The 121,896-nt window shown below is 52.3% G+C and overlaps 2 protein-coding genes and 1 non-coding gene across 4 annotated transcripts; 1 reads left to right on the top strand and 2 right to left on the bottom strand.

Moving 5' to 3' along the window:
* Positions 1 to 230: 230 nt before the first annotated feature.
* Positions 231 to 30,420, bottom strand: GALC (galactosylceramidase). 2 transcript variants are annotated; one of them, XM_078861331.1, is made up of 17 exons: positions 30,019 to 30,420; positions 22,253 to 22,321; positions 21,409 to 21,472; positions 21,108 to 21,221; positions 20,549 to 20,688; positions 18,884 to 18,922; positions 18,134 to 18,261; positions 17,363 to 17,518; positions 16,809 to 16,933; positions 15,577 to 15,704; positions 14,373 to 14,462; positions 13,616 to 13,705; positions 12,948 to 13,092; positions 11,154 to 11,334; positions 10,826 to 10,989; positions 1,751 to 1,827; positions 231 to 1,215 (listed from the first exon to the last, which is right to left on the bottom strand). In XM_078861331.1, the coding sequence occupies exons 1-17, from the start codon at positions 30,172 to 30,174 to the stop codon at positions 1,072 to 1,074; spliced, it is 2,010 nt and encodes a 669-aa protein (XP_078717457.1). In that variant the 5' UTR covers positions 30,175 to 30,420; the 3' UTR covers positions 231 to 1,071. The 2 variants fall into 2 exon arrangements, with proteins under 2 accessions (XP_078717457.1, XP_078717458.1); XM_078861332.1 differs by lacking the exon at positions 18,884 to 18,922.
* Positions 30,421 to 30,915: 495 nt separating this feature from the next.
* Positions 30,916 to 30,988, top strand: TRNAV-UAC (transfer RNA valine (anticodon UAC)). Its single transcript has one exon. It is a non-coding gene; the product is annotated as a tRNA-Val (tRNA).
* Positions 30,989 to 32,018: 1,030 nt separating this feature from the next.
* Positions 32,019 to 75,949, bottom strand: SFI1 (SFI1 centrin binding protein). The gene is made up of 32 exons (XM_078861324.1): positions 75,515 to 75,949; positions 73,279 to 73,350; positions 73,063 to 73,173; positions 71,385 to 71,479; positions 70,229 to 70,346; positions 69,489 to 69,591; positions 66,866 to 67,022; positions 66,249 to 66,410; positions 65,254 to 65,324; positions 63,784 to 63,876; positions 62,406 to 62,503; positions 61,816 to 61,882; positions 59,950 to 60,080; positions 56,742 to 56,823; positions 55,514 to 55,692; positions 54,428 to 54,503; positions 54,141 to 54,236; positions 51,612 to 51,688; positions 49,334 to 49,436; positions 47,443 to 47,539; positions 45,290 to 45,450; positions 44,606 to 44,680; positions 44,364 to 44,438; positions 43,341 to 43,517; positions 39,220 to 39,491; positions 36,994 to 37,191; positions 35,687 to 36,032; positions 34,984 to 35,139; positions 34,366 to 34,483; positions 33,922 to 34,051; positions 32,985 to 33,156; positions 32,019 to 32,769 (listed from the first exon to the last, which is right to left on the bottom strand). Exons 1-32 carry the CDS (start codon positions 75,754 to 75,756, stop codon positions 32,662 to 32,664), a joined length of 4,218 nt encoding a protein of 1,405 aa, XP_078717450.1. The 5' UTR covers positions 75,757 to 75,949; the 3' UTR covers positions 32,019 to 32,661.
* Positions 75,950 to 121,896: the final 45,947 nt, after the last annotated feature.

Here is a 121,896-nt window from a genome sequence, read left to right as displayed (position 1 = left end):
AATGCTTAATTTCTAAAATATGTTTTATTGACTGGTACAGGTTGCAGTTTTCTTTGATTTATAATCAGCTTCTAGTTTTAGACGTTTGCTTTATGAACCTTTACATTATGCGTATTTGTAATTTGACATTTGTTTGGGATTAAAAAAATTGAGTACAGAGCCAAAAAATGTAAAATGTACACTGGCTGGGCTTAATGGTACAGGAAAGTAACAATGACAGAATGTGATAATTCATTTTACAATTTTATTCATATTGGCAAGGCAGGCAAAATAATTAAACCTCAAAAACAATCTCACAACCTTACAAAATTTCCTTTAATAATTTGTGCAACTTAAACGCAAAATTCACCATCCCTGAATCCACGGCCATACCTTAAGACAGAATGGTTCGACATTCATGAAAGATAATTCACCTGTGAAATATGTGTTGTACATAAAACTCACAAATATATATTAATCAACATCACCATTTATATAAAAAAAACCACCAAAGTCAGGTGAATTTGTAAAAAAACACGCCACTGAAAACAATAAAATCATTTACAGTTTTTAATTGAAGTAAAATGTTACTTTGTAATATAACCGATTGGCCAGGTAAGCGTTAGTGCTACCTTAGCTTGCTTATTATGCAGCCCAAGTACAATTTGGATGAAATGCCAGTTTGATGAAGTAGAGGAGGCATAATGCAATTGATTTGTCCTTAAGCCTCGCAAGTCTTCCATAATCTGCATGTGTTGGTCGGTCTATCTCTGCCAGTGGCTTGAAAGCCATACATGCTGTTGTCCATTTGCGCTGCGAACCCTATTTTACGTAGAACATGGTACGACACAAATTCCATGCATCAATACAATGCATGTACACATCCGCTTCATGAGAGGAAATGTAGCATAACATTTAATTCCTGTCGATCGCCCGTATCCTGAGCAATTTACAAAAATTTGGTTATTTGCGAGTTACTTAAAAATTATCCCCCATGTCATACTTGTCAACATAACAGGATTCTCTGGTTAGACAACCATTTTATGATCTAAGACCAGCCCAGCATCACTTCCGCCCTGGGAAAACGCCGTTTCAGTTGCCCTGCACATAAAAGTTGTCAAACTGTGCATTCTGGAATGTGTGCGTTCCAATTGCAACCCAGCCTCTTGTTGGCATAATAATCTTCTCCTGTGTCATCACCAGCTGATTTTCAACCACGGCCACCACGCTGTCACCCTGGCAAAAAACATTATCACCATCATCATCATCGAATCATTTTACCACGCTTCACATGCCGTTACATCTTGGAGCGCATGCAAAACGGTGTTAACGTGTGAAACTAATTACTATCGATCTACAAATACTACATAAAAAGAACCTACAAATACAATAACACAAAATAAACTATGGTTATCTCTCCATATCATCGAAACATTTGTCATTGTTCATAGTTAATCTCAGAAAAGTCTCAACTCATCAATGAAGTGATACAGTGATGTGCACACACCACTCCTGACTGAAACCTAACATCGAAGAAAGAATGTCAAAGAGAGAGGAAAAGGGGAAGTCCGCTGTACAGTTGTGAGAAATGCTTAAACCCGATTTCAAAATAACACATGGGAAACACATTGCATCCCCACTCCTAGTCGTACACAATACCTCTGTTTTAAAAACACCACACGCAACCACTTTAGGGTCAGTGCATACATCCCCGGAGGCGCGTACACTTTTTGGACATGTCCCCAGCGACGGACTCGCCTCCAGGCCTCACCTGCAGTGAGAGGGTCATCGTGTACCACGTCCAGGGCTTGGTCGGGGCAGTCCCTGACATCAACACGAACCTCCCAGCTGTGGGCAGGGAGAACATGAGGCAGTCGCAAACACAATTAGAGGCATCGGTGACACCACGGACCATGCACGAGTATCCCAGTGTATTCCGGTCATAATTAGAATCTTTAATTATCCGATAAGCTATGAATCTCTTTTTCACAGATGTCCAATAAGGGCGGGTCAGCGAGTTACATCAATAATGCAAAAAAAACCGATATAAAAGCAAGATAGAGAAACAAGAAGCAAGTCGCTAAAAATAAACATAAATTAAGTATACAAGTATAGTGCCATCGCGGGATGTCACTGTCCAGTGCCGGCTCTAGAGAGGCACGGCGTGCGGTGTAATGACATCGCGGACACCACAAGGGTGTGGGTGTAGTACCGGCCCTAGAGGGGCCCGGTGAGCGCTGATTGATAGCGTTGGATGACACCACGCTTGGCGTGCAAGTGCCAACCCTACAGGACAGGGTGTGGGAGTGCCGGCCGTAGGAATGAGGTTACTAAAGGCCGTGGCACTCTGGTTGACCCGGGAGGACACGTGACCAGTTAAGTCTACAAAGGGGCCCCAAGTGGCGACTAGGGGTGGTCATGTGGTTGGCATCCAGATCCTTCCCGAAGATTCTGGAAGGTGGTCGTGGCCAAGGGCGGAGCCAGCCACGCCGCAGAGAATATAAGCCGGGTCCCGAGAGGAACCAGGGTTGTTGTTCACCCTGGAAGAAACCTTCGTCTACGTTCTACCGAGTCTCCAACACGTGGACCTGGACCCGAGCTGTTGGTCCCGGTCCGTAGCAGCTAGTCACGTTGTAATTAGTGTAATTAGCCTGGTGGTCACCACCACAGGTTGTTATTCTGTTAAGGGAGCAGTTACCCCGTGTGTTGGAGTTAAATAAATATGTTGCCTCCAAGTCGACGTCTGCGACTCAGTTGAACTCACTACACAAGTACAAATTGCACAAGTACAGTCACCATCGGCCATGATACATTCACCATGGGATAAAGGCACAAGCTGTCGCCCGCCTCTGCTATTCAGTGGCCTGAAATCAAATGTATCGCTCCAGATGACCGCTGCAAAGTATGATCTTGAGTTTTGATTATAGTGTGCTGATCTGTAAAGGTGCATTGAAAAATGTTGATACTCTTACTGATACTCCTGCTGTTATAGAGTGACTCATGCTGCCAGCTATGGCTGCAAAGTTTGGTCGTACATGTTATGTATATCGTTTATTGTTAAATTTGAATCACAGTTCCTATGATCACTGTTACATTGTTTTCATAGCTTTATTTTGGTGATTTCGAAAAGTTTTGGTTTAGCTATGTTTGTTGTAGTACAGAGTTAGATTGATAACTTTAATCTAAATTGTCTTATGGTTGTTATTGTTTGACTTGCACCCCACTGGGATTTTTGCACACAGCATTGATATACGGTGCTTTTTCTGGAAGACTTTGCTGTTTTTTCCTGGATTTTTCTGTTGCGTGTGTAATAAACGACTGGACCACGATGTCTGGCTCAGTGTCCTTTATTCGGTTCGTGCTGTACACCCACACGGCTGTCTCTCTACTCTGTAGCTTCTCCACGGTGCTGACTCCAATGTCGGCCCGATCCACAACAGCAGCCCCGCTGCTGTTTCTCTCACACAGCCCCCCTTGGCTGTACTCGCTGCAACTCCTCTCTCTCCACAGCTCTGACAGCCTCGTGCTGTCTCTCTCTCTCTCCGCAGCTCCTCCTGGCAGCCACACCGCTGCCTCTAACACGCAGCCCTTCTGGCTGTCTCCTCTGCAGCTGCACACCACTCCGCAGCTTCCTCTTGTCTTCGGGGTTGGCTCCCGATGGCCGTCGGTGCCCCCCCTCTTCTCACCCGCCCGCGTGGCCTCACTCTTTTCCGCTCACACCCCGACTGACTTCCCCTTCCGGTTTACCCGCTTAAGGACCCGAACCTTCCACCCACGTCACATGACTCCACCCCCCCGTGACGTCACATCCGGAAGGTCGCTTACGCCCGCATTACACCACCCTCCCCCGTAGAAAAATCCCAGCCGACCTCGGCTGACCAATAGCAAATCGTAATGCGGCGAACCGAGCTTCCCCCCCTAAAGGACACTAAGCATACAATGTAACAGCAAGAACAACAACAACAACGCAATTAACATCAACGAACGTACAAAAAGCATGCAATAAATACAACTGTAAGAAAAAAAATAACAAGACAGCAACAATCAACGAAACGTAAGCGATTTGGAACGTGTGCGGGTCGCCGGCCCGTCCCGGACGGTCGGCGGCCCACTCGCAGAACGGGAACGCGATGAAAGTCGAGGAATGACAGGGGGTAATCCCCCTGTCGCAGCTGGAAGTCCACCGACGTCCCGTGTCCCTAAAGAGTTAGTCTTGGGCCTGTCCTGTGACCGTGCCCGCAGCTGGGTCGGAAGGGCTGCAGGGCTCGAAGGTCCCGCAGACCTGGCAGGCGTCCTCCGAGCAGGGCCCCTCGTCCCCCGCAATGTCACGGCCGGCCTGTCTGGAACAGGTACGACAGGCGCTCTAGCAAGATCAATGGACGCAGGCAGGGGAGAGTCAGCAGCAACAGACCCCGGCAAGGCAACATTGGGGGATGACGCATCATGTAAGGGAGCAACATATGGTTTCAAGCGCGACGTATGCACAACCCAGCGACGAGACCCAATCTGGACGCGTGCTGACTGTGGGTTGGGAACCGCAATGAGGCGTACGGGACCATGCCAGGGTTTGTGCAATTTCGGCGAGGTCCCCGGACGTACCTGTGGACAATGAAGCCAGGCTAGGTCCCCAACCTTCCAAGGGCACTCCCCCTCAGACCGTCGCGCATATCGCTCGTTCCGGGCCTGGGCTTTGGCCGTAGCCACGCGGGCATTCTCCCGCGCCTCCGTGACTCGGCGAACCGTGTCCTGAATGTATTCAGGAAGTGGTTTACGAGGTCCCTTCACCCCAGTTCCCAATTGCACATCCACCGGCGGCACGTTTTCCCGACCATACATAAGGTAAAACGGCGAATATCCTGTAGCCGCATGAGGCGTCATCCTGTACGCCGAAAGCACCCCGGGGATGTGCAGATCCCAATCTGATTGTTGTTCACTCACGGTATGGCAAAGCATGGCAGACAATGTCCTGTTCAGCCGTTCAACCATACCATCCGTCTGCGGATGGTATGGGGATGTCCGTACTTTCTTAGTCCCAAGGCCCGCGCACACTTCCGCCAATAATTTAGAAGAGAAATTCCTGCCCTGGTCCGTGAGGAGTCTCTCAGGCGCCCCCTTATCCATAATATACCCAAACAAAAAGGCGTCGGTAATGGCTGCGGCCGACTGATCGGGCAACGGCCAGGCCATCGGCCAACGGGAGAGGTACTCAACCCCTACCAGCAAATATTTATTACCCCTCGCCGATGGTGGAAAAGGTCCCAATATGTCCAGTGCCACCAATTCATTGACTCGAGACACCTGAATCGACTGGAGAGGCGGCACGTAAGGATGTTTCGGCGGCTTACGTCGTGCACACGCAGGGCACGCGCGCACGTGCCCTACGACATCTGTCGCCATGCCGTGCCAAAAATAATGACGTTGCAACGTCAACAAGGTCTTCTGCACCCCTAAATGTAAGAGAGTGTCACAATGGAGGGTTCTAATCAACTCGAATCGCAAGGACGTTGGTACCACCAGGCGCCAACGTTCCTGGAACCCCTCCCGCCACATAAGCAGACCATCTCGGAGAGCGGTTTGCGGCCCCATAGCCGTACTCGGACTCCCATTGTCCCTAGCAGACCGCTTCCGCAAGGACACCAATGACTCATCCATCATCTGTTCCCGGATCCAGACAGACCGCGGCAGATTCAAAACCCCGTCAGCCGGTCCCGGTTCCATCGGAGTGTCCGACTTCTCGACGGCCAACGTAAGCGGCTGAGGGGGGTTTGGAATCGGCGAACACCTATGCGTCCCCGACTCACATTTACAAGGGGCGCGCCGCGGTAATCTGGAAAGTGCGTCAGCGTTCGCATGGCGCACTCCCTTCCGATGTTGAATTTGGAAGGAAAATTCCTGTAGCGTGTCCAACCAACGTGCCAACTGTCCGGATGGCTGGTCAATTTTAAGGGCATATTGCAAGGCCGCATGATCCGTACGCACAATAAAAGAACGACCGTAGAGGTATGGTCGAAATTGCCGTAGGAAAAAAACAACCGCCAATAGTTCTCTGCGAGTGACACAGTAGCGGGTTTCCGCAGGAGACAAGACTCGGCTACCATACGCCACGACACGCTCTACACCCCCTTTAGACTGTGATAACACCGCCCCAATACCTGTGTCACTCGCGTCCGTATCAAGAATGAATGGGTGATCGAAATCGGGATAATCCAATGTTGGGGCCGTGGCCAATAGATCACGCAGACTCCGAAAGGCCGCCTCCTCCGGCTGTCCCCAAACAAACTTCCGTCCTTTACCCGTAAGGAGATGCAAGGGCCTCGCAATCGTCGCAAAACCCGGCACAAATCTTCGGTAATACGAGGCAAATCCCAAAAACCGCCGAACATCCCCCACGGTGGCCGGAGTCGGCCAATCCCGGACGCACGCCGTCTTTTCCGGATCCGTGGACACTCCCTCAGCACTCACAATGTGCCCCAAATAGCGGACGGACCGTTGCAGTAGGTGACATTTCTTTGGTTTGAATTTCAATTTGGCAGAACGCATCCTCGTGAACACTGTCTCCAGCCGCGTCAAATGTTCATCAAATGTGCGGCTGAAGACAATAATATCGTCCAAATATATAAGACACGTCTCCCACTGCAACCCCGTCAAAACGAGCTCCATCAATCTTTGAAATGTAGCAGGGGCCGCATTCAATCCCATCGGGAGACAGTTGAATTGAAATAACCCCTGCGGCGTACGGAATGCGGTTTTCTCCCGTGAGGACTCGTCAAGGGGAAGCTGCCAAAATCCCGAAGAGAGGTCCAGTGTGGAAAAGAACTTAGCCCCCGACAATGCGTCGAGGGAGTCATCCATACGCGGCAGGGGGTACGCATCTGCCACCGATATCTTATTCAATTTGCGGAAATCAACACAAAATCGCAATTTGCCATCCTTCTTCTTAACCAAGACGACTGGAGCGCCCCATGGGCTGTTAGATGGCGATATAATGTCCGCAGCCAACATGTCTTCCACTGCCCCCCGTACGTGTTCTCGCTCCGCAGGACTCATCCGATGCGAATTTAATCGAATAGGGGCAGCATCGCCCGTCTCAATGTGATGGTAAAGCAACGAAGTGCGGCCCAAATCCAAATCATCGGAGCTGAACACATCGGAATATGTCAACAACAATTTACGCAGCGCACCACGTTGCTCCATGGACAGGGAAGAATTTTCGTCACATAAATGAGCAACCCAACGATCATCCGAACTCCTTGGCTCGGAAACCCCAGCAACAACTCCCCGGCTATGTGGACAATCATGGGTCGCAAATGCCGTAGTGGCATGTGCCACAACCGTACCGGCCGGGACACGGACGTTTTCTCCCCCCGCATTAAGCACCTGTAAAAACGGTAATTGATCCGGCCGGACGATGGTCTGTGCCCCCACTAACGCCAACCCGGTTGTTATCGTGGCGGACGGCGACAACAAGACCCCTACTGCTCGTAGCCGATCAGGCAGGGGCTTCCGATACCGCAAGGGTATAAGCATCTGTGTACCAGGTGGGATGTCCACAGATGCGACGGACAGCGCCTGCACTTGTACGGCCGAAGCAGGTCGCCCCCAGGGCGACGGCAGAAACGAGATTTGACGGCCCCCCGGCAGTTCAATACAATTCTCATTGATTTTGATCAAAATGGGCATCTTAGCCAAAAAATCGGTGCCTAACAAACAAGGAACCGCCAAAGATCTCGATATCAACACAACACCCGAGGCCGACACATCCCCAATAGATATCTTAGCATCCACCTGACCCACGATACCCATGCTACCCCCGTTCGCAGCGACGCACGACCCATAAACCGGACGCACAGCCCCCGGCGGGATGCCCAACAGATGGAAAATGACATCCGAAATAATAGTCGCAGACGCGCCGGAGTCGACCAAAATGCGTACGTCCACCCCTTGTATAGACCCCGGTACAGTGGACGAGCCCGTAGCGGCCGCGACGACTCTCCGTGCCAACTTGCGCCACTGCGTGACCGAGCGACAAGGCCCCGTCGAAGGGCGTGCTTTAACCACAACGTTAGGATGGCGCAACGACGGTGATGGGTGAGGTGTAAAGCCTTGCCGAGTGTCTGGTGCGTGCCGACATGCCTGTTTCGGAGGATCTTTAGCCGACTTGACCGGTGCCGAGGCCTCCTGCTGCGGCGGAGCCGGGAAGCGGGCCCAGCAGTCTCTGGCGTAGTGGCCCCTACGCCCGCAGCGGAAACATTCGGCCTCGTTGCGCCGAAGCGCAGGCCTCGCCTCCTGACGGCCCCGTTCTGGTAGCGCCGCGCGCGGTCTCGGCCCGCCGCGTCCCGTCCATGGAGCGGAGGCGGCCGTCAGTTGTTGAGGGCCCCGGTCATCCGGAACATAGACAGCCTGCGCAGGGTTCCACCCCAGCGCATCCCCTTCTTTGACGGGCCCCCCCGTCCACGCCGTCACTTGTTTCCAGCGACGGAGGTTGAATTGCGCATCGAGACACTTAGCAGCCGTCCGGGAAGTTAGCTTCTCATGCCCACACACAGGCATGGGGATCCCTAGATCCCGAGACAGCTCCAACATTTTCCCTAATATGAGAGGCTCGAGCAGGTCCTGTGGCATCTCAGGATAAGCTGCCATGGCCAGCTCCAGCACCGCACCCCTGAACGCCACGGGCGACTCCTCTGGTGCTCGTTGTCGTTGAGCGAATCGCCGATGCGCATCATCTGGTGGCTCATAAGCATCGGCCATTTCTTGAAAAACACCACGTAAAGTTGCCTTCTTATCGGTCGTTATGGAACGGAAGAATCGGACAGATTCGTCGTCCAGGAGAGTCGGCAACACCTCCAAAGCCTCCGCATCGGTCCATCTTGCTGTGCGTACCGCCGCCAAGAAGCGGCAGGCGAACGCGCTCCAGTCCCCACCGACGGAAAATTCTTTAACCGTTGTAAGGTGGCGACTCCGACTCCTCTTCCCTCCGTCTTCCAATGGTGGTGGTTGTGATGGCAAATTCAAAATGGCGTCGGCCCGCGGCGTGGCCAAGATGGCGGTTTGGCGCCACGGAGCGCGCAAAATGGCGGCCTCTTGCCGCGTGGGCAATGGCGGCGGCAGGACAGGCAACGTGGCGGCCCGCGGAGCACCAATTGCATCATCCATCGTCCCTGGCACGACGAGATGGCATAGATGCGCCAGGACGTCCTTAAGTGCCTCCAGTTGTACCGCCATCGCTTGCCATCGTTGATCCGCGTCTGATGATGTCGACGGACCCGCCACCGCGCCAACATCCTCCACTCCCGTTCCCGTGGTCGCCTCAGCCGGGCTCTCCTCCACCACCCCAACAGGATCCGTGGTTGGAGGGAGTTCGTCGTCGTCGGACGAAGAAGCCGATGCAGGCGCCGGAGTAACTTTCTTCCTCACTTGTTTCGACATGCCGTTGCACTTCCGACACCAGTGTAATAAACGACTGGACCACGATGTCTGGCTCAGTGTCCTTTATTCGGTTCGTGCTGTACACCCACACGGCTGTCTCTCTACTCTGTAGCTTCTCCACGGTGCTGACTCCAATGTCGGCCCGATCCACAACAGCAGCCCCGCTGCTGTTTCTCTCACACAGCCCCCCTTGGCTGTACTCGCTGCAACTCCTCTCTCTCCACAGCTCTGACAGCCTCGTGCTGTCTCCCTCTCTCCCTCCGCAGCTCTGACAGCCTCGTGCTGTCTCTCTCTCTCTCCGCAGCTCCTCCTGGCAGCCACACCGCTGCCTCTAACACGCAGCCCTTCTGGCTGTCTCCTCTGCAGCTGCACACCACTCCGCAGCTTCCTCTTGTCTTCGGGGTTGGCTCCCGATGGCCGTCGGTGCCCCCCCTCTTCTCACCCGCCCGCGTGGCCTCACTCTTTTCCGCTCACACCCCGACTGACTTCCCCTTCCGGTTTACCCGCTTAAGGACCCGAACCTTCCACCCACGTCACATGACTCCACCCCCCCGTGACGTCACATCCGGAAGGTCGCTTACGCCCGCATTACACGTGTAGTCACTTTAAGATGTTCCTTGTTCATGTTTTGTTAGTTGCGGTTGCACCCAATTCAAGAGCCGCATGGCTCACAGGGCTATACCAACTAAATTAACTGAACTTTCGCCGTCCTACGATGCAACATTCTACCTAGCATTGGCAACACAGGCGGATTTTAATCGTTTCATCTCCACGGCTAATATCCTTTAGAGCGCATTACTCTCCGTCATTAGTCTCAACCATTTACCATCAACTGAAAGATGTTCCAGTGTCAGAACCCAAATCTGAATATTCACAACTACCAATACTACGTAGAAAGGTAACAATCTCTAACCCAGGTTTTGCACGTAGAATTAGTTATGTACAGAAATTACGTTTTTGTTGTTGTTGTTGTTGCCCGCAAGCATTGTGTGGGCTGTTATCCTGTTCCTTCCCATTGCCGTTGGATCAGTGCACTCACCATTACGGTGTAAATCTTCACATTGAGCGTGACCTTGCTTCTTCGAAAATGATTGGAAAAGACCATTACAAAGTATCCACTAAAAAGAAAATTGGCGCCATATCCACTTTGACCTGCGACCTTGACAGCCTCACCATTTGCTACAGATCAATGTGCACACTAGATTACAAGTAAATCTAACCCTAACGGTCTTTTTTTCCCCTCACAAATATATCTCGCGGGCAAAATAACACACAACTGTGGAGGGGGTGGGGGTGTTTATATGGTAGATTTTGCCCGTGCTCTAGGTAATGAAAGCCAACTCATTTGGAGATACAAAACAAAAGAAAAACTGAAAGCTTTGCTCCAAAAAACCCAGCACTGGGCTTGACGTGTCACCTAGGTCATTGGTGAGGGCGAATGTTCCATTTTCGAAAATCCAGAAGAAGACCCCCCGGGCGAATGAGATATCATTGCCGGCCTTGTTCACCCGCCCGGCGATAAAAACTCCTCCCTGCTCGGCATCCTCCATAAACACGTCACATGACACCAGCACATCGCTCCTGCACACAGTCACACGCAGCGGCAACGTACACGATTAACGGCCGTCCATCCAAAGTGCAAGCGGAAATAGTTTTTGTCGAAACGCCGTTCCAAACTGAACATGGACAAACGAATAAATGAATAACCGTGGCGATCGGCGGCGGGTGGGTTCTCACGCTCATACCAGTTGTGATTTCCGATGACCGTGATTGGCTGTTTGGCATCCTCGGCCCAGGTGATTGGTCGGGTGGTGATCACCTGACGCATCGTGAACACGTGCGGCCCCGGATCGGACAAGTTCCGGAACAGTTCAAAGACGCCCGTCTGGTCGGCGAAATTTGGTGCCTCGCTGAACGGAGGAGTAGCTTGTAGGGTGGGGATTGTGGGAAAGCAGTAAAAATTAGGGGAAAAAAAACATTTTTTTTGCATTATGTATTCTTTATTTCCCAAAGAAGCTCCCAGAACAAAGAGTGAAATGTCAGGCATCGTGCCGAACAGCATGCAGTGGCAAAACCGTAAAACATCGGAGAGCCGTGAAAACCTCTGCAGGAGCGTCTTGCTTTTTTAGTATTTGTGCAAAAAGACTTAAGTCAATGCAATCTTCGAAAAATATATTTTAAAAATTGAGTTGGCAGAGTAATCCAATGAAACACTGCAGTTTGTGAAGTAACACTGTGTTCCACAATGTTTGCTGTGAATCTAATTCCGCAGGAAAACTGGATTCCCCATACAACCCTCAAGTACTTTCCGATGCAGGGGGTTGTTTTAAAAAAAGATATACGTATTTTTTACCTCACCCGCTTAAATGAAATCGTGCTTGGGCTCACGCTTGATAAACGGTAAAGATGCTTCCCTGCCTTGCTCCACTGGAGGAAAATCTCTAGAGGAAGTCGAGTGAATGAAGGTGAAGATGCAGCCCTGTTCCATCACTGCTGGCGGAAGGGCCTCCACGAGTAGCAATGACACGAACTCTCTCCTGGCGCTCTCTCGCCGTGGCCAGCGGACCTCGACGTAGGCCTTCAAGCTGCTGAACGTGTCGCCATACGCGAGAGGGTAGAATAGTTCTAGAGAGCCTCTCCTCTGCAGGGTATTCTGCCCTACTCTTTCACACCAGCCGGACAACTTGCAAGAGGGGCAAGTACCCACACTTTACCCCTCCACATGCGACTTGTCGATCGACTAACACTTGTTCACAAACATTTATTTTTAACCATAAGAATTTTTTTTTGGGTTAGATCATGTAAATATAATTACGTCGTTAAACCAGCCACCACCTGACACAGACAATTAGTAATGTTTGTCACGTAAACAAAACTTGCCAACTCATTACTAGACAACAGCCATATCAGACATGATTACAATCTAATCGGCATAATAATTGATTAACTGCAGCTCAAAGACTCACTCCTACAATGCGTGTGGTGAAGTTAGGAGAAGTCCATGTGCTTGGCATTTGAAGACCAGAATTGGTGATCTTGCCAACAATGTGTTCAGGGAGGCAGCTCCATATCCGAGCAGCAAAGTGTAGGGAAGCTTATACACAGGGAGCAATGTTCTGGCAACTGGGGGGGCAAGGGCGTGGTTTGGCAGAGTTGTGCAGAATCGGGCGGCACGGCGTCTCTCATATGGAGGTGGGAGCATGGCCTGAAGGTCTGTGCTGCAGTGGCTGGTGTGCATTTGGTACAGGACTGTGACAGCAGTCCCGTACACAACATTTACATTTCGAGTACGACGTTTCGTCCTTTATATTTCGACATATTTATATTTATGCAATCTAACCCAAAAAAAACCTCTATTATGGGTAATATTGGTCGCGAAAGCCTACGGTGTTAAATGAGTGTTTTACTCTGCATTGGCAGCGGTGCACGTGATAAAGGGCCATTGCCCTAAACGATGCCGAATACACGTCTCGTCCTTTTCTGGGCAGCGTTTCAGCCGGAATGTGTCGAGGTTTTTGCCATTTCGTTTGTGAACTCACCGACGTCAAAGGAGTCGTTGTAGATAGACGGGAACGGCTGGGAGGCCGGGGGCCTGGGGTAGGAGCCGCGGTTGCCGGTGAGGAGCGTAGTGAACGTGTACACCTCGTCCACGTCCAGGCTCAGGGTGAAGCTGCCCTTGTCCACCTTGCGTCGCACGGGGGACGACACCAGAAAAAGTGCGGCTCTCGCTTCGGTCGAGCTTCTCTATGGTAGCGGCGCAGGGGGGCCACTCCGCCATCACGACAACTCGGTTCCCAAAGCGGGATCGACCACAGGGCTCTCGCCTGATGGGGCCAGGACGACGGGCGGTTCGGCAATGGAATATTGAATCCATGTGTGGAGCTTAGATTGTGTTACCGCCTCCTCGTATGCCTGAGTTTTCACCGAGTAGGATACGGTTTCCTCCCAGATGCCACACTCTCAATAACGGGATTGGCCAAACATCTCAACATAGCAAGACCTCTCCTGAATGAGTCTTGAGTGAGGATAACTTGGATAAATGAATGGCATGACTGCCATGTTACTACTCAACACCGCACAGACATGGCAGAATGTGTGCTCGAGGATGGAGGCTCGTGAATGAAACGCGTCCTGGCCTGGGACAGTCAACTTTCTTGGGTCGATAATTGCAACAACTCCCCAATCTAGGCACGCGTGGGCGAGTTACCTTGATGGGCGGGAGGGGCTGGAAGAGCACGCTGGGCATCCCCGTGAAGTCGAGGCGCGAGTGCCACACCTGCAGGCTCGCCACGTGGGCCTGCAAGAACCAGGTAAAGGCATCCACATCGAACAACGTGAATTGGAATCCACGCACGGTGGTGTGGGGTTAGGGTGCGCACTGCATGCGTTTGATTTTCTCTGCACCGCTTGTGCAATGGCCAGCCACCCAGGCAAATGAAACAGAAGTCGGTGCTTGTCAGGGCGGACGTCTGGACTCAGTGGAACGTAAACAAAGGTCTCTGCTGCTGTCCTGCTCTCGAAATCGAGACCCATTGTAGTCAAATAAATACGCATAAAATACGCTTCCTTCCCATATTTGTCCCTTCACGTAAACAATTTAAAGAATATTTTACGCAGCTTACAGACGAGGCACACTGCTGAGTCAGGCACGGGGGCGCACACCCGTGACCCAGCACTCCGGAATGCGGCAAGGGTTGGTGGATCGCCAATATATTTGTTAAACTCCCACTGTGCCGTGAGGTGGTGGCCAGAAGATGGTTGTACGGCAAGGAGGTTTGTGAACCCCCACTTGTGCCGACTTCTTCAAGCGCCATCTCCTTGTGCGAGTGGTGAGTTTCCTCCCGCACACGAAACGCTCCTCTGAATATAAAACAGGCCAAACAAACGCGAGACCCCCTTGACAAAAGACTACTGAGGCCGGGCGGTCCTTTAGCTGATAAGACGACGGATGTGCAGCGACTCACGAAGGAGCCGGTGAGCCTGAAGGTGACGTTCTGCGGCGAGACGGTGAAGGGCGGCAGCGGCGGGCGGATGCACACCGAGTGGTTGTGTGTCTGTGAAGACAAAGCGGCATTGACGCTCGCGCGAGCTCAAGCCGCAGTACCGCAGATCCGACGCAGCAATGATCTGGCTTCTCGTGATCTCGGAGACACTGGACCTGGCGACCTAACCGCGCGAGAGCTACACAAGGCAGGTGCGGTTACCCCCTCCACACCTGGGGAATTATGCAGCCTAATTGCGACTGCGGTGAGAAGTGCAATGCATCACTCGCATTGTATCGCATGGTATGTGTCTCTACACGAGTCTAGAGGTCTCTATGCGAGTCTATGGGTCTCTATGTGACAATAGTTCTATAGGAGTCTATGCACCTCTGAGTTTATGGGTCTCTGCATGAATCTATGTCTCTCTATGCGACTCTCATCCATAAGTGGACCAGTAAGGAGATTATGCAATCCCCATCACTCACATCGCCCATCAATGCCAATCACACACAATTTTGCAAGAAAGAGATACAGACTCGCATCTGGCAGTCGCAGATGCGATCTAATTACTCCTCCAAATTCATCATGCAGTTATAGACTCATTCACGGCCTTTTGATTGCCATATTAAAGTATAGGACAGTTCTGTATCAGTAAATTCGACTGGGCTGCGAGACGTGGCTGCATGGCTCAGGCAGCTAATGCCCTGTCAAACCACTGAGCTGGCATTGATGAAATCCTGGGCTGGAATCCAAGCAACCACCAGTGATTAAACCGGGTGATCCTATCAACTGCCGCTCAGCATAGGGGCTCATCCAACCGATGGCAGGAAGCTTGGGACTCAGATAAGACTGCATCACACCTTCACTACCCATCAGTCGCACGCGACAATTGCTTTTTAAAACCGGCAGACATTAACATTTTGGTTGCTTAAAATGAAATATAAAAAAACAACGCCTACAGATGTATGTTGAACTTCTTTCACATCGTACGTGGCCATCCATGATAATCGGAGGTGCAGAGGAAGGACAACAAACTAATCACAAAGCAGTTCTAAAGAAATTCGTTTTCAACTAGATGATTTAAAAGTGCACAGCTCCAGTGGATTCCTAATATTGGAAGAGCGTTCCAGATAGCCGCAGAAGCGTATCTGAACTTGTAAATAAGGGTCAGCAGGAACAGGAATACCATGGTTTCTATGACGATGGTGAGGTTCCCGTTGCCGTCGGTGAGGGCCACGTAGGAGCCACCCGCCTTGAGGTGTCCATCCGCTTGGAGGTAGTGCCAGCCTGGCCTCGTGAACTGGGTCGTGTGCGCTGGCACGGAGACACAGAGACGAGAGTCAGGCTCAGACTGTAGTGCAGCTTGATAGGGCCCACCGAGCTAAGCAGCTCTTTTACGAGGACGACCACAGCCCAAGTTCGCCGGCAGTAGCGGCAGTTACAGGACATTGCACGCAGGGAATGTGCACACAACAGCAAAAAACCCAATGATTTACACGAAATAGTCGCCCTATATCTGTTGTATGTTTCGTAACTGAATTGTAATTTTTCTATGATCAATCTAAACATAATCAGCCCGAGCCGGGTTAGCTATAGGGGACTTTATTATCTTAACAGCGATATATGTTTGTGTAACATTTTCAATTTACCATGTGCCACAATTGTTTTAGTTCTGATTTCCATTCTCTTCATTGCTGTACTTTATTGAATCTCTTTAGATTTTTGAAATTTTGGTGACCCAGGTCACGCTTGAAAATGAGGCTCCTCTATCATGGTGGTGTCTTGAGTTCTCATCGCTTGGTTCAACAGAATCGACTTGGACAGGGAGACGGGACGGCTCACAAAATGAGAACATCACCACTCAGCAGGCAACGATTTGACTGTCCCGACACCAGCGATTTGATGAACTCGCGTGATTCAGGATCATGATTCGGGTAAACTATTTATATTGTCTTATTTTACCATATAATTGTATCATTTCTTGTTTTTTGTGCCTCGTGTGTACAGTATTTGTTCACTCCATATATTATTCATAAATACAATCCACTGCTGGAACAGGGTCTCAACCCACGTCATTTGGGTCATTTGACCGTATTACACCACACTGGTCAGTATGGGGTTGGTGACGTCAGGGGGCACAATAATTACATTGTTGCACCTCCCTCTGTTGCCCGGAGTCCGTACATAGTTCATGTAAATAATGGACCCTCAACACGCGCGTGATTCGATGCACGTATCGCAGAATCCATCGTTGCGTGCACGCTTACAGCGCCGCTCCACCTTTGTTGCTGCTGCGCCACCATTGCCGGAGGGAACGATGCACGCGTTTTGTGCCCGAGTGGCTGATGTCTTGTGTTTGAGTTGAACGTGGAAATGTTTGCCCTCCCTCCCCGTGCCCCTCTCACACGCTCCAGTTACCCGAGATCCATATGGGGCCATCGACGCTGTAGAAGCCACTCCAGGGCTCCTCGGCCGTCATGAGTCCGTCCCTCCCGAACGGAAGCGACCCGTAGTAACTCGCTACCAGGTTCCACGAGATGGTGCTGCATGCGTTCACAAAGACAAAAATGCCCCCGCGTAGCCTTTAACAGACTGCTGGAGCAAGTGCTATTAACGAGCACCTATTGAGGTCAGCACAGCATACGATGGGGTGGGCGGCCTTTACCATGCCTGGCCACCTTTGTCTCCCCAGTGCTGATATTTATACACCACCGCACCAGGTACAATTGGGATGCCCAGAACCGGTTGAGATATTCGTCACCGATGTTGTACCACGAGTGGGAACCGACCTCAGGTCCGCCGGGTTCCAGCAGTGCATTTACCGCTGTGCCACTGCTCATACCTCAGCAAAGCCCAAGATGAGAGTCACGGGCAAGCGCTTGCTGGCGTCACACAACATCGTACTTTTTTGTTTAAATTGTACCGCCCACCCCCCCCAATGATGCCCACGCCCCCTTCCCCCGTGCCCTCACGAGGTCATGTTGCCATTGACGTAGTTCTGGTTGAGGATGCGAGCCCAGCAGCCGGCGCCCGTCTCGTCGTTGAACGTGCTGAAGTCCTCCGAGGACCAGAGCACCTTGCCCGTGCGCACCGCATCCACCGTGCTGTTGGTGCCGGGGTAGTGGGCGCTGTGCGATGGGAGAGGTGAGGGGTGAGGGGCAGGGGCGAGGGACACCACACCGGGAATGTGATCAGCCGCATGTGCGTGTCATCGCCATCATTGTCGTCATCATCATCGTCGTCATCATCACGCCTAGTGTGGCTGTATAGGCTAACCGGAGGGACTTTACGAGTACTTCAATGAGTAGTAGTAGTCTACCTGGCACCTGTGCATGGGCTGATCTAATCGCTCCATCTCCTCAGTGGATTCTATCCCTCAGCTGCCACTTCGTCATTACTACTGACCACGGGTAATCATCCCCGATAACCGATCATTAATAATAACGAAGTAATTGGAAGTTCCCAAACCCACTTTCTTTTGTTACCAGTTACAACGATTTCATTAACGTTCGTGTATTCTTTAACCCATGTGCTCCTCTTTCTGTTTTTCAATGTAATTCCAAGTCTCTCTCGATGCGTCTTTGCGCCGCCCATCAGTTTTTGTTTAATTTTCTCCGTCACTGCCTAGCGTTCCCGATGCACGAGAGGCACGCCTGCCAGCGCTCCGGATGGAACGAATCGTCGTGAAGACCAGCAGCTGCCACCGCTGCCACCGCTGCCATGGCACGTGGATGATGATTTACCCGATGACGCTGATGGCATCTGCCAGCTCCGAGTCATGCAGGATGTCACTCGCGATTTCCCATTTGTTGTCGGCTGCGATGATCTTGATCCAGCCCAGGCCGACCTTGTCCAGGGTCTGCCTCAGCACCTGGCCATGCAAGCACGCACGCACACACGCACAACAAAGATCCCTGTGCAACCTCTACAAATCTTTGGGGAATGTGCTGTTAGCAAGCACCTACTAAGGCCGGCACGGCGCACGTACGAGGTGGTTGTGTGGCCAACACTGCACCCAGCTGCCTCTGTCTCCAAAGTGCTGATGTCTACACACTGCACCAGGCGCCCATTTAAGGCAAATGAAGGAGACCCAGAGGAGGCCAAATGAATGGGACAGATAATCTCCACCGATGCTAGCTGTGAGCGGGAATTGAACTCAGGTCACCAGGATGGACTTTCCACAGCTAGGGATATCATATAAATAATAGCTATAAACTTTGAATTTTACCAGGCAAGACCCACCGAGCTATATAGGTCTGTTACAGAAGTGACCTTGTACCCAACGTGACAGCCACTCATTTTACTAAAAATATTTTTGGTAAATCTGGTGGAAGCATCTCCATGAGTGGCAACTGGTGGCAATGGATATTTTTATTATCATCATCATCATCATCACTATCATTGCTATCGTCTTCATTGTTACAGTTTTCATTTGATTTTTTAAATCTCTGGCGTTAAACACACATTAAAGTACATTTTAAACAAATGCATACCTTTATGTAATTGATGTCGTATTTCCTCTCATTCCAGATCTGTAAAACATGGCAGCAGTCACGGCACGATTCACCAACTCGTAGACCAAAATCGGTCCCAATCTTCTTGGCACGTGAACGGGAACATGCGTGTATCATTATAGTTCTTCCCGTATACGCTAATTATACAAACATAAAATGCTACCTGGAAGAGCCTCCCCCAGCCGTCAGTGCTGTCAACTCCCTGCCACTGTTCAAAATGAAGCTCCAGAACCTTCTCTCCTGTCTAGAACGGTTTATTTTAGTCACACAAATATACATACAGTAAAACCTTGGATTGCGAGTAACTTGGTCTGCAAGTGTCTTGCAAGACGAGCAAATTTTTTTAAATAAATATTAATTTGATAAACGAGCGAGGTCTTGCAATACGAGTACTGTAGTACGTACAGTATACGCTTTGTCTGCCGAGCGTCACGTGATCACAACTGAGCCTATGGTTCTCTCTCGCTGCGGGATTGTGGGTAATCGTCTCCCATGCTCGGTCTCAGTCGGCGTGCCTCACTCGTATAGTCAACATTCGTGCGAGCGTAGACTGTTTACTATAGTGTTGTGACCACGTGTGTGTGCGAAAGCATTTTTTTATTTTGTGTCCAAGTGTAGCGATTGTTCTTTAGTAACTGTCCTGCAAGTGAAAGTCGTCCTACACAATAACCCTCCTCTCCTCTCTCTCGTCTCCCTCACACCAGCCATTATTAAATTAAATAATAAAAATATAAAAAGATATTTTCTATTAATCATTTTTATATGAATACAGTATTTTTGGGTTGTGAAACGAATCATCTGAGTTTCAATGATTTCTTATGGGGAAATTCGCTTTGATATACGAGTGCTTTGGATTACGAACCCGTTTCCGCAACGAATTATGCTCGCAAACCAAGGTTTTACTGTATGTAATATATATATACATAAACCCTCGCTATGCGCGAGTTTTGAATTTGCGAGTTTTACATTTACGCGAATAACCGAGTGTATACCAATTCGCTATTTGTGATCTGCTGGACTCCAGTATTCGCGAGTGTGCGTAGCGCCAGACCACCGACACCAGGGAGGTGCACGCAGAATGCTCTAACATGCGAAGCTGTCTGCGAAGATTTGACATGACCCCACGGCTGCCCGCTTAGGACTCAAGTCTCGCAGCAATCCCGCTCCCAAAACGTCTAGCAGGCAGCATCAATCAGCACTTTCTAAGTTATAAATCGTATGTGTAATATACATGCAAGCTTCATTCTTCTGCGATGCACATATCCCACTTCATCAGTACGACATATTCATGCTCTACAAATGCAAATAGTTTTGAATGCTAAGCTAATGAAACAAGCACATCCCTTTTGTCAATCCACTGCTGGATGAAGGCCTCCCCACGGTTGTGAGGATCATTTGACCGTACTTCACCACAATGGCCAGTGCAGGCCGGTAAAACCGGGGCCCCATAGATGAGGAGGCATATGAGTACAGTACAACGAGCTTTTTGCCGCATTGCCCTGCATTGTGAATGGTGGTCGCACATCGAAGCGCTATCCAGGTTTCATCCTGCTTAGACGTGACAGCACAGAAGTACATGACAACCAAACAAATGGATTTCGTGGCACCACTGCCCTCTGCTGCCCGTGCTGCCGCAGTACTCACCCCGACGTAATCGATGTCCAGGCCATGGTACTGCTTGGCACCCAGCACCCAGGAAACCACGTACCCAGCCGTCACCTCCGGGTATTTGTACGGGAATTTGAAGCCGCCGCCGACCCACGCCGGAAATGCCCATGGCAAGCCTGTGACACACCGCGGGAATCTAACTCAGGTCGGCAAGTTCGTAGCGCCAACAGCTCAACCTTAAATTTAAGTCAAACCGATTTCCGATGCAAATGAGCATCGAGGTGTCACTCATCTCTTCATTACAGCCCAGAGTCAGTGGCGGTGATTCGGTGCCACGGACAACCACGGTTAACTTCTCCACGAAGTGGTTCCCATTTTATCAACTCCGGAGAGATGATAGGCTGGGGTCAACCACCAGCCAGGATTTGACCTCGCAAGCTTTCCGATGGCGAGCCGCTCACTCTAGTGCTGAGCCACAGTGACCGCCTTGAACGACGAGGGTTTAAATGCGGGTGTTATCGGCGGGGCAATCTCCCCAGGGTCCAACACAATCGGGGTTTGTTTTTCTTGTTTTATATTATTGACAGTGCCTCACCCACGAGCGTGATGTTGGGGTTGCGCTTCTTGGCCTCCTTCATGAGCCACCACTCATAGCCGCGGAAGTAGTTCTCGTCTCCCGGGTCCCGCATGTGTGACGGCTCCGTGCCATCTGGAGCATGAAAGGAGCACAGCACAGGACGTCGCACGGGATGCGCCGTGCGAGCCACCAGCGCCGGGCAGCACGAGCGTCGCGTGGCGCTCGCGAGTTACAGGTGGCGGGAGAATCTGAACCTCGGCTATATTGATAAAAGTGATGATGGTGATGATGATGGTGCGTTATGAATGCACAGTCATACCTGTGGTCTGTGCGTCGCCTCCAATTTCAACTTTTAGGATGTGTAGAGAGGCGCCAAAGTTAGGCTTTGGGGAAAAAAAGGAGTTGAGCCATGGTTATAAAACAATCAAATACGTGAGCTGGTGTCACGAACACCAGCGTACTGCACGTTGGCATGTCCCCCCCAAGGGTGGAATAGGCACGTGTTTGGCAGAATTCTAAGCAGATATGCCACTGATTAACATAAAATCTGTCAAACATCGATTTTTTTACGATTTTTATTTTACCAGGTAAGGCCCTATGAGCTATATAGCATTTTTTCCTGAAGCGACCTGGCCACAAATGATAGCTCAACGAAGTGGATAATCACGTGGACATTTATAGCAGCAAAATACTCTTAAACACACATTTCTAAATGTGGTGGGAAAAACCGGTGGATCCGGAGAAAAATCGATGCGACCACTGAGAGAGACACGCAAACTCAAAATATAGAGGGATCAGGGGGTCGGCATCGAACCCACGACTTCCTGTATACCAGGCGAGGGAGTTAACGTCTCACCACCGTAGAACACGATCGAAATAGAGTTGACGTCGCCCAAAAACCATCCCGTATTCCTGACATTCGAGCATTCGCAGATTCCCAGTGTCACTGTGGTCTGCTTGGTTTATTTTCGTCATAGTCTAGGCGATGAAAACATGTGCAGTGTTACTCGAATCTGCGGAGTAATTATTTAAGTCTAGTCGACTAAAGCAGTCAGACATTTGATCCACGGCGCTCCAGTCTCAACGTAGGATCCTCCTGAACAAAAGGTCTTGAGACTCGACGAGGCTTTCCTGGATAAATGAAGGGCATGATGTGCAGCTACCTTGAAGAGGTAGTCCAGAATGGCACTGCGATGTGGCTCGGGGTAGTTCACGAGAAGCCGGGACGTAGCCTACGCAAGCACACGTCACACACACGCGAGCACACGTTACACACACGAGCACACGTCACAGGCACACGTCAAATACATACACACAAGCACACGTCACACACACGAGCACACGTCACAGGCACACGTCAAATACATACACACAAGCACACGTTACACACACGAGCACACGTCACAGGCACACGTCAAATACATACACACAAGCACACGTCACACACACAACTGTTTGTAGTCATGCAGATCGGGGGTGGCCAAACCGTGGCCGACTCTGCTGAGTGTCAAAACCGGGCCAGGGTTTGCTTGTATGGGATGTAGAAAAAAAACAAAAACATTTATAGGTATTTTATTTAGAGACAGATACGGGAAGTATGCGTATTGTCTTTATTATGTATTGTTTATATAAAATAATCAGTTTCACTGTAGGTGCAACTAAAACTAACGTTGGTTAACGAGACCTCCAACATTATACAACCTGAACTTGGGTTGGTGTTAAATAAATGTGTTGCCTCCAAGAGTACGTCTGCGACTCAGTTGAACTCGCTACACTTACATTCATAATTGACCTAGATCTGAAATGTTCCGCACAGAGCAGAATAAGAACTGCAACTAATCCATTGCTGTGGAACTAAAGGAACACTGCTCGAATGTTCCTCCAAACTGCCAAAGAGGCCCGAGTTCGTATATGATCGGACGAAACAGGAGTATGAACTTTTAGAATCTTTCATCTTGCATCCCATGCAATGCTCTACACGTACGGCCCTTTTATCATTCGACTGCTGGATGATGGCCTCCCCAATCCACGTGGGACGGAGGGGTTATTTTGACCATACTTCATCAAGCTGGTCAGTGTGGGTTGGCGAAGGTGGGGAACAGACACAGAAGCACAGAAGTACAGCACGACAATGGTTTTGATGCTGCGCCACCCTTGGCTGCCCATACACCGCAACCCTGCAGCAGCCTAGAGCGCCTGTGCTATGCGGAGAGGTCACACATTCACACACTATGCAGGCTGAAAACATGCTTAGCTTGCGAGATCTAACAAATTTAGTTAAGCAATCTGGACAATCTGGTCAGGATGCTACCTACATTCACATTTCCATACTCGGCCACGGGACACAAACCATTCCGAAATCCCTCACATTATTCCCTTTTGGGTTTACGACTGAGAATTCACAGTTACGTAACCGAGAAAAACGCCAGGGCTTCATTTCATTCGGGTCGGAAAATTGTTCTGCGCCAGGCACACCACATCCTGGATATCTCTCGCTACGGCTGTGGCTCTTGGTCACAGCAACACCAAGACAGCAACACGAAGCTCGTGCTGAATGTCCTAAAGCGGCCGGTGTCCACTTGACCTACACTGCGTGATGATTACTGAGAGTCGGCGCATTTTTTTTACTTTCGAATTTCGGGGGTGGTGCCGCCGTGGGTGTAATAATGGTTAGCACACTTGACTTGCAATCCAGAGGATGCCAGTTCGACTACATCTCCTTGGTCCGGTTATTGAAGCGATGGTGCAAGTTTCCTGGGTCACCACGGTGGCGAGATGTTAACTACCTCGCTTGGTATACAGGAGGTTGTGGGTTCGATCCCCACCCTGATGCCTGTATATTTGGAGTTTGCATGCCTCTCCCCGTGGTCGTGTGGATTTTTCTCCGGGTTCCGCGGCTTTTCCCTCCACATTCAGAAACACGCGTTTTCAGTATTTGACTACCACATGAGAATCACTTCGTTGAGCTATCAGTATTGGCCAGGTTGCTTTTGAAAAAGAGATGTATAGCTTAGTGGGCCTTATCTGGTAACATTAAACGTAGTTTAGTTTATAGTTTAGTTTATTAAATCCACCCACCCTGCCTCTGTCCAGTATGAAAGGATACTGCACAGTTCGGTAATCAGCCCGTCGTGTGTGGTGGTGGTGGGGCTAAACTGTGGGTACTGTGGCGAGTGTGGAAGAGTAGGCCAAATTACCCTCTGGAGGAGAGGCTCTCGAGAACTAATTCTAGCGGAGGCCCTTCCGCCAGACCAGTGGCGAAATGAATTTCAGTGCTGTACCTTTACCTTTACACCCCTCTGCGGACCTGCCTCTTGGCCTACTCCAGTCTACCGGAGACCCGGAACATGCCGAGTGAGAAATGAATCCCCGAGCAGCACGCTGCGTCTTATTGAGCTGCGGTGTTATGAATCCGCATCAATCATGGGGAGCAGTTCCTTCACAATCGATGCTAGAAATGCAGTAAGCTGTAAACATCGCTGTTGGCCCATGATTACTTTAATTTGACAGGGGGTCCACTAATCCAAGCAGCACGTCCACAGGTACATTTATCACTTTCTGGACAAGGCAAAGGTACTGCCCTGCAACTGCGCATTCATGCAACTGCTGGCAGAAGGGGCTGCACTTTAGGGAACGCCATGGAGCCCATCCAGAGGGTATTTGGCCTACACTTCCACACTGGGAGCATCCGCACTTTACCCCACCGAATGTAATCTGCCGATCGACTGTGGTGTACCCATTTATGCTGCTGGGTGGACAGAGGTGGGGTGGGATGTAAGAAAGTCACTCCGCTGTTTCAACCGCCGCGCCGGGAGATCGATCGGGCGGCAATCCCAGTGTGCCGACGGTCATCCGGATCCCTCACCGTGAACAAAGCTGCGTCTTAAAACAACCTCTTAAAAAAACAAATCGGCTCTTCAACTTGGAGCTAGCTACACACACCTAGGCTGTGTGTGTGGTTGCATAAGAGTTACTTTTTGGTTCTTTCGGTAAAGTCACGTAGAAAGAAAAATAAATGTAATTTGACTTTACCGAAACAACCAAAAAGTAATACCTGCAGCCACGAAAGCTCCAAATCAAGTTTGCATAAGAGTTACCGCGCACTCGTGACATCAACTCTGTGTGCCAGCATTGTCAAGATGTCACCGTGGCCAAAGCCTTTGATTGCTACCCAACGCCGTCTACCCGATGCCAGATCTCGCAGCTGCAGCGAAAGTGGTGCATGACCACGAGCAAGGCTTGTCCTGCCGCCACAGAGAGCCCGAGGACTTGGGCAAGAAAACGTGTTTAGTACAGACGGCGTGTTTGAGCCAAGCACGGAAAACCCGACTGTCATTTCTATGGTGCAGTGGTTGGTGGCCGGAGTGAGAGACAGGGCTGTGGCCATTCCTTTCCCAGAGATTAAATTGGTTTATTCTTGGCACTCGCGATCACGGTAATTTTTCCAATTCATCAAATTAAATTTGCTTTCCTGCTCAAATGAGCATAGAGGTGGTATGCATCTCCCGTTTACAGCTCCGAGCGAGTGGTGGAGATTCCTAATTCCTATGGCGGGGGCGAGTCTATCCAAACGACAACCACTGTGACTTGCCTATTAAGTGGTGTTCGATGTATCGACCCCAGAGGAATTATCAGCTAAGTCAACCCAGAAAGAGCATTCAAACTTGCAACCTTCTGCTCTAGATTTGAAGCTTTCGTGACTGCAATGATTCATACTCTTTGGTTTTTTCGGTAAAGTCACGTAGGTAAAACAATCAATAAAATAAAATGAATGAAAACTAAATTAAATCACGACGTTTCGGAGGCAACACAAGCTTCCTTCCAGCTACAGTTATTTTGCTGTGCCTTTTTAAACCTTCCGCTCACAAGTAGCCCGCTCCACCACCGAGCCACCTCAACATCGAATTTTAAGAGTTGTGTTGGGAAACGTGGAACAGCTTTGGTAGTAAGGTCATATCTGCAAGAGCAGTTTTTTTAAAGGTTTGGTTCACAATTATTTATTTGACAAGGGAAGACCCATTGAGCGATGTAGCTCTTTTTCAGAAGCAACCTGGCCACAAAAACTATCTCAACGAAGTGGCGATCACGTGGGAATTTATCACAGCCAAATACTCGAAAAGCATGTTTCTAAATGTGGAGGGAAAAACCGGAGGACCTGGAGAAAAATTCACGTGACCACGGGGAGAACATGCAAACTAAATATACAGCTGTCAAGAGTCGAGATTGAACCCATGACCTCCTGCATACCAGGCAAGGTAGTTAAAAGACACGGAGTACGCCAGATTGAACTCAAGACATACCGATGCACGACATTCAAATTTTATGTGTAGCAATACGCATGGCAATTTTACTGCACAGCTTGAGTTCGCGTGATGGAATAAACTGCTGCTGTCGTCATGTGCTCCTTGGGGTCTGTGAGGTGGCATTCGGTAAAGTGTAGCCGGGTATCATCATTTTGGAATAAGTCGTTTCATAAACACTCAATCGCAAACTTTCTTGTTTTGAAAATTCCATAGTTTTAGCTGTTGTGTTTTTTTTACTGTGAGATTGGAGGCATTATTTACTTACAAATGTTTAAAGTCACATGGCAGTCCATGTACACTTCGTTGAGCTATCATTTGTGGCCAGGCCGCTTCTGAAACAGAGCTATATAGCTCAGTGGACCTTACCTGGTAAAATAAAAATTGTTTATAGTTTGTGTACCCCAAAAGTTATCATTATAAAAGACTGCAGTGTTTACCTGCATTTTCGTTACATCAATGTAATCAGACCGCAAAGCATTTTAACCCAAAGAAAATATATTTCACTTACCAAGTCACAACTGGATAGTAAATCAGTCAATAACCCATCAATACATTTTCTGGAGCACATCTTCTATCGTATGGCTTATGTACAACATTTATTAGATTTGCTTGTAAGTGATTTAGCCATTCAATTTCCTTGTATTAGAGTTCAACTGCAGATGCACCCATCCACCCAACCATCCACCCACTCACCAACCCACCCACCCACTCACGAACACATCCACCTACTCACTCACCAACCCATCCACCCACCCACCCACTCACCAACCCACCCACTCACCAACCCACCCACCCACCCACTCACCAACCCACCCACCCACTCACCAACCCACCCACCCACTCACCAACCCACCCACCCACTCACCAACCCACCCACCCACTCACCAACCCACCCACCCACTCACCAACCCACCCACCCACTCACCAACCCACCCACCCACACACCAACCCACCCACCCACTCACCAACCCACCCACCCACTCACCAACCCACCCACTCACCAACCCACCCACCCACTCACCAACCCACCCACCCACCCACTCACCAACCCACCCACCCACTCACCAACCCACCCACCCACCCACTCACCAACCCACTCACCAACCCACCCACCCACCCACTCACCAACCCACCCACTCACCAACCCACCCACCCACCCACTCACCAACCCACCCACTCACTAACCCACCCACCGCCTTCACATGTCCTGTATATTTGGGGCATTGGCACATTGTGCTCCATATTTTGGAGTTTGTATGCACAGTCACACAGGAAAACACCGTTTGGTATCTGCAGCACTGGTACAACAGGTGATGTAATTCCAGCGTGACTTTGGTAAAACTATTTTCAACGACTATACAACGAAACAAAAAAAGACGAATACAACAGCAGGGCTGGCAAGTTCCGTTTTTGGCGAGTCCAGCTTTGCCAGCAAAGGTGCGATGGCCTACATTCAGACCTGCACACGCACGCACACAACGGGTCTGATCCCTGTGCATTCGTCTGGCTAAATAAGCATTCAGTTGTAACTGCCATATACTGGCTAACCCCTCAGGTCACACTGAAGAAACATATTGGTCACTTTGCTGATGAGACCCAGAAGGTCGAATCTGGTCCAGGGATTGCTTGCTGAAACAAACGCTGCGATGTAATATTGGTCTGAAAAGCCAATTAGCTTCACGAATTAACATGGTTTTATTGTATTCATTTGTGTGTGGAGACAGAACGGAGTTTTGCCTATATATGATTACCTATAATATCCCACAGCAACACGTAACGAGTTTCTAGTATTCATAGGTCACAATCCCCAAGTCCAACACTGCGAGGAGAGGCTTTTGGATGGCATGTCTTAATGGAAATTTAACTCACTAAAGAACAAAGCACTGAATCGAACACTTGTAGTCAGATAACGGGGAAACTTGAACACCGACAAGAACAGACTCGGCTAATCACAGGTAAGGTGTGTAAACAGCTGAGGTGTGTAAACACATATGAGTGAGGCTATGCCCAGGTGAGGTGTGTGAACACTGTTAAGGCTAAGCCCAGGTGAGGTGAGTGTGCAAACACAGGCGAGGTGTGTCCCTCCCAATATATTGCTATAAAATAATTGCAATGCTATGTAATGAAAACAATTTGCTAAACCTTGGCCACAATATCTGGACTTCTCTTCATATAACAACGCATAGATTTCTATTTATAAGATTGTGGTTATGTATTCTTGGTTATTTCGATAAAGTCACGTAGAAGGGAAATAATAAAAGAATAACAAGTTTGTTTTATTTTTATTATTTCCCTTCTACGTGACTTTACTGAAAGAACCAGGAATATTAATCCCTGCAGTCACGAAAGCTTTAAATCGAAATTGTGCTTATGGTTGTACTTTATGCATCCCTAATCTCTGCCATGACATACAATGAAACAAGAAAAGTAAAAAAAAATTAACCCGTAAAAAAAAGTTTTTCACTATAAATCCTTTATATGCGTGGCATTGGTTTTATTTTATTATTCATTTCTTTTTTTCTTGAGTAAGAGTTTCATTTTTATCACATTGGTATTTTAAATTAAATATGAAAAAAAAATTCCCTAAAAAGTGGAAAATTTTGGAATTTTTTTTTTCTTCACGAAAATAAATTGTCACGCACAACGAGTCTGTGTGCAAAATATTAGCTCGATTGGATCACGGGAAGTGGGTTAAAAAACTACCGAAAGATTTGCACGGCCGTAAGCGCGCAAGCAAGCAAGTGAACTTAATATAAAGGATTTAAAAAGTAAAAACAGCGCAATGTAATACAATACACTATTAGACATTATTGCAAAAAATAAAATAAAAAGTCCATCCCATGTGATGGTGAATTGTTTTCATATTTTAGGCAGAAAATTAGTTTTCAAATTTAGATTTTCGCGGGGGGACCCCCAGACCCCCTGGAAGATTTGCACCCCCCCCCCCCCAAATGTAGACTCCATGGCTACGGCCTTGGTGCACGCGGGCTGAGGCGTGTGCACACACGGGCTAAGCCCAGGTGAGGCGTGTGCACACACGGGCTAAGCCCAGGTGAGGCGTGTGCACACACGGGCTAAGCCCAGGTGAGGCGTGTGCACACAGCGGTGGGAGCCAAGCCACGTGAGAGCGAGGCAGCTGACTTGGCCAGCCCACGCGCAGCACGTGACGTCCACGCGCGCCACGTGACGCGCTCACCTGACCGGGTGTGAGCGATACAAACAACAACCACCACCACAATTTTGACTTAAAAATTTCGTGACTGCAGACATTCATATTCTTGTTTTTTTCGGTAAAGTCACGTAGATAGAAAAAAATAAATACAATAAAAAATAAACTACATTTTAAAATAAAACCACGACGTTTCGATCGCAACACAATCGGTCTTCATCCGGAAGAGCACTTTGCCGGAAGAACCAATAATAAAAACAACCCCCTTCCCGGATTCTCAAACACCATCATCCCCAACTTCATCCCCTCGCCAACAGAAACCCTCGCCACTACCGCCGAAGTGCTGCTCCCCTCCCCCACCCACGAGGAGGAGGAGGGGATCTGTGTGAACTCCACAGGTAAAACAGGTGGGGGAGAGAGGGGCCAAGGAGACCCCTCTCACACACAAAGGTCTCACCCCGCCGCCACTCAGACCTCCGATGCCGTCGAATCGGCGGCCGAGTCCCTCGGAGTCCCCGAGCCTCACGGAGCCGCCGCGGCACGGGCCCGGCTCCAACAACAACAGCAGCAGCAGCGCAGGCACGCAAGCCGCCGCAGTAGTCGAGCCCGCCATGCCCACCACACTTGCCCGGCTTGCCCCTCGTGCCACTGCCTGGGAGGAGTTCCGAGTGGCGGTGGGCGGGCAGCGCTTTGGGGAGGTCGAGATCTGTTATCCTTTACGTGCAGCGGTGCGATTGCATGTCTTTGCCACGAAGGAGGGCCACCGTCTGAAACGTCGCCTGTTTATGTTTCCCTTGCGAGGCCACAACACGCACGGACAAACACCCAGCGAGTGCTCTTTGAGTTTCCTGATGATGCTCATTGATGGCGAACGAGGCAAGCATGGGGGGGGAACAAAGTTGGCTGAAGCCACGCCCCTTCACTGCTCAGGCTCCGCCCACTGGGCACGAGGCTCCGCCCACTGGTTCTCATCAAAGGAAAAGTCTCATGAGGAGTGGGCGGAGTCTATATGTGAGAGGGCGGGGTTATGCAGGAGGAGGCGGAGTCTATATAAGGGGGCGGAGTCTCCACTGTGGAGGGGAAGGCGGAGCCTCGGGAGCCGGGGGGGGTTCCCCTTGCCTCGTCGCAGATCCAATCAAATGGCCTCAACCCAGAAGCAGCGGGGGTGGGAGCAACGCTGCATTATTAAAACTGCTGGCGAATGGAACGAATGTGAACACGTCACCACGCGTTGTTTCTGAATTAACAATTTCCTCAGAGTAATAATTTATGAAATAAATATTTGCCAAACACAATGCTCACAATTCTACAACGTCTACTACATAAGACACGTTGGCGAATGCAGGCATCAGCTGGTTCCATAGTGTAGTGGTTATCACGTCTGCTTTACACGCAGAAGGTCCTGGGTTCGAGCCCCAGTGGAACCAACCGTTTTTTTTTATTCCACTTGCCTTGATTATTAGTGACAATTTTTCCTAAGTGAGGCACGAGGAATGTCAAAACAAAAGTAAATTTCAGGCGTATTTACTTCCCAAGAATCAGACACCGAATGTCAACTTCTCCGATGCATGGCATTCCTTTGAAATGAACGCATCTTACGCCCCCTGCACGAGTAAACTTGTATTACATCTCGTCACCCATTATTACCCCTTCATGGGGGTCTTGTGGGCTCCTTGCATCTCGCTCTTTGGCCATGTGCTATGAAGGTGGCGAGATGTTAACTCCCTCGCCTGGTATACAGAAGGTCGTGGGGTTTGATCCCGACCCTGACGCCTCGATATTTGGAGTTTGCGTGTCTCTCTTTGGTTGCGTGGGTTTTTTCTTCAAAGTCCTCCGGTTTTTCCCCTCCATATTTCGAATCAACACGCGTTCAGAGTATTTAGCTAATGCAATACATTTCCACGCAATCCACTTCGCTGAACTGTCATTTATGGGCAGATCGCTTCTGAAAAGCTACACAGCACAGGACCGTTGGCTGAAAGAGTTGCCTGTTAATTTGTCCCTTTAAGGCCATCGTGTTTTTGACGAATGTTGAGTTTGTGTTGTGGTTGTGCACCACTGCCAACATAGCAGCAGCACCATCATCACCAAATAATTTGTTTAATTGGGCAGACAAAATGAGGTGGGTTCATGAAACGTGGGCTTTTACCAAAGCCAAATTATAAGGAATTAACCAGGCTGATGAGATCAGGTCCGTATGCAGGAGGATGGGAGATTATAGCACACAGCAGGGCTGTGAAGGAACGGTGGTTGCTGTAGGCCCACTCAGAGGCCTTCAACAAGCAGAAGATAGACCATGCCAGACGATAACAAGAACGAGTTGAGCTCGCTCCAACAAACACACCTCTGTTGTTACGAAGTGCAGTAAGATTTGGGCTGTGAATTGTGCATCATACCCATAATAATCTTGTTAAGAGGAAAGGCTTTCACAGAAACGTTTGTGTTTCAAGTCAATTTTATTAGCAACGAGAAAACGTACACAGGCACTAATTTGTTGCAAAATATGAAAGTGGGTTGATTTACAAAAAATACAAAAACGTGTTTGCGCAACAGTATCGAACACACTGCGAGGATTAAACATATATACAGACACTTGAGGGCACAACGATGAACCAACTTAATCAAAAGCAGTCCCATTCGTTAAGAAAACTGATAAGTCAACACTTATGGCAACGTAGGAGGGCATCGCCAACAATTAACACACGTAAGTGTGCGTTCATGCATTTCAAATATTCCGCACTCTTTAACTTAAAAAAGGCACCTCAAATACCACAAATCCAATTAAGGCACGACGCTCCCATATGTGCCACAACCGTCGTACCGCGCATCCTCTGGACACCGTCGCATTTTGCGCGATGAAAGCACAAAGCCGCTTCATTATAAACAGCCCGGGGGCCTTGGGCAACCACGCACACGCGATGCTCGTGTAAGATTTGCACTTCTTCTGCGACCGCAGACTTTTTCTCTCGCGGCCGTTACATTTGATTTCTTATTCCTCTTCCTCCACCTCTCCGTCTCCACGGACGACACACGCCGAGCTGCCGCGCGGTCACGGAACGAGGCGGCGAGGGGGGCGGGCGTGAAAATGCCGCTCCGTGCGTCAGACGCCCAGCGGCGCGCTCAGCTGACGCACGCGCGCGACGAGGTGCTCGACGCGCGCGCGGTTCCTCTCCACGAGCGCCGTCTGCCTCTCCACCTCGTGGGTCACCTGCAACCGCCGCCCGCAAGACGCGGCGTGGGGCAAAACATGCAAATTATCCACGAGAAGGTGGGGGTGGTGGAGGGTTTGGTGGGAAGGGGGGGCCGAAGACCGCTCGGCAAAAAATGTTCCGCATGACTCGCGCCCGTGGTAATGAATACGGCTTTTATAAGAGAGAAAATGTGCAGACGGTGAGGTTTCCCCCCCCCCCCCCGATTGCGCACCTCCGCGAGCTCCTGCTGAATTTGATGAGAACTCCCAACAGACTCCTCCTCGCCTGCCGCTGACGCGGCCACCTCCACCTCCTCCTCTCTCCTCCCCCCGCCTCGCTCCCTCTCGACAGCCTCCACGGAACTCAGCCAGCCTCTCAGCACCGTCGCCTGCCGTTGCAGGGAGCTGGAGGCAAGCGCGCAGAGTGAAAGATGCCGCGCGGTTTACATCAGGCTGCAAAATGAACGCAAATGATATCCGATTTTCTAATATGCATGAGATGTGTGCATGAAAAAGTCGAATCCATTTCGTGCTTAAATAAACATTGAGGCGGAACTCATCTCCTGTTTACAGTCATGAGCCAGTGGTGGAAATTCCACATTCCCCTGGCGGGGTCGAGTCCCTGAATAGGACAACCACATCCCCAGAATGCGGTACTCATTTAATGGAAATGAGCACAAGGGGGGGTGGGGGGGATGGTGATGATGGGCTGAGTAACCCCCCCAACCAGCAGGATATGAACTCCTAACCTTCCGATCACTTTACCACGGAGTGCAATGGCCGGTGCAAGACTGAGGGCTGTGGACTGAGCATGTGTGAGAGCCGTGGACTGAGCGTGTGTGAGAGCACGTGTCCCAATGAGGGCTGTGGACTGAGCGTGTGTGAGAGCCGTGGACTGAGTGTGTGTGAGAGCACGTGTCCCAATGAGGGCTGTGGACTGAGCGTGTGTGAGAGCCGTGGACTGGGCGTGTGTGAGAGCCGTGGACTGAGCGTGTGTGAGAGCATGTATCCCAATGAGGGCTGTGGACTGAGCGTGTGTGAGAGCACGCGTCCCAATGAGGGCTGTGGACTGAGCGTGTGTGAGAGCCGTGGACTGAGCGTGTGTGAGAGCACGCGTCCCAATGAGGGCTGTGGACTGATCGTTGTGTGAGCACGAGGTAGCGGACGGACCGCAGTCGCGTCCGGTCTTCGTTGTACTCTTCGAGCTCGTTGTGGATTCTCAGCAGCTCGGCCATGTCTAAACTCGTATCCGCAGATCCGGCTCCCACCTCATCGTCCTCCCCACATGAGGCCACCCCAGCTGAGCGTGGAGCATGCGACGAGAACACAGACACAACGAGGCAAGAAGTGTTGAATGCAGCCTGGTGGGCAACCGTGGCAAGATAAACGTGAACGTTTCGTTCAGTAAGTTCGTCTTTTACGCGTAACAGATTGGTATGCATATTTTTTGTGGCAGTTCAATACGCGCACCGGAATGTCTCACCGCGTAATACAATTCAAAACGTGGCATTTACATACGATTTGCCCCAATTGGTTTTATACTTTGCCCCGATCGGTTTAAATTTATACCAAAACGAGTTTGCGTGGGTCTACGTGTGTGTTTTTGTTGTTTACGTTTATGAGCCCCAATCGTGAGATGTTCATCTCCATCATCGTCGTCGTCGTCCGTCATCTCACTGGCCTTCTCCGTCACGTGACAATACTTTCCACGACGGTCGCTTTTCGGTACAAACTGCAAACAAAAGAACAAAGGCGCAGTCCAAATCAAGCGCATCGCTCGCGCCACTCCCGGAGAAAACGTAATTAGAGGCGCAACGGTGGCGAGATGTTAACTACCTCGCCTGGTATAGAGAAGTTGGTGGGTTCCATCCCGACCCTGACGCCTGCTGTATATTTGGAGTTTGCATGTTCTCCCCGTGGTCGCGTGGATTTTTCTCCGGGTCCTCTGGTTTTTTACCTCCACATTTCGAACCAACGTGCGTTTAGAGTATTTGGCTACGATACATTTCCACGTGATAAGCCACTTCGTTGGGATGTCATTTGTGGCAAGGTTGCTTCACAAAAAAGAGCTCCACAGCTCAGTGGGCTTTACCTGGTAAATAAAAATAGTAAATATTTGACCGATTTTATGTTAATCAGTGGCATAGCTGTCTGAAATTTTGTTAAATTTTAGTAATTAATACGAGCAGGCGGCAGGGGGGGGGTTCTCATCCGAGCTCCGTGATGTCAGACCTTCGTTGCTGCCGGTAACGTGAAGGAGGACGGTGGGAGGAGCGGCTCTTTCCAATTTGCCGGAGCTGCGAGAGGGCAGCCGTCCCCAGAGGCGCCCCGGGCTCCCTCCTCCTCCCCTCCTGCTGCATCGGCAATAACCGGCGCCGCTCCCCACGGCTGCGTGCGACAGAAACGCACGCTCACAAATACGCTCTCCAAGTGAGAGCACCTCCAGCTCATTTACATTATATAATTGTTGACAATTTAAATGCTTTTATATGAAAATAACATTTCATATATATACATGTTCTTTTTGTTTTTGCAATGATTTACTTTGGTTTAAATATAGCAGTTTTGTTGGCAGGTGGCATGTGGTTGCTTAATATAAGTACACATACTCTACTTATTAATCGTGCGTCACGTTGTTTAACGACACGCGTTTGCTTGGTGTGTTTACTGGATCAATGACTCCTTTGAAAAGAGATCTCTGGTCTCAATTGACTCTCATAATCAGCCATGGTCGATCCACTGCTGGATGAACGCCTCCCAGTGCCATTGCCAATCGTTCACAGTCTCACGATGCAACTATCTACACAGCGCCTATTTCCTTGCTCCATCTCCGCTGCGGCCGTAAATGGGCTCTCGAACCGCTTTCTAAATCAAGCTCTCAATCCGTCTGCATCTTGAATGTTACAACGGATCCTTCACGCGCGCGACGGCATACCCACGACCGCAGCGGCCCCGAGCCGGCCGGGCCGAAGCCGCTCAGCGCGTGCTGCGAAGAGAGGAGCGACGGAGGCCGAGCGCCGAGGTCCTGCGCCAAACCGGGCCGGCCCAGAGATGCGTCTCCCCGACGAACGGCCGGCAACGAGCCCCAGTCGACCGGAGTCTTCTCTCCTGGTCCTGCGAACGTGGCCACGGGGACGTGACCGGTGCCGTGACTGGTGCCAGAAGAACCCGCACCGGGAGCCGAGCTGGAATCCGCACCAGCGGGGGCCTGCGCCAGGGGCCCGGATCGCTCGCCGCACGACACGAGCTGCCCCGCGGGAAGGTGCCGGTCGATGGCCTCGCTGCGGCGACGGCAAGAAACCGCCGTGTTAAGACGGATTCATGGAAACGCAGCCGTAAAAGTCACGATCCATAATACGTCAGCTTCACAATTTTCTCCTTATTCTTTACATTAGCAGCTGTTAAGAGCGAACATTAAAATTAAGCAGCCCTAAGTGGTCCGAGTTAGGGACAGCCAGACGCTGGGGTGGGAGCGTAGCCAATCCCATCATCATTGATAAAATGTCACTCCTTTTCATAAAAGCTTAAACAAGCCATTACTTGGCAAGTTTCAAGTCGGGCGAACGGGGAACTGGAAGGCGCTCGAAATGTCAAAGCGGTGAAGCCGATCCCCCCACGCGTGAAGTCCGTCCCGTTGGCAATGGAAACTAATTTGCTTCGTCAAAATGTTTTTCAGCAGCAGCAGCAAGGTGGGCGAGCGGCGCAGGGGTCTAAACACTTTTTTACCGAGCGCCGAGGCAGCAACGCGAGGATCCTGCGTTCAGGCCACCCGCAATTAAACTGGGTGCTCAAGTGTAGCGAGCCGATGGCCTCAGCCCGGTCACCAATGAGCGCATCGTAAAAGCTACACGCATTATTAACGCTGGCTTTTAACTTAATTCATCACATTCCTGCTGAAGGTACTAAACGCAAATCCGTTCGATTGACAAAGCAAGCAAGCACACTCTGCATGGTTCGTAAACAGTGCACCGCCCCCCCACCCCCTCCGTGTAGCTAAAGAAGCCGAACAAAAGGACACAAGGTGACGCACCGCTTGCTGCAGATTGAAAAGGGGCAATGCTTTCACGTCATGACGACTGAAGTAATATAGTCGGTCGAAATACGAGGACAAAAGTATAACGCAGTGATAACAACAATAGCGGCGGCAGCGGCACAAATGCAACAAAGTGAATTTGGCGGCCCCAAGCCAGCGCGGTGGCCTCTGGGCGAGGTGGCATGCGGGGCCGGGGCCGGGTGCGGTACCTGCGCAGGCGGCCCACAAGTCCGTCTCTCTGCAGGGACTCGAGCAGGAAGCTGGGCCGCCGGGGCTGCGTGCGGCCACGTAGCCACGGCGGCGGCGACCCGGTGCGGTGGGGCGGCGGCGGCGCTCCCTCGCCGTAACGAGTCTCGCTGCGCGCAATTACGCCGCCCTTCTGTAGCTCGAGAGCCGGGCCGCCACCTCTGACACAGGAATTACGCCGCGGCGCAACGCGATGTTTAATATTTATACAATTATAATCTCATTTGAATTGCCCTATTAATGTTTAATGCGCTCATTTCGTATTCCTTTGCCGGACACCACCGCGGAGAGGTTTTTAAGAGGCTTGTGTGTGTGCGCACGCACGTGTGTTCTTGTGTGTGTGTGTGTACGTGTGTGTATGTACTGAAGGCGATCCAGAGCCTGACACCAGGAAAGACACCAGGCAGAGATGATCTCCCAAGTGAAATGCTGAGGGTGGCGTTTGTGCACAGACTGCCCTACATGGCATCATAACAACAGTCTGGACCACTGGACGGGTTCTACAGGATTGAAAGGATGCCCTGGTGGTCCCCCTCTTTAAGAAGGACCGCACAGACAGTAACAACTACAGGGGAATCTCACTCCTCAGTGTGCCGGGAATGGTCCTGACAAGGATTATTCAACATCGCCTTGCTAGGCATGCTGAGTAGAGGCTTGCGGAGCCACGGTTTCAGGAAAGGACAGTCCAGCACAGATGCCATATTTTCTGTCCGTCTGCTACAGCAGAGGTGTAGGGAATTCCAACAAGACCTACATCTCTGCTTTATTTACCTGGTCAAGGCCTATGATCATTAAGGATCTTCATGATGGTGAGTGGGCCCAGGTAAAACTACGTGGCCGGGAGTCGGAGCCATTCCCTGTACACCTTGGGGTGCGACAGGGATGTCCTCTGGCTCCCGCATTATTTAACATCTATTTCGACCAAGTAGTTCGTGAAGCCTTCAATAGCTGTACCGGAGGAATTTCCATCTGGTACAGATACAATGGGAGGCTGATCGATGCCCGGGTGCGGTCAAGGGATGGCTCCCTATTGCTCAATCATGTTATGTATGTTGATGACCTGGTAATTGCTGCTCACTCAGAGGAGTTGGAGGCGCTACTGCTGAACCTGGAGCTTGCCACGAAGAGGTGGGGACTTACCATCAGCCCCACAAAAACTAAACACCTGCCTGGGTATTTTGTACCATCGGACACTCCACCCCCACAAATCCCAATTGGTGATAGGGCAGTTGTGGAGAGAGTGGAGAGTTTCCCATACCTGGGCAGTGTGCTCATGACTGGCTCCGGTTTAACAGCAAAGGTCTCCTTCCGAATCAGTCGAACGGCATTATATTTTCATCAGTTGCGTAACGCTGTGTGGAAGCTACCTGGTCTGTCGCTCCGCACGAAGCTTCAGGTCTTCTCCGCCACAGTCATTCCTTCCCTTCTCTACGCTTGTGAAACGTGGACCCCCCTAATGGCATATCGTCGCCGGTTATAAACATTTAGGCTGGCCTGCCTACGATCCATCTTGGGTTTAACCAGGCTGGAATGTGTGTGGAGTTCTCAAATCCTTGAAAGATTTGGACAAAGTCCCATCGGTGAGCTCCTCCGGCGGGCAAGGCTGCGTTGGCTGGGTCATGTAGCCCACATGCCCCGCCACCGCATGCCTAAACAGCTTTTGTTCGGCCGGATCGAGAGGGCTAAACGGGCGCGACACGGGCTAGAGAAGAGATGGAGTGATGTGGCACAGGAGGATGTGGAGCTGAGTGGACTTGCCGATGACTGGTACCAGTGGTGTCAAGATCGGCCTCTGTGGAGGAGGCTCGTGAAGGACAATACTGGGCAGTTGGAGGCAGTCGCCCTCTAACAACAACGGAAGGTGGAGGAGCGACGCTCACAACAACGAGCGGATCGCCGGGTAGCTAAAGCACAGCAAGTTGGTATAGTAGGGGGCACAGGTGGTGCATCAGCCAGTCGTCTCAGTCTGCCCCGTGACCTCCTGCCAGCGGGCGTTGGACACTTCACGTGGCCTCAAGGTGCACATAGCCTGGCACAAGCGTCGTGGTGACGTCACCGCCACTTAGTGGCGAATGGCAGTTTTTGTTGTGCATGTGTGTACGTGTATGTATAAACGTATGTGTGTATGTTTGGCAATGGGTGCGTATGTGCGTTTGTGTATATGTATGTGCGCGTGCATCTCTTCTCACAGAGCCTCGACGCTAAAGTGGACCGACGAAGACGCCAGGGGACGACAGTTGCTCCTCACAGGGCCCTGTCTCCTCGTGCCGCCACCCATCGCTCCGGCCAGCTGCTCGGCTGGACTCATCAGGTCAAAGGTGACGGTCTTCTTCTTCTTTGTCGTGGTCGCGGCAACGGATGGGTCCTCCGCTAGGCGGGCACGGAGCTCCCTGTGCTCCAAAGTCTTCCTTCTCCAGCGCAGCGCACAGCGGTGTATGAGCTGGTGCACGCTGTACACGCTCTGACACACGTGGGCGAGACGGCGGGCGGGTGGCTACGACAATGGCCAGATAACTGAGCCAGCACCGCTGACATCCTGGGTTCACAATTTACTATCACTCTGCTTGTTTGCCAAGGAAAGTGTCACCGAGTCTCAACTCTTTTCCAGGAGGGTCCTGGCAAGTTGCTCTGTGTAATGCCAAAGTAATTTGCAGGTAATATTTCAGCATTGGGATGTTTTGGCAAATACCAGTTACATTTCTTGTTTTTATAACAAAAAATTGGCTTTGGGAGGAAACCAGAAAACCCAGAGAAATCCCATGCAGAAATGAGCGCGAGTTGGGAATCGAACCCAGACGCTTATTGCTGTGAGGCACAACCTTGGTTTACCACTGCACCACCCTGGCGTCTACATGGGTATGAACTGCGATTAAAGAGGATTCTCAAGTCTCTCTCTATCTTTTTCTTAGGGCATCCGAAGAGCAACCGATATAATATTACGACTGAAACATAATTACTTGCTTCGTTGTGGATAAAATAACAAAATAAATAAGCAGGCAAAACGCCCCCTTTCGCTGAATGCCGAATCCGGTCCAGCTTTTGCTCGTGCTAAATCAAGGCTGCTGAAATTGCGCACCCCCAGGAGGCTATGGGGGAGGGGGGGAGGGGGGAAGGGGGGGATGAGAAAATAGTCTGGCGATTTATTTTGTTAAACATTGTAACGGTGTGCCGAGTCTGATATAATCCACCCGATGCCATCAGGCGTTACTCACGCGGAGTGTCCGTGCGTCCTGTGTAAGCGGTTAATGGGGCAGTGGTCGGTCATGTGATGATATGATCGCACTTCAACACATTCACAACAAGGCGACTATGTTCTTAAGTGTCGCGAGTCATGGTCGCAGGCCTGGTCACCAATGACCACACAAATTAATAAAATATATAAATAATCGCAATGAGGTTTTTCACTCATCTGAGAATTAAAAATATTGGTTCGAATGCCACGTGTCAAACATCTGAAGCATGGCAATCGAACCACACATGTATACAAAGACAAAGATCCCCCGTATAGCCTTAACAGACTGTTGGAGAAAGTGCTGTTAGCGAGCACCTATGAAGGCCGGGATGGTACACTAGGGGGTGGGTGGCCAACACCACATCAGGCCGCCTTTGTCTCCCTTGTAGTAATGTTTTTACGCATTGCACTAGGTACTCATTTGAGGCTGAGCCGACCTAGGGGATGCCCAGAACCGGTTCAAATAATCGTCATTGGTGTTAGCTGTGAGCGGAAATCTAAATCGGGTCGTCGGGTTCATAGCGCGGCGCGCCAACCGCTACACGACCACTCCCCACGTCTCAAACATTTGACACATGGCAGTTGAACAATGCATGCACACACAAACATACACACACACGTGTGTGGGAAAGCACATCCTGAAGCACGTGGAAAACAAAGATCACTCTCAGCAGTGGCTCCATGGAGCCTGCTTCCGTGGGCCATTCTCTCCGACAGAAATCCGAACAGACCCTCGGTCACACGACGACGACAGCTGACAGCACAAATGAAATAAAAACCGAAATATAAATAAGCAGACAAACAGTGGATAGAGTTACACACAAGCCACCAGGGCAGCAATCGGAGACTGAGTGCTCGTATTTACACACCGAACGGCATCTAGCATCCAGCTTGCGCTGTGTACATAATCACATGTATATATAACTGCGCAAATAAAGCTTTTACGCTACAGCTTTACACACACACAGACACCGGGTAACAGAGACACCCGCTGCCAAATCACGGTACGGCCGAACATCCTGCGCGCTACACCGTATCCACGCATCCCCCAGCACTCGCTTCCCTTTGATTTAGCGCTGCACTGAAACGGCACAAAATAATTGATCAATTCTTTATTTCAACATTGATTTTCATATCAAGCACAATAAAAGTGGCGCTAAATTGTATGAATGGCTTATTACGGCGCTCGCTGGGGCAGTATAAATAGACACGGGGCTAAATACGCAGACGGGAACCCAATCGCTCCCGCGATCTTCGCATCCCTGGCAACGGGAGGAGGAGGAGGAGGAAATCACACGCAACGTGGCCTAACAGATGCGCCGGCGGCGTCTTCACCGTAAATATACACCAGGGATGAGTCTCGGATTAAATAATTTCGGATTTCGGATTTTTATTGACAATTTTATACCCTTACCAAAAAACGTTGAACTTTTCGGATGATGTCCCTTTGTGTGCCAATTGTGAAAGGTGATCGAATTGACGACAGTCACGTCACCCAATGACACCTGACACCAGGCTCAGGTGGGAGAAGCACGGACGTCATTGATTGGTGTCACGTCACGTCTGCGCCGTTCCCACTTCCGGCCGTCGGATCACTCCGAAACACAGAAATAACAACATTCGGATCGTCCCAAATATTCTTATCGAGGCCCGATTTTGCAATTCTTTAGATTAATTTGAAAATTGCGAGCACTTCCTTAACATACGCTAAATTCAGGGTGATGGCTTTTAGTTTTCTCAACAGCTGATTGGATTTTAAATTTCGATTTAAAGCTTTCGTAACTGCAGGGATTCATATTCTTGGTTCTTTCGGTAAAGTCACGTAAAAGGGAAATAATAAAATAATAAAACAATACAATTCTCACGACGTTTCGATTGCAACACAAGCAATCATCATCAGGTGTGAAAAACACAACAAGAACATTTTAGAAAAAACCGCCACTTTTTTCAAAACATTTCTTGCTGTGGTTTTCACACCTGATGATAATTGCTTGTGTTGCAATCGAAACGTCGTGAGAATTTAATTGGTTATTTGTATTATTTTATTATTTCCCTTCTACGTGACTTTACCGAAAGAACCAAGAATATAAGCTGATTGGATGTTGTGAAAGCGACGGCTTACAGAGGAAAGCGACCGAAGATCGACAAAGTGCAGCACTCAGAATGGTGGCAGGGGTGCAGAGGCTTTCAGACAAAATGTTGTTTCTCTGTATAATTTATTCCGATTATTTTGGCGGAAGAGAGGATATCTGGCGGAGGCTGGAAAGCATTGGGCGAGGTGTGGCGGCATCAACAGTTTTGGCCGCAATGACACCAGGATGTGTATTTTATACGTGGTATCTATACATTGATCACCCGGTGTATTCTGGCCAAGGCACAGGTGAGGGAGGCAGATTTGTTGCTCGCGAACGACTGGGCCGCCCCCTGCTACAGAAGGACGCACGCCCGCTGCTTCAGCACCACATCTTGAGATGCGCTCGCATTCTCACACTGCAAACGCGTCGTCGTGATGGACAGGTCTCCTCACCTGTGAAGGTGCGCCGCCAGATCGAGCGCCTTCCACGTGCGAGGGATTACAAGTCAGGCCCTCACCCGTGCGAGGGATTACAAGTCAGCCTCTCACACGTGTGAGGGATTACAAGTCAGCCTCTCACACGTGTGAGGGATTACAAGTCAGCCTCTCACACGTGCGAGGGATTACAAGTCAGGCTCTCGCCCGTGCGAGGGATTACAAGTCAGGCTCTCACACGTGCGGCGGATTACAAGTCAGCCTCTCACACGTGCGAGGGATTACAAGTCAGGCTCTCGCCCGTGCGAGGGATTACAAGTCAGCCTCTCACACGTGCGAGGGATTACAAGTCAGGCTCTCACACGTGCGAGGGATTACAAGTCAGGCTCTCACACGTGCGAGGGATTACAAGTCAGGCTCTCACACGTGCGAGAGATTACAAGTCAGCCTCTCACACGTGCGAGGGATTACAAGTCAGCCTCTCACACGTGCGAGGGATTACAAGTCAGCCTCTCACATGTGCGGGGGGGGGGGCGGCGGGGGTCAGGACTAGGGGGCCGGCTCCTCACCTGCGCGTGCCTCGCTGCCACGCGGCGCGAGCGCTCGTGCGCCGACTGGGCGGCGTGGCGGAGCAGCTGGGCCGCGCCGTCCCGGAGGAGGTGGCGCCGGTACGTCTCCATCGCCAGGGAGAGACGCGCGCGCCGGCGAGCCCGCTCGCGCGTGAATGCCACCCACGCGACCAGCACCTGGCGGAGACCGTTGCCACAGGGGGTCACAGGCGCGCGATGACCCGCTGCCCCCCCCCCACCAGCCCAGGCCGGTGACGCGAGCCGAACGGCAGTGCGTTCTCCGCCGCTCGTTGCAGAGGTTCGTGGTTCAAGACCCCCGTGGCCGCCCTGGTTAAGATCAATTTGCGCAATTCGGTTGCATCCAAGCGAATCGCTCGTCTGTGGACATCTTCTCTGCAACCAGTTGCGACAAGGTGCACAACCGGTTTGCTGGCAGTAGAAATGGACCCGGCTTTCATGCATCCATCATCTCGGCGATTTGGAGCGAGGCATTTCATCGTCGCGTGACACACACATTAGCGAGCTCTAATTGGTCGTCACGACCCTGAACACGCCGTTTAGTTTTCCTCTTGCGCAACCGCTCGCTCAGATGCGGACAAAGCGGCTGCGACGATTATGTTGGGCGATTTCAAGAGCGGTTTGTTTTCACAACCGATTGCTCAGGCAGGGTGGCAAGATGTTCACTCCCTTGCCTGGTATGCAGGAGATCGTGGGTTCAATCCTGGAGTTTGCATATTCTCCCCCGTGGTCGCGTGGACTTTTCTCTGGGTCCTCCGGTTTTTCCCCTCCACGTTTTAAAAACGTGCATGAAGAGTATTTGGCTGCTATAAATGTCCACGTGATAAGCCACTTCTTGAACTCTCGCTTCTGAAAAAGAGCTATACAGCTCAGTGGGCTTTTACCTGATAAAATAAAGATCGTTTATAGTTTTATAGGCGCGGGCACGGCCGCGTGGTGCGGTGCACGCTCCGTTCTCCTGGCAAAATCCCGATAAAAAAAAACAACTCTGCACCACCTCCTCACCTTTCCCTGCAGCACGAGCGACCAATGCCAGAGCGCCACACAGGTCAGCGTCGCCTCCGCCCTGCGCTCGGACAGCTGCGGCAACAACAACAACAAACAAGACGAGACTCCCCGTTAATCTCGCGGAGAGCCGCTCCATGCCCCCCCCCCCCTCAGGGTGCACGAGGGCTGACGGGGCACGCCGAGGGCCGACGGAGCGGTGCCACAGGCCGCGCGCGGTGCTGCGAGGCACGAACCCTCACCCTGTGGCTCCAGATCGCGAAGTACGTGCGGGAGAGACGCGCGGAGAGCAGCCACTCGCTCCGTCGGTGCAGCAGCTGCATTCCAAACGGCAACGTGCAGGCGGTACACACACAAAGGACCTCCGATTAGCACGGTTGATTACGTACGGTGCAAAAGAAGTTCAACATGCATACATACAGCACACACCACCACCATCGTCATCGTCGTTACCAGCCACAGTCTCCCCACTGCAAGGTGAAGGGCTCCCCATGCCGTCGCAATCTCTCAGTTTTTGCGATGATTTCAGCGCTCCATCTCCACGGTGGATGTACTCTCAGGCGAGATTCCTCCTTTGGCTTACACAGTGGTTAGTTCCTGTGGCTTACACAGTGGTTAGTCGCTACAGCCTTCCATGTGACTTCCTCCCTTCAACAGTGGAGGCTCTCGTGCCTTCATCAAAGCTTTAACAGCCTCTTGGGCCAAGTGCTGTTGGCGAGCGCCTACCATCATGGCACACGGAAAGGTGGTGTGGCTAGCAGTGGTGACGTTTACACACCGTACCAGGTACTCATTTAAGGCTGAGTCGACCTAGGGAGGAGGCCCAGGATTGGTTCAAATATTCACCGGTGTTATTGGCCGTGACCGGGCATCGAATTCGACACTACTGCTCCAAAACAAAATCACTCCACCCACGAGCTACTAACCGTCTTGCGGATGCACAGCGCGTGGTGACTCAGCCACGCCGCCAGGCCTTGGCCCAGCAGCGCCCGCCGGCGGTGGCGGTCCGCCTGCTCGGCCGCCCTGCGTTCCCGCGCCGCGGCCGCGAGCCGCAGCCTCCATGACCCAAACCGCCGGCGCAGCATCACTGGCGGAGGCGAAGGAGGTTAAAAGCAGCGTTAATTTTGTTCATGAAATTAGCGACGACAATATTCGTCAACTAGGTGTTGAGTCGACGTTGACCGGGAGTGGATGAAACTCATCGGGCGTCCGAAGACGGCTCCCACCGCTGCCCAATGCGCACGAGAGCCCGACTGTGCCGAGACAAAACAATCGAGACACAGACTGCGGTAAGCCAGCGTCAACAGAGACCTCAGTGCACTGAGCGAGACCAACAATGATAACCGGCTGTACGTGTATGCATACAAAAAATAATTACCAAGTTCAATGAATGACTGACATGACAATAATAGGGGAGGAGGGGGATTGGTGACATTTACACACCACACCACGCACTTATTTTAACGTGGAGTTGACCTAGAGGAGGCCACGGGCCAGTTTAGATATCACCAACACAATAACTAAGGGGAATCAAATATTGGACTACTTCAGTTATTTAGACTATGATAATGACTTCACAGATTAATATTTGAGTCAAACTGCAGAGCTTGTCATTTCCTAGCTTATGACAGTGATGAAAGTAAAACAAGCAGATCATAGTGACACTGGGAAACCCACGAATGCTCAAAAACGAGAAATGTTTTTTGGGCAACGTCAACTCCACTTAGCGTCAACGATCGTGTGCCACGGTGGCAAGATGTTAACTCCCTTGCAATGTATGCAGGAGGTTGTGGGTTCCATCCCGACCCTGACGGTTGTATATTTGGAGTTTGCATGTTCTCCCCGTGGTCGCGTGGATTTTTCTCCGGGTCCTCCGGTTATTCTCTCCACATTTAGAAACGTGCGTTTTTAGTATTTGGCCGCTGCTATACATTTCCACGTGATAAGCCACTTCGTTGGGCTATCATTTGTGGCGAGGTCTGAAAAGAAGCTACATAGCTCAGTGGGCCTTACCTGGTAAAATAAAAATTGTTTCAGTTTAGACTCCAAGTCTCGCGTCAAGTGCGTGACGAACCCACGCGACATGCGACTCCCGAGTCTCGCAGTGACAGAAGTAACCGAACGCAGTGCCCAGAGTAGATCTCCGCGGCATTGTTGCCAGGTTCAAAAATATTCCCCTCGAGTACCCGATTAGTGCTGCCGAGATGCTAGCAGTCACGGATAAAAATCATTCGCGGGCTGCTTAAAAGTGGCGGGTATGGCGTGGCTGCCGCCCGTATGATGCCGCATCTGGCCGCGAGCCATCGGATCTTGACCCCTGCCCTACAGAGTACGGAATGAAATGACGGCAAGGCAAGGCGGCGTTACTAAATAAATGACCTCGAATATAACAAGTGTCCAAACACAACATCTTATTTTCACGGAAATATTAGTCTACCAACATTTTATTCTCGCCTCCGGGAGGGGCTTTTGAAGTTTCAAAATAATTGGTTTAAGTGAAAGAAAGAAAGCAGGAATGAAAATAAAAAAATCCACTGACGCTAATGGAAAACCGCAGCAGAAAAATGATAAATTCCCTGGGTCCGACCGAGCGCCGAATAAAGACAGGAATTGTCTGCTTCTACATCAACATGGAGTGGATTTACTGCGCACGTTAAATCATGGGTAATGATTTTTCACACGGCCTTTGACAAAAAAAACACCCGGCGTTCGCCCCATCTCATCACATCTTGGAAGCTAAGTCGGGCAGAGCCTGACCACGTATACCAGGTGTTACAGATCGACTGGACTACACGCTACGGAGCAGGGGGCAGTGCGGCAAAAATATATTTCTTGTGCTATACGTACACGCTCTCCCGTACATGCTTGCCACCTTCAAAAACCGACACTGACCAGCGTGGGGAAGTATGGTCAAATATCCCACACGACCGGCACGGCGGTGGGAAGGACCTCATCCAGCAGTGGACAGGCGGGAAGGTTACGTGCGCAAGCGATATTTCACGCCGCTCGTCCGATCGTTCCCTGCCGGCGCTTCAGTTTGCCGTCGTGTGTGACGGGGGGGGGGGGGCAAGAGACGTACGCAGGTCCAGCCGACTCTGCGCCCACTCCGAGCGGGCACGGGTCTCCTGCTGGTGTCGCACGCGCACCACCGTTGCCTCGCGCCACTCCCGCAGCGCCTGCCAGCGGCGCACACACACACAAGACAAAATGTCACCCATATAGCCTTCGCAGACGAGACGGGCAAGTGCTGTCAACTATGAAGGCTAGCACGGCGCATAGAGGGGGTAAGCGGCGAGCATGCCCCACGCCCAGCCACATTCCCCCCACTGGCGACGCTTACACACCACACCAGGTACTCATTTAAGGCCGTGTAGACCTAGGGGAGGCCTAGGACTGATTCAGACATCACTCGGAGCATTAACGTTAGCCGTGAGCGGGAATCGAACTCGGGTTTCCGGGCTTGTAGGGCAGTTCTACTACATGACTAGACTATGCTCCCAATACAAAACAAAAAATCTCACCTATTGCCATAAGACTGTCGGGGAGATAATGTTATTGACCAGCTATTCAAGTCAGCCCAGTGCTGGCTGAGGTGGTATACACAGCATCACACACGACCACCTTTGTCTCCCCAGTGCTGACGTAGAGTGCCAGTACTGGTTCTGCTAACCATTCCTAATTTTGGCAAAGGCCAGAAATCGAACTTGGGTCTCTGGGTTCGTAGCACAGCGCGCTAACCGCTGCACCACCACTACCCCCCCCCACGCACATAAACGACAGCGATAAATCCGTAGCTCAGTGCGCTAATCACTGCGCCACCGCGCCCCAACGTGTGCACACACGCACGCACACACACACACAGTGCATACTCATCCCTCCTCCCCCTCCAACAAAGACCGCTAGCAGCAGCTGTCTTCACTGGGCACCGCAGCTTTTATGTTCCCGGTTCCCCCCGTGGTGTGAGCACTGATTAAACGCAAGCGACTCTTGCGCAGATTGATTGTTGCACGGAGCTGCCTGTTCCATTCGCTCACTGATGGATGGAGCGGCGCTGCCTAACCCGGAGGTCACGACCAAAGAGAGGGGGGTTCACGGGGGTCGTGAGGGTCGCCAGCTGGATCGCGGCCACCGCTGGAATAACGAGGCCCGGGGGGATCGATATCGACGTTTCGAGGACGTCGATAAAGAAAAAAAATAAAGTGCACACAAATTCTCAGAGCAAAATTCTTATTTTTTTCAAGCCGATTTTTGTTGTTGTTAGTTTCTTTAGTATTGACACACTTGCTGAGCGCCGGCCCACAAGGCCCCATATATCAAGCGGTCAGGAACAAACAACACGATTAGCAAAGTTTAAATAATTTCTATAAATGCAGATGTTTTACGAATCGAGCAAGGCTATTATACAAGTGTGGGAAAAAGAGACAAGGATGGGAGGGATTGCAAAGTGAAAAGATAATTGTTGCGACCTGCGTGGTGGCAGATGATCACTGCACGGGTGATGTATTTGGAGCTTTACGCACGCTTTCTTGTAGAATCTCGCGTCACAGAATCAGCTGCTGGTCGGAGTCACGGCGCGATTCACTCTGCGAGCAGCATGCAGCACGGTGCGTGCCACAACCTCGCAGCGGCTACTACGCCGCACTCCCAACCTGGAGACCCAAGTGCGATTCCCAGCCACGGACGGCTTAAATCAGCCGCGAGTGTGGCCAGCACCACGCTCAGCCCCCTTTCTCTCTGCACGAGGTACTCATTTTAAAGCCGAGTAGATCTAGGGGGTCGGTTTGGATAGCCATCACACCGATGTCGGCTGTGAGTGGAAATCGAACTCGGGTCGGCCGGTTCATCGCGTAGCGAGCACGCACACACTCACGCGCACGCACACACGCACGCACACACATGCGCACTCATGCACACACGCGCGCGCACACACACGACCGTAGACACACTGACGCACACGCGCACTCACGCACCCGCTTCGCGAGCGCCCGCTCGTAATGCCGCTGCGCCTCCGCGGTGAGCAGCCTCTCTTGCTTGCCGGCGAGCGCGTTGGTGCGCCAGGCGAGGACGGCTCGCCTGCGAGTGACAGAATCAAAAACAACGCGAGCTCAACGGAAAATCATAAAAACCCGGCGACGACCGACGACGAGAAGCGAAACCGCGACGTTGGCCGCGTTTCCGCGTCCGTCGCTTTTTGAGCACAGAACAGAAAGAACGAATAACAAAAAAAATCCCGAAATTAATGGACAGGACGCGCGCGCGAAAAAACCCACGAGCGGACGGGGCTTGATGCGGGACGCCTCATTCGCGGCACGGCCCCGCGGAGTTAAGGGGGTCACGGGCGATGGCTCCCACCGGCCCAGGCGAATCGGCAGCGCAGGTGTAATGCGTTGTGACAAACCCCGAGGGCCCCGTTGTGTTTTTTAAATGGTGCCTCGCTCAAGTTCTCTTCCGTCGTTTTGTTGCTTAATAAATAACAATCCCAACCGCGGCTCCCTCGACGGCTACAGGCACCCTCAGAAGGAAAGGAAAAAAAAAAGATAAATAGGTAAATAAATAAAAACGCTGTTCCTGCGCTGGGCTCGCATGCTGCTTAAACGACGCACACGCGGTAAGGTTGGCGGCTACCGGTTAACCCAACAACACCCAGGTCTGTGCCGTGATCTCCTGCCGGTAGCGAGCCTTCCAACCACGCCTCGGGAGTGAGCCTTGCCTCGCACGAGCTCCGTGGTAATATGACCCAGGACGACTTTTGGTGGATTGGCCACCAACCCTTGGCCTTAACACAGCCCAGTTATGGCTGCATACCCCTGGTTCTCTTTTATCTCCTCCACTTTCCACGCACGTCATTATTGACGCGTCTACTTATTTATGTGCTTGACCGGCGGTGATAATCCACATATAAATGCATACTGTGCAAGTCGCAGATGTTACATGTTAAAGGCGTGTGTGTACGAGTAGCCATGTCATGATGTTCATGTGCCACATGTGTCCCAAGTGACACCCAGAACGCATTTGGAAGTAAAGACGTTCCATCTCTGGGGGCATTTCCAGGTGAAGCATTGAAGATACGAGAAAAAAGCAAAATAAATATTTGCGAAACTCCCCAACGCGATGGGCTGCCACTTGATCAAGAGCTGACAGTACAGCAAGTAGGTTTGTGAACCCATCTGTGCGGACTCCATGGCGTTATTCCCTATGCGTAGACAATATACATTTATTTTTTAACGGGCACTCTGGTTTCATCCCACAAGCAAAACACTCCTGACGCAAGGAACTGGCCCAACGTCTCAACTGCCAAGACTTAGCGAGGCTTTTCCTGGACAAATTCAATTTCCATATCGATTTTTTTTTTTAAACAAAAACGCAAGATTTGCAAACGCCACGGGTTTTAAGCTTCCCCTACCAAGAGTTAAAAATAAACGCCCGCTACTTCACGCAGAAGACCTTCCCGTCACCGCAACACGACACCGACTAATTTTATACCTTGTGTGCGGGTGCGTGTGTGCGCGCGTGTTCCAGTTCGCGGTAGTGTAGCGGTTAGCGGGCTGCGCTACGAACCCGGCGACCCGAGTTCGCTTCCCGCTCATGGTCAACACCAGTGACGATTATCTGAATTTGGTTCAGGGCCTCCCCGAGGTCGAATCAACCTCAAGTGAGGACCTGGCGCGGTGTGTAAACAATGAAACGGGGGAGACAAAGGTGGCCGGGTGTGGTGCTGGCCACCCACCCCCTCGTGTGCCGTGCCAGCCTTCATAGGTGCTCGCTGGTGAGGTCTTTGTGTGTGCTATAATTGACATTTGAGCATGTCTGACACATGTGCTGAATTTCTCGAAAAGACAGGAGAGAAGTCACAGAGTCGTGAGGAAGAGAACACAGCAGGCGAGCGTCGTAGATAAGAGTCGGCAAACAACGGTTGCGCTTGGATGGGGGGGGGGGGGTCATGTGTGCAGGATGCGGAGAAGAGGGCCGACTGCCGGAAGAGGCAGTGGAGCGATCCCCATGAGCTCGACGGCCAATGGGAAGCCCTAGGAGCAGATGGCGGGAGACTGTGAGGGCAGACCTCGACGGTCGCGGGTCACTGTGGGACCTGGCGGAGGGGATAAAGCGTTGGCGTGGTATGGTGGTGGTGGTGGCGGCGGCGGCACCGTGAGTGGCGCAGCACCGCGCCAGGCCGTGTTTACACGACGGCGCTGGCTCGCTGGCTCACTGGAGAAGGGGGGGGGGGGGAGGCGACGATGCCCAACGTACCGGAGCTCGCACCGCTGATGCCGCTGCTCTCTGACGCGCACCTCCTCCAGCACGGCCAGACGATCGGCGTGCTGGCGCTGTTTCACCGCCACATATCCAGCACACACAAGGATCATCCCATGCACACACGCAAAAGCACATTTACACGCATGCACATACAGGGACCTACACACACAAAATTTACAAAAAACAAGACAAGGAGCTCCATATAGCTTTAACAGACTGTTGGAGCAAGTGCTGGTTCTTCATAGCTGCTAACAGCACTTGCTCCAACACAAATGTACACACGAAGACAAAAATCCCCCGTATATCCTTAACACGCTGTTAAGGTGCTCATACATATGAAGGCCAGCACTACGCCCGGCCACCTTTGTCTCCCCAGTGGCAATATTTTTACACATCGCACCAGGTACTAATTTGAGGCCAAGTCGATCTAGGGGAGGCCCAGGACTGGTTCAGATATTCGTCACTGGTGTTGGCCGTGAGTGGGAATCGAACTCGGGTCGCCGGGTTCGTAGCACGGTGAGCTAACCGCTACACTGCCATTCCCCACACACACAGAGAAAAAGATCATCCCATGCACACACGCAGAAGTGCACACAGATGCACAAAGACAAGACATCCCCCGTGTAGCCTTCAAACAGACTGCTTGAGGAAGCGCTGGTGCTGGCCACACACCCCCTCGTGTGCCGTGTCGGCCTTCATAGGCGCTACTCGCTAACCCCACCTGCTCGAACACAAATGTACACACAAAGGCAAAAATCCCCCGTATAGCCTGTAACAGACTGTTGGCGCAAGAGCTGTTAGCGAGCACCTATTAAGGACATCATGGCACAGCGCTCAAGAGGGTGGGGTATGGCCGGCGCCACGCCGGGATGCCTGTCTCTCGAGTGCTGTCACACTGCAGCAGGTACTCATTTAAGGCTGAGTGAACCTAGGGGTGGTAAGGCCCACTGAGCTACATAGCTCTTTTGCAGAAGCGACTTGGCTATCACAAATTATAGCTCAACGAAGTGGCTTATATCACGTGGACATTTATAGCAGTCAAATGCCCTAAACGCACGTTGATTCTAAATGCGGAGGGAAAAACCGGAGGACACCGAGAAAAATCCACGCGACTATGCGGAGAACGTGCAAACTCCAAATATACAGGCATCAGGGTCGGAAGTGAACACACGACCTCCTGCATACCAAGTGCGGTAGTTAACATCTCGCCACCGCGGCCACCATAGCATTCAAGTGGCGTCCCGATCCATAACCATTGACGGCTGATACCACCAACATCAGCTGGCACGCAAGGCAGCAGTCAGTCAGTCGTTGTAACTTGCCACTTCAGAGAACATGAGTTCAATTCCACTCTCGGGTCCACTCAACCCCATCATCCCGCACGGGACACAGAAGCCACTACTCCAACGGAGTGGGAGGTCACCAGGGGTCACGCGAGGCAACATCCTGTGCTCGTCAATGGCAGCGTGGAATGTTCAGACACTGGATTCAGAATCGCCAAATGCAGACGGGACGCTGCCCGATCCCCCGCGAGCGCGACTTATTCTGTACCTGCTCGACATACACGGGCAGTGCGGTGTTGAGCGGCGACAATCCACGTACGTGCACACACGCACACACGGACACGTCTGAATACGAGGTTTATGGGCATCACAAAAGGGGCTTGGCGATATCCCGCTCTGCCCATGCGGCGAAGCAACAATTAGAGGAGCGCTAAATGTATTATTCCAGTGCCGCGCCATTGAAAATTGGCAGCGGTTGACCAGTCATCTGCGCGCTAACGAGCACTAATGAATTAAAAGGCATTTCGATGCAAATTCAACTCGGGCCGCCCAGAGACTTCGTTTTTTTATTCGCGCAGCGCCGCCGCGCTTCTGGCCGCGCCAAATCCCGAGCGCGAATCGCCAGCCCTCGGGCAGAGCGAGCCACGGGAATTCGTGAAGATGGGGTGGGGGGGTAGTAGAAGGGGGGGAGGGAGTAGGGAGGGGGGTCACATGACAGCCAACCGAGTCACATGACAGCCAACCGAGTTCCATCAGCTGGCACGCACGGCAGACAGGTTGGCGGTAGCCAGTCAGTAGTCGGAACTCCCAGTTCAGAGAACATGAGCTCAAATCGCCGCTATGGTCAACTCAACCCCATGCTGATGGGAGGTGCTCGGGATTTCACACCTCCAATTGGCACGGTTGGCTACGTACGGTGCGAAAGAAGTTCAACATACGCACAACGTACGTACATACATGACAGCCAACCGAGTCATGTGACAGCCAAAAAGACCATCATGTGACCCCCTGCCGCCATACGAAAGCGTAAATACCATGAGCTCCGTCCGTCTGTCCGTCGAGTTGGTGGGGGGGGGGGCATGATAACGCTCATTAGAGACGAACCACTGTTAAATTACACTTTAGTGTAACGCCACGTTTCTATTCAGAGCTCTCCCCACAGAAAACCGGGCGAATTGATCAAAGTGTTGCCCAAAATCTGGGAGACACAAAACCAGTGCTAAAAGTCCGCTTTGCTCACCTTCCACGCCGCCACGTGCAGCTGCAGCAGCTTGAGTCTGCAGTGCGAGTCGGCCCGAGCGAGCGAGTCTCTCTTCTCCTTCTCACGCCGCACAAACTGAAACGACGGGGGGGTTAGCGGAGCGGAGCGGCGGGGAGACAGGAGGGGAGAAGGGGAGCACAAATTTACTCTCGTAATTAACTCCAAGGAGCCTGCAACGTTTCTGCGTGGGCGTTTTATTGCGTTTCGTTTTGTTTTATTTTACGCCCGTGCCACGCGACGCGACTGAATAATAAATGAAGGCTCACCGCCCTCCACGCTTGCCACGAGATGCTCAGACGCTGCCTGCGTCTGTGCTGGACCACCAAGCCCTCGCGCGTTCGGCTGCGGGGAAAACAGGAGATGAAGGTCCGATGCCAGCGAGTGTGAAGATGGTGATGATGATGGCAGTGTGGGGAGCGGTAGTGCAACGGTTAGCGCTACGCTGCGCTACGAACCCAGTGACCAGAGTTCTATTCCTACTCACGGCCAACACGAGTGACGATTATCTGAAACGGTCCTGGGCCTCCCCTAGGTCGGCTCAGCCTCAAATGAGTACCTCGTGTGACGTGTAAGCATCACTTGGGAGACAAAGGCGGCTGGGTGTGGTGCTGGCACCCACCCCATCGTGTGCCATGCCAGCCGTCATAGGTGTTTCGCTAACAGCACTAGCCCCATCAGTCTGTTAAGGCTATACGGGGGATCTTTGTCTGGTAGTGATGATGGTGCTGCACCAGTGCTGGGCTCCACCGGGCCGGTTTCTCGCACCGTACAAAGCCAACCACGCCAATCGGAGGTGCAGGGGAATGACAGCTCCTGAAAGCTGCGTGCACTGTGAGCGACCAGCTGCTGTTGAAAGCGCTGGTGGATGAAGCCACCACCGGCACATTCCAGTTCAGAATCAGCGTCTTTATTTCAGAATGAGCATCTTGATTTCGACTGGAGGACTCCGATGAGCTATGAAGCTCTTTGTCACGCGTGCACAGTTCCTCAGTGGCTCACTGGGGTCTCCACGCGAGTCTGTGGGTGCAGGAGTTCTCGATCAGAGAAAGCGCCGACGATGACGCCACTTCCAGCGCATTGCAGCTCGTCAATGAATCCGCCTGCACGCATTCTCAGCTGAGACTGGAAAACTCGGCGCGGAGTTTGCACCCTCCTCAACCAGGAGCCACGATCTGCCACTCGCCCGCCGTGCGATGTCTGAGGAGGTTCCTCCGAGACACCCGAGGTCAGAGTGCAGTCACAACCTTGCCCGGCACAGGACACACCGTGCCACGCTGGGGGTCGCAGAGTTGAATTGTAACCGGCGGGGAGATTTACACGGCTAACGAAGCATACAGGCACAGACGCCGCACCTCTCCTTGGCTCTCGCGACGAAGCTTCGCCAAGCGAGCAGGCAACGGCGCGACGACCGAGCGCAGTGATACGCCACGGCCTGGGCTTCTTGTCGCCTGTCGTCCTCCACATCCGCCGTGCGCTTCCGCCACAGGAAAAAGATCCCGGCCCGCAGCTGGTGCTCGTGGTGCAGGATGGCCTGAGACGGCCAAGAGCGGTCGGGGAAAGAACAAGCGGCCGTCGGTTGGGAAGGTCCCGAAGACCCACAAGATGCGCTTTCGCGCGTCGCTCGTTCACGATTAGCATCGCTAATGAGAACAACATCTCCGGTAAAGGTGAACAGCTGAGACGCATCGGCAAGAGACGCAAGGGGCCCAGATGTCAATTTTAATTTGAATTAAAAAGCAAAGTGATGCTAATATGGGAAAATAGCACAACACGATGCAGCGGTAAAGAAGAAGTCAAATCAAAGTCAAAGTGATTTTTCCGCTGCACAAACGTTCACTGAGGTATTGGTGCCCACATTCCTCTGATGTTGACATCGAATGATGTCAAGTCAAAACCTAAGCAGGAACTGAACTCTGCAGCCGAGCCGCATGACCGCGATGTGAATTTGTATTCACGACCAAAGTAAACCACGGAGCAGAGCACAAGATGATGTGGAGTCGTGGAGACACGGTTGGTTTTGTGTGCGCTGCACCCTGAACCCAGAGGCCCGAGTTTGACCTCTGGCCACGGTTAACATCAGTGGCGGGCGATATCAGGACCGGTCCTGGGCACCCCCATCACCGACCCGCACCGACCAGCGTGGTGAGGTGTGGTCAAACAATCCCCGCGAGTTTACACGGCGTGGGGAGGCGCTCATCTAGCAGTGGATTCAGAAAAGTGCTGTACACCATAATAATAATAATTCTTGTAATTATAAAATCAGAATAACATCGACTGTGAAATTAACCCATTTCACTCAAATGCCATCGATTCAGTATCACGCCATATAGCGGAGACACCAATTAGCAACACTCTGCATTAGTAATTACAACTGAACATTAAGTTACTTCGCTGCAAAGCACTGGGAATTTCCTTCTAATGACATCGACCCTTTTACAATTATGCGCCGTAAATTTCATTAACCCCATAAAACGAGCTACCGGCAATCTTACTAATTGTTCCCCCATTAAAATACTTTACGCTGTTGCATTAATGAGGGTGGAGGTGGGGGGAGCAGGACGAGGGGGGGGGGGCCCGCACCATCCTCTCGGCGAGCCGCTCCTCGCGCTTGCTCCCCGCCTGCTCCCACCAGCGGTGGAAGGCCCACGCCCCGACGGTCGCCCTGTGAGGGGGAGACGCGACCAATAATAATAATAGTACCGGAGTAACGTTCACGATTACATATACTATCATCGCGCCATTCGTGACCACGCGGGGCTATCATCGCAAAGGCGCCATGTTTCACAGACGGGTATAGTCTGCGCCCTTTTTGTTTTTTTTACCAAATCACGGAATTTAGAACTCTTTCTCAAGTTGGACTGCGACGCCGGTTCCGCGTGGCTCCCTACTCGTTGTCGAATGACGGAACGGCATCATTAGAGTGCGCCGCGAAGCGGCCGGCGCGTGGTGGTATCCTCGCCGAGTGCTCCTGCAGCATTGACCAGGGCGGCCGCCAGGGCTCCGACCAGCGGAACTCGACAGTCAGCAACAACCACGCCCGCCTCTCGGCCGCGTCGCGCTCGCGCGTCTCCGGGCTCGCATTGTCCGAATTTCACGGTGACCCTCCCACAGCAATCGGCCATGACGTTACAGGGTAAGTTCATAATAGCAACACAACTGTATCGTGAAGTTTCATTCATAATGGATCATCTTTACGAGAGTTATCGTGTCCCCCCGCCCTGTTACAGACAGACGGACGGACACGGCTAATGCATTAATGCCTTCAACCTTAGTTGGAAAGCATAAAAAAAAAAGAAACCCGCGCACGGCATCACTCTCGCTCGCCGCGCAACGGCACAGTGCACTTCAATCTCCGGCTCGCGGTGTAAACTACAGGGCCACAGGCAGATTTATTAAAGTTCCGCGCAGCCAAGGTACGGCACAGAGGTACGCTGCAGCAATACATTAAAACCGGGGGGGAAGAAGGCGAAAAACTCCCCCCCCCCCCCCCCCCCCGAGGGAGAGAGGCTTGCAGGGGAACGCGATCGTTAATTTGGTCGCCTCGTCACTCAGCGCGTTAGCAGAGAGGGGGGCCGCGTGTTTAATCTGCCCTTCACAGGCGACGGCTTCCGACTCGGCACCGACTGCCGCTCCGGCCAGGCGGGGGGTTCTCGCCCGGTGCTCTCCTCCGTGGTGTCCTCCAAGGTGGGGAGGGTGGGGGAGCATTCGCCGGACACTCGGCTATCCATCCATCCACGAAAATTTAAAATCGGCCAATCATCATCCCAAACAGGGAGCTCCTGATAAACAGAGTTTTGAGATTCGGCGAGTGCGGGAGATAAAGGTCAGGACAACTGCCCACCGCCGCCCTCAACTCCGAAATGTTGACAGAGGGAGGCTTAATAATATCCTTCACATGTCACGTGGCAACTCGACATTGCCCCTCCCTCCCCCCCTTGGCTACCCGCCTCCCCCGATAAATTTAAATTCAAAACCACATGACTCCTACAGTGAGCCGGCTTTCTCAGCAGGGTTGAGCCCGGATAGCGGCTGGATGAGCGGCCTCCATGTTACTTTAGGCTGCTGCCAGGGGCACGTGACGGACAAGCAGATGGCGGTGCAGTAACATCTATCGTTGTGCTGTACTTCTATGCTCCAACATTTCTGCTTCCCTCCTCCCCCGCCGCCCCCGCACTGCCCAGCGCGACGAACCATGGTCGAGAATAACCCCCAGAATCCTCCAGAGCATACGAGGAGGGCCCTTATCCAGCAGTGGACTGAGAATGGGGCGGCTGCGTGCGCACGTTTTGCGACGAGCCACGGGGGCGGCGGAGACGAGCACGCGGCCCCCCTCAGTGGTCCCCGGCCTCTTGAGTCACCTTCGCACGGCGGGCTCCCGTTCCTCACTCCGCAGTTCGTAACTCATGGCACGTCGGGAGGCACGGGTTATTTAGCGCCCGGATTAAACAGCCAGGGCGGGAGGCGGGGGGCGGGTCAGGGAGGGGTCAGGGGGGGGGTCAAGGGGGATCGCGGCGCCGCGCCGGCACCGGCGACCTCGTGGACGCGCGCCGGGCTCGGTGCATTGCGGCGAAGGCAAAAACCTTGACAACATTCGTCAATTTAACACCGCGGCCTTGGACGGAACGAGTGTATGGGCCTTCTTCACAGAGGCCAGAAAGGCAGAGGGACTCTCTCTCTCTCTCTGTGCTGTGGAGGGCCATTGCCCAAAATGTCACTCTCTCACACATTGTTTCTTTTTAAGGGCACAGTGTCGTTGATGATGAGTGTGTTGAGGTCTTTTTTTGTTGAGTTGATGGTCATTTCCTGGTTACTGATGACTGCACAAAAAAAAACCGGAATAATGAGTTCGCCGTTGTAGAAGCCGTGAAGCGCTCTGTTGGAATATTGAATTCAATCCAATGTTTAGTTGTTTCGCATAAAATCCCGCGCAGCCAGTTACCCCGCTAGGTTTGCGAGGCAGATCCGTGGTGCTGTCACCGCAGGACAAGAGCAACATCAGAGCGATCGGTACGGAGGAACAGGCAACATCGGAATATAATTAATGCGTCAGAGATACAGGCAAAAATAATGCACGAAGAACAAAAATGAACAACATTATGAAAATAAACGACAGGCATATTGCCCCAGAACAAGGATGAGGTAATTCATGGTTGGTAGAGGCTGTGTGGCTATGTGGTGGGCAGCATGGGGCAGTGTATTTGCAATTTTTTTTACAATATTTTAAGCTAGGCATGTGGCGATTCACCCCCAAATTGATTTGATGAATTGTCATGAATCAGAGAATTGATTCGATTTCTTTATTTAAAAAAACGTTGTTGTGAATGTAGCGTCTCTAGTCGCTGCGGTGGTGATGCAAACCGGTTAAATTGAATATAAACAAATCATAAATAACGGCCGTGTACCCTTGCCAGTTTACCTATTAGTGCAAAAATCAGCCCGAATCCGTGTCAACATGCCTGTGATAAAATTGTTTACGAATTTCCCCGAGCCAACTTTCAAAACAGGGACATTTATTTAATTTAATATCGATTTATGTTCCTGCGGAATTTTCAATTTCTCCTCGAGCGCGATTGCCTTTGCCACGATTTCTGTTTGCTTCTTTGCCGTATATTATCGTTATTGCTCTTGTGACGTTGGTGACCCAGGGTCATTTTTGCGCAGGAGACTCGCCCGGGGCCTCCCGAGTTCTCGCCCGGATTAAACAAAAATCGACTCGGATTCGGCGCACGCGTCGCGACCGTGAGCATCGGTTCGAACGATTCTAAGCGACGATTCAACGCGCCGTCACCTGCGGAAGAGGGCAGCTTCCCCCTCCATCTCCCGCTGCCTCCTGCGCCGCACAGCGTACGCTCTCCACTGTCCCAGCGCGCGGGGCAGCACGCGGCTCGCGTGGCGAGCAGCGGCGACGCGCAGTCGTGACTGCACACGCACGCACAAAGACAAAGTTCCCCCCGCCCCCCGCTATAGCCTTAACAGACTGTTGGGGCAAGTGCTGTTTCCGAGTAGCACCTTGTGAAGGCCGCCACGGCACACGATGGGGTGGATGTGGGTGGGTGACACCACAGTGGCGATGTTTACACACCGCACCAGGTACTCAATCGAGGCTGAGTCGACCTAGGGGATGGCCCAGGACCAGTTCACATAGCCGTCAGTGGTGTTGGCCATAAGTGGGAATTGAACTCGGGTCACCGGCGTCACAGCGCAGGGCGCTAACCGCGACACTACAGCTCCCCACGCGCACGTCAGCATGCGAGTACGCACGTGCGCACACACGTACGCACAATGTACGCGCACGTACACGAAATGCACACGGACATCACAGGTTCTGCAGTCACAAACCTTGCCAATCTGGCTCAATAATCGATAAGCAACTCTGATGTGCTGTTGGAACAGTGCTGTTTGTTGCCGGCCGCTTGGCACTTTGAATCTTTCGAGTTGTGCTCAACACAACCGTGGTAAAAACAAACAAAACCACAACACAGAGTCGCCGCCACCCCCGCAGCAGCACGCGCTGGCGACACGGCGCACGCCAATTGTGATGATGTCACCGTCCGATTACATAACGTACGTCTCCATTTACCCGACTTCCCCCTCCCCCCCCCGTTGTGTTTCTCCTTGAAAGAGACATCACGATCATCCGTCCAGTTGCCATATCCCCGTTTTGACAAAAAAAAAATTCCTCCCCGGTTGTGATTGCCGAAGTTGTAAATATCCCCCCCCTCCTCCCTCAACCTTCGCTTGTAAATCTCCGCGCATAATCACCCGCGCCCTCCACTCGCGTGGCGTGGAACTGTCTCGCAAAACCACTCCCGGGGCACCTCCCCCTCCTCCCCCCCGTGTCTCCCCCAACAATTCGCCGCCCCCTTCACAGTTACGCCTCGAGACGCGCACGAGCCGCTTTACGAATCCAAATCGTTTCGTGCCGTCGACGCGTTGCCCCCCCGCAACTGCCCCCCCCACCCACCTCCCCCCCCAGCCTTGCGGGAGCCCTTCAGCTCGTTTAGCATGCGAGCTCTCGACAACGGCCGACTCCGTCCTTGACTGCTGCCGATGAAGCTGGAAACGAGGCGGCTTGTGGGTGCCGACTGGGCAGAGAAGCAGCCCCCCCCCGCTGCCCCCCCCCCCGCATTTGATAACACGATGCAGCAAGGGCGGGGATAGCGGGTGGGCACTCACAGGACCGCAAGACGAGAGCACAAAGAGAGAGCGGCTTGCCGGTCCGATGGCTCGCCACGCCACGCGGACAACCAGGGTGGTGGCGGGCGATGGAGGGGGGGGGGGGGCGCCACCACCGCCCGTCCACCCTTCGCTTTGAGCAGCGTGATCGATAAAAAGCAGCGGCCGGGGGAATCAATGCGACCGTTTCACTAGGGGGAGCGTTTATCAATGCAATTAAGTTCCATACACACGGCCCGGTTTCTTGGTTTAGGCAAAACAGTAATTGCAATAGTAATTGTAAAGATTAGACGGGTGGTGGGGGGGAAATCACTTTTAATGAGGTTATATAATATTTCTGCTCTCGTGATTGTGCTCGGCATAATAAATCCATGCGGCAGACCAAAGCGCGCGCGCTGCCTACAATAATGCACCGAGGATCAAGAGGGCGTTTCACTCGCGACAGAGAGCGTGGAGTGAGGGTGGGGCGAGCGCATACCTCGTGCACCTTCGCGGTGCGGGCACGGTGACGCCAGAACCGCACGGCCCTTCTGAGCAAACACCTCCTGGCAGTGCACGCACACACACACACCGGCACCCGGTCGCACCAACGCATCAACGCACCGTGACACGGCCACACCATCGCATAGACTCACTTGGAATGTGGCATTTCCATCTCTGGCTCAGATCTAAGTCGCCTCCCATGCTCATTTGATCGGGAACCTAATTTAACATTTGATTGCTTGACTGCTGAACTAGACTTCCTATGGTCGTCTCTCGGGGGGCGGGGGGAGTTGACCGGTTCACGTGGAGGCTTTTGAGGCAGCTGGCGACTTCAGGCGTGGCCTGGTGAACATCTGAAACGCGTCCCAATGAAAGTGTGCCAATCACTGAAAGTGGATTTATTATTTATTATTATTTTTTTATCTACAGCTGTCAAACATCACGAGTGTCCGGGTGGGAATTAAGCGGCACTGAGGACTTAACCCCCCGGGGCAGGAGATAGCGGTGGAGGTTACGGCGATTGCAGGGTGAGTGTACCGTTCGCACGGGGCCGCTATCGACCCCGGTGGTGGGAACTAGACGCACCTGCGATGCTCACGAGCGACAGCGGCGAGCGAGGAGAGACGCTGCTCCTCCCTCTCCTCGCTCGATCCCTGCCAGCGGCGCCAGCAACTCCGCATGAGCTGTTGGCGGTAAACGTCATCGTCATCGGCCACGATTTATCCACTGCTGGATGAAGGGCTTCCCAAGCCCACGCCAACTCTCACATTCCCGCGATCCAATAATCCATCTATACAACTATTTATATTTTACCAGGTAAGGCCCACTGAGCTATGTAGAAATCTTTTTGAAGCAACCTGGCCACAAATGATAGCTCAACGGAGTGGCTTATCATGTGGAAATTTATAGGAGCCAAATATTCTAAACATGTTTACAAATGTAGAGAGAAAAACCGGACAACCCGGATAAAAATCCACGCAACCAAATATACAGGCGTCAGGGTCGGTATCAAACCTACGGCCTCCTGTATACCAAGGAAGGTAGTTAACATCTCGCCACAGTGGCGCCCCGGCTTCTGCACAGGAGCCGATTTCATCTTAACTCCGTCTCCACGGTGAACGTCCTCTCGGGCGCGTTTCTCTCCTCTGGCTGCCGCTCCGTCGTTAGTCTCGATCGCCGGATATCGTCCCTTCTGGCCGTGACGACGCATGCTGCCTCAATCCCAGTAACTTCTCTTAATGGTCCGTGTGATGCGTTCCTCTTCCTGTGACTCTCAATGTAACACCAAGCGTGCATTTCCCTTCGCACACTTTTCAGCTTCTGTTCCATTGACTTGATCAACTGGATGCCGTCACGCACATGCAGCAGCTTCGTGGTCTTCCCCATCGAGCGCCCGAGCATTCAGCACTTCTGCCACGTGCTACTGCGGCAGGCATATTCAGGAGTCAGTTTGTGACGTTATTTTTCTCGCCTGCTATGCAGGAGGTCGGGGGTTCAATCCAGACCCCGACGCCTGCTGTATATTTGGACATCAAGATTGTATATTTGGAGTTTGATCGCGTGGATTCTTTCTCCAGGTCCTCTGGTTTTTTCCTCTTTAGAAACATGCGTTTAGATAATTTAAATAATTTGGTTGCTACAAATTTCCACATGATAAGCCACTTCGTTGAAATACTATTTGTGGCCAGGTCGCTTCTAAAAAAGAATCTAATAGCTCAGTGGATTTGACCTGGTAAAATAAAACAAAATTGTCATTTGTTTACATTTCCTATACTTTTCGCTCCTATCGTGTTTCTGTGTTGTTGTTGTAACGTTCTGACCCGCCCCTACTGGACATCTGCGAAAAAGAGCTTTATAGCTCATCAGATTCCTACAGTATAAATAAAGATTCTGAGTGTCGGGGGGGGGGGGACGTTTGGTCCCCAACCCCCACCCGCCGCCCCTCCCCCTGGGGGTTACATACCCACTGGCGCCTCTGCTGCTCGGCCAGGACGGCGTGAATCCTGGCGCCGCGCGCCGCGGTCGCGTGCCCCCGCAGCGCGACGAGGCTCCGCCGCTGGGGCCACACGGAGGAAGAGGACGAAGGCAGTGGAGAGAACGATGAGGCCGTGTCACACCGGGCGAGGTTTTAGTCTTTTTTTTTAATCCAATTTTACTCCGGGTGATGCGGGATGATACGAATAATCCACTTGGAACTCTCTGTTAGGTAACGGCCCATGGAAGCGGATGCTACAGAACTACTTCTGAAATGCCTTCAAGTGAAATCTGGCCCCTATGAGGGAAATGTTTAAGGCAAACACTCGCTTGCGATTCGATTAATGTCACAATTCGTTGTTGCGATTGGATTCAATAATTGTTATTTTATAACAACACTGCGGAGAATGGTAGCGCCTCCATTGACTGCAAGGGATCACACGAGGTCATAACACGCAACATAAATGCGATTGCGAGTAATCGATTCTTACACACGCGTGCATCGCAAGCGTAGCAATTCCATCTGAATCCCCGAATCGTTACATGTCTACACCGAGGGCACACGCACGAGACACACACGTACACACACACACGCCACGTGCACACGCTAGCGCCCGTGCAATTCTGCACGCTGCTTGCCACTTGCGCAATTATTAACGCCGACGAGAGCAACGCGCCCGCATCAAGCAGCTCGAGTCACCGGCTGTTATGGCAGTTGGCATTGTAATTGACTGGCTGATGATATGTAATGAAAATAAACCAATTACGCGGCGTTTATCGCCATCTCTTGCTCCTCCAGTTGTTACATTCAGACACGAAAAGCCGACGCCAAGACGCACAGAGGAGACACAAGCAGATGGCGACTCTGCGTGAGCCCGCCGCGGAAAATGCTTCACCTGGAAAGATATTTTTACCGCGGCATATGTTAGTTACCGTACCGATGCCATAAAAATATTACACGCCAGCACATCCGGAAGATTCAACGCAAGTCGTAGCTTGGGCTTTAATTAAACGCAACACCCCCCCTCCCCGTGTTACCACCGAGGGCCAATTGCGACCAGTAGTAAGCTGTTGCATCTCGTTTCGGTGAAAGCGTAATTTAAAAGCAACCGAGTCGGCAAAAGTGTGCGGAGTAATTAAGCCTGACCTTAACGTAACCTTCCTTGTTGGGAGCAAAGAATGCGGTGCCTCTGAAAGCAACGCTCCGGTATTAACCCCGTCACGCGCCGTCCGTCTGTCACACGGCTCGCGTGAACGCTGTGCGTTAACAGCCGCGCTTCGTAAATCAACGGCTGTAAACGTGAGTTAAAAACGACGACAATTTCTACACTCGGGAGGTTATTCATTTGGTGCCCCCCCCCACCCCATCGATGCCTTTGCGCGCCTGGGCGGTCACCGTGTTCGCCCACCCCGAGGGCCGAGCCGCGGCGAGCGTAACATCGTCACCGAGCGGGCTCACCAACAGCAGCCGGTCCTGGAACGCACCAGCCTCTCGCCATCGATTCTGCTCGTCTTCCGCCAAAACCACGTCTGATCGTCAACGTTAGGGGGCCATCAGCAGGGTTATCGTACACAGGTTAATTATTAAAGCATCCCTCTTTACGTACAGGTCAGGCCTCGTCGGTCAATGGTACTGGTTAACAGTTTCTTCTCTCTCTGAGTTGCAAAAAAAAATTATAATTTGTCACAGCAGCGCGGCGCGCGAGTGATATCGCCGCTACGACCTCGCAAAACCTGACACGTTATTGCGATTTACGCTCCCCCGATGTAACCCGGTCCTGGAAAGGATCTACAGCGTAACATGCCTCGCCGTCCAACGTGCAACTGTGGCCAACTTGTTTAACTCAAAAAGGTCGTCGGTGTATGTTGTTTGTCAGAAATGACAACGATATGAAGTTAAGTTTTACCGCCAGCATTTTTTTATATCGTTGACGCCCGTTGCCATTCATCCAGGAAGAAAAAGCCTGGACCAGTTTCAACTTTCTAAAGTCTCATCAGCATTGGGCCATTCAGTGAAAAAATTGTAGAAAGCCATTTGTGCCATCTTGGGGAATTGTGGGTAATTACATAATACATGAGCACACAAGGGTCTGTTGTTGATGTTCTTCTTCTGCATAAGAATATTGTCTGAGTAGTGACCGTAATTCGATATCCAAATTTGAAATCCAGTTGATGGCTTTTGGGGAAAATGAGTGAGTGCCTTTGGGACCGTGTGGAAATGATCGTAATGGCTCGAGGGTCCGCACATATAACCAGCACCAGTCACAAGGCAACCAATCACAGGCATGTACTCAAAATCATGAAGACAGATCATGCCCTCTTCGCTCCGACGATTCAAGCATTCAGCGGCCCATCACATGCGATTAGCTGCACTCGCCTCCTCCGTGAATTCGCCCAACAGAAATAATTACGTCCTACTTAGAAAAAAACGCACGGTCGCTGCGGCGGGGATACAATGGCGCCAGTGAAGGAGGGCCCGGCGCAAGCGGGCGCCAGTGGCCAGCGCCAACGCGGCTTCCAGCTTGTCCCGCTCTCGCTGGCGATCCTCCCAAGCCGAGCGCCAGCGTGCCACACAGCTCGCCAGCGCACGGCGCTGGCACAGCCCCCTGGCTCGCTCTGACAATGGTGACGGAGGAGCAGGAGAGGCGCGAGTTTCAGGAGACAGAAACGGTCACAACTTTGGCTCGTGGAGGGTAACAAAAGCCGTGCTCAGGTAGCGTGCAGGCCAGTTGCCGAGCCAGTAGATAAGTAAACGTGGCCAACATCGGCAGCTGCGGCCAGGTAATAGAAACGGTCATTGTGCCGAGAATGGAGCAGGATAAGCCGGTATCCCCCGCCCACGCCATTTCACGCTGGTGGGTATGCTGTCCTTAATTGAAGTCGACTTTCCGTCGGGCTACGGTGTTGCCCATTAGGTCAATCAACTTCCTCTTCATTAGTAAACGCTTGTGCAGTTACTACTACAAACGGATTATTGACGGAGGTGGGAGGGAGTTCGTTTTTTTTTCATTGTCGGGGGCTTCCAGGTACACTGCGCCGTCATGGCACGGCGGGGGGGAGGGGGCACGCACCGTAGAGCTCCCGCTTTTGCCGGCGCGCCCCCACGTAGGAGCGCCAGGCCGCCAGCGCCCTGCGCAGGCCGGCACGGTGGCGGTGCGCGTCGGCAAGCTGCTCCCGACAACGCTCGGCTTCCCGCGCACGGAGCCCCTCGCTCCACTGCACCCAGGCCTGCGGCGGGGGGGGGGCGGCGTGCAATGTGGCCGTTAACGAACGCACGACGAGGAAACCAAAAAACAATAACACGCGCAAATGCCTCCCGCGTGACAGACATGCGGAAGCCCTCATTGTCTGCAACTCCCTTCCCACCCGGCTGTTCAGCGCTGTCGGCCCTCTGCACCCCTGTTCAAAGTCCAGGCTGGCTTAAGGACTTGCTCTTCTCCTCTGACTGTGACCGACGGCTTCGCTCTGTAACGAATAAAAAAACCCACACTTGCCGCCTCTGCAGCGTTTCCAGATGAGTCGCGTTCAGACGTTACCGAAGGCCTTAATTGCGACTATAACCTGAGCTGTGTGGCCCAGGTTATAGTCGCAATGAGGGGGAGGGGGGGGCGATGTTTTCTCCAAACGTTACGTTATTATACAACGACAGTTACGCAACCCCAATGCATTTTCATGCATCCGACAGCATGCTGCCACGAACGCCTGCCCATAAATCCAAAGCGCTCTTCCTCTCGTTAATGAAGCGTCAAACTCGCGTCAGACAGCCGAGGAAACAGAGCCAGGGTTCGTACGACCATTCGTCTTTTGAGCTCGTCCCTGCATTTAAAAATGCAGCTTAGTTTAACGTGCGTTATTTTTTTAAGCGGCATTATCATTTTCTCTTTCACGTTGCGTCCCGGGCAGGGCTCATTTCGCCGTTTGCTCCGACGATGGAGACAGCAGGAGGTGGAGCAGAGGCACCATAAAGGCCCTGGGCCTACGTGCACGGCCAAGCTCCCTGCTCCTCGACCCGACTCCGCAGGGTTCCGTCTCCGCGCTCTACGCGGAAACGCATCGTCCGCAAACACTTTTGTTACTGCAACCACTTATTCTGTCAGTTTCCAGGCCCGAGCCTTGCGGAATTGGATTTTTTTGGTTTTTATCAGGCTCCAGGGAGAAGTTGCCTGTGGTTGGGATTTGAACTCGCGCTTTTAAGGTCACGAGCCCCCCCCCAACGTGCCGAGGCGGTATTTATATTTTCGCTCGTCGTTTGCTGTTCATCATCTGAATCGCCGTTATTGACCGTCGGCAGCTGCACCAAGGGAGGGCCCCTTAAACCTCATGAATGTTTTAAGCAACGTTTCTCATCGGCTGCCCTCTACTTTGGTCGAATTTTACCCAGTGTCACAGTTTAAGATTTCATTCATTATCGATGCTATGATAAGCATGCATAATATCAATGTGTGTGAGCGTGCGCGCGCATACGTGCGTGCGTGCATGCGCGCGCCCTGGCGTCTTGTATGCACAGTAAATATATTTACACTGCGATTTACATCTTCGGCCTGGCAGTCTAATCAAAACGGCAGCGGATCTCTGCCCGCATTCGCCGCGTGCTCTCGGCACGTCAACCGTGAAACGGACCGTTTAGTTCGGAATTTCAATGCAGCCGCCGTGTGTTCCGCGATGCAGTGGGAAACAATAAAATATGGATCGCACATCTCCCGGGCTCCGGCTGCCGACCACAGAACCCTCGCCTGCGCACGTCTCAGAACAAAATGAGGCATTATGCGTGTCGTGCCATTTCTCTTGCCCGCATCCTTGCATGCGAGGCAAGCCCTCCCCCACCCCCCAGCACCCCCCAACACCCCCCCCCACCACTCCCAGGCAGCTGCTTTCAATGCACAAGATGCTGCCAATGTGGGCTAACGGTCAGCGTACGGGACTTGCGATCCAGAGGTCACCGGTTTGGTTCGACCTGCCCTACCCCCACCTCGATTTGTCCACCAACAAGTGTTAACGGGTGCATTGCAGCGAGGTTGATCGGCAGGTCGTGTGGAGAGGAATGTAAGTATGTACGTGTAAGCTGAACTTCTTTCGCACCGTACGTGAGCAACCGTGCTAAAATCGGAGGTGCGGTGGAAGGACAACAAATGAACACAAAAAGCAGTTCGAAATAATTGAGTTACCTATCAAGATTTAAACGACAAAAAAAGTGCGCGAACTCCAACCTCTTCTGGCCAGCGTGGAATCGTATCCTCCCGACGGGGCTGTCTGTGGTTCCCTCTCGCAGAACCACTTCAGCCAGCAGCGGCACGATCAAGTAATTGCAGGGCTGCCCCTTTACCATGCACGCGATGCAATTGCACAACCGCCACCCCCCAAAGACCCCCCCCCCCCGCCATGTAGCCTTAACAGGCTTATTGGGGCAAGTGCTGTTAGCGAGTAGCACCTATGAAGGACGGCAGGGCACACGAGGGGGTGGGTGGCCAGCACCACGCCCGGCCGCATTCGTCTTCCACTTCACACCAGTTACTCATTTGAGTCGACCTCGGGGACGCCCAGGACCGGTTCAGATAATCGTCAATGGTATCGGCCGTGAGCGGGAATCTAACTCGGATCTCCAGATTTGCAGCGAAGCTTGCTAACCCCCAACACTACTGCTCCCTGCACCCCCCTCCCCCCCCCCTACCGCTGCTGCTGCTGTGCGCGCTTCACCTTGTGCTGCAGGTGCAGCGCCCAATGGCGAAGCGCGGCGCCCTGCTTCTCCTGCTGCCTCCGCTGCCACCGCAGCCTCCGCAGCCACGCGGACCAGGAGCGCCTGATTCACACGGACACGGTCACACAGGGCGGCCGGCGCGACCCCCTTCGCCACGACCCCTCTTGCCCCCTTCGCCACGCCCGGGGCTTTCCCAACGCGTGGACGGAGGGATGGGCGGGCAGGCGGTTGGGGGCCCGCTCGTTGTTGTTTATCGGCGGCGCCGGCGGCCATTAAAACGGGGGCCCCCCCCCCGTGAATTACGGGCTCGCAAACAAAACGCGCGGCGGTTTAACGCATCGGACGCGAGGCTTTCATCTGCTCCGGCAATTTGTCAGAAATTAATCAAACGTAATGGCTGGAGAGGAGCATTAAATGGAATAAACAAGATGCCAAAAGATGCATCGCATCGCGCCGTAGCAACACAGGCCGTCGAGGGCGGAAGGTTTGGCTAACAAATGGTGCACAAAAGGAAACAAAACGCAATCAATGAGAACACGGTTGCAGAACAAACACTATTACTCAAGCATCGAACATTGGAAATAGCACCGGGCTATTTTTACCCCGGATAAACACTTCTGCGGAGACTGCTGGCAGTCAAGCCACGAGACACTTAAACGCGCAGGCAAATTTGAAAACGCATTAATAATCACCGTGCGAAATGTGTCAAGAGCGCGGTGGTGGGGGGGGGGTGCCGTACCTCAGCAGGAGCTCCAGCGAGAAACGCTCCGCCTCGGAGCGCATCGCCCGCTCCCTTTTCTGATCTCCCAAAAAGCGTCTCCAGCCAGCCCACGCCCCACGCATTAACGAGCTCCGAGCTGCCAACGGAGAGGATTTACATGGGGAGCGCTGAGCGAGCCGCGTGGCGATATCGCGGCGTGGTAACCGCGACGCTCACAATAGCTGCCGAGGCCTGCGCGGGCCTCGATAGCGGCTCAGGGTTTCGGTGACAAAAAGCCCACGCCGGGCCCAGCGGGGTTCAGCCCACGCGCCGGGGGGAGGGGGATCAGTGCCACCGTCGGGGCCGTGCCAGCGGGCACCTCGCTGGCTCGCGATTGTTTACGTGCCCGCGTGTGCCGTGTTGTGTCACGAACGCGCGCGGGTGACTCCGTGGTTGCCATGTTGGGAGCACCACGGTTTCTGTTGGGACCACGTCGCTGCGGTGCTCCCCCCCCCCGCACCTCCCTGACAAACCTCACTACCTCCCTGCCCTCATTGTGTCCCTCTCCGTTTTACCTCGTCTCTGTCCCCACTCTGTCTTACCGTGTCCCTGTCCCAACGTGTCTCTACCCATCTCCACCGTGTCTCTATTTGTCTCACCATGTCTATACCCATCCCACCATGTCTCTACCCATTTCACCGTGTCTCTACCCATCCCAACATGTCCCCACCTACCTCACCGTGTCCCCACCCATCTCACCGTGTCTCTACCCATTTCACCGTGTCTCTAACCATCCCACGGTGCCTCTACCCATCCCACCGTGTCTCTACCCATCTCAGCATCTCCACCTACCTCACCGTGTCCCCACCCATCCCACCGTGTCCCCACCCATCTCACCGTGTCTCTACCCATCTCACCGTGCCTCTACCCATCCCACCGTGTCACTAACCATCCCACCATGTCTCTAATCATCCCACCGTGTCCCTAATCATCCCACCGTGTCTCTACCCATTTCACCATGTCTCTATCCATCCCACCGTGTCTCTACCTATCTCACTGTCCCCACCCATCTCACCGTGTCTCTACCCATCCCACCGTGTCCCCACCCATCTCACCGTGTCTCTACCAATCTCACCGTGTCTCTATCCATCCCACCATGTTTGTACTCATCCCACCGTGTCCCCACCCGCCTCACCGTGCCTCTGGGCCACTGCGTGCACCGCCGCCTTGTCCCTGCGTAACTGGATGTAGCGCTGCCATGCCCTCCACGTGCGCGCATACAGCTGGAACCTGCAGCGGACACGGAGCGGCACAGAGCGTGCATTTCTAACACTCGCCATAACAGCATCGCGCACATCTCCACCAACCATAAAATCTTCTCGGTGGTGATTTATCAAATATGTAGTGATCTACGACCGCTGGATTGTAAATGTATATATTTTGTAACATTGGCCATTACAATATCTAACCCCGAACGCAAGTATCAGCGAAGAGAATACCAGCTGACCTAGGACTCACGGACAAATATCAATTAATATCGATTCTTACGTTCATGCTACACTGACCCAATTTATGAAAGTATTATTTGTGCAAATGTTACAAATGTAAGGTGATGGACTGAACACCGTGCAAACGAGATGGGAAAAAACTGAGAACCCATACAAACGAGACGGTAAAAATGCGACGAAATATAATTCATTCTGGAACTGACTTGTGACCTAAGAATCATGACAGTTCACTGCATTGCTCTGGGGGTGAATCGCTACACGGCTACAAAATAAACATAAAATGGCAACGTGAAAACACAGCAAGCAGAGGGAGCATTGTTGGTGCAATCTGGCCAGGTGGCACCATCGTTAATAATAATACTTTCAATCTTGATTTGAAGCTTTCGTGACTGCAGGAATCCATACTCTTTGATTCTTTCGGTAAAGTCACGTAGGTAGAAAAATAATAGATCACGACATTTCGATCGCAACACAAGCAATCTTCATCAGGTGAGAAAACCACAGCAAGAAAAAAACTGCTTAAAAACTTTCATTTTATATCGCGTCATTCATGCCAACAGCATCCCACAACGCTGTACATTTATATACAAGGATCAAATCCCATGTACGTGGTTGGCTACGTACGGTGCGAAAGAAGCCCAACACTCACACACGTACATGCCGAGCAAATGAAAACCCTACTACTAAGCAAAATCTAAAATAAATAAACAAATTATAAAATGGCACAAAAAAGGCACAAACAACTAAAAAGTTATCAAAACAAAGACATTTGTACATATGATGCAAGTTAAATTCCCATTGGGGGATCGACTTAGACCACGATACCTCTGGGGTCATTAAAAGGGCTACCATTTTTTTGTAATGTCAACAGTGTAACGACTCCCCCTCGCCATAATAATTTGGAAGTTCAGGGCTGTAAGCAGGAGATGAGCTCTGCTCTAAGTTCATCGTAGCGAGAAACCACTTTGAGTTGTCATTTTAATCTGTGGCATCGCAAGAACGTGAGTGGCAGCGAAGGGCTTGGGGAAGCCTTCATCCAACAATGGACAGCCCCCCTGAGCTATGTAGCTCTTTTTCAGAAGCGACCTGGCCACAAATGATAGTTCAACGAAGTGGCTTATCACGTGGAAATGTATAGCAGCCAAATGCTTTTAAATGCATGTTTCTAAATGTGGAGGGAAAAAACGGAGGATGCGGAGAAAAATCCACACTCGCATGGGGAGAACATGCACTCTCCAAATATACAGGCGTCAGGGTCGGGATCGAACCCACGACCTCTTGCATGCCAGGCGAGACAGTTAACATCTCGCCACCGTGGCACTGATGACAATGGGCGTGACGACGATGATGATTTTAGCGGTGAACCTGAGGTGGCAGTCGGCACGGATGAGCAACTTCCATTCCCTCCGGCTGATCCACCACGCTTCCTGCCACGTGCCAAATGCCCTTCGAAGCACCGCCCGCCTGTGATGGGCCCTGTTCACAATGTGCAAGGCCACATTCGACACTCAGCTCAACGTGACTCTCCGATCCAACCTCCGACTCCAGCCGGGATGTCTGTAGGCGAGGTGAAAAGAAAACCTGGCAGCCGAGGGCAGCACTCTTCCAAACACCTTCCGGGACCACACGTGCAAGAACTTCCTCGCCAGATGCCTGGGGGCCAGCACGCGTACACACACGCACACACGGTGTTTGTTTATGCTCGTAAGATTACTTAGGAACTTTTATCAGACTAAGTCCCGTTGGCGGTAAGGCGGATCAGCGCGGGAGCCAAGAGCTTGGAACGAATAGTGACAAACGGCAGTGGCGGTGCGCGAGTTACCCCCACATGCCAAGCTCGAGTTAAGCCACGAAACGGCGACGAGCGGAGCGTGCCACTTTAGCCCCGCGCGTTTTTTAAGGACCCCCGCGAAGAGAGCGGATTGTTTAAACGTTAAAATGGGGATGCGTTTCCACGGGGGGGGGGGGGAGGATGGAAATGTTATCCCCCGACGGGACTCCGTGAAGCCAGCCTTCTCAACATAACAATGAAGTTGTGTTCTGCGTACCAGCCAAATGGGATTGCATCGTGGTTTAATCTCTTACCGAGCGTTATTCCAAGTCGCTGTTGAGACTGGAATATGTACGTGACAAGTAGCCACGTGTATACTAGATGTGGCGTGCCGGGTGCGTGAATATTTCCCCGTCGCAGACCCAGACACACCCGTTTGACGTCAAAACACGGATTTACATTAGAGATGAGATTGGATTGTGTTCATTTTCAATTTTAAGGAGCAATTTTGCGTTCGGCTGAGGATTACGTTTTTTACAACATGATTTTTTCCATTGGGAATGGAATGCTACCAGTGAGCAGTGTACCACGTGGTGGCAGTGACAGACTGGTCACTGTGAGCGGTTCTCCGCAAAAGAAGACATTATAGAAGTACTTTCTGAAGTCGATTCTAGTACCTCTCGACCACACTAGATGGCGTACCTTGCCACATGCCCTGCAACAAATCGTTAATCCGCATCGTTGCGAGTTGAACCGAAATCTTTCAACTCTCAAAAGGACGGAATTCTGCTAAATTAAGTGACAAACCGCACAGGTGATCGAGCAGAGAACATCAATCCACTGCATCTTGACAATTTAATTTAATCACGGACAGCTGGAATCCACAATGAATTCAAACCCCCAAGGTCTCTCAGCGGTTGATGTCTCAATTGTCTCGGACACGACCATTATGCGCCAACCCCCGGCACCAAGCCGACCATCTCCCGCATAGAGCGAGAAGTGGCAACATTGAGTAGTGCTACTCGTTTGCATTACACAAGTTCGATCCCTGCACGCAGATTCCATGAAACTGTCTTGAGCGCAAGAGTCATCTCGCAGGACCTCGGCAGTGTAAATATGAAATCTAAACCCGCACGGATATTATTGTATGACTGTCCTCGAAGATATGAAGACACGAACCAGATGGGAGTCAAATCACAGACTCGCCTTGGCTTCCAGCTGATCATATATTTAAGGCTGCCGCTTTTTACTATTTGTGTCAGGCTAAGGAGTTATCAGAAGAGTTTAGGAGTTATTATTATGCTTGAGGGTTATTGGCCAGGGATTATTGTACGGGCTTAGGGCGAGTGATGACGGTTCGTAGGGTTATGGACCGTGGGTGATTTAGGTTAGGGCTGAGGTTAGGAACCAATTCGTTCAGGGTTTAGGTTTTAGGTTTTAAGGTTATGGGGTCGAGTTCAGGTGCCGGGTTTATGGTTGTGGTCGGGTTAGAGTTTATAGTAGTAGCTAAGTGCGGCACTGGTTTGCTTGTCACGAATCTGGGAACGGTTTAAATGCCCTAATCGTACCGCATCAGACTAAGACTATTGATGTATACTGCACGAATCCGATTATCTATAAAGCTCTTCAGCACAGATGTCCAGTAGGGGCTGGTCAGAACGTTATGACAACAAACAGTACGAAGACACAATAGGAGTGCAAAGTATAGAAAAGGCAAACAAAGAACTTAAACATAAAAACAAATAAAACTAAACTATTTTTTTATGTTACCGGGTAAGACTCACTGAGCTATTAGTTTATTTTTCAGAAGCGACCTGGCCACAAATGATAGCTCATCTAAGTGGCTTTCCACGTGTACATTTATAGCAGCGAAATAAAGTACATAATTTAGACGCATGGAGGAGAAAAAACCGGAGGACCTGAAGAAAAAAAATCCACGCAAACTCCAAATATACAGCAGCAGGCGTCAGGGTCTGGATCGAACCCCCGACCTCCTGCACACCAGGCGAGGTAGTCAACATCACACCACCGCGTCACTCGCTCCACCTGATCCTCAACTCCTTGAGGCGCCCCCCACGGTTCCAGGTGTAGGAGACGGGTCTCGGTGGCGGAAGAGCACCACCACCATCCCTCCTCCTCGTCGTCCTCCTCGCCGTCGTCACAGCCACGGGGGGCAGCCCAGCCAGGTGGCCACGTGGTCCGGTGACCCCCACACGGACCCCTTTCACAGTGAGGGGTCCCACGTGCGGGGAGGTAAATCTCGGGATCTTACCGGGGGTCCCCTCCATGTCGTTGGGGTGGGGGGGGGGGGTCAAGGTGAAGGAGGCGAAGGTGAGGAAGTGAAGCGATGGTGAAGTAACGCTGGGCCAGTGGAGGCTGACAGAACCAACACGGAGCAAGAGGGGCCCAGGTAGAGAGGGAAACTCAGATGAAGGGACAGGCCGAGGGCGTCGAGAGGCAAGGCGACTGAAGAGAAGCGAGACGGGGGGGGGGGGTGCAGACGGGGGGGCAGCGTGAGCAGGGCAATTACAGGGGGCCAAGACGAGGGGTGGGGGGAGGAAATTAATTACAGAAGAGGGCAATGCGTGCGGGCAAGGAGACTAAGGGCAAGGCAGGGTCACGGGAGAGCCAGTAGAGTACAACAGGGGGCATTGCAGAGCGAGAGGGCAGGGCAGGGCTGTTGTGAGAAGAGTGCGGGGCAGGGGGCAGGGGGCAGGCGGCCGCGTCTCGCCGGAGCCCCACGCCGCCTCCACCCCCGGGTCACCCACGGTCCGGGCGGGGCCCGTGCGGCGAGCAGAGACGCCGTGGGTTCACGCGGCAGGGAGGTCAGAGAGAACAGGGGGGGAGGGGGGGGGCACGGAGACCAGGGATTGGGGCACGGAGACCAGGGGGGGAGCACGGGGACCAGGGTGGGGGGCACAGAGACCAGGGTGGGGGGCACGGGGAGCAGGGTGGGGGGGAGCACGGGGGCCAGGGGAGGCTACACGGTGACCGGGGGGGGCTCCACGTGGTGGAGGCTTCACGGTCCCCGCTCTCCACGCGACTCTCGTATTCCCCGCGTCTCGTCCCGCCTTCCGCGTCACGTGGCGCGGGGGCGGTGCTCGGTGTCAGCTCAGAGGTTTCCCCTCCGCGCGGTGTTTACTTTGGTTTCAGTGATTTCACGCTGTTCAAGCGCAACTCCACATGTCAACAACACGTGTGTTATTCCATCAGCCTATGGGGCCGTCCATAAATGACGTCACGCGATTTTGGACGATTTTTGACCCTCCCCCCCTCGTCACACCTCGTCACAAAAAGTCAGACCCCCCCCTCAAATATGACGTCACAAAGCTCTGCCCCCCCCCCCAAAAAACCATATTTCCATTTTCAAAATAAAACATGCTTCAAATCGCTTTAAACTATTGTCATTGTAGCGCGTATTTAATGTGGCGCTGCACTCTGATGTTGTAGGAGTGTTGTCATAACAATTAGTGTTGTTATAACAATTCTACATTTATTTAAAGTTGCGCATTTTGATGTGATGTCACATCTCTCACTCCCCCCCCCTTGTCACACATCGTCACAAATGTCACACCCCCCCCCCCCCCAGGTGCGTGACGTCATTTATGGACGGCACCTATTGGCTCTCCACACCAATGTTATCACGCGGCATTTCTTTAAAAAAAAACATGCTGTTATACGGCAAATGCTGGTATGATTCATGGAATGTACACGGGACATGTTTAAAAGTGCTGGCACTGGGTGAACTTACGTGCTCGGGTTAGGAGTTCTGTTTAATTTCAGCTATCGCAGCAGCGAGCGGTGCACCACCTTGTGTTTATATTTACTCAGTTGCTAAGCACAGATCCAAAGGCGCCCAAAAACGCCAAGGGGCGAGCTACAAACAGCGCAATTCAAAACTAAAAAACGACACACGTTTTATGCTACCACGTAGGGCCCACTAAGCTGTGTAGATCTTTTTCAAAAGCGACTTGGCCACAAATGATAACTCAACAAAGTGGCGTATTGTGTGTACATTTATAGCAGCCAAATACTCTTAAACGCATGTTTTTTTTTTTTATAAGGAGGGAAAAACCGGAGGACCCGGAGAAAAATTCACGCTACCACGGGGAGAGAGACACGTAAACTCCAAATATACAGCAGGCGTCTGGGTCGGGATCGAACCCATGACCTCCTGTAAACCAGGCCAGGTAGTTAACATCTCGCTACCGCGGCTATTAAAGTTGCCCTAGTTTAGCGTGTAACGCGTTTCTTGGATTTAGCGAGGTTATATTAAAATGTTTAATAAAAGCTTGCGGCGAAAAAAATTGTCGATGCTGGTGACGGTGATGATAGGAGGGAATTGAAAAGTGGAGCAGTGTGATGGAAGGATCAGCCAAGGGAAGTGTTGTGACCTGCGATGGGGTGAGTGGGTGGGTGAGTTGAGTGGCTGAGTTGAGTGGGTGAGTTCGTGAGTGGATTGCGATCCACTGTGTGAATGCAGCAGTGGTGAGATGAATCTGTCAGTCGTCCGGTAGGTCGACCTTGCACCAGAGAGCAGCCTCCAGACCAGGAGGTCGGCAATCTGCCACTCCGGAGCCGCATGCGGCTCTTTAAGGGTTTCATCGTGGTGACGTTATTCATGAAGGACCCACCGCCTCGTGTCCACATGCATGGAGAGTCTTGAAATATTGAATATGGCTCTTCTTGTTATTTTGGTTGCTGACTCCTTCTCTAGACAGTGACGTGATAGCAACACCGCGCCCCTGCTTTGCCTCTTAATCTACACTGAGCGGTGCCACCTTCTCTCTTTCCCTGCTATGGAGGGAATGATTGCCCAGTAAACATGGGCCAACGTTGAGCCAACGTTGGCCCAACATTGAGCCAACGTTGACATGTGGTTGGAACCATTGGACCAACGTTTACCCAACATTCCATGTTAACTATGTTGTTGCATGGGAGTAAAATTACATTTGTTTATTAATTCTCAGGGCTGAACATTTGCCCAACTTTCCCACCTGCTCTGCCACTGAGAGTGATAATGCTCATCACATGACAGCCGTGACAGTCGTATAACAGCCAGAGCTGGAATTGTTTTGCCAGATTAACAGCGTAACCAACCTTCGTAGAAATTTATGGGTTTTTGCTGTTATTCATTCATAGCCAATCCAGTTGAGACCATCAGCTCACATCACTTGAGAACCCATTTCAACTCGGAATCAGACCTCGAATCTCAACAATGCCAGCCCATGAGCTCTGGCTCAGCTATTATGAACTCCTTGATGTATCCAGATACCTATTTGATTTTTAAAAAAATCTATACCCAGATGCAATGAATGATGGTCACAGCGTTTTATTTCCTGGGGATGACTGATTAACGAGGCTTGATTTCTTTTTATTTAAAGCAGGAGTTAGGAGTTCACTTTATCAAGTAGTGCAGTGGTTCACGCGATGTTCTATGGACCCGGTGAACCGAATTCGAATCCTGGCCACGACTAACATTAGTGATGTCCGAACCGGCCCTGGGTGGACCCCTTCATTAACCCTCACTGATTGGCATGAAGTTAATGCATGCTCAAACAAAGTCACAACTCACAGCGTGAGGAGACCTTCACACAGCAGTGTGTTGCATTATTAGGCTTCCGTTTCAGTTGGTTTTGACCATTACAATGAAAACCCAGCTTGGACCGCGGCCATAATCAAGATTTGTGCCTCTGAGCCAGGCCCAAATTCCCATCGTTACCGTCGCAATTATAATCATCATCACCATGGCCTGAGCGGTCGTCTCTGGCCTTAATGTTTCACTGAACATTTTCTGGGTCGCATGGTAGACTGGATCGAGGTCGGGAGGTGGCACGTGACAGCTGTAGCCAGAGCCGCATCAAGATGTCTACTGGATGTGATGTGCCGGGTGTGGAGAGATGAAGACGGGCGATTGCACAAAACGTCTCACCCCGCCACCCACGCTTTGTAAGGCAGTGTTATTAGCGAATGTGTGTGAGATCTTTGTTATTTGTGCTTCACTGCCAAAGCAGGTTGTCTGGCTTGGCCACGTGAATGTGAAATTGTTGTTGTTGTTCAGCATCTCCATCAGCAGCCGTACGGAATAAGAAGGGCGCAGTGTCAAAACATGTTCTCACCTTGCCTCGTGTATGTCCTTTTCATGAAATCTTGACGTCACATTGCCGCGTGGTCGCTCCCTGGTGTGGCCCGACTACTGCCCGGTCCACCTGTCGCGAGGCGTCATTCATTGTTCAAACTCGCAGCGGCCTCTGCGCTTCTCAACTCCTGCCGCCCGACAAGCCTTGACAGCGGCACGGTTCACGCCTGCCCGCACATGACGTGGATTCCCAATTATCACTTTAATGGCTTGCCAATTAGCCAATCTGTGCTCTCGTACAGTGCGCGCGGAAAGGGCCGGAGAACCTCCCGGGAGGGTTCGGTGCAGCCGTGTTTCAGGGTGAAAGGAGTGCGGAAAAGAGGACAGGAGAGGCTCTCAATTGCCCCCCCCCCCCTCCAAACGCCATCGAGCAATGCCGTGCTGCGTTGTAGGATGAGTGTCCCCGCTTGCATTAATAAATCAAAGCGACGTCCACGCCGAAGGTAGTATCCATTTATCAAGCCTCATCTTGGCAGCGAGCAAAAGCCTTGGAATTCGCTTCAATCAAGAGATGGGGGGGGGGGGGCATGGGGTGGGGGGAGGGGGTGAGCGGGGAAGGGGGCTGTACGCAGCTCCCAACAGGGGGAGCCAGTGACGATTGAGCGTTTTACACACACACGGCGGTGGAAACCCGGGGTAGCTGCTGGGAGGAGACAGCCACTGTTGGTGTTGTGGCGCGGGTTTGGGGCGTGGTTGGGGGGGGGGCACCCCCAACTTGTGAACACAATGGCTTCAGGGACACTCATTCAAGTTTTGGACAAAAAATCACGGTGTTGTTTTGAGTCCGTGTTTTTCTCCCTTCAACAAGGGGACCGACGCACGAATGCTGACCGTGCCGACGACGACTGTTCCACGCACACAAACACATTCCTGCGGAGGGAGCTGGTAGGAACGTTGGCTTGCTCGGTCAACGGCCAGGGTCAACGGCGGCGTGGTGTATTCTGTAAATATGCCCGACTGTGAGGGCGGGCACAAGCCGGCGTGAGTAGGTTAAACGTTGAGTTGTATAAGGGCACCACGGGGTGACCAGCCCCTCCCCACCCAGCCCCTCCGCACCCTCCCCACCCAGCCCCTCCCCTTCCCACCCTCCCCTTCCCACCCAGCCCCTCCCTGCACGACGGACGGACGGACACAATAATCCACTGTGGGCTCGTGGAACCAGTGGGTTCCTACCAGTAAAACAGTGGTTAAACACGTGTCTTGCTGATGCTACCGCTGGCCTCTTTCTGCGTCGGCAGCGGTAGCACAAGCACAATTAACAACAATAAAAACATCAACACATTCGTCAAAAGTAATCGCCTTCAATGCAATAAAACCCCCCGGGAAGCGTTCACTCGTAGCAAAGCACCAACCTCCTAAGCGTGGCTGTGCCCAAGACTCTCGGGGGGGTTCACGGTGGACGCGGTGAGATGCCTCTCACGCTTCGAATCTCCCAGTGCGATATGGTTCGAGCTTGCAACAGAAATGCCCTCCTACCGTTGTACCGTTCTTACCTGCCCCCGACGGGACATCTGTGAAAAAAGAGCTTTATAGCTCATCGGATTCCTTTATAGCTTATCGAAACCACGCCTCGCAGTGGCCAGATGTTGACTACCTCGACTGGTATACAGGAGGTCGTGGGGTTCAATTCCGACCCTGACGCCTGCTGCTGTATATTTGGAGTTTGCATCTCTCTCGCCGTGGTCGCGTGGATTGTTTTCTACGGGTCTTCCAGGTTTTCCCTCCACATTTAGAAAAATGCGTCTGGATTCTTTAGATTGTTTCGTTGAGATACATTTCCTCATAATAAGCCACTTCGATGAGCTATCATGTGTGTCCAGGTCGCTTCTGAAAAATAAACTAATAGCTCAGTGAGCCTTACCTGGTAAGATAAAAAATATATTATTGTAGTTTTATTTGTATCGAAATTTTGTGTGATTTGTTTACCTTCCATATACTTTGCACTCATATCGTGTTTTTGTATTGTTTGTTGGTGTAACGTTCTAACCCGCCCCTACTGAACATCTGTGGAAAAAAGAGCTTTATAGCTAATCGGATTCCTCCAGTATAAATAAATATTCTGAATCTGAAAACGCATTTCTTTAAAATTGTTTTTTTTGTGTGTTCAGTTTGTTGTCCCCCCCCCCCGCGCCTCCGATTAGCACGGTTGGCTACGTACGGTGCGAAAGAAGTTGAACACACACACATTACATACACACATTACATACACACATTCCATTCGTACGTAAATTACCGTCGCCGTCGAGGCGGCCTGTGCGCCGACTGTAACCGCCGCGCTCGCTGTCAGCGGAGAAGGGAAAGCGTTGTGCCCTGTCAAGGTGCGGGTGTTGGGATTGAGCCACTGGCCTTCGGGGCTTCCGGCAGGTGTAGAGCCCAGATTTACAAAGTCTGGGTAGAGGAGGAGGAGGAGAGGGACGCAGGGTGGGGGGGGGGGTGCCGCAGTGATTGTCATTGCGCAATGGCGAGTCGGGCGTTCGGGCGGCCTCTCTCTCGTGGTTGTGTGTGCGCGCTGTAACTGCAGGGCGAGTGCGAGAATTCACAGCATCGCAAATTCGTTTGCCGTCTGGCATCCTTCGAGTCTCAGAACACTGTTGTTTACAGACGACTGATCCGTCATAAATAAATAATGCATTGAAACAAAAAATTGCACCCGCCACTTTGCAGATTACCCTTGGCTGCTGGCTTCCCGAAAACCCAATTAACACTTTGTACAGTTTAATTAACGTTTCTGTGTGGCTCTCAGCTTTTATGCCCCGAAAAAACACGTCTCTAATAGGCGACGTGAGCCGAAAAAGCCCGCTTCAAGACGCCGTGCACTCGCTTGCGGCTTGGGAGCGCCATCGCCGCAGGGAAGATGGAATAGGCAACGTGCAGATAATGGACATCGCTCGTTCGCCCCGCCACCTCCAGCGAGGAGACTTTGTGTACCTGTGAAGAGCCGCCGCTGCCACCATTCAGCGTCTGCGTCGCTCGGGTTTTGTTTTTATTTGATTTTTTTGCGCGATTCGCCGCGATCAGAGACACGCGGCCACCTGGGATGGCGACTTTCAGCCACCGCCGCGTTCCCGAGTTCCTCTGTGCCAGGCAACGGCGCCCGTCCTCCCGATGCGCGTTTACAAACATTGTTGTTTCGTGTTGTTGTTGTTGTTGTTTCGTGTTGTTGTTGTTGTTGTTGTTTTGATGCTTGCGACGAACTTCTACTCTGTAATTGCATTTCACGAACTTTTTGTTTGTAAGCACCATTGGGATGGCGTTTGCAAGCTTTCTGTTTTTGCACTCCAGTGGTGTAGGCAGCAGCCACCAATTCTTATTATTGCTGCAGTAGTATTGTTATTATTTACCTTTTTACTGCAGCAGCGAACGTCTTTCAATTACAGCAGTCGCTCAGTATCGCTTTTCTCTCTCTCTCTCTCGCTCCATGACCGTGATGTTTATAAGCAGTAGCCAGCGGTTTATCCACGGTATTAATAAGACATCTATTTATAAGATGGATATAACATCCGCAACCTGTACATGGACAACTTTCACAAGTGCTTAGAGCAGGCAACTGCACAAGTTAGAAGGTGACTTTTCCCGTGATGGTCACCATGCCAAAGTGGTAATTAGAGCGCAGATGCCATTATAAGGTGTCCGTGCCTGTTTATTTATTAAATTAAAACCGCCTACCCTTGCAAAGCGGCGTTTGTCTGGTGGGCAAGGAGGCAGATGGAACATCAGGCGCTGCGTCCCTTCCCTGTGCGCTGGCGTTCATTGATCACGTCCAGGACCCCCCCACCCACCCCGCCCCCCACAGCCCCTCCCGCCAGCCCCCGCTGCCGCCAGCTTGCATGGGGTCAGTGGTTCGCCGCATCTCCGCCGCGCGGTAGCGCGATGGATGATAATTAAACGGCAGGGGCGGTGGTGGAAACGTTCCCGTGCGCGGTGGCGGAGTCGTGGAGACGGAGCGATGGAATGAGCCTCGTGCGCACGCGCTCGGGGTGGATTTGTTACATCGCTGGAGCGTGGCAGGTTTGCAACAGGCTGCGGTTGAGGGGGCCTTCATCCAGCAGTGGATTGGCTAAAGTGCGCGTAACGATATAGTGTGGAGCGGTGGGGTAGTAGGTTAGCGCACTGCACCGTGAAAGCGGTGGCCTGAGGTTGCTCACTGCCGACGGATAACATCAGTGGCGGGTGCTGTCCGAACCGGTTCTGGGCCCTCCCCGTTCACCAAGCCGCCAGCGTGGCGAAGGAACGACCCCCTAATAGGTTGTGGCGAGGTCTTTATCCAGCGTTGGGTTGGATTGATAATAATGGGATGTGAAGTATTATTACTGTTGTTCTCATGTACATTGCATGTAAAGTCATCGAGTCTCGTTAACTCTGCAATGCACAGGTCATCTCTACATTCCCCACATTTACGAAATAAATCGCTTCTCGAAGCGAATCTCGACCAGCGGGAGGATCTCCACTGACCGCCGTCAATCGAAGAGTTCGGAGGCCACTACTGGGCAAGAAACAGCCAAAGAAAGGGAGGATTGGGAGGGGGAGAATGGAGAAGCCTTTGCTGAGCTGTGTGTGTATGTTGAACTTCTTTCGCACCGTACGTCGCCAACCAGGCTCATCGGAGGTCCGGGCGAAAGACAACACACTAAACACAAAAATCGGTTCGAAAGTAAAAGTGAGTTTTCACGATAGATTACTTAAATGAGGGAAGTTACCGGCTGACACCAACACCAAGATCGTCCACCACATCGGCACGAAGCTTCGCATCTTCAGTCGACTCAGAGGCAGTATCGTGACGGTTCAGGGGGTACAACTTGTGATGAGCCTAAATATCGCTATAGGCATCCTGTCTGCATTGGTAACGTGGATATTCTGATCCGTGCGTGTCCGTCGTAAATGATATCGCCGCATTCGCTGTCTTCGGTTACTTTGCACCGGCCTATATTTAAGAGCGCTTTCTCCTGCAGCGTGAGATCACTTTTTTGTTTATTTTTTTACAGCTCTCGTATGTATTCACATCCGCGGTCTCCCTTTCCACAAAGGGACGTTTGTCTCATTGAGCTCTCCACTCGCTCCACGAGTCGACTGCACGCGCCTGCGTCCCACGGACGCGCTGTAGTACGCCACTAGCCCCCCCCCCCCCCCCCCATACGCTTTCACAGTTTTACCGCTTACCGGTTGATCGGCACGATGCGTGACATTCCATTTACGCGCCTTGAACTCAGTACCTGAAGGAGCTCTCAGCACCGTTGGGGCGCGAAACGTCGGACAACCAGAAATGTCCATCGAAGGGCCGTGCGTATCCGCACGCTCTTGTTCATGGGTTATGTGTTTTTTTCTGATCCGACTCTTTGCGTGGTTAATTTTACCCCCGGTCCCGCTCACAAGGGGGGCGTTGGCGGGGGAGGGGGGATGCCACGATTGTCGCTTCAGCCTGTGCTCTATGTAAAGGCTATGGAACCATGATCTTTGGTCTCAAGATGCCGGTGACAGCACTCATCCCCATGAGCACAGAGACGACCGCGCGATGCCAATAAACATGACATTCAACCCCGCATGTCAAAACAGGCCACAAGGACACAGCGGTCGCTGGGGTCTTCATCACGTCGAGGTTTTGGGGTGCACCCCCCCCCCCCCACCACGTGACTGCAAGCATGAGAATGCAGGAGACGGGCCAAGGGTCCCCTTACAAGATCCAACGGGACTGAAATGTAATGGGTCAAGGGTGAGCCCAACAAAACGTTGACCAGTTGATCCTCGTACAAAATAAACGTGGCCCAAAAAAACAAAAGACGGAACGAACCGGTAAAACTGCTCGTGAAAAGTCAGCTCGTTTCAAGACTCGACGAGTGCCTCCCGCTGCGTAGCCCTGCGCACATCTCCCACGAAGCAGCTGCCACCCACAACAACAAAAAAACACCGCAGCGTTGGTCGTTACTGTGCCGGGCGGTCAAGGGCCTTGCAGCCGATCGCAACTCGAAGTAGAGCGTGGAATTAGGGGGGGGGGGGGGGGGGAAATACCTCGACAAGAGTTCGGTTTCACACAAACAAGATGTTATCCCCCCCCCACCCCCCGCACGCAGGACAGCCAGGCCACCGATGATGTTCAAACCTCAGCGCATTGTTATCCTGATGGAGTCGGCCAGCTGCAGCTGGATACCGATTAGAACACATTTGTAAACCCATAATTCATTAAAAAAAAGTTGAGTCGTGGCAGAGCCGCAGATGCGTGAGCTAACAGGAGGTTCCCATTTTAACCCCATCCGGTCAAGCGCTGCAATAAGCGAGCACCTATTATGGCTCGCACGGCACACGAAGGGGTTAGGGGCCATCACCATACCCAAGCACCTATGTATGCCCCCCAGTGCTAATGTTTGCACAACAACAATAACTCTGATCGAGCTGCACGCGATTGTACAGGAGGCACAATATCGCAGCGTGGCATGGCTGAGAGAGTGAAAAGCTGACACGCGTGTGCTTTGTTTATGGCCGTTAAACAACCTCGTTAGTTGTGCAATAATTCCTTAAGAACTCTGTACTCCTTCTATCCAATATTGATGCATTTTTGTGTCTTGTGTGTTTGCTGTTGCTGCTGATGCGTTCACGCAGCACCACGGATCTCCCGTGTGAACAAATCAAATAGACTCCATCCCTTTGTGAATTACACGCCGTGCTGCTAACTGTTCGTCATAACAACTTAACCATGCCTCCATTCCTCTTGGTCTGCAAAGACTGAGACACCACAGTTAGCCATCTGGGTGGGGGGGGGGGACATTACTGCCCCTTAGCCTGGGGAACAAAACGCGACGAGGCTCACGGTGCACCTTGCAGCGCAGCGCACACACCGACGTGTTGAACTAAACGTGCACGCGACTGCCGGCGTCTTCCCAGCGCTAACAAAAACAATATTTGAAAGTGCAGCCCTGCAATTTCTTGCTCTATACAGCGCCTCTCTGGGGGCAATTTGGCCTTGTTCTGCCACGCTGGCCAGACGGTGAGAGTGCCCACACTTTACCCCAACAGTTTCCAATGTGGCCATCGTTTTTTGTGCCTGTCTTCTTCTTAAGTGACCCTAGGGGAAACGGTAGTGCCGAATTTGTTGCTGGTACCCCCCGTTTGAACGATTGTTCATGTTATCTGCCGCACTGACACACGCAGTCACGATTGTGACCTGGCCCTGTACCACGGGCAAAGGCAAGCGGTGGGTGTCATCCAAGTCGATGAAAAAAAATGTGACTCATGAAACCAAGTGACCACAACACTCGAGCGATCTTCGATGTTGTATTATTTACCTTTCGCCAAGTTCGTGTGCCACGCCTGGACAGCATTATGAACGTGAAATCCGATCAAAAACGAATTCTCGTGCAGCGCAAGTGTTTTAATATTCAATACCATGCACGGCACTATTTGCTTTAAGTTGCGGTTATTATATTGCACGCAGCCCAATAGCCTATACCACGGGCAGAACATACTAATGAAATACCAGCAAATGCAGAGGTTACGTCTATGCAAGCTTGACTCATTGATTCCACCGTGCGAGGAATTAATCATACACACTATTCATTGGCCCTATATCTTTACATATAAGCGTGGACTCTGCAGATCGTGGCCTAACGCTATGATCTATCCGCTGCTGGACGAAAGGCTCCAGAAGCCTCCGTCATCTCTCACGTTCTTGGAATTCAACAATCCATCTAGCTCCTGGCACACCGGCTAATTTCGGGCTCTACATACGCGCGCACGTGAGCCCTATTCACACGTACCAAGTCGCACACACGCACGCACGCTTGTCGTGGGACATCGCGCTGTCTGAATAGCTGCGGGGTAGTGGTGTGGCTTGCAACGTGCCACGTGCCTCAAGCGAGCCAGGCCCGGGCTGACAATGGCCTAGGATTGGTTGCGGGCAGGTGGGACGAGTGACCAATCAGTCACTGACCTCCAACCCCAGGCCTCCACTCCTTAACCCCCCAATCATTACTCAGCATTGGGCAGCCACCCGCTCAGCATGACCGCCCCCGCCTCGTGCAACTGCCCCGACGCCCTCTCTGCCTTGAATCAACCCCCCAAAAGGAAGCAGAAGATGGCTCCCATAATCACAGCTTTACCCCCCCCCATACTCATCTTCCCCCACAAACTCATACCTCCTCCATAGCCCCGCTCACCTCTCTCTTTAGCAGGGGGTCAAGGACTCAACTGGTAAATTTGTCTCCAAAGGTCAAAGTGTCTTGCTTGTTCAACCTGTGTGTGTTGAACTTCTTTCGCACCGTACGTAGCCAACCGTGCTAATCGGGGTGTGGCACAATGTTCATGATCGGTGGTGGCCTTGAAAAGCCAGTGGTGAGAATTCCACACTTTCATAGCAAGGCCCAAACCTCCCCTTGAAGTATTTGATCTTGACTTTGCCACGGAGTGGTGGGCCACATTACCCATCCCAGATGGTATGATGGGATGAGTGGACACCCTCCCTCGAGTGCGATTTGAACTCTGAACCGAGTGCCTCCACCAGTCACAGTGCAAGCCGCTCTGATGCGTGTGTTATGTATGCTGGTTGGGTGACTGATGGAGAGATTGACACAAGAACTATGGAGTGGAGACTCCGAGAGACGACGGGAAGGGAAGCAGAGGGAGACAGGCAGCAGAGAGACAACATCGCAGAGTTGGGAGGCCGCGACTCCACTGGAGCAACTGGAAAAAGGAAGAAACAGAGGACAATTGAGGATGCCCTTTCTCAGCAGTGGGACACTGCAGACAGACCACAACAGCAGCAGCAGCGACGTTATAGAAGAGAGGGTGCGCAGCGGCAAGTACGTTCCAATGTTAACCGGGTGACCTGAGTTTGCCACGGTGGCGAGATATTAACTACCTCGCCTGGTATACAGGAAATCTTGGGTTCGATCCCGACCCTGACGCCTGCTGTATATTTGGAGTGTGCATATCTCTCTCCCCGTGGTCGTGTGGATTTGTCTCCGAGTCCGCCGGTTTTTCCCTCCACATTTAGATTCAACGTGCATTTAGAGTATCTGGATGCTATAAATTTCCACTTGATAAGCCACTTTGTTGAACTATAATTTGTGGACAGGTCGCTTCTTAAAAAGAGCTATACAGCTCAGTGGGCCTTGCCTGGTAAAATAAAAAAAAAAGTTCAGTCCAGTTCGATTCCCGGCCACGGCTACCATCGGTGGCGAATTTTATCCGAACAGGCATGGGCCCTGCACCCCCCTCCTCCTCCCCCCCCGAAATAATCCTCAGTGACCAACGTGGTGACCAAACAACTCCCACGACCGACGTGGCGTGGTGAAGGATGGTCGGACAGGCTCCATGCCCGATACAGCGTGTGGTGGCCTTCATCCAGAAGTGGATTTAAAAAAGGGGGTTGCAAATTATTATAATTTAATTGACACTGTGAGGAGGATCTGATTAAATCCGAGTGTCCTGCAATTCCCCCCATGCCCACTTTAAGAAATAAAGAACACATGAGCGCCGACTTGGTTTATTCAATTAAAACTGCGACATGGCAAATGTTTATAATTAGACTGGAGCGAGTGAGCGAGTGAGGGAACGTCCCCCCTCCCTTCCTTGCCCTTGGACTGGCACTTGCAGGGAGGAGCAGAGAGCAGATTCGGCGATTGGCGGACCGATGCCTCGGCCGCACGGCTAAAGGAGGAGGGGTGACGGGAGGGAAGCTCGGGGAGACGACGATTGCTCCTTCGCTCTCGCTACGCCGCCGAGAAGCAATATTTCCACCGCGTCAATGGACACACGAATGACTTTATGCTTGTTTCAACTTTTTTAAACGTGAACTTTTTTTTCTTCAATTCCGGCAATGACATTTAACTGCTGCACTATGTCACATAACCCCCGCCCCCGCCCTCGTCGAAATATAGCCTGGTCTTAAGATGAACGAAATGGCAAATGTATACATTACAAGTGCTAACAGGATGGATTCTTAAATTACATCTGTTGTATGTGTGTGTCTTTGCATGTGTATGTGAGGAGCGGTAGTGTAGCGGTTAGTGTGCTGCATTACTTACTCGGCGACCCGAGTTCGATTCTCGCTCACGACTAACACCAGTGACGACTATCTGAACCGGTCCTGGGCCTCCCCTAGGTCTACTCAGCCTCAAATGAGTACCTGGTGCGGTGTGTAAACATCGCCACTTTGGAGGCAAAGGCGGCCGGGCGTGGTGTTGGCTACCCAACATTTAATAGCTGCTCGCTGGCCTTAATAGGTGCTTGCTAACAGCAATGTCCCCTTTCAGTCCGTATGACGCACGTGCGGCACGCATGGCTCTGAGCTTCAGCTGGCAAGCACCATTTGACGCTATGTGGTGAACCCTCGCTTTTGTGCGTGTTTTTTTTTATTTGCGAATTTCGCATATTCGCGAGTTACTAAATTACGTTTACTAATTCCCTATTCGCGAGTGTACGTAGTGCCTACAGACGACCCACATTGGGGAGGAGCGCGCAGAACGTTGCTGCCTGTGAAGCTGTCTGCTAAGATGAGGCACGACCCCTCGGCTGCCCGCTTCGTCCTCAAGTCTCGCAGTCGTCCCGCTCTGTACTCGCTGTCGTGCACGTTTACTTCATGTTGTACATACTCGCTGGTTGATTGCCCCCTTGATCGTGGGTTGCCAAGCGTTCGACGAGGGGGGAAAGTGCGTCCGCTGAAAACAATGCGGGAGAATGTGATGCGTTTGAGTGAAAGGGTAAAAGCGGGTCGATGGGTGAGATGCCGGTGAGGGTGCGTCGGCGGTAGGTCGACACTTTGGTGTAAACGAGTCGACTGCGAGGTCCATTTGAAAGAACGCGAATGCAATCGGGCAAAGTGTTGCGGCTCTCGCTACTGAGGGTGCTAAAATGATGACAACTGTGATGGCGTTGTTATCAAACACCTGCCCCTCCCGAGGGGTCATCCTCCTGAATTCCTCACCATCACCACCGCATCCGTCGTCGTCAGATCATTAACATCATCATCAAAGGTAATTACAACACATAGTTCTTCATAGTTTATTATTTATTGTAGTCATTGTTATTAAACGTCTACAATTCCCCCTCTATGTTCTCTCGTACCAGGAACATAACACCCATTTTCCCTTTGTGACGTTTCTGCATTCGCGAATTCTTCATTCACGAGCGTCTTCAAGAACGCAACCGTCGCGGATAGAGAGGACTGCCTGTGCTAGCCAATGGGATCATACTCTTAGGTGTTTTCGGTAAAGTCACGTAGGTAAAAAATTAAAATGACTAAAAGTAAAGTAAAAATAAAATAAAAATCACGACGTTTCGGATCACTCGACCCACGGATCGCTTGGCAGCGCCTCCAAAAGGATAAATTTGGCCTACTCTTCCACTTAGGAAGAAACAAACACGATGTTGTACATATTCGTATGTATGTTGCACTTCTTTCGCACCGTACGTAGTCAACCGTGCTAATCGGAGGCGCGGGGGAAAGACAACAAACGAAAACACAAAAAGCAGTGCTTAAGAAATGAGCTTACAATCTCGTTGATTTAAAAGTGCATAGCTCCAGTGGCTTCCTAACATCGGAAGGAAGAGCGTTCCAGACGACTGCAGCAGAGCACCTGGAAGTGCGCTTTGTAATGAACGTCGCTGCTGCGAGGATGACGAGCGGAGTTCGCGTGATGGTGGTTTACGCTCCATGACGAGATGAGCAAATGTATCGTGGTTCATTTGTGGCAAGCACGTGTGTGTGTAATGCGTGCGACCTCATCATGTATTCGTTCGGCATATACATATATATGTGTGTGTGTGTCTATTAACACAAACTCCACACTCTTACACAGAGCCGTGCATCTCTCATCATCGAAATCAACTGACGCTCGTAACGCGTCTGACGTGGCTCATTAAGCGATCCAACAATTGACAGATTAAACGCAGCAGCAGCAGAAGCAGCGACGGCGGCGCTTCGATTTCCCTACAGGGGCCGGCGAGAATGAACAGCAAAATGCCATAATCAATGTTTGCCCCTGGATATTACTGATATGACAAATAAATAATACCGCACACGCACACTTCGTGTTTAGCGGTATGAAGCGCCGCGGCCGTTTACCCGGTCTCGTCGGAGGCTAAGCAGCTTTGAGCCTGGCTAATGCCTCGATATAGGGCGACATCAGCAGGGTGGGAAGATGTATCCTCTGGTACTCATTACCGGACACCTCCATCTGATATTCGTCTCTGGCTTAACTATCATCAGCGCCAACGGCAGTGGCAGCAGCAACCGTGGTCAATCCGCTGCTTGCTGCAAATAAACTCGCTCGCTCACTCCCTCACTCCAGTCTAATTATAAACATTTGCCATGCCGCAAACCAAGTCGGCGCTTATGTGTTCTTTTTTTCTTGAAGTGGGCATGGTGGGGGGGGGGGACTTTCAGGACACTCGGAGTTCATCAGAGTATTCTAACAGTGTCACTTAAATAAATTATATAAATAATTTGAAACCCCTGTCTTTATCCACTGCTGGATGAAGGCCACACCACAACGCTGTATCGGCCATGGGGCCTGTTGCATCAAACGTCACCACGCCACGCCGGTTGTGGCAGTGGTTTGGTCATAATTCACCATGTTGGTCACTGAGGATTGGTTCGGAAGGGCTGGGCAGGGACCATGCCGGTTCGGATATAATTCGCCACATGTGTCAGCCGTGGCCGGGCATCGAACTAAACTTAACAATTTGTTTTAGCAGGTAAGGCCCACTGGGCTTTGCATCTCTTTTTCAAAAGCGACCTGGCTACAAATGATAGCCCAACGAAGTGGCTTATCATGTGGAAATGTATAGCAGCCAAATACTCTTAAACGCATGTTTTTAAATCTGGAGAGAAAATCTGGAGAGAAAACCCGGAAGACCCGGAGAGACATGCAAACTCCAAATATACAGGAGGCGTCAGGGTCGGGACCGTACCCACGTCCTCCTGCATACCACGCGAGGTAGTTAACATCTCGCCTCCGTAGCGCCCACGGCCTCCCCAAGGCGCAACCATCCCTCACGCTCCTGCGATGTAATAATCCATCTGGCTCCGGCACATGAACCGATTCCATCGCTCCACCTCCTCAATGGACGTGCACCTCGGACGCGTTCCTTGACTTCACAAGTGCACGTGAGATTGCACGGTCGCATCACTTACGAGCGTTACCCGTGCAGGATGTTTTCGATAAACCCAGTCGACAGATGAGGGGGCTTCATGATTAAGTCATGGGAGGTTACCGGCTGATTCAGGGACGTGTCTTCATGATATGAAAATCAAGCTCATTGTTATCATGAAAACTATATATTTTTATCACGGTTGCAGCCAGCAACACGGATAATTATTTTCATTCCGCTTGAGCACTCAGGAGGTCTTCATCGAGTCTCAAGACTCTTTTTTCAGGAGGGTCCTGTCAGATTTTCCCAGGAGGCGGGATGGGTGATATTGCAAACGTGTAAACTCAATTGAGTCATTTTGCAGGACATTTCAGCATTCGGGTGTGGTTTTGGCCAATACCAGTTGCATCGTGTGTTTGTGTGTTTAGCCATGTGAGGATTATATGAATCGGTTCTGGGCCTCCCCTAGGTCGATTTAGCTTGAAATGAGTACCTGGTGTGGTGTGTAAACATCGCCACTTGGGAGACAAAGACGGCCGGACGTGGTGTTGGCTACCTAGCACTGAATGGGTGCTGGCCGACCTTAGAAGTTGTTCGCTGACAGCAGCTGCCCCAACAGCCTGTGAAGGATCTAGAGGGAGATCTTCGCCTTTGTCTGTCAGAAAAAACCGGGGAACTCGCAAAAACCCCATGCAGAACAGGGGGGGGAGACATACAACCTCCAGGGCAGAGAGGGCGCACCCGCGTTCGGAATCGAACTCAGGTCACGAGTGTAAGCACCGTGTCCACCACCCTGCCGCCCAAGGGCGCACTCTGGCAGGATACAACAGACTGATCAATGCGTTTCTTGAATTACGCAAGGTCACATCAAACAATGCAATATACAGGAAAGGATGGAATATAAATAAAATTAACGTCACAAAGATTTCTCGCTTCGATGAACAGTTGACGACGGCGGTGGTAGTGATGACAACGATGACCCTAAAGAGGTGGGCATCGCGTAATCTCCCCCCCCCCCACCACCACCCACTCACCCTGGCTCGGCCGACGGGGTACAAGCTGCTCGCCACAGGCAGGGAGCCAACCGCCGTACAGAGAGGGAAGTGATCACGACTCCCGGGACGAGCGACGGTTCGGGTTACACGCCCGGTGCGCGGCGCGGCGTTGTTGCCAAGCGCTCTGCATCCCCCCCACCCCTCCACCCGCCCCCCTTCTTCTTCAGTGGGGGGGGGGGGTAACGTCAGGAACGCAAGTCAGGAGTTGGGGGAACGTCTCCAACCACGCGCTGTCAAGAAGGCGCGCGCCGTCCATCATCGCACCCGTGGCGGCTGCGAGTCTCGTTTGGAGGATGCGGGAGATGCTGCCGAGCGAATTTGCGGCCGCACCGCATAGGCGACAAATACAAAGGACCCCCCCCCCACCCATTACCGACACCCCCAGCCCACACCCCTCCCACTCCCCCTATATAGCCTTCAACAGACTGTTGGGGAAAGTGCTGTTGGCGAGCCACCTTTGAAGGTCGGAACATATGTATACTGTATGTGGCCACACGAGGTAGGGTAGGCAACCACCACGCCGGGCCGCCTTTGTCTTCCCCAAACTAGTGCTGATTTTTTTTCACACACGCAACGCATCAGGGACTATTTTTTTTGTGGCCAAGTCGACCCAAACGAGGTTCGGTGACCGGTTCATCCGATCGTCAGTGGCATAGTTGGTCGTGAGCGGGGAGGGAATCGGAACCGGGTGGCAGGGGGGGCGGTGAGCGGGTTTCGTGGCGCGATGCGCTCACCGCGCCCACGCCGCCGCTCCGCACCGACGGACGGATGGACGGGCGGAGTGAGAGAGAGGGGGGGGGCCGCCGTGCGGAGCGGAGCTATTTGGTGCCCCCTTACACGAGTGGCGTTTTATTGAGATTAATGTTCATTGTCAGCAAAGCTACGCAGAGCGCGCTGCTGCGAGTGACCTTTGAGAAGTTATTTTGGAGCGGCGCGCTCGCTCGCTCTCTCTCTCTCTTTAGTTCTGCAAAGGATACCAACCCCATTGTCACCGTGCCTCTTCGCGGGGATCCCTCGTCGAAGATGTTTGGAGATTCTGAGCAGGCACCAAAGGCTCGGAGAGGAAGAACTTGAAACGTCGTTAATGAAGAACGCATACATGAGGCGTTGGACGACGCGGAACGCTGGCTGCATCGCTGAGGTTACAGCCGTTTATTTTTCACACGTGTTCAGCTTTCAGAGAGTGTTTTTTTTTTGTTACAGGCAAATTACCTTTTGTGATGTATCCATTACCGTGGACATGTTCTCGACTTCGAGGTGGGGGGGAGGGGGCGTGGTGGCCCAATGGTTAGCGCAGTCTTCTCTCAACCTGGCGATCTGAGTTCGAGTCACGGTGGTTGAGTGGTACCTGAACCGATCCCGGGTCCACTCCCCACCTACTCATCACCAACCCGCATTGACAAGTATGGTGAAGTATGGTCAAACCAACCCACCTCCCCCCACCCACCACCACCACCACGACGACGATATATATAGACGTTCGATATCAAGATGTCATCTCGGTCTAAGCCGTGGATGCCACCACGACTGCACCTCGCTGGCAACACTCCCACCGCTCCTCCGCCAGATCCTGCAGCTGCTGCAAGGGAGGAAGGGCAACGGCAGCGACCTCCAAGATCCCACCGCAACAGTCGCCCACCAGATGCGCAACAAATCCATTTGGGATTATATGTAGATTCATAGTTTTACTTATATATATTTAACAAACAAACAAAAACCACAGCGAGTGACGCTGGGCGATACGTAAACAGTTGATGTGATGAAGTAGATAGCGGGAAGACAGACGAGAGCCTCTTTTACAAATGAGGCCACGTGACCGATTGGGCACGTGCGTTTGGTGTTGCTCGTCGGCATTTAGATGTCACTGGTCAACAAAAAAAACATGTTTTTCTGGCCCGGAATTTTGCAGCTGTTTTAGACTAATTTCAGGGTGCTGATTCCAAATCTGATCTCAGATTTGCTCTATCACATCTCATTTTTATGCTATCGGCATATCCCATTTTCATTGATTTTACCCGAAATTAACTCTGTCACTTATGATTGCAAGTTGTTGCGAGTTAGTGACTGCTTTAGTGTTAAAATATGGTGCTGTATTTTTAGGATAGTGTGTTTATAATATCATTTTATGTAGATATCCACATTTATTTAATATGTTTCTTCTGCAGTTTTTATTGAAAATGCAATATTTGATATCTCAAAAACCTGATGTGATAGACAAAAACTGATGCCAGATTTGGAATCAGCACCCCAAAATTACTTTAAAACCGTTGGAATACCTTATGCCAGAAAAAGTGTGTTGACCAGTGTAATGAGCCCTTCTCAGGGGTGACCCCACAAAGAGGCCATATTCTGTCGCCGCCCATTCGGAGGAGGCGACCATCTCCGCGAGTCGATCCCTGCAAAGCCACCAGGCAGCCCGGCCGGGGGTGGCACGCTGGTGCTTCCAGACACGGCGAGGATGATGCCAAATCAAGATACATAATAATACTATTATAATAATTATAATACCATCTTCGTCATTAAGACTGCCTCTGCAACAAAATATGGATGACACGGATAACGTTTCGCGCAATGGCCCTTCTTTAAGAGCGATTTGCTGAAATATTATCTCACTGTGCTTAACCTTGAATATTAAGTTGCTGCACCAGAAAGTCTTTGCTCTCATAATGCAATTAATTGTACCACGGCTGCCTGGAAAAGAGACCCCTGGTATTTACGCGCTCTTACATAAATACTCATAATGATCATTAACGGCCACGGTCAATCCACTGCTGGATGAAGGCCTCACCACGCCGTGGGAGATGTTTGGTCATATTTGAAGATACCAGTTCGTGTGGGGTGGTGAAGGGAGTTGGGAGGGGGGATAAGGGGGGGGGGGTTAGATATCACTCACCGCTCACGATAGCTGCTGTTCCCGGGAAACATATTCAGGTCGCTGGGTTCACAGCGCATTGCGATAACCAGTGAGCTGCGGCTCCAACCCACGGGGCTATTACCCGAGTTCATAGAAAGAGCACGAGTGGGTGAATGTATGCAAGTTCTGATATTGGGAAGTAGCAATAGAGCCGACTCCACCAAGCTCTTTAATCTCGGTTTTTTCTTTTCCGACGAACTTTTGTTAATCACACCATCATCAGCCATGGTCAATGCACTGCTGGATGAAGACATTCACTTTCAGCCGCCGCCGACCTCTCACAAACGTGTTTGCAAAGCAATCAAATGCGGCAAAGTTCCCAAGAAAATTGATCAACCGCAGTGGCAGGAGACACCAGCGTCCATGGCTGATGTGGCCCAGGCAGTGAGCACTCCGCACCGGAGAGCGAGCGGCAAATGAGATAATGATGAGAACATCCCGAATCCCCTTCTTGAGCCAAGCCAGACGGCCTTCTCTACACCGCATATATTTACAGCGCCACGGGCACCGTGCCTGCAGAGTGCCATGAGCAGAGCCAGATTTAGGTCTCTTTTTCCCGGGACACCAAAACCGAAAAAATATCCCCCCCACCCCGCCCAACCAAAGACAAAAGTCACCGTATAAGCTGAACAGACTTTTGGGGCAAGTGCTGTAGGCGAGCACCTATAAAGGCTGGCACGGCACACGACGAGGTGGATGGCCAACACCACGCCTGGCCGCCTTTGTCTCTCCAGTGGCGATGTTTCCACATTGCACCTGGTACTCATAAGAGGCTGAGTCGTCCTAGGGGTGGCCCAGAACCGGTTCAGATATAATCGTCACTGGTGTTGATCGTGAGCGGGAATCGATCTCGGGTCGCCGAAGTTCGTAGCACAGTGCGCTAACCGCGACTCGACCGCTTCCCCGCTTACACACAGGTACAACAAGAGCAGCAGCAGCTGTTCGCCACCAGGAGACAACGACGTCACCACAGCGCCAGACTAGGTGCACCTTGAGGCCACGTGAAGTGTGGAAGGCTCTTGTTGCTGGCAGGAGGTCACTGTACAGACACAGGTGGTATGGGTTGACTGAGTGAGATGACTGGCAGATGCACCACCTGTGCTCCCCACTGTGTCAACAGGCTGTGTGTTAGGCTCCCGGCGCTCTGCTCGTTGTTGTGAGCGTCGCTCCGACGTACAGCCACACACACACACACACAAACGTAAACACACACGATCCCAAACCCTCACGGCCGGTAAAGGTACAGCCCTGCAATTGCTTGCACCATCATTTCAGAATCAGAATCGTTATTGATGCTGGAGGAATTCAATGAGCTATGGAGCTCCTTTTGCACAGATGTCCAGTAGGTCAGAAAGTTACAACAACAAACAATATAAAAGTTAAAGTTCCAACCGCGGGGCCTTAAGATGAGTCGAACCGGCGGCCTCTGGGCTGCAGGTCCATCGTGCTGCTCAACCATTACACCGCTGTGGCAACTCCCAAACAAGCAGTCCTACATGACCTAATACAATGTAGATCTTGTTACATGACCTAATACAATGTAGATCTTGTTAATTGTGAGTTCAATTTCGATTTAAAGCTTTCGTGACTGCAGGGATTCATCTTCTTGGTTCTTTCGGTAAAGTCACGTAGAAGGGAAACAATAAAAATACTAAAATAAAACATGATAAAATAATTCTCACGACGTTTCGGCCACAACGCAAGCAGCCGTCATCAGGTGAAGACCAGGTCTTCAACGCAAGCAGCCGTCATCAGGTGAAGACCTGGTCTTCACCTGATGACGGCTGCTTGCGTTGTGGCCGAAACGTCGTGAGAATTATTTTATTATGTTTTAGTATTTTTATTGTTTCCATTCTACGTGACTTTACCGAAAGAACCAAGAAGATGAATCGTGAGTTCCTCTGAAATGTTTGAGTTGTGGTTGACAGATGTCCCGTTCGCTTCCCCCCTCCCTCCACATCTCCTTCTTCTCCTCGCCTGCCCCTAAATCTGTCCCCGGCCATTCGTAATCTCCAGCAGGTGTGGCGGAGATGCTGGCGGCCGGGACCACCACGCAGATTCGATTTCGCGCTGAGCCCCAATCGCGGCGTCGCGCCTGTAACGCTACACGTGGCGCGTGTGCGGCTGCGCACAGGGCACCTTAAGGACTGCGGTCGTCTGCGCGTGCACACGAGCGAGAGTGCGGGGGGTGGAATCCTCGCTCGGCTCTGCGCTCACGCGAGGCCCCGAGCAGTGCAACATCTGAGCGCTCCCCGAGACTGGGAGAGGAGGAAGATCGTCTCGTAAAGGCGCCGCCGCCCTGTATTTACCCGCGGCAATCAAAAGCAGAGGCGCGCGCCGCACACACGGACACGCAGCCTGCATCGCTTTGATAATGATAAAGCATTTTCACCCCCCCCCCCCCACGCGCGCTCTCTTCCATTTACAGGATACACTGGCCCATTCTAAATCCATCCGAGTAATTTTCAGCGCCGGTCATGTTTATCAGATTTATGTGACACTCTCACGAAAACCAATCATAAGGGTGGCTTAACAGTTGTTACGGCAATGCCATTTGTGCGAGGCCCCACGCATTGATTGCTTAATGCGGCATATTTCCTCTGATTGATCTCGTGTCCGTGGCGCTGAGTTGCGGCAGATTTGGCTCTTCCCAGGCAGGGCTCTCTCTCTCTGATCTGAATGTTTGTTGTATTCTTTTTTTACGGCCACGATGCCCATTTAGTACAGCAGTTGGGCGGACAGAAATGAATTCACGCCCGACGCTGCCGTGTATGGAACGATTTTAACCGGGGATGTTGATCTGTTTATAAACACCGCGGCTCATGAATACGCAGAGCAGGGACATTGCTCGCAAATCTTGGGCAATGTGAGATTTAAAAATACCTCTACAAAGAGCGCGCGGGCGCCACATGGCAGTGAACCTATTGACTGCCGTGCGCAAAATGCAAGTGCGGCGCTTTTAAAACCCACGTCATCTGTTGAAAAATAATAATAAGCGTATATTATTTTTCAGTGTCCACCCACGAAGGAGCGCTGAGCGGAGTCGCGTGTCCCTTGCCGACCTGGCCCAGTGTTGGTGTCAATTTCACGTTCCTATCTGGCCCCTAACCGCAACTATTTTGACCTTATCATCTATAATGCCGAAGCTATTAACTGGGGTTGAGCCTGAATAGTGCTTGCATGGACGACTGCCGTGCATAACAGGTTGTTATAGGTTGCTGCTAGGCTACGTGGTGGTCAGCAGACGGCCGTGCAGTAAATAAATTACTGTACTGTAGTTCTATGGTCCCCGCTTTGACTTCTCATCCGGACAAACCAAGCCAAATTAACTAAACTAAGCGACATCATTAGCAGAGTGAGACGGAGTGTGAGAAACTGTCAAGGAGAGGCCGGGAGTGAGAGATGCGGTGTGGGAGAGACGGCGTCGAGGGAGATGGTGTGGGAGAGACGGCGTTGGGAGAGACGGCGTGGGGAGAGACGGTGACATCGAGGGTCACAGCAGAAGGAGTAGAGAGACGCATTGGTAGGCTCGCTCGTCTCTGATGGTCCGGACACGTGGCCCGCCTCTCTGAGTGTTCTGCGCGCACGTGTCCACGTGGGTGAGTGAGTGAGTGGGTGGATGTGTGATCGTGTGAGTGGATGGGTGGGTGAGGAGGTCGGTGGATGAGTTGAGTTGGTGAGTGGATGGGTGGGTGAGTTAGTGGGTACGTGAATGAGTCGTTGGTCAAGCTGTGGCTGAGTGAATAGGTGATTGGCTAATTCTGCAGCTAATTCGGCTGTGACGGTCCCACCTGATGACGGAGACTTGTGTTGCCTCCGAAACGTCGTGAATTTTATTTTTGTTTTGTTTTATTTTACTTTCATTAATTTTAATGTTTTTACCTACGTGACTTTACCGAAAAAACCTGAGAATATGGGTTCCAAAAGTTCAACCCCCGTCCTTGTCATGGAACCTGTGCAATGGGTGTGCGTGTGTGTGTAAGGGGGTGGGGGAGGTCTAGTGGTTGTTGCGCTACGCTACGAACCAGCGACCCGAGTTCGATTCCCGCTCACGGCCAACACCAGTCACGATTATCCGAACCGGTCCTGGGCCTCGCCTAGGTCGACTCAGCCTCAAATAAGTACCTAGTGCGGTGTGTAGTAAACATCACCACTGGGAAGCCAAAGGTGGCCGGGCGTGGTGCTGGCCACTCACCCCCCCCCCCTCGTTTGCCCGCTAACAGCACTTGCGCTAAAAGTCTGTCATAGGCTATTCGGGGAGTCTTTGGTCTTTGCGTGTAAGGGATGGCCTGACAGGGTGAAGCACGATGGGGCCTTTGACTCCGGGCCACGACGGTAGCTGTGAAGCCTGTCAGGAACGATGATAGCACCCGGCTGATGGGGGCCCACTGACACACGTCCCGCAAAGGCAAAGCAGGCGGGCGGTGGGTACTTATACCCTCCACGGCTGTGAAAGGCGGATTGGGTTCTCCACCAGCAGACCGCGGGCTCCCAATCGTCTCGGTTTTGTCTTGCCATTGGGCTCGGACACTGCTCTGTCAAGATCGCGTAGTTGCTGGCGTGCAGCGGCAAACCCCGCGTTTAATAATTAGAAGTCAGTTGTTGACCCTGGAACACAAAAAGGCCCCTTCGGCGATCAACCAATGGTGACGGGAGCAGGATCGTGATGCCTGGAGGCTCCAGGCCATGACTTGACGTAAGATGGTCGTCTGACTACTTGGATGAGGCAGGACTGTCATTTGGCAGTGGTGACTTCATCCTAAGCGGTCCTCTTCAGGATCCCCTCTGCTCATCCCATCCAGGGAGGGGGCCCAAACACAGTCCGGCTCGTAACCCTCCCGACTGGCCGGTGGGATCGCCCTTTTTTGAGGTCGAAAAAAAATGAAAATCTTAAGCTTCGAACCTGCAATGACGGGACCTTGTGGACAACCCCAACAGCAACAGATCCGAGCGTCGCACTGCACAAATTTCCTGAGAAACTGAAGACGCTTCAAGGTTCACATTGCTGCCCTGAGTGAGACCACGCCGGGCAGCAGAAGGCCACCTCAAGGAGCTGGGCGGCGAGTGCAACACCTTCGTTGTGGTTGGCCTTGCTATCAAACACGAAGTGATTAGTTGCCTTACTGATAGCCCCTCATAACCCACCGGCTCACCCTAACCTCGTGTAATGCGGGCGAAAGCGACCTTCCGGATGTGACGTCACGAGGAGGCGGAGCCAGGTGACGTGGGTGAAAGGTAGGGGGTCCTTAAGCGGGGAAACCGGAAGGAGAAGGCAGTCGGGGTGTGAATGGAAAGGTGTGGGGACACGCGGGCGTACGAGCCGAGGGGGCACCGTCAGAAGCGGGAGCCAACCCTGGGAACAGTAGGGAGCTACTGGGAGGTGTAAAGCTGCAGATAGAGATAGGCAGTAAGGTTGTGTGTGAGGAGCAGCGGGGTGGCTGCCAGGAGTCGCAGGAGCGACGAGAAGGCGAGACAGCACGAGGCCGTGAGAGCTGCAGCAGGAACAGCCAAGGGAGCTGTGTGAGAGTACAGCAGCGGAGCTGCTGTGGGGCTGCAAGAGCGACAAGAACAGCAGCGGGGCTGCTGATGTGGACTGGAGTGACATCGGAACCAGCACAGAGAGAATAAGAGAGACAGCCGTGTGGGGACGCAGTACGGACCGAATAAAGGACACTGAGCCAGATATCGTGGTCAAGTCTTTTATTACACTGGGGTCAGAAGTGAAACGGCATGTCTAAGCAAGTAAGGAAGAAAATTCCCCCGGCGCCAGCATCGGCTTCTTCGTCCGACGACGACGAATTCCCTCCGACCACGGATTTTGCTGGGGTGGTGGAGGAGAGCCCTGCTGAGGCGAGCACGGGGACGGGCGTGGAAGATGTCGGCGCGATGGCGGGTCCGTCAACAACATCGGACGCTGAGCAAAGATGGCAACAGGTGGCAGAACAACTGGAGACACTCAAGGACGTCCTGGCGCATCTGTGTCATCTCGTTACGCCAAGGACGACGATGGAACAAGAAGGTGCTCCACGGGCCGCCACGTTGCCTGCCCTGCCGCCGCCATTGGCCACGCGGCAAGAAGACGCCATCTTGCGCGCTCCGCGGCGCCAAACCGCCATCTTGGCCACGCCGCGGGCCGACGCCATTTTGAATTTACCTCCACAACAACCATCATTGGAAGACGGCGTGAAAAGGAGTCGGAGTCGCCACCTTACTACGGTTAAGGAATTCTCTATCGGGGGCGATTGGAGCGCTTTCGCCTGCCGATTTTTGGCGGCGGTTCGTTCAGCAAGATGGACCGATGCGGAGGCCTTGGAAGTGTTGCCGACTCTACTGGACGACGAATCTGTGCGATTTTTCCGTTCCATAACGGCCGATAAGAAGAAGACGTTATGTGGAGTTTTTGAGGAAATGGCCGACGCCTATGAGCCACCTGACGACGCGCATCGGCGATTCGCTCAACGACAACGAGCACCCGAAGAATCGCCCGTGGCGTTCAGGGGTGCGGTGTTGGAGCTGGCCATGGCGGCATATCCTGACACGCCACAGGATCTGCTCGAGCCCCTCATATTGGGAAAAATGCTGGAGCTGTCTCGGGATCTGGGGATCCCCATGCCTGTGTGTGGGCATGAGAAGCTCACGTCCCGGGCGGCAGCAAAGTGTCTGGACGCGCAGTTTAATCTCCGTCGCTGGAAGCAAGTGGCGGCATGGACGGGTGGGCCTGTCAAGGAAGGAGGCGCGATGGGGTGGGACCCCACAAAGGCGATCTATGTGCCGGATGAGCGGGGTCCACAGGAGCTGACGGCTGCCTCCTCTCCATGGCCGGGACGCGGAAGGCCGGGGCCGCGCGCTACGCCATCGGGACGGGGCCGCCGGGACGCAGGACCTGCGCTTCGGCGCAACGAGGCCGATTGCTTCCGCTGCGGCCGTAGGGGCCATTACGCCAGAGATTGCTGGGCCCGCTTCCCGGGTCCGCCGCAGCAGGAGCCCACAACACCGGACAAGCCGACCAAGGAACCTCCGAAACAGGCATGTCGGCACGCACCAGACACTCGGCAAGGCTTTACACCTCACCCACCACCTGTGTTGCGCGATCTTATTGTTGTTGTTAAAGAAAGGCCATTGACGGGGCCTTGTCATTCAGTTACGCAGTGGCGCAAATTGGCACGGAGAGTTGTCGCGGCCGCTACGGGTTCGTCCACTGTACCGGGGTCCATACAAGGTGTGGACGTGCGCATTTTGGTCGACTCGGGAGCGTCTGCGACTATTATATCGGATGTCATTTTCCATCTGTTGGGCATTCCGCCGGGGGCTGTGCGTCCGGTTTATGGGTCTTGCGTCGCTGCAAACGGGGGTAGTATGGGGATTGTGGGCCAGGTGGATGCTAAGATATCTATAGGGGATGTGTCGGCTTCGGGCGTTGTGTTAATATCGAGATCTTTGGCGGTTCCTTGCTTACTAGGCACGGATTTTTTGGCTAAGATGCCCATTTTGATTAAAATCAATGAGAATTGTATTGAATTGCCGGGGGGCCGTCGAATCTCGTTTCTGCCGTCGCCCTGGGGGCGACCTGCTTCGGCCGTACAGGTGCAGGCGCTGTCCGTCGCATCTGTGGACATCCCACCTGGTTCACAGATGCTTATACCCTTGCGGTATCGGAAGCCCCTGCCCGATCGGCTAGGAGCATTAGGGGTCTTGTTGTCACCATCCGCCACGATAACAACGGGATTGGCGTTAGTTGGGGCACAGACCATCGTCCGGCCGGATCAATTACCGGTTTTACAGGTGCTTAATGCGGGGGTGGAAAACATCCGTGTTCCGGCCGGTACGGTTGTGGCACATGCCACTACGACGTTTGCGACGCACGATTGTCCGCATCGCCGAGGAGTGGTCGCTGGTGTTTCCGAGCCAAGGAGTTCGGACAATCGTTGGATCGCTACCTTATGTGACGAAAATTCTTCCCTGTCCGTGGGGCAACGTGATGCGCTGCGTAAATTGTTGCTGACGTATTCGGATGTATTCAGCTCCAACGATTTGGATTTGGGACGCACATCCTTGCTTTCCCATCACATTGAGACGGGCGACGCTGCCCCTATTCGGTTAAATTCGCATCGGATGAGTCCAGCGGAGCGAGAACACGTTCGGGGGGCGGTGGAAGACATGTTGGCTGCGGACATTATATCGCCATCTAACAGCCCATGGGGCGCTCCTGTGGTCTTGGTTAAGAAAAAGGATGGCAATTTGAGATTTTGTGTCGATTTCCGGAAATTGAATAAGATATCGGTGGCAGATGCGTACCCCCTGCCGCGTATGGACGACTCCCTTGACGCATTGTCGGGGGCTAAGTTCTTTTCCACACTGGACCTCTCTTCGGGATTTTGGCAGCTTCCCCTTGACGAGTCCTCACGGGAGAAAACCGCATTCCGTACGCCGCAGGGGTTATTTCAATTCAACTGCCTCCCGATGGGATTGAATGCGGCCCCTGCTACGTTTCAAAGATTGATGGAGCTCGTTTTGACGGGGTTGCAGTGGGAGACGTGTCTTATATATTTGGACGATATTATTGTGTTCAGCCGCACATTTGAGGAACATTTAACGCGTCTGGAGACAGTGTTCACGAGGATGCGCTCTGCCAATTTGAAATTCAAACCAAAGAAATGCCACCTACTGCAACGGTCCGTCCGTTATTTGGGGCACATTGTGAGTGCCGAGGGGGTGTCCACGGATCCGGAAAAGACGGCGTGTGTCCGGGATTGGCCGACTCCGGCCTCTGTGGGGGATGTTCGACGGTTTTTGGGATTTGCCTCGTATTACCGAAGATTTGTGCCGGGGTTTGCGACGATTGCGAGGCCCTTGCATCTCCTTACGGGTAAAGGACGGAAATTTGTTTGGGGAGAGCCGGAAGAGGCGGCCTTTCGGAGTCTGCGCGATCTATTGGCTACGGCCCCGACATTGGATTATCCCGATTTTGATCGCCCTTTCATTCTAGATACGGACGCGAGTGACACAGGTATTGGGGCGGTATTATCACAGTCTAAAGGGGGCGTAGAGCGCGTCGTGGCGTATGGTAGCCGAGTCTTGTCGCCTGCGGAAACACGCTACTGTGTCACTCGTAGAGAACTTTTGGCGGTTGTTTTTTTCCTACGGCAATTTCGACCGTACCTTTACGGTCGTTCTTTTATTGTGCGTACGGATCATGCGGCCTTGCAATATGCACTTAAAATGGACCAGCCATCGGGACAGTGGGCACGTTGGTTGGACACGCTGCAGGAGTTTTCCTTCCAAATTCAACATCGGAAGGGAGTGCGCCATGCGAACGCTGACGCACTTTCCAGATTACCAGGGCGCGCCCCTTGTAAATGTGCGTCGGGGACGCATAGGTGTTCGCCGATTCTCAACCCCTCTCAGCCGCTCACGTTGGCCGTCGGGAAGTCGGATACTCCGATGGAACCGGGACCGACTGATGGGGTTTTGAATCTGCCGCGGTCTGTCTGGATTCGGGAACAGATGATGGACGAGTCGTTGTTGTCCATGCGGAAGCGGTCTATGAGGGACAAGGGGAGTCCGAGTTCGGCTGTGGGGCCGCGAACCGCTCTCCGAGATGGTCTGCTTATGTGGCAAGAAAGGTTCCAGGAAAGCTGGCGTGTGGTGGTACCAACGTCCTTGCGATTTGAGTTGATTAGAACTCTCCATTGTGACACACTATTGCATTTAGGGGTGCAGAAGACCTTGTTGACGTTACAACGTCATTATTTTTGGCACGGCATGGCGACAGATGTCGTAGGGCACGTGCGCGCGTGCCCTGAATGCGCCCGGCGTAAGCCGCCTAAACATCCTTACGTGCCGCCTCTCCAGTCGATTCAGGTGTCTCGAGTCAATGAATTGGTGGCACTGGACATATTGGGACCCTTCCCACCATCGGCGAGGGGAAATAAATATTTGCTGGTAGGGGTCGAGTATCTCTCCCGTTGGCCGATGGCCTGGCCGTTGCCCGATCAGTCGGCCGCGGCCATCACCGACGCCTTTTTGTTTGGGTACATTATGGACAAGGGGGCGCCGGAGAGACTCCTCACGGACCAGGGCCGAAATTTCTCTTCTAAATTGTTGGCTGAAGTGTGCGCAGGCCTTGGGACTAAGAAGATACGGACATCTCCATACCATCCGCAGACGGATGGTATGGTTGAGCGGCTGAACAGGACATTGTCTGCCATGCTTTGCCATACTGTGAGTGAGCAGCAATCGGATTGGGATCTGCACATCCCCGGAGTGCTTTCGGCGTACAGGATGACGCCCCATGCGGCTACAGGGTATTCGCCGTTTTACCTTATGTATGGTCGGGAAAACGTGCCTCCGGTGGATGTGCAATTGGGTACTGGGGTGAAGGGACCTCGTAAACCACTCCCTGAATACATTCAGGACACGGTTCGCCGGGTTACGGAGGCGCGGGAAAACGCCCGCGTGGCTACGGCCAAAGCCCAGGCCCGGAACGAGCGGTATGCTCGGCGGTCTGAGGGGGAGTGCCCCTGGAAGGTGGGAGACCTGGCCTGGCTCCATTGCCCGCAGGTGCGGCCGGGGACCTCTCCTAAATTGCACAAACCTTGGCATGGTCCTGTGCGCCTCATTGAGGTTCCCAATCCACAGTCGGCGCGTGTTCAGTTTGGTTCTCGCCGTTGGTTTGTTCATACGTCGCGGTTGAAACCATATGTTGCTCCCCTACGTGATGCGTCATCTCCCAATGTTGCCTTGCCGGGGTCTGTTGCTGCTGACTCTGACTCTTCCCCGCCTGCGTCCATTGATCTTGCTAGAGCGCCTGTCGTACCTGTTCCAGACAGGCCGACCGTGACACCGCGGGGGAGGAGTGGGCCTGCTCGGAGGGCGCCTGCCAAGGCTGCGGGACCTTCAAGTCCGGCGACCCTTCCGACCCCGCTGCAGGCGCATTCGCCGAATATGACCAAGACTGATTCGTCAGGGACACGAGATGTCGGTGGACTTCCAATCGCAGCAGGGGAATTACCCCCTGTCATTTCTCGTGTTCCATCGCGTCCCCGTTCTACAAGTGGGCCGCCGACCGTCCGGGACGGGCCGGCGACCCGCACTCGTTCCAAATCGCTTACGTTTCGTTGATTGTATGTTGTTATTGTTCTTGTTCTTGCCGTCGTGTTTATCGCATGCTTTCGTACGTTCGTCGATGTTACTTGTGTGTTGTTCTTGTTGTTATATTGCATGCTTAGTGTCCTTTAAGGGGGAAGGTCGGTTCACCGCATTACGCTTTGGTGTTGTTCAGCCGAGGTCGGCTGGGTTTTTTCTATGGGGGAGGGTGGTGTAATGCGGGCGAAAGCGACCTTCCGGATGTGACGTCACGAGGAGGCGGAGCCAGGTGACGTGGGTGAAAGGTAGGGGGTCCTTAAGCGGGGAAACCGGAAGGAGAAGGCAGTCGGGGTGTGAATGGAAAGGTGTGGGGCCACGCGGGCGTACGAGCCGAGGGGGCACCGTCAGAAGCGGGAGCCAACCCTGGGAACAGTAGGGAGCTACTGGGAGGTGTAAAGCTGCAGATAGAGATAGGCAGTAAGGTTGTGTGTGAGGAGCAGCGGGGTGGCTGCCAGGAGTCGCAGGAGCGACGAGAAGGCGAGACAGCACGAGGCCGTGAGAGCTGCAGCAGGAACAGCCAAGGGAGCTGTGTGAGAGTACAGCAGCGGAGCTGCTGTGGGGCTGCAAGAGCGACAAGAACAGCAGCGGGGCTGCTGATGTGGACTGGAGTGACATCGGAACCAGCACAGAGAGAATAAGAGAGACAGCCATGTGGGGACGCAGTACGGACCGAATAAAGGACACTGAGCCAGATATCGTGGTCAAGTCTTTTATTACACTCGGAACCGGCATGCCGCCGTAAACAGCGCATATGCTCCGACTTTTGATGCTTCGGATGAAGCCAAAGAGGAATTCTACCCCTCGTCTTGAACAAACCCTGACTCGAGTTCCAACGGAAGACAAACTGATCCTCCTGAGTGACGTCAATGCCCGGGTTGGAAGGGGCATCAACCTTTGGAAAGATACACATCGGCAGGGAAGGGGTGGGCAAAACTAACCCCAGTGGAACCCTCCTCTTGACAAAATGCTTAGAACATGGGCTTGTCATTCCCAACAGCCTGTTTCGTCAGAAGGACGTGTACACTACTTCTTGGCAATACCCACGATCCAAGCACTGGCAGCTGATAGACTACATCTTCGTCCGAGCCAGAAACCATAGAGAAGTCCTCATCAATTGACAGCAGCTGACGATTGCAGGACTGACCACCGGCTTATCCGCTCCGTCATTTCCATCAACAAAGCCCCTAAGCGGCGACTGCAACAGAAACATTGCCGCAAGGAAAATCGATGTTGAGAGACTCAAAGACCCCGACAAAGCAGAAACAATGAAGCCAACGCCTCACTGTCAACTTGACTTCACTTAACAAACATACACAGAGTGTCCACAGCGCCTGGTTTGCCATGAAGTCTCCCGTAATCAGTGCTTGTCAACAAACTGTTGTTTCTTTCTGCCAGAAAGCACAGAGAGTGGGTTGATGAGAATGACCAGGAGATCCAGGAGTTGATAGACCACAAACACAAGGCTTTTTTTACGGCCTGGAAGCAACGTCTTGACTCGTGAGAAAATAAACAATCTTACTGACATCTTAAGGCCGAAGTCGAATGGAAAACCTGTGACTTGAAGAACAGATTGTGAGTGGATATAGCACAAGAGATTCAGCAGCTTGCAGACAGCCAAGACATGCGTGGATTCTTCAGTGCTGTCAAAAACCATCTACGGCTCAAGCGTTCAAGGACCAACACCCCTGAGACCCAAAGATGGAGGGAACTCATTAAACAATGAGAGGCCGTGAATGCCTGCCAGAAGATACACTTCTAAGACATTCTCAACCAAGACACTGACTTCGATGAGAAAGTCCGTGACCCCATCACATAGCGTACCATCCGACAAAGTATTCGGCATTATCCCAACCCTGCAAGATGTTGAAAAGGCTATTCAACAACTTAAAAACATACAAGGCCTCTGGAGCAGATGAAATTCCTGCTGAGAATACTCAAATATGGTAGAGAGAGAAGAACTTTTGTCACGGATTCATCGCCCTATCACATCCTCGTTGGGGAAGAAGAGAGCCTGCCAGGACATCTCGGAGACACCGTGATCGTGACAATCTTCAAGAAAGGAGACAATTCTAGTTGTGGTAATTACAGAGGAATCTCCCTCCTACCTGCCGCAGAGAAAGTGATCACGAGCAGCCTCCACCACCTCCACCGCCTCCACCACCTCCACCACCTCCACCGCCTCCACCACCTCCACCACCTCCACCGCCTCCACCGCCTCCACCCAGTGGCGGAAGAGCTCCTTCCAGAGTCGTCACAATGTGGATGCAGATCTTCAGGAGGCAGTCGACATGATCTTCGCTGCACAACAAAGATTTTCACAAACTGGAGAAGGGTTCGGGTTGGCATCGCGCAACTTTAGTCTCAGGAAGCCGAACAACCGGCGCATCGAAAGGATCGCGCTGCTGCTCACCCCCCCCGCACCTCCTCCCCCACCTGTGGCAGAGCCTGCGAATCTCGCATTGGGCTCTTCGGTCATCGAAGAACGCACAGAACCACTGTGGAAGGAAGTCATCCTTGATACGATGGACTGCCACCAAAGAAGATGAAGATTGGGTGGGTGGGTCAGTATGGGGGGGGGGGGGGGGGGGGGGGTGAGCGACTGGGTGGTTGAGTGAGCAGGTGAGTGAGTTGGTGAGTGAGTTGGTGAGTGAGTTGGTGAGTGGATAATTGAGTGGGCGCAGTCCCCCGGCGGCAGCGATAGACGTCAGATAGCGGCAGCTGTCGTCATAGCGGTGTTGGTGGTGGCGGTACCCATCAAGAGGTTCAGCCACAGTGACTGTAATAGCAGCATCACCATAACAACAGCAACATCACCCGATGAGGCATCGTCTTCATTATTATTATCATCACCAGCAGCAGAATCATCAACACCCACCGAAGGAGCATTAACACCATCAATAGCATTTGTCCGTACGGAAAATGATTAAATATGATGATTAATAATTTTTACTATAATTGTTATTAAAGTCGCCACACTGAATTGTTTAATTATTGCAAATGAATAACGTCATTATTTTTCCCGTCTTCACCAAGCAGAACTCACCGGCGTGATGAAGTATGGTCAAACAACCCCCGTCTTCAGGCAGCAGTGCATTGCGAGTGCAAGATAATATAATGTTGTATCGCTTTACTTGTGCATCTATAAATGAACAAACGCGCCCGAGAGGACGCGAAATGCGCTCGCGTGCAGGTGCCACACGGATCGTGGCATCGCCGGTCCGCGAGAGACGTGGGGGGTGGCGTGCGCGGGTGGGGGCATTCATCCAGCTGCGAATCGATCATGGCTGATGATGATAATGAAGAATATGATGCTGCTGATGACGATTAACACAACCATTTGTATTTAGCTTTTGGAAAAGGATAGCCTCTGGGGGGAGGAGGGGAAGGGAGGGCTGGGAGGGCGATATCGGGAGAAAAAGCTCCTTAGATCCCCCCCCCCGCTCTGTCCTCAAACGCGAGACAGAAGCTGAGTCACATTCTCACTGTATTCCCAGCTGCCCGCATTGTATTTGTAGCTGCGCTCTCTTAAGGCTGCTACTAACGCGGCCTCCGTCATTTGAAGTATTCTTTATGTATCTATAAGCTACCTATAGCAATTTCTCCGAGTATTATTTCTCCACCGCCGAATGCGCTCGCGGTCATTATTGTATTTGTTAGGTGTCACCCATCGGCGGAGGTCGCGTGACCCCCCCTCCCTCTCTCCCGGGGCCGCTCGTTATCGAAGGGGCGACCTCTGCCACCAATCGTGGTGTGGCACGACGGGTGGCAAACGTCGCCCCTTCGATTGGTTATTGGAGCCGACAGCGTCCACCCTCCCTCTACCCCTCGCTCCAACACTGCTAGTGGGGGGAGTGGGTGGGTGGTGTTCATATTTAATGTTTTTTTGGGCTTTTCTGGTGCGCGTGCGTGCGTGTGAGCGCGCGCGCGTGTGTGTGTGTCTCGCGAGGGGTCATTATGAGCCTCAGGTGGTCATTTGACCCGTGCTCCGTGAAGCGAGCCTCGAGGGACCCTTAAAGAACCAATTAAGCAGAGACTGCTGCGTCCGTCTCCCCCCCCCCCCTTTTTTTGTTAATGAATATCGCGACGAGCAGGATCGCGCTTGAACCCAGTGTAGCAGATGGAGATGTAATGGCCAAGAGGTTTTTGGGCCAATTTAATGTTTTTTTACGTTTTAATCGTCTCGGTAAAGTCCCAAATTCGTTTAAGCCGGAGACAATAAACCAACAGATGGAAAGTTAACATAAATCAGAGCTTATTTCCGAATGTGGGCTGCAATGCACTTGCTCTGTCTGTGACTTCTTTTCCGTTAATATGTTTGCCAAAGACAATTTGCTTAAAACTCAACCATTAAACAAATTGGCACGGGATAATGGCTTTCTTTATTTTAATATATCATTATTATATTTGTATATATCCTTCCGCAACAGCACGGTGATAGCGGAGCTTTCAAAATTGTTATTTCGCGTGCGTCACCGACATCTCAAGGGCCCTGCAGGTAAGGGAAGTTAGAGGAGGGGGGGGGGGAGGAAAGCGGTGCGAGAGACCAAGGAAAATGTACGAGCTCGGAGGTGATGGATGTGTGGCTCGCAGGATCAGTTGATATGCAGGCTGTGTACGTGGCCATACGCGATCCGGCTAATTCTTGCGACCATCACCACCAATACTGTCGCCACCACCACAACAAAAACAACCACCAGCAACACCACTGGTACCATCATCATCATCACCGCCACCAACCACAAAGCCTTAACAGACTGTTGGGGAAAGTTCTGTTAGTGAGCACTTAGGAAAGCCGACACGGTACCACCAGGGGGTGGGTGTCCAACTCCAAGCCCGGCCGCCTTTGTCTCCACCGTGGCGATGCTTACACACCGCACCAGGTACTCATTTAAAGGCTAAGTCGACCAAAGAGAGACCCATAAACTGGTTCAAATAATCGCCACTTGTATTGGCCGTGACTCGGGTCGCCGGGCTCGAAGGGCAGTGCGCTAACTGCTACACTACCGCTCCCCACGCTACCGCCACCACCAACACCACCGCCACTACCATCATCATCGCCACCACTACCCCCGCCAGCCACCATCACCATCACTGCCACCACCACCATCACCAGACCAGTGTCCCCTCAACTGCTACCACAGTCACCGCTGCAACCGCAACGACCCCCCGCCCCTCCACACTTTCTGGCGACCTTTAGCCAATAAGCAGGAGCCGTCGCAAATCACGCGTGGAGCGCGCGCCACGCAGCGCACCCGACACACATAGATCCATCCTATAGGATCGGCCTCGCCCCCACTTGCACCCCCCACACATAGATCCATCCTTTCGATACCCCACCCCCCACCCCCGCCCCCCTTCAAAATAAAATAAAAACCTGTAAAAAAATATTGTCTTCCAAATAATAAAAAAGGGAGGAAATCTGCATATTTACTGCATCACAACGCGCCCCTGACTCGTCCGACACGTGGCGGCAATTCTCAAGGCGCCCGCACAGCCGCTTCTGCGACACAAATGACACTGTACCTCTCAGCCGCCCCCCCCCCCCTACAACCCCCCGCCCCACGAACCCCCCCCCACAACCTCCCCCTCATCTCGCCGCCACCCCCCGCCACCCAAGCTCTTCACTACCAAGGCACCCCAGGCACCCCTGAAGGATACACAAAGAGAGCCAAGGGTTTCTGCCGCACTGCTGCCGTGTTCGAGGTGATTACAACCCCTTCTTTATACCCCCCCCCCCGCCAGTCGATAGCTTATCTGCCGCTGCCCCGAACCTTCCTTCAAACCCGCATTGTTTTGCATTTAAACGCTGAAGGAGTATTGAGCTTTATTTGAGCCTGGCCCATCGCCTGATAAGAGAGCCAGAGCCCCCACCCCGCCCGCCCCCCATCTCCGCCTCCCCTCTCCCCCCCCCACTCTGAGTTATATCTCTCCCACCTTCGACCCCTGTGCCCCCTACTTCCACCCCCCCCCCTCAACAACCTCTCCACGTACGACCCTTGGCTCCTGTGTTGGTTCGCGCGCAGCGCCCGCTGCCAATCCACTGCTGGATGAGGGTCACTCGCCGTGTCGTGTGGGTGTGGGGGGAGGGGTGTGGGGGGAGGGGTGTGGGGGGAGGGGTGTGGGGGGAGGGGTGTGGGGGGAGGGGTGTGGGGGGAGGGGTGTGGGGGGAGGGGTGTGGGGGGAGGGGTGTGGGGGGAGGGGTGTGGGGGGAGGGGTGTGAGGGGAGGGGTGTGGGGGGAGGGGTGTGGGGGGAGGGGTGTGGGGGGAGGGGTGTGGGGGGAGGGGTGTGAGGGGAGGGGTGTGGGGGGAGGGGTGTGGGGGGAGGGGTGTGGGGGGAGGGGTGTGGGGGGAGGGGTGTGAGGGGAGGGGTGTGAGGGGAGGGGTGTGAGGGGAGGGGTGTGGGGGGAGGGGTGTGGGGGGCGGGTAGCGCTACGCTGCGCTACGAACCCGGCCACCCGAGTTCGATTCCCGCTCACGGCCAACACCGGTGACGATTATCTGAACCGGTCCTGGGCCTCCTACCCTCGGTCGACTCAGCCTCAAATGAGCAGCTGGTGCGGTGTGTAAACATCGCCACTGGGGAGACAAAGGCGGCCGGGTGTGGTGCCACCCACCCCCTCGTGTGCCGTGCCGGCCTTCATACGTGCTCGCTCACAGCACTTGCCTCAACAGTCTGTTCCAGGCTATACGGGGGTTCTTTGTCTTTGTTTTGTGGGGTGGGGTGGGGGGTTGATTGGTGAAGGCGCAGTGGCCAGCACTGGCCACTGCGTGTTAGCGGTGGAGGGGCACATAGACGCGGGAGCATGGAAGTACAGTACAGCACAATGGTGGATGTTCTCGACACTGCCCACGACGTAGCCTCACGGCGCTGTGTCATTGTTGGTGGCTGTATAATCTCAGAAAGGGGGGTCGGGCCCCCATATCTACATGTGGGGGGGGGGGGGGGGGCTGGGGGGGGCTGCATCCCCTATGTTCCCACGCCTATGCCCACTGTGACCCCAATGGGTTCTTTAAATACCCCCCCCGCCGTTCCTCCGCCCCTACCCCTCCTCCCTCCACCCCAGCACGCACACACACACACAAACTCGCCACATTTTCATTGCCCGCGATAATAACTAGAGTTTTTTTCATGTGTTTAATTGATCGCTCGAGATTGCGTAACGACATTGATTGCGCGTGGCAGTTTGGAAACATTTGGGCAAGTGGGACAAGACGGCGGGCGAGACGATAAATCACTCTTGACGCTAATCACAGCCGCGACGAGAGCAATTATGGGCCCGGGACGGGAGAGCTCGGGTGGTGGTTCCGTGTTTTCTACAGGAGGAACAATCGCCCGAGATATTGACAGCTTGATTGATATTGCTTTTTCAAAAATGGTCATGTGCCGAATAACTGCTGGGCCGTTCGCCCTCCACCGCCGCCACCACCACCACCACCACGAACCACCATCGCCATCACCGCCACCAAATGCCACCACTAACACCACCACCACTGCCACCATCACCCACCCATTGCCAATGTAATGGCACGTAGCGGTGATTGACCAACGCGTACACGAGAAAAACAAATCAGGCGTCTGATTGGGCAGCGCATGGCGCAACGTGTAACAACTCTCGCCACATTCATCACGAACGCTCGCTGTCTTATAAGTTGTTCGGTTATAACTGGGCTTAGTTTTCAAACGGAGCTGTCCGGGGCTAAATTCCAGAATATTTGTTTTACCTGTCCCTCCGGGTTGAAGGTGGGCGAGATGGGGGAAGGGTAGCGGGATTCGGCCGATCTGTGTTCTATTCCCAGCCATGGGAGTAGAACACAGATGCCTGAGTCGGTCTTGGGTTACCCCTCCCCACCCCCAACTCGTTCCTTCACCAGCCCGCACTGACCAGCGTAGTGAAGTATAATCGACACGGCGTGGAGTTTTATTTATCCACGGGAGGCGAATTACTCGGTCCACTGATGATGGAGTTCGCGCGCGTGTGTGAGTGTTTAGAGCAGTGCGAAACTCTAGACTGAGCCTCTGCCCTGAGTGAAACCTCTGTACGGCTGTGATGTTGTCTTTGTACAAATGAGAAGACGTGGGGTGCTGTGTCTGGTATGGTCACAAGCAATGACTCGTAAATGGTTGTTCCAAATGTCGGCACGAAATGTCAGCTTTCTCGGCGTTCGAGAACATCACTGGCGCACTCTCGTAGCCACGAGCTCACGCTCGCCTCTACGTATTACATAATAGGAGAACGTTTCGGGTGACGAGCCGTCTTTAGAGCGGCAAGATTGATGCTCAATTCTTATCCCGGCCAATGTTGGCGTTAATGTGCTGTGGAGTTTGTTGATTTGAGACTTTTCTCTCATAACCCCCCCTCCCATAACCCTCCCTATCCCCCCTCCCTCCACCCCACCTTCGCAAATACATCTCAGCTGAGCGAGAAATGCAGACAACATTTATTTTGAAAGAGAACAGAGATGATGTGGCTGCTTGGCTGGCTGGACAGGGGGCGGCCAATGTTAATGTTACTGCTAATGCGAGTGCATTGAGCCAGCACAGCTGATATCATGGCCTCGGACAGACGGACAGACATATCCATTATTCAAACCAGGCGGCGGCAGCTTGGAGGGATGCCTTCATCCAGCAGTGGATTGACCATGGCGGATGATGAAGATGAGAGCACTTTGAGATTAAAAGTCTCCCTTTCATCAAGAGAGACCTGGATCACAAACACAACATGGACAGTATTTACATAAATGACATACGGGGTCAAACAGGCGTAGCAAACAAGGTCAAAATGTGAAGCAATAAAATCCATGAGCAATAGAAAAAAAACATTAAGCAAATTAAAAATCTTTACTCCGTATGAGGTAACAAAAAAACCCATAACTTCAGCGAGGATTCACAGCTGGGAGATCAGTCGCGCAAGAAAATTGCTCTTACGCAACTTAATCGCCTGCTGCCACATAGGAGGAGCGTTCAAGTCACATGCAACACGGTGCAAGGTGCTGTGGTTACAATCAACGACTCGGCTGCGTGGCAAACGTCAGCACAGATGCCAGTTGCCACGCAACCGATGGCTCAGGTGTGGACCCGGCTTAAATCGGCAGTTCTTCTCCCGCGTGGCGCCTTGCAGAGGGAAGCAACTGCATTTTTGGAATGCGTCAAAAGTGAAAAGTCGATGGACATGCTTGTGTAGCCATGCAGCGGCGCTGGCTGCGAGCTGGTGGATGGGCTCCTCTTGATGAGCGGGCTGCGGGTGACTCCGGTTCCGCTCCGCAATCACAGGTGGAACTCACTCACATCTGCGGCGAGATACATTTTTAACTATTTTTGTTCATTTTATTTTGCCAGGAAAGGTCCACTGAGCTACCGTACAGCTCTTTTTTCAGAAGCGACCTGACCACAAATTACAACTCAACGAGGAAGTGGTTTATCGCGTGGAAATTTCGAGCAGCCACATACTCTAAAAGCACGTCGATTCTAAACGTTGAGAGAAAAACCGGAGGACCGGGAGAAAAATCCACACGACCACGGGGAGAGAGACATGCAAACTCCAAATATACAGCAGGCGTCAGTTTCGGGATCGAACCCACGGCCTCCTGTATACCAAGGGATGTAGCTAACATCTCACTACTGTGAGGCGTGGTTCCAAAGTACGCGCATTCTGTTTGGCAAAGCAACGAGTTAAATCCCACTGAGCTATTAGCTCTCTTTCAGAGGCGACCTGGCCACAAATGATAACTCATTAAAGTGGCTTATCATCATCATCACACGTGAGAATTTATAGTAACAGCCAAATATTATAAACGCACGATTCTAAACGTGGAAGCCAAACCCGGAGGATTGGGGAACAAAATCCAAATATACAACAGGCGTCATCAGGGTCCGGGGTCGAACTCACGTACCTCCTGCGTACCAGACGAGCGAGAGAGAATTATCTTCTCTCCACCGCAACACCGTCACCGTGAGTCCATCACGCTGCTGCCCTCTGTTCTCACCCGCTCGGGATGGGCCATGTGCGATGAGCGTCGTTCATCTCGGTGACTTTAGCGGCCCGGCACCACGCGGACTCATCACGGAGGCCCCTCGAGTACTCTCGCAGTGAGCACCGCGTGTGAGATTTCCACGCGGTGCTCTCTTTATATTATCTCAGAGAGTTGCGGGAGCCACACCGGTATTTTTATATATATATACGGTATATACCATACATACTATACATCTCTAAATAGAGAGAGCGAGAGAGCAGCCGCTCTAATGTTTATGGATGTGACACGCTTCAATCCGCGCCCCGGAGGCCCATAACTATACACACGCGTTATAAAAACATTGTTCTGCTGCATAATGCATTTGCACCGAAGCAAGGGAACTCGCCGGTAATGTACACATAAATTCTGGGTTGTAGCACGGGGGGGGGGGGGTGGGAATTGGTGGGAGGAGAGGGAGGGGAGCGTGGCCACCTGTACTGGGGCTCTGTTTAACACCTGTATCTTTATGCCCCCCCCACCCCTCGCCCCCTCCTCCTTCTCGCCCCCCACCCACCCACACCCACCCACACGTACCCTGCCCCCCACAAACTGCCTCCGGAGGGGCTGTCACCGCACGCAGTAGAAACGCCTGCGCTGAATAATGGGCACTGTTCATTAAAATGACACCGCGTAAATTTCGACGGGAAAATGTGAAATGTCAACTCAGCCGTTATCATTCAAATCCGGAATATCTCCGCCGCCCGGCCTCTCAAGAGGCGGCGTGGATTCAAGTGCGTCGCGGATTGTTCCTTTCCGAACATAAGCCAACGAGAATCGTGATAATTCGTTCGGTCCACATGCGCGCATGCGGAGACAGGTTCTCACTTTTTTGTTGTTTACATCCGATGGATCTTTTTTATTTCAAACAAAAGAACGGAGTAAAGCTGTCGTCGACCAATGGCAAGCGTTCGATGAAATTATCTACCGCAAAGATGGAGCGATGAAATCCATCCTCGTGTGCAGGTGCTTGCGTGGATTGATATGATCATTTGCTGCATCGCAGGATCGCGCGAGACGGCGATGGCTTACGGAGGTCTTCACCCAGCAGTGGATAGATCGTGGCTCGTAATGGTGAAGATGGCGATGATGAGATGGCAATGATTTTTGGCTAAATGCAAAACCACACCATTGTCTCCGACCACCACCCACAAAGCGACGAGGCGATTGTCGCATCCGTTTGTTCCACCGACTTGGGACCTCTGCCCCCCCCCCTCGCTAATTGGAGGCGATTGTTGCTGCTGTCCCCGCGATTCCACGTGTCAGGCACCACGAGAGACGCTCCCTACACGGCGTGCGGCACTCGACCCGCGTGACATTTGCAATCAACATCGCGTCAAACTCACGGAGTCTCCGGCTCAAGCGCGCGTCGGGGGTGGCAATCGTGCCCCTTCGCCACCCGGAGCCAGCGGTGAGAATGCCACAGTTTTACGCTCCGGGACAAGCGCCTTGCAACACAACCGCTGCAGCTCACCTTCCACAAAGTGGTATCTGTTTAATCGGCTCTAAAGACAGAGAGAGTGTAATAGGCACGAACTACTCGCGGAAATATGCGTGTGATTTTTTTCGTTTACACATGTAACGGGTTCCGGAGACACTTGTAGAGGTAACTTCTTTATTACAATCCAACCAACAGTCCAACAGTCCTGATACTCTGTAACAACTCCCTGGTACACAGCCTAGGTACACAGCCTAGATACACTACTCTGGCTACGCTCTGGAACTCGCCCTCACAAGGTCGTAGAGTCGGGAGTTCCAGAGTCCCACCATTGGCTCTCACAGCGTCCCAGGGTCCTCAGATGGCTGGTCTTGGGTCTTGGGTCTTGAGCTACGACTGGCCCTGATAGTCCAGGGAGCTCCCCTATTATGCCTAGTCCCCAACGAGGGGTGGGGCCGTGTGCGCCCCCAGATATCCCACAGAGCACACACAGCCCCCCCCCTTTGGCGGCGCCAAGCGGCTTAAGCGCCTGGGCCACCCGGGAACCCAACGCCTGGCGCCAAGAGGCTTAAGCGTCTGCCCCGCCTGGGAACCCAGCGCCTGGCGCCAAGAGGCTTAAGCGCCTGGCCCGCCCAGTTTCCCAGAGCCCCCAGCAGCCCCTCCCTTCTTATGTCACTACATTACCCTCCTCTATGTAGCCTCCAGCCGTCCCGGCTGTCAATAATTAGAAAGTTTAAATTAACGAAAGGGAGAGAGAGAAAAAAAAATACGCGAGCCTCAACAGGAAAAGAAAAGAGAACAAGAAAGCAACCATAAATACCATAACCAACCTGTACAACTTTACACTATATACAAGCGTCAATCACCAAAAAGGTGAAGCAATGACACGTGAACAAACGACCCGCGGCATACCTAGCCCTCCTCGGGATCCGCATAGAAAACGGGGAATTAACAACAACAAATATACAGATTCCGACGCGTTGGATGCACAACCAACACCGGTAATCGAACCGAAATCACACAACCACCGCATGGATGGCAGGGTTCCACACCACCCTGCCAGCCTCCCATCCGTCAGGTGGAGAGAAGGCGAAAAACAACATGTCGAGCATCCCTCTACACACACTAATCCGGACGTCTGTCTACGTCCCGGGTCGAGAAGTCGTACTTCAGGGCCGACCCATGTACTGGGCAAAGAAGTCGCACTTCAGGGCTGCTCCAGTATCTACATTTTAAAATATATATATAAAATTTACATGACACAAACAAAATAAATCTGCCTGCTCCTGTCCATAAATGGTGGCCGCACGCGCGAACCGCATCCCCAAGGCATCCCGTGCTTGCGTGCCAACAGCCCTCAATGAGGACCACCACCGACATTACATGTCAACCGTTAGCACCCCCCGCCTTTCCAACGTGGCGTCTCCATCCTAAAACCGCACACGTCGGCCATATCGGGGGGGAATTTCCGTGTTACCACCCCACCGCCTTTCCGACGCGGCGTCACAACCAGTAGCACGCGTCGGCCATATCGGGGGAACTTCAATCCAGTCTCTCTCCAAGACTCGCATCGCAGCATATAGCTGTACCGACCTAGCTGAGACCCAGTCTCTCTCCAAGACTCGCATCGCAGCATATAGCTGTACCGACCGAGCTGAGACGACCCAGTCTCTCTCCAAGACTCGCATCGCAGCATATAGCTGTACCGACTGAGCTGAGACGACCCATCGTTCACTCCCTGCACAACATGCACCCTAACAACTGAGGGATACAGTCCCAACGTAACGGGACAACTACACCTGAACACCACGAATCTCCAGCCCACTGTTTCAACGCGCCTTGGAGTGTTTCAATCTCCGGGCCGTCAGGGCGAGCCTACTGCTCCAGACGCACCACGGAGGGTCTCAACCTCCGGGTCGTCAGGTCAAGCCGTCAGCCATTCCATGACGGGACCACACTCTCCGAGCCATGTGAGCGCACAGCCCACTAGGCTAGACATGCCACGGAGTGTTTCAATCTCCGGGCTGTCAGGTCAAGCCGTCAGCCATTGCATGACGGGACCACACTCTCCGAGCCATGTGAGCGCACAGCCCACTAGGCTAGACATGCCACGGAGTGTTTCAATCTCCGGGCTGTCAGGTCAAGCCGTCAGCCATAGCATGACGGGACCACACTCTCCGAGCCATGTGACCCATCTCAAGATAAATGCCCCATACAGTCTATACATCGTTAACAATGACAGCACAATCTATACATTAACAATCACGAACAAAGCTCCATACAAACCATACATTGTTAACAATCACAAGCAAAGTTTCGCACACACATTGACAACACTCACGAGTGAAGCTCCACACAGTTTACCCAACAACAATCACGACTCCCCGACGACAACAAAGAAAATGTCAACAAAAAAATCATTAATCCGGAGCGCGTAAATGGACAAAGTGTCAGGGGCCTGGTCTCCCGACCTCCAACCTTTGGCCAGAGCAGCAAAGGCGACCAGCGTGTCGGTCGATGTGCCGGCCCCGGCGCCGGTTACAGTAAGAATGGCGCTCTCACTGTCTGGTCGCAGCGCTGATGACGCGGTATGCTAGGTTGAAGCTAGCTGTCGTCCAGCTGTGAAGGTCGCAGCGCTGATGACGCGGC

This window comes from Lampetra fluviatilis, chromosome 12 (genome assembly GCF_964198595.1).
Source record: "Lampetra fluviatilis chromosome 12, kcLamFluv1.1, whole genome shotgun sequence".
Lineage (NCBI taxonomy): Eukaryota > Metazoa > Chordata > Hyperoartia > Petromyzontiformes > Petromyzontidae > Lampetra > Lampetra fluviatilis.
This window is presented reverse-complemented; position numbering and strand designations above follow the sequence as displayed.

What these genes read in the sequence shown, in the direction of transcription:
- GALC (XM_078861331.1), bottom strand. Translation starts at nt 30,174, where the DNA reads ATGGCGGGCTCGACTACTGCGGCGGCTTGCGTGCCTGCGCTGCTGCTG. An exon ending in GATGCCATCAGCGTCATCGG is followed by an intron (nt 17,519 to 18,133) that starts GTAAATCATCAT and finishes CCCATCGCACAG; the next exon opens with CGCCCACTACCCCGGCACCA. An exon ending in GTCAATGGCAACATGACCTC is followed by an intron (nt 16,934 to 17,362) that starts GTGAGGGCACGG and finishes GAACGCATGCAG; the next exon opens with CACCATCTCGTGGAACCTGG.
- SFI1 (XM_078861324.1), bottom strand. Translation starts at nt 75,756, where the DNA reads ATGGAGGGGACCCCCGGTAAGATCCCGAGATTTACCTCCCCGCACGTG. An exon ending in AGCAGCAGAGGCGCCAGTGG is followed by an intron (nt 62,504 to 63,783) that starts GTATGTAACCCC and finishes TACCGCCAACAG; the next exon opens with CTCATGCGGAGTTGCTGGCG. An exon ending in CGTGGCAAGCGTGGAGGGCG is followed by an intron (nt 54,237 to 54,427) that starts GTGAGCCTTCAT and finishes CCGTCGTTTCAG; the next exon opens with TTTGTGCGGCGTGAGAAGGA.